At 44.5% G+C, this 144,179-nt stretch overlaps 3 protein-coding genes across 6 annotated transcripts; 1 reads left to right on the forward strand and 2 right to left on the reverse strand.

Annotated features, from left to right (window-relative positions):
• Positions 1-1,670: 1,670 nt before the first annotated feature.
• DLG3 (discs large MAGUK scaffold protein 3) lies at positions 1,671-23,854 on the forward strand (the record flags this gene model as incomplete). 3 transcript variants are annotated; one of them, XM_036740340.1, is given in 11 exon segments in its annotated part: positions 1,671-1,785; positions 12,946-13,122; positions 13,350-13,425; positions 14,229-14,328; positions 17,565-17,606; positions 18,588-18,638; positions 19,090-19,191; positions 19,476-19,648; positions 21,225-21,334; positions 21,427-21,518; positions 21,950-23,854. In XM_036740340.1, coding segments are annotated over 11 exon segments (1,101 nt in total). In that variant the 3' UTR covers positions 22,057-23,854.
• Positions 23,855-31,061: 7,207 nt separating this feature from the next.
• Positions 31,062-35,251, reverse strand: LOC118832754 (testis-expressed protein 11-like). Of its 2 annotated transcripts, XR_005009230.1 has the most exons (3): positions 33,994-35,251; positions 32,396-32,560; positions 31,062-31,249 (listed from the first exon to the last, which is right to left on the reverse strand). XR_005009230.1 is itself a non-coding variant. In XM_036740096.1 (2 exons), the coding sequence occupies exons 1-2, from the start codon at positions 32,600-32,602 to the stop codon at positions 31,178-31,180; spliced, it is 279 nt and encodes a 92-aa protein (XP_036595991.1). In that variant the 5' UTR covers positions 32,603-33,124; the 3' UTR covers positions 31,062-31,177. The 2 variants fall into 2 exon arrangements, 1 of the variants encoding a protein (XP_036595991.1); XM_036740096.1 differs by lacking the exon at positions 33,994-35,251 and having other exon boundaries at positions 32,396-33,124.
• Positions 35,252-46,717: 11,466 nt separating this feature from the next.
• Positions 46,718-100,353, reverse strand: LOC118832682 (testis-expressed protein 11-like). Its single transcript, XM_036740014.1, has 19 exons — positions 100,317-100,353; positions 100,003-100,081; positions 88,844-88,995; positions 86,963-87,048; positions 86,375-86,512; positions 81,404-81,506; positions 67,187-67,311; positions 64,681-64,766; positions 63,703-63,762; positions 61,977-62,017; positions 59,958-60,044; positions 58,605-58,675; positions 57,316-57,432; positions 55,291-55,363; positions 52,915-53,064; positions 52,081-52,189; positions 51,189-51,309; positions 49,930-50,034; positions 46,718-46,738 (listed from the first exon to the last, which is right to left on the reverse strand). Exons 1-19 carry the CDS (start codon positions 100,351-100,353, stop codon positions 46,718-46,720), a joined length of 1,761 nt encoding a protein of 586 aa, XP_036595909.1.
• Between the last annotated feature and the right edge of the window lie 43,826 nt (positions 100,354-144,179).

Raw genomic sequence — 144,179 nt, forward strand, 5'->3', positions numbered from 1 at the left:
ACTATGGGGGCTGTCCTCCTCAAGATTCTCCCCCACTTTTCTTCTCAAATTGGAGTGCCCCAAACTGGGCAAGAATACTCCAGGTGTGGCTGGGCTGGAGGAGAGGGCCAAAGTGCATTGGGCTCATCACCTCCTTCTTCCTAATGCAGCCCATAGTTCACACTGCTGGCTCCTCTCAGACCCCAAGATCTTTTTCAGCCAAACTACTCTCTAGCCCATCATCTCTCATCTTGTACTGCTGAGGGTAATTATTCAAACCCAAATGTAAGACTGTATACTCAGCCTATTAAGAAATATGTAATTACAGTGAACTGCCTGTCCTGGATGATCTCCAAGATCCCTTCAAGGGAGGCTCGAACCTTCTGTGAATCCAAGACTCTGCCTCTACTTCTGCCTCTTTGTGTCCACAGGCAAAACTCTTTTTCCTCTCTGAGTCTTAGTTTCCTTCTCTGTAAAATGGGTTGTAGGTGTGAGGGAGGGGGTTTCTGGGTAAGTTGCTTTCTTCCTAAAGGCACTCACAGCTTTGACGTGGCATGGGATTTTTGGAAATGTTGTGCTCATGGCTAATAGCCTGAGCCTTTATGGAGAAGCTGCAGCCTTGTACGAGCCAGCCTGCTCATCCCCCCACCCCTTCTCTCCACCTTCATTGACTTTTTTCTTTAGCTGAAGGGCACCGTGCCCTGCTGAGGCGAGGAGGAGTGTCACAGTGTCACGTGTCAGAACAGGTGTTTGCTTTTCTGCCTGTATGGCCCTCCAGACAAGGTGGGGGTGCCAAGTGCTAGTCCTCTGTGGCATCTGACATGCTTATGTGGAATTGGCCCTGCCAAGGACTTCCGTTCCAAAAAGCAGACTTCAGTTGGCTCATTTTCTCTCATTTCTGTCTGTCTGGGTTATACAAGTCACCTTGTTTCACATAGTAGGTGTGTTTCTGTGAAGGGAACTTTCATTAAAAATGGCCTGTGTAATTGCACGAGGGGAAATTGATACTTCAAAAAAATCTCATGTGATGGTCACCCCACGTGGTTTACGGCAGATATCTTTCTTTTAGGGGGGCTCTCTGGTGCTTCTCGGTGAGCATGGGGTTGTGAGCTTTTTGAGCAGATGCCCAGTGTGGTATTGGGGCTGGGGGGTAACACATATCTTGGTGGGTGGATGAGTTTGGTCGTTGAAGAGGAAAGTCCCTCTTCAGTAAGTAGCCCTTTTTTTGCTGTTTCTGCCTGGATTGAGGAGGAGGCGGTGGCCTTGGGCCTTTCCTCAGACCACTGATTTGTATTCAGGGCCCGCCGTTGTTTGAAATGGGGGGGGCCCCCAAGTCTCTTTTACCATCTGTTTTCCTTAGGTCTTGATGTTTCTCTGAAGGGGAAACTCGAACCCCCCCTCCAATTGTTTGTTCAAGGCTTGGATTTCAAGGCCACCAAAGGCCTTCTCTAGCTCAGGTTGTCCAAATGTTGCCCGATTTTCAAGCACACTCTTTTCTCCTATTGGGGGGTAGAGATTTCTATCTTTCCAGGTAAGACAGGTTCTGGCTACTAAGCAAAGACCAGACAGGGCTGGTAGAAGCCGCTTTTAGAGTTTATTTGACAAAGATGTAGTGGGGATCCCTGGAATTGAGACTATAGGGTACTTGGCACCTTGGGTTAATTATTCTCTTCTTCCCCCCCCCACCCCAGAATACAGTCGCTTTGAATCCAAAATCCACGACCTACGGGAGCAAATGATGAACAGCAGTATGAGTTCCGGATCTGGCTCACTCCGGACCAGCGAAAAGAGATCCCTCTATGTCCGGTAAGATGCACAAGCTGGCAAAGCAGCGAGGCCTCTTGTGGCTGGACAAACATGGGCCCCCAGTGCCCTCGGCTTGGAAATTGCTCAGCGTCCCTTCACCTTGCACTTTTCAGTGACCCCACTCCTTGAGAGTTTGTGGATTCTGAAATTGTACAATCCTGTTGGGTGGTTGGTGCTATTCAGTACCCAGCACTTCTCTGTTCAGAGTCCTGGCCTTGCAAGCTAGGTTGATGTGAGAGGAAAGCCTGGTATCCCCTCTCCTACTTAGGAGGCTTTGGTTCATGTATTTCACTGAGTCTGAGCCGCAGAGCGGCCAGAACTGAGACGAGGCCACAGAACTGCTGAGCTTCCTGCTTGTGGCTCTCTGAAAGGAGATGCATTTGGGTGAGGAATGGGAACACAAATGCCAGGAGTCATCTGGGGGCTAAACGTGGCTGCGTTGGCCTCCACATGAGAAAGGTGATGGCCTTGGGGCTGCCAGCTCTCGGGGCTGTCAGCTCTCTGGGCTGGGATTCGGCAGGGCTTTGTCACCTCTCGGGGCGGGGGAGAAGACAGCTCTTCTTCTCTCAGGATGCAGGATGGCCAAGGCAGCCCAATGAAAACGGTGATTGCTGTACTTTTCATGTCGTTAGATTTATTTTTCTTCTTTCAATGTGTTCCTGACCCCTCAGAAGGGAGCCAGCCTTTTTGGCCAGAAAGTCTCCCAGAAACCCTCCTGTTCTTGCCCAAAGAGATCTTTCAGCTGGTCTCCTTGTGTTTGCCTAAGCCTGAATCCACTTCCTACTTGAGAGGGAAAGAGAGGTGTGGGGAGTCATGCCCCTGGAAGGTAGCCTTGCTAGACTGGGGAGTCAAAATAAAGCTGGCTTTTCTAGCCCCGAGCCCTTGTTCTCATCCTGGGGACCTGACAGGAAGGAATCAGGATGAGTGCTCCAGCCCACCCCCCAGAGGGGTGATGCCTAGTGTCTTGGGACAGAATCATTCCGTGGTCGCCCCCACAGAGGTGGCACTCCAGGGTGTGTGGGAAGCTGTTTTGTAGCCAGCTCATTCACAGCTTTATTTTTAGAGACTTTCCCCTCTCTCTGCCACCCCCTACCCCCTTTTCTCCAACACCACAGCTCTCCATTCCTGGGACCATTGATCTCCTGGGGTCCCAGGTGCCCCCTTAGTCATTGCCTTCTTACAGACAGCAGAGAGATGTTGTTCGGAATGGTGGACACAGAGCTAGGAGGCAGCATGCTTTGAGGACTCGTCCTTGGTGTCTCCATCAGAGGTCCCAGGCAGGTCCTGCACTGGCCATCTGGGCCAGGTGGAGATCTGCACAAAACCCCTTTCTGCTGTCTCCTTCCTTCAATACATTGGCCTTCTCCTCTCCCCTCCTCACAGCCCAGTCCTGTCCTTCAGCTGTGTTCAGCCTCTCGATGCCTCTTCTCAGGCAGGACCCCTGGGGAATGTGGGGTCTGAGCAGCATTGGTGAAAGGCAAAGTCAGATACTTAAATGATCAAAGAAGTGAAATGGTTTAGACAAAAAGAAAACAAAGCTTGGTTTTCAAACTGCTCCTGACTTCTCCTCCTCCCAGAGCCAGGTTCAAATTCTTAGGGTGAGTCCACGCTATAGTGTCAAAACATTTGAAGGTTGAAACATGTGAAGGCTGGGAGGCCCAGAAGACATGGCCATCTTGTCAGGAAGACCAGGAAAGCTGATCCCCATAAGCCCACATGCACCCAAGTGCTGTGCTGCAGCCAGGCCCCAGTACCTCCCTGGAGCATCTTCCTCAGTCAGTATACGTTTAGTAAGGTCCTGCTGTTGTGCCAGGCACCGTGCTAAGCGCTTACGGGGCTGCTGGGCGTGTCAGGCCGTTTGGTACCCTCCTGGCCCCAGGTGGGCTGCTAGCAGGTTGAGGACCATAGCTTGGAAAATCACCTTGTCACAGTCTTTTCAAGCTTCCTCCTCTCTGGACTCTGAGGGCCCAGAGCAGCAGATGGGGGGGGGGGGCGGCCTGGTCATTAGGAACCCTGGAGATTTTTGTCGGAGAAGCCTTCTGTCATCAGCCTTTAGGTAGTACCTACTATGTGCCCAGCTAGGCTAGGCTAAAGAAAAAAGGCTGTTAGCTGGTGCTTCAAGGGTTGGAATTTTGTGCTCAGGTTCTGAGTAGCTGAGTGCAGGTCCAGCTTATTGCTAGGTTGTGTGGCATTAGACAGAAACAGAAGTGCTTTGATGACAGAGAATCTGGGTCGATGAGCACATATGATTTTAAAGCCAGTTCAAACAAGTGCCAGGACTTCACCTCTGTCTCTGGGTGCTGACTGTGCCGTGTGATTCTCCTCTTCTGTGACTGGTCCTCATAGAGGGTTTGTTTCCTTCCAGGCATCTCCGAGTGGCTTCAGTTTCCTCTGCTTTTCTATTTTGGGAGCCCAGTCCTTAAGCTTCTCTCTCTTTCCCTCCCCCTCCCCATAATTACCCATTTGGGCCTACAGCTTCTAGGGAAGACAAGGAACAAAGTAGCTTAGCTGCATCTTGGATCCCCTCCAGGGCACACCTTTTGAGAGAAACTCTTCTTTGGCCCAAGCGCAGAACTTGGGACTAGGCCTCACACTGTTCCTCAGTCAGTAGTTTGAAGTCACTGCATCCTTCTTGGTGGCTTTCTGTGTGCTGGACAGCCAGGCAGTGCAGGGCCAGACATCATCAGGCTGTTCACCTTTGGAAGGAGCTTTTTTCTTTAGACTACAATTCAGGAGAAAGTTCTCTCTTTGACCCCCAGCTGTCACTGGAGGGAAAGCAGTAAAGCTGTTGGGCAGAAACTAGTACATGGTGGCTTTTTTGGCAGACCTTCCCTAGTAGATTTGTTCTGGTCTCCTCCATCTCCCCTGTCTGCCTCAGCTTGTCTCTTTGGTCTTTGCTGGGCAGCAGCCTTAAATCACCAGCTGCCTACTAGACATCCCCCACTGTTTGGAATTCCTGTTTTGTTAAGATACTCATAAGCATCTCAGATCCAAAGTGTCCAAAGTGAAGCTCGTCATCTCACTGTTCCCCACCCCCTGCCCCCGAATCCCACCCCTCCTGATTCCTCTCTAGGGCAGCAGCATCCTTCCAGTTTTGTAGATACGTTCACAGCCTCTGTCATCCTCCACTCTGCACTCTTCTCCTCTCCCATACCCAGGGAGGTGCCAAGGGAGCCCCTTTCTCTTCACTCACACAGCCACCACCCCAATCCAGACACTTAGCACCTCTTGCTTAGATTATTATGTGTGCTTCTACCTTCTCCGATTCCATCCCCACCCCATAACGATCATCCTATAATTAGGACCCCAGAGTTATTTGGATCTGTGTTCTAACTGCTACATTGTGAGCTCCGTGAGGACAGGGACCAGGACTTCTTTTCTGTGCTTTATACTCCTCCTAGTGCAGTGTAAAGGCATATAGTAGGTGCTTCATTAGGTCCATAGCTTTAAAACGAACCTGTCTGCCTTGAAGAAGTTTTGAGGGCTGGATGTCAACGATCAGAGGAAATTTGGAGCAGCTGGCTAAGTGAACAAGGTCTCTTAGGGACCGAGAATGCTGGAGCCCAAGAAAACTGGTCAGGCAGGTTCCCAAAGACTCAGCAACAAGTAAACCAGGCTTTCGGAAAGCATGGCAGGCCCTCAGCCAGAGAGCGCTTGCAGGAGAAGGATTTTGTGAATGATTCCCTCAAGTGGAAAGGGCCCTAGATTTGGAGCACCTCCCCCTATGACCTGATCTCTGTGCATCCATTTCCTCCACTGTCCACTGAGGAGCCTGGCTCGGCCCTGTCGCTCATGCTCCTCAGAGAATCCTGACTTCTCCCCTCTCAGCCCACACTCCCTTCCCGATGTTCATTCCACATCAAGTCTGTGTTGTTGGCCCTGTTTGAGTGTGAGCTCCTGGTGGGGGGAGGGGGGCATTCACTGTCATCTCTGTTATCCCCACTGCTTAGCTCAGTGCCTGGCAAATAGTAGGTGCTTAAGTGATTGTCGACTGAACTCCCTTCCAGCTCTGTATAGCACCTACTGTGTGCCAGGCACTGTGCTACGCACTTACAAATATTAGCACATTTGATTCTCACAACTACCCCAAGAGGTCAGAGCTACTATGATCCCCATTTTATGGTTGGGCTTGAGTGACTTGCCCTGGGTCTCACAGCTTGGAAGTGCCTGAGACTGAATTGGAAGACAAGACTTCCTGGCTCCACTGCGCTACCAGCTACCTCATTGGGTTCTTCCGCTTTCTGGAAACCCCTACCATCATCACTGCTTTCTAATTGGCCTTTTCTTTCTAGCTCCTTCCCTGCTGCTCACATCGTGTCCATGTCTACTTGGTTCTACCAAGTTCTAGCTTGGTTCTAGCTGCCCTCCATGAGCTCTCCCCTCCTTGGCCAGACCCTTGGTTAGAGGAAACCTCTTCTGAATCTTTTTCTTTTTTTTTTTTTTTTGCAGGGGGGAAGGCAGGGCAATTGGGGTTAAGTGACTTGCCCAAGGTCACACAGCTAATAAATGTGTCAAGTGTCTGAGGCCAAATTTGAACTCAGGTCCTCCTGACTCCAGAGCCAGTGCTCTACTCACTGCGCCACCTAGCTGCCCCTCTTCTGAATCTTCTGCAGTCTGGCTTCTGACCTCATCATTCAGCTGAAACTATCTTCTCCAAAGTCCATTCAGAAATCTAATGTCCCTTTCTCATGGCTCATCCTTCGGGACCTCTTGGCATCTTTCCAGCATTATCTCAGTTACTCCAACATTTGCTAAGCATGTATGTGTGCCTGCCACTCTGGCAGCTGCTGGGAGTGCAGAGATGCGAACGAAATAGTTCCAGCCCTCAAGGGACTGCCTCTCTATTGGGGGGGACCCCATATTCACAGATACGTATGTACCAGACACCAGAAAGAACGTATCTAGATTGTGAGGACTTGAGTTGAGGCAGGGATGTGGAGAGAGAGCCATCCAGGCCTGAGGGACAGCTCCCCACCAGCAGCCCCAGCCCTGGGAGCCTCCCGGCTTGGGGGACAGCTGGGTTAGGTAAAGTGGCCTTGTCAACTCCCTTCTGTCCTTAGGGTCCCAGAAGCAGAAAAGTAGAAAGAGCTTGAAGATGGCTAACCTCGCTCTCCCCTGCCCCACCTCGGGGCATTTCCTTCATTTCCTCATTTCTTGGCACCTTGTTGGGGAATGATTCCCACATTTTATATGACGCCCCCTTTTGTAAAATATAAAATTGTCTTGCCTCTCCCCACTTTCTGAAACAATCTATGCAAAACCAAATGGCTCACTTTGTGTTTTATCGAAACAAAATCAAGAACTTATTACGTCTTTTAAACATATCTTAAGGATAAAATATGAAAATCATTCAGTTTCACTCACTACCATAGTCATAGATTTGGAGATCTGGCACAACCTTCTTATTTTGTGGTTGAGAAAACTAGGCTCCATAGAGAGTGGCAGAGGAAGGATGGGAAACTGAGTCCTCAGACTCCGAATTTGGAGGTCTTTTCACTGAGCCAAAGGTTATGCCAGATGCTGGGGGCAGGAGTTGGGGAAAGGGACAAGGACTGTTGCTCTACCTCTGAGCAGTGGCCTCAGCTGTCCAGCCTTGGGAACTTCCTTTACCCAAGATGGGAAAACCCAGAGAGTGCCAACACCTGGGCTCTTGGTGGCAGGGAACCCTCATGTCCAAAGGAGGTAGAATGGATTCTGGCCCCACCAGAAGGAGGATAGCGATGTTGAAGGGCATCAGGATAATCAGAAATGCTTCCCTCCTTCCCCTTTCCGCTTTCCCCCAGTCCCATGAGCCACTTTTGAGACGGTGGGAGAGAGTACCAAGACTACCCATTGGGCACAGCAGAAGGCAAGGCAAGGATTGGTGAGCCAGCACCCTAGGCCCACTGCCCACAACCTGGCAATGTAGTCTGTCAGTCTCATTGTCACTGACTTTGTTTAGGTAGGATAAGTGGCTGTGTTTGTGTGAGAGTTGTTTTGGAAAATCCCCAGTCATTTTCCCCATTGCTTTGTGGTGCCTTCCAGAGGGGGCCACCCCTCAGCTTGGGGCAGGATCTCAGGGCCCTTCTTATGGCTCCTTTTCTCCCAATTTCTGCCTGTTGCGATCATCCTTTAGTTTCGAGGCCACCAGGCTCAAATATGAACACTACCTCCAGGAAGGCTTTCGTGATTTCTCAAAAAGTCCCGCTTTTTGCTCTGTTGCTCTCCTCACACATACTGGTCTGCTCTTTGGTGCCCTTGTAGTCAGGAAGCTCAGGGTTCAAAGCCTGCCTCAGGGGTTTTCTGTCTTTGTGCACCTGGGCAGGTCAACCTCTGTGAGCCTTCACTTCCTCCTTTGTACAGCAAAGTTCATACTAGGCCTCTCCATACTCCACCCCCTCACCCCTTCCCCATGTGGTGAGACTCCAAGGAGATAATGATCAGAAGTGCCCCGAGATGGTATTATCACTACCAGTACTATGAGGACGCGATCTCTGGGAGGGCACGGATGGCGTCTTAGCCAATATGGCTCACTGAATCTTTACTGAGTGAATGCCTTTTAGGGTGAAGGTTCTCTATCTTCTCCCTTCCCCTCTGAGTAGTCTAGTATGTGATAGGGACTCAGTGAAACCTTGCAGAGTGGAATTAATGATCCCACCTGAGTCCACTATTCCATCTGCTATCTCCGGGTATAGTGTGGAATGCGTGCCGAATCTGGGTTGGCAGGGACCTCGGAGGGTACCATTTGGCCCAACTGAAACCTGTTGCAGAGGGAGCTTGTGCCACTCTGAGATAGACTAATCACCCACCACCCACCCCACCCTAGGTGGTGCTGAAGGATGTTATCCTGGCCCTCCTGAGTCACCTTCATATCTGACTATCCCGGTTTCCTCACATCTATCCTTATGTGACATCATGAGCTCAGGGTTCTTCCCAATCCTGATTTCCTGCCTATGGACATTTGCCAGCCTCTCAGTGTCCTTTCTAAGCTGTGGCATGAAGAAGCAAGCATGCCAGCTGGGGCATGACAGGGCAGAGGGGGCAGCAGTAGTGTTGCCTCCTCGGTCCTAGCAGCAACAGCCCAGAGTTGGCCTGTGGGTCAGTGTGTTATAGTGAACTTGGGTCATTTAAACCTCCAGGTCTTTGCCAAGCGAATCGCTTTCTAGCCATGTCTCACTCCTGTCTCATCTCCACCTCCCAGAATCTAAACTTCCTTTTAGGGCCAGCTCACATGCTGCTTCCTCTGTGAAGCCCTCCCTGATTTTCTCAGCTGTTGGTGTTCTCTTCCTCCTCATTTAACCTTGTGTTTACTTATCTGTGGACTTGTCCCCTCCCAGTAGACTTGAGATCCCTAGTGCCAGACGCCAGGCCTTGCATGTCTGTAGTTGTTGTTCTGTCTGACCATTTTTGACCCCATTTGGGGTTTTCTTGGCAAAGATACTGAAGTGGTATGCCATTCCCTTCTCTAGCTCATCTTACAGATGAGGAAACTGAGGCAGATGGAGTGAGGTGACTTGCCCAGGGTCACACAGCTAGGCCGTGTGGCTGGACTTGAACTCAGGTCTTCCTGACTGTAGGCCTGGCCCTCTATCTGCTGTGCCATCTAGCTGCCCCCCTTACAGATAGGAGGTATATTTTTTTTTGGCTTGTTGAATTAAATTGTTTTAAAATGGTGGCAAAGGATTAGCTCTGGGTTTTTTTTTTCTTTTCTCCATATTAAGTTGTCTGAATGAGAATTAGTGCTGATAGGGTTTCTCAGAAACTTTTTTCTAGGAAAAAAAATTCAATAGGAAACTCCCTCTTAGGACGCTGGTGGGTAGGAGGCAGGAGTTTGTCATGGAGATCGCCACCATGTTCTTTGCATTCCAAGTTGCAAACGCTCCTGTCCGTCACTGCAGACTCTTAGTTACTGCCCAGCTGCATATTAGGATTATGATGCCAAATTTTAAACTCAGATTTAAAAACAGAACCTAGCCTAGATAATTGGGTTACTGGTTACTGGAAAGTGACCAGCCCACATCAGCCCATGTCCTTGTCAGTCTTGTTATCTCCTGTCAAATGCAGCTCTAAGCCATGCCGACATTTTTAGTGAACTGGAATCACCCTGCGTTTTCATTGAAAGAAAGTGGGAGTCGCTGCTATCTTCCTTCCTTCCTCCCTCCCTTATTCCTCCCATCCTTCCTTCCTGCCCACCTGTGCTTGCAGGAAGAGCTTTAAAGCCTGCTGGACCTTTGTTCTGGGAAAACTTTACTCTGCTCCTGCCACACGGAGGTCCTCCCCAGGTCACTCTTTGCCAAACTTTAACCCTGCATCACTCCCACCACTTGCCTCCTTCATCTCCTGCTCATGGGTTGCCAATAGAACTGGAGGAAATCACAAGACCATACGGACTGCATCCGTTACACATTTTTAACAACTAATTTCAACTGGGCCCTTACTGCTGCAAGGCAATTTTTCAGTTATTCCCTAAATGACTCTACCCTATTCAACACAGCAACTTCTGAACCTTCTCTTTTCTCCTCAGGTGTGAGGGGCCTCACCTCATACTTCACCAAGGGAAGAGAAGCTGTGATCTTCTCTGACTTCATCTCCCACAGTCTCCTCTTCGATGTCGGTCGCACCCCATGTACTCACAATCCTCTCTTCCTGTCTCCTTTAGCAAATTGTCCCCACTCTCTAATCTTCAGTCTCTCCCTTTCTACTAGTACTTTCTCTGCTAATTACAAACAGGCTCATGTCTTCTACAGCCTTACAAACCTTTCACCGGATCTTGCCATCCTCACTAGGTCGTCAGCTTATATTTCTCTTTCCCTTTTCATCCAAAGTCCTTGAAAAAGTTGCATCTCCCTCCCTTGTAAAAACCTTCTACAGTCTGGCTTTTGACCTTGTCAACCTCGTCACCCAAACTGCTCCCTCCAAAGTTGTCGGTGAAATCCACCAGCCCTAGTCAGTGCTCCAGCTGCCTTGCCTTCTCTGCAGCTTTGGACGGTCAGTCGCCCAATCTTTGGGGCTATTTCCTCTTCTGTGCATTTTTATGACACTCCTCATTTGGTTTTCTCCTCCTGCCTCTCTGACACTCCTGCTCATAGTTCTCTATTGCTGGGTTTTCATCCAAGCCATGCTCACTAACCATGGGTCTCTTTTTGTCACTCTCTTACCTGGTGATCTCATCAGCTCCCGTGGCTTCTGTGAGCATCTCTATGCAGAGGATTCCCAAATCTTTCTCTCTCTCCTAAACTCTGTCTGAGCTACCTCTTGGACATCTGGAATTGGATGTCCTTTAAGCTTCTGAAAATTCCCATGTTCAATACAGACCTCGTTATCTTTACTTTCTGAGCCCCCGTCAGTGTTGAGGGTACCACCAGGCTTCCAGTCACCCAGGTTTGTAACCTTGGTGCCAGACTCCCTCTCCTGCCCTCACTATCCGGTCTGTTGTTAAACTTGTTTCTGCACATGTCCTCTTACGGTAGCCTTTTTCCCCCATGTGTGGAACAAGTATTGATTTTGTACACACAAAAGAAATGCTGCAAGACACAAAATCGGATTCAATAAAATTACTCGGTATTTCAACTGCATAAGACCTCAATAAAGTAGTTTGGGGGGCTCCTGACCAGGCCCTACACCATCCAAACGACTCCTGGTCCATGTCCTCTACTAAAATAGGCCAGGCTTGGATCAGTCTTCTTTTTGTTGGTCATCTTCATGAACAATGACGTAGAAAGGACTCCTTCCCTTAATGCCTGTCGACTTCAATCAAAAAGGCTCAGGAGCCTTGAACTCACAAAGTTACAGAATAAAGGCAAGACAGCAAGACAGCCAAATGCAACGGGAGCCAGCTATCCACGTACGTGACACTTTGCAGTGGCCTCCCTGCCTCCATTCCATCCCCCACTCAGCTCTGAAAGCAATTTTCTTAAAGTATTGGCCTGACTTTCACCACCTCCACCCCACACATGAGGTCCTCGGTTTGGCATTCAAAGCCCTTCACAAACTGGCCACTTCTGAACTCTCCCCCTCTGCCTCTGTCTCTTTTTACTATTTTCCCCATACATGGAATGTTCTTACTCCTCACCTCCACCTAGTAAAACCTCTGGCTTCCTTCAAGACTCAGCTCAAACAGTCTTCTTCAGGAGGCCTTTCCTGGGCCCTTCCCCACCAGCTGCCAATGCCTTATCCTTCTACTTTATATGTATTTGTGTGTGTGTGTGTGTGAGAGAGAGAGAGAGAGAGAGAGAGAGAGAGAGAGAGAGAGACAGAGAGAGAGAGAGAGAGAGAGAGAACGAACATGTTTTACCTTCCATTAGAATAGAAACTTCTTGAGGGCAGGGACTGTTTTTGGCTTTTTCTTAGCATCCAAATTAAGTGCTTAATAAATGCCTGTTGATTGATTGCTTTCACATTTCTCTCCTGTGGGAACCATTGACTTTTGTTAGAATGGCCGGTCAGCTTCTTGTTCCTGAACATGTGGTGGATTTCTTCCTGCCTCTCCTTTTCCTTCTCTGTTGGAAACGAGGAGCATCGGGACTTTTCAGGCAAAATCTGGCTAACCTAGGACACATCACGGCCTCTGAAAAGAGGGGCACCTTAGGGTGCTAAGCTTTTATTGGTTCTGAATCTTCTGTCTCCTTCAAAAATGAGCTCAAGTTCCACCCACCTTGACCTCCTCCTCTGGCACCTACTGTCTAGACCGTACCCAACAATTGCAGACAGTGCATCCTCACTTCTATGGATATGCCCTGTTTTCCCAAACTAGATTACAAGCTTCTTGAGGGCAGGGATTGTGTCTTGTGCTACAGTGACTGTCACAAGGCCTTACACATTGTCAGTTTTTGATAAATGGGTGCAGGGCACACAGCCCCTGGGAGAATCGAGAGCTCAACCTGAACAAGGAGGTCACACGAAGGGAGGGCTGTTTTTCCCCTTCTTTCCCAGGATATTTATGGAAATGTCTGGGTATGGCCCTGGGGGAGGGGGTGCTAGGAGTTCTTTACTGTGACTAGAAACTGGGAGGGAGTAGAAGCCTTTCCTGGGGAGATGAGGTGAGTCCTCTGAAGACATGATTGCAGACAGCCTGGAGGGTCCCTCCAAATAAACGCCTTCTATGTCGCTGTTCGTGCTCATGGGGAAGACAGCAGGTAAGGGTCTCGTAGGGAGTTTTTCTTCTCTCCCTGTGTTTTCTAGGGCTTTATTTGATTACGACCGGACCCGGGACAGCTGTCTGCCAAGCCAGGGGCTCAGCTTCTCTTATGGTGACATTCTACATGTCATTAATGCTTCTGATGACGAATGGTGGCAGGCCAGACTGGTTACCCCCCATGGAGAGAGTGAACAAATTGGTGTGATCCCTAGCAAGAAGAGGTGAGTATTGGCCTGTGTCTGTGTCCTTTAGAGTTGGGATAAAATGCAGGGCCTCACTAGTGTGCCTCAGGCTTTGTTTCAGCACAGCTCGTCCCTACGCTCCATCTCAGCTTCCTCTGGGTACTGAGCCCCTTTAGGAGAGGCCACATAGGTGACAGGAGTCTGAGCCACAGCTAAATGCAGGCATGCTGGGCAATAACCAGGACTTCTCTCTGACCTCCAAACAGGGTGGAAAAGAAAGAACGAGCCCGATTAAAAACTGTGAAGTTCCACGCCAGGACAGGGATGATTGAGGCTAACAGGGTAAGTAAGTGTGGTGCCTTGGGAAACGGGCTGCCAGTCCGTGCAGTCTTGTCTGAAGCGTGGGAGAACGGGCACGCCTCTAAGGTGGCTGACTGCCCATGGAACAGTGCTTGCTGATGTTCCGGAAAGGCAAAGAACAGGTTGGAGTGTCCAAGGCCAATGTGGATTGTTCACCTTCCTTCATCCTGGGCAGATGGTTCTTGAAGTTGCTGTGGAATTGGAGCAGCCTACAAGCCAGGATGCCTTTGGGCAGACTGAAAAATTAGGGAAAAGGAACAAACTTGTGGAAGCTTCAGCAGCTACAAATCTTGCAGGGTTCCTGGACAGAGGCAGTTCCCAGGACATACCACTTCTCGCTGGTGCAAGGGTCTTGGCAGCTAGCTGCCGAGTGCTGAACTCCAACCAGAACAAATGAGGCATGAGGGGCCCTCTCCATTCACCCCTTTTCTCCTCCAAGCTTCACAGAGCAGAGAACTCCCGGAGCAGGAGAGGAAAGAAGGGCGTGGAGTAGCCCACTCCGTCTCTGTAAGTGGCACGGTAGAGCAGGGGCTCAGGAGGAGGCCATCTTTGTTCTTTAGGAAGTGCCAGTGAATGCTGGGAGTTTGGAACCTCTCACCATCCATCCCTTGGACACACAAGTCTTCTCTTCCATCAGTCTTCATTGATCTCCTAGAAACCATTTGTGAGAAATTGTCCTTCACCTAGCCCCTCGTCGTCTTCATTTTAATTTTCCTTGCATGCTTTAAAATCCATTGTTCTGTTTTTTTTCTGTCCTTCCCCGCCATCTTCATGTTCTTTCACAGTCGATCAAAACGAAACGTAAAAAGAGTTTTCGCCTCTCTCGAAAGTTTCCATTTTACAAGAGCAAAGAGAACGTGACCCAGGAGAACAGCGGACAGGAACGTAAGTAGCAGCTGAGTAGGGAGAGCAAAGTTTCTTAGCCCCCTGGTGTCTTCTTGCCTTTCCTTCCTTCCTTTTTGAAGAAGACTGGAAAGGGCCAGGGGTAGGTGCGTGTGCGTGGGGTGGTTGGGGCCAATCAGCTTCACCTGGGCAGCTGGCTCTGGCTCCAAGGTTCCAGACTGCCAGGCAGTCCCTGGCACAGGGCTCTGAGCATCCACAACAACAGACATGTTGTAAAATCTGGTAAAGGGAGAGGAGTCACTGTTGTTCCCCTGGCTTCTTCCTCTCATCCTTTCCTCTCCTTTTCATCCAGGACTACCTTGATTTTCTACAGGGATGTTAGAGACATCTCATCTCCTCTATTAGCCCTCCTTTTACTGGGGAAGAGACTTGCTCAGGGTCATACAGGGAGTAAGTAGCCGAGTTGGGATTGACCCCAGGCCCTCTGCCTCCACTGACACCATCCAGAATTCCATGTACCCGGCCCTTCTCTGGTGTGGCCAGGGGACCCATTTTGATGGCACTTTCTTGTTTCTTCACCGACATTAAGGGAAAATCTTAGCCTTCTGTTCAAATAAAGATTTACTGGGAGAAACAAGTTAGGGGCTGTAAGAAGAGGCACAAAAGCAGGCTAACATAACCTGAAGCTGATGTTCGAAGCCTGCTCCGGGCCTCAGAACTAGATCGTGCTAAGCCATACCTGCAACCCCAGGTCAGACCTGCCCAGTGGAGTCTTCTTGGGGCCCAGCTTGGCTCTCCTGCCTTATACAGAGAACCCCTGGAGTTCTAGGCTGATGGCAATAGGCAAGAGACTGGGGTCTTTGTGACTTATGCTTATGGGCAGTTCTTTCCCATGCCAACATGATGCACTGTTGGGGTTTGTATGCGGAGCTGCTGTTTGGGGACATCGCCATGGCACACTACTCTAGATGGAAGTGATACATTTCCATTCCTGTGTTTTCAAATGAGGAGCTCTCTCTGGGACAAAGACATTTCTAGCAGCAGAGCAGATCAGGTCAGTTCAGCCCCAAAACTGTAAGGGAAACTCTTGGCGAGAGCCCTGAGCTACCACGGCTCCCGTTCCACGTAGGTGTCCAAGGAGTGCAGAGCCCAGCCTGGCAAGAATGCTGTGTGTCTTTGTGTTCAGAGCCCCGACTGAGCAAGGGGACTTTGGGGCAACTCAGCATAAACTCTGTGGGCCAGCAGAGGGGGCTGTCTGTGGCCTTCTCTCTAGGGGCTGGGCTCTTCCTTTGGGCTCCATACAGCATAGGTCAGCCTTTGGAGGCCATTTCCAAAGCAGTGAGAAGACTTCAGTGATGGCTCAGTGCTAGGCCGTTGCTCCCTGGTGTGAGGGATCGGAGCTTTCAGAGACCTAGTGGGAGGCTTTCTGGGTCCTCTCGAGCCAAGGTGCCCCATGCTGGCCAGGCCGGGGCCCCATGGGAAGACTTTTCCTTTTGGGCACTATGGTTCAGGCCTGGGCCTTGGTACTCTAGCAGTGAATTTGCGAGTGAGAAGCCAGATGTGTGTCTCTGCTGCCGTGCAGCTTGAGTTGAGCTGTGTGCCTCAGTGGCTTTTCACATGGTTCTGTCTGCCTGTCACTGATGCTCACTGGCTTCTGTATTCTTCCTCCCGCCCCCCCCCCCCATCTTCTCTCTCCAATCTCTCCCTCCTCTCTCTTTTTATTTCCTTGCTGTCTGTGAAATCAGGACTTCCCTGGGTTAAGTGACGATTATTATGGAGCAAAGAATCTGAGTAAGTCGGACTTCCACCCTCTTCACTCTCCCTTTCTGGCGGCGTTAGAGCAATCTGGGTGGGGGTGGGGGTGGGGGTGAAAATTGGCCCTGTGCATCCTCTAAAGCCCATAGGGCCCTAATGATGAGCCCCCATTCAGAGCTGGCCTTTCCTTTACTGCCTTGAGTGGCGGGTGGCGAAAAGTCTTAGAAGGGGGCGAGGGTCAAGAAACCTTGTTCCAGTGGTAAAGACCCAGCCCTGAGTGGGGAGGGAAGACAGGGCCACTGGCTATGTGCTGGAATGTGTTCTTCCATGGCAAAGCATTTATTAGCTTGGGAGGAAGAGCGCTCAGAGGTCCTGGACCAGCCACAGTTCCTGAGATACCAGTGGAATGGAAGCCCTGAAGGGCTCATACCACACAGTGGCTGTGCCAGACTGAGGTGTGTGTGTGTGTGTGTGTGTGTGTGTGTGTGTGTAAGTGCGCGCGCTTGTGCACATGTAAACCTTGGTGACATAGGAGGACCACCAGCTGTTTTGGGTGTTGGCTCTTGGGAAGGTAGTAACCTCTCAATTTTGGAAAGTGATCCTAGAGTAGGAATGAAAAGAGCAAGTGATGGGATGATCGGGTGGCGATGCTGGTGGTTTGTGCTGAGGGGGCAGAGGCAGCCAATCTTGGGGGTCCACTCAACCCCAACTCATCATGTCATGTCTTTTTGGGGATCATGGGCTTTACTAGGGCAGCACTTTGAGGAAAGTACCTCTGGGAGTTGGGGGGAGGCCACAGCATTCCACAGAACAGTGTTGTCTTGGCTGAAACCAGCTGTTTACCCAGCCTCTTTCTTCAGTCTGTTCATGTCTCATCTTCATGTGCCCACACTGGTGGAAGGGGAGAAAGGGGTGTTTGTGCCAGTTGAAATTTGTTTCTGGCTTCTCTGTTTTTGCCTCTTACACCCCAAGCTGCCTAGTCCACTGAGTGTCTCTGTTTGTGCATTCATGTCATAACACATTCATCTGTCTTGTGGTGGGAGACAAAGATGATCCTATTGCCCTTTTCCTGTCCCCTCCTGCCAAGCCTGCTTTGTTTGTAGGGTGCAGTGAAGGCTTCCTGCCCCATTGGGTATTTAGACTATTAGCTGTGAAGGAGCTGGGTGAAAAGAATCTAGGGAAAAAAGTTCAAGAGATTTTGGTCTGGAACTGTTACGAGCCAGGGGACAGGGAAGAAAGCACTCTATCTGTCTTCCTCTCTGTCCAGCCCTGGCAGATTTGGGTTAGAAAGAAAGTGGCTGTGAGCCACCATGCTTAATGATTAGGTGATGGCATGCACCTTCCTGAATCCCTCATAGGTGCTCTGTGGCCAGACCCTGTTTGTTCCTTCTCTCCCTCTCCAAGTTGGCTTTGCTCCCACCTCAGTGTCTTGTCTCCCAGAGCATTTGAGTTTTGTGACTGTGCTGTGTGTGACCTCTCAATGGCGTGTTCTGAATTGGAGTCTCTTTCTCGTTGGCTTGCAGAGGGCGTGACATCCAACACCAGTGACAGCGAAAGCAGTTCCAGTAAGTGTGTGTGTCTTTCCCATGTCTCGTGGCTTCATGTGCCATTCTTACCATTTTCATTCCTCTGGTGCATGGCTGCTGCTTCTGGTCAGATAGGTGTGTTACCCTGACTGCTCCCTTTGGAGTCTTGGAGATGCTGTGGCCAATTCCCCTTGTGGGGGGTTGGGGAAGGGGCTTGCGTGTGGGTACGCACAGGAAGGCTTGTTGGGCCAAAGGGAAGTACAGGGGCCATGGTTGGCAGTGGCCTTCCTTTCCCAGCTGAGGCCACAGGGTAGCTTAATCTTGGTGACATGTTGAGACCTCAAATTCATTCCACTCAACAAACATTTCTTAAACACACTCTATAGCAGTGGGCATTTATTTGTGTGCTGTAGAAATACACATTTGAAACCATGCCTGCCCTCAAGAAGCTTAAGAGAAAGGGCTCTACACCACTCTGGGGTCCAGGAAATGATCAGGGACTTTGCCTGGAATTTGCTTTTCTGGGACATGTGGCCCTAGATTCCCTCCCCATAGTGGTTGGTTCTCTTTGCAGCTTGCCCCCCAAACCAGCCCAGGCTCTTAACCCGGAAGGCCTCCTTTTGGGGAGATACAGGTGTAGGGCCTTGGCCTTGGGAGGCTGGAGAGAAGCCATCTGTGTAGGGAGAAATGTCCTGGGGGGGGTATCATCAGAGAAGGACTGTGCCTTGTCTGTAAAGACCAGGTAGGTATTCTCTAAATACTGCTGAAAGTATGGGGAGGTTCTGGCCCAAGGTGGTGAGGGTGCTGCATCTCACCTTAGCCCCTCTCTTCTGCAGTGAGGGATAGGTCCACACACTTGGGGAGAGCTTTCCCATTTCTGTGGGAGCCCAGTTGGTCACCGTTTCCCGAAAAGACAGAGGAATCACTATTTCAGGTTCCTTTGATCTCCAGAGTAGTTTTCTGACCCTGGTTGGGAGGCAACCTAAGAAACACTAATAAGTTTTTCCCTCTTTGTTACAGAAGGACAGGAGGACACAATTTTATCCTATGAACCAGTGACACGGCAAGAAAGTAAGCCCTTTGTGAAGGTTGCCCTACTAGGGACCCGAAGGAGGCCCAGAGGAGCCCTTATGTGGCAAAGGCACTTCAGCCTTGGCCTCTCATGCCCCTCACAGCAGGGCTTCCTTCGACTCTAACAGGGCAGGAGTGGGAACAAATCCCTAAAGATGAGAAAGATTGGTTTGAATGGGGTAATGGAGAGAAAGGTCTGGGTCTTATTCCCCCTTCCACAGCCTTTGGGCAGCACCAGTTCTTCAACTCTTAGGACCTTGGTCAACTGCTGATCCCCATGTAGAGGTACTCCTGTGGACTCAAACCTCCCTCAATAAGAGGGGCTCTCACAGGCCTGGAAGTGGAGCTTAGAGTTCAGTTCACTCTGTTCTGAATCATGATTGGCCCCTAGAGTGGGGGGTGGAGGGAGCCCTGACTGGGTACTCACCTGGTGTATGTCCATTCTCTCTAGTTCACTATGCAAGGCCAGTGATCATCCTGGGCCCTATGAAGGACCGAGTCAATGATGACCTGATTTCTGAGTTCCCACATAAATTTGGATCCTGTGTACCACGTAAGAGCCCAGGACAGTCAGGACCATCAGTCACTGGGTCCATCTTAATGTTTCTTAGGGGAGGAGTCTGTTTCAGGGACCAAATCGGGTGTGTTCTATTGGGCTTATGCAGTGACAAGACTATTGACCTGACCCTAGGTGGTGTGGTGGGAAGAGCCTGGGTTTGGAAGTGAAAACCCTCTCTTCTCTCTGGGCCTCATTTTCTTCTTCTTCAATTGAGGATGAAAGACTCTAGGATGTCTCGGGGCCAGCCAGCCTACCCTAAATTGGTGTTCCTCTTTTAGACACCACTCGGCCTCGAAGAGAAAATGAGGTGGATGGCCAGGACTATCACTTTGTGGTGTCCCGGGAGCAGATGGAAAAAGACATCCAGGAGAACAAGTTCATAGAAGCGGGACAATTCAATGACAATCTCTATGGCACCAGCATCCAGTCAGTTCGAGCTGTGGCAGAGAGGGTGAGACCAGAGAGGCCCAGCTGGGTCTGCTTTGACAAAGGCCGCCTTCTGGCCTCTCTTGCACCTGACAATCTTACCTGCTAGGGAATGCAGAGAGAACTTCTTGCTGGCAGGAAACAGAGCCTGGGGCACCATCGCTCTGAGCCAGGTTTCTTGAGAAATACTGGTTGGACTTACATGCCTGTTTATCTGGGCAGCACTGTGTTGAGGAGAGTACAGATGAAAGCAAGGCAGAGAGAGACACTGGGAGGGAGACATAGGCACACCATGTTGTGTTTGTCCTTTGTTTGTCAAAGAGGACCATGGCATCAGGGAGATGATGACATGACTTGCAGTTGACTTTGATTTGAGTGAGGGAGGGAGGGCTGTGCAAGGTCACCAGCCTCACTTTCTCCTCCTGAGCCATCTGAGTCCAGTGGCCAGATATTCATCAGGATGATTGGAGATGGCCCAGGATGCTTTGGGAGACCCCAGCCCTTTTAGGCTAAGGCTTTTTCAGGTTCTCACTTTGAGTGAGATAACACCCATTCAGTGAATAGGCCTCTTAGGAAGTGAGTCAAGGGATGCCCCCCCCCACATTTAATTAGAAAAAAAAGTGGGAGGGGAAGACACTCAGCATTGCTTGTCAAAAGAGAAACAGTTACTATTGACATTCACTGTGAGGCAGGAGGGCCCAAAATAGAGCCATTAAGTGGAGCTTGGCCAGGGACCTATTGTGCTCCAGTCTATGAGCTTCAGAGTGAAACGGGTTTAAGGTTTGGGAGTGAGAGAGTACAGGGGTGAGAAGGGTGCAAGAGCCTTTTTCTGTGTCTTTCAGTCTTTGTGTCTGTCTGTGTCTTTCTGTCTGTCTATGTCTTAGACACAGACACAGAAAAGACAGAAAGACAAAGAGACAGACACAGAAAGACAAAGACACAAACACAGAATAATGCAGACAGAAAGACACAAAGACAGACAGAAAGACACAAAGAGAAAGAAAGAAATCAAGAAATCTAGCCAGTAAACCCAAAGGGTAGCTTCCTGGCCCTTTTAGGCTAAAGCCTTTTCAGGTTCTCACTTTGAGGGAGATAACACCCATTCACTATTGACCTCTTAAAGAAGTGGGTCATATAGGCCTCTTTGAGAAGTCGGTCAGGGATTGGCCCCTTAATTACAAAAGAAAAAAAGGGGGAGAGGGGAAGGTCCTCAAGGTTGCTGGTCAGAAGAGAAACAGTTACCATTGACATTCACTCTAAGCCAGGAGGACCCAAAATAAAGCCATCGAGTGGAGCTTGGCCAGGGACCTATTGTGGTCTGATCTATGACCATCAGAGTGAAATGGGCTGAAGGTTTGGTCTTTGACACAGAGACACAAATAGGGTGAGGGCCCCAGATGCCCAAGATAAGAGGACTTACTTGAAGATACTCTAGGCCCCAGTTTCTGGTTCCTCACTGGTTCTGGAAGGTTGAGGGGGAGGCTTATGCCCTTCAGCCCCAGCAGCTCAGATGGCAGTTTGATTTTTCTTCTTCCTCAAGGGCAGGGTCCAAGGGCAGTTAGCCCCTTCTCAAAGGTTCACAGCTCCCCTTCCTCCCCCAGGGGAAGCACTGCATCTTAGATGTGTCTGGCAATGCCATCAAGAGGCTGCAGCAAGCCCAGCTTTACCCTGTTGCTGTTTTCATCAAGCCCAAGTCTGTGGAAGCCCTTGTGTAAGTGGTCTTTTATATGGGGGGTGCAGGGGAGGCTGGACTTTCCTTTTCCTGCTGCCTGACAATGGTTCTCTCCTCCCCGTGTCTGACAGGGAAATGAACCGAAGACAAACATATGAACAGGCAAACAAGATCTTTGACAAGGCCATGAAACTCGAGCAGGAGTTTGGCGAGTACTTCACAGGTGAGAAGACTTGCTTTAGAGTTCAAGTCTTCCCCAAATGCCAGTCCAAGGACCTGAGCTTTGGGTTAAAGTTTGTTTCCTCTGATGCTCAAACCCATTAGTGACCCACCGAGACAGCAGCCAGAGCTGACTTGCCCCCTCTTTCCTGGGTCACTGGGATTACTTTAGGGTCACATGACTTTGAGGCCCTGGGTGGGGCCCTTGGATGGAAAAAAAATTCATCTTAATTTTCACTAAGCTATAACTGAAATTTAGCATTTCCTTCAATTACTGAGAAGGAAGAGGTTCGTGGGCTCTGTGTCACAAAGATGGCAAAGAAACATCCCATCTTTTTCACTCAGTCCCCTGTCATACTCGCAGACTGTCCTTGGGGAGCGGGGGAGGTTGTGCCCCGACATGGGACGCAGTGATAACTGTTCTCTTTTCTTTAGCCATCGTACAGGGTGACTCACTGGAGGAAATTTATAACAAAATCAAACAAATTATCGAGGACCAGTCTGGGCACTACATTTGGGTCCCATCCCCTGAAAAACTCTGAAGACCATCACCTCCCCTCGCCTCCTCCCAACCCTTGCCCCCAAACCATTCTCTCGTGAGCAGAACCCAAGCCCCCACCTTCTTCCTCCTTCCCATCCCTCCGGGGAGAACAGATGACTGCTGTTCCTGGCCCCTTTTTTAGATTGGTTGCAAAATCGAGTTTTCTAGTCCTGTTTCTTTTTGTCGGGATGATGTCATCTCGCTCATCATGTGACTGTGCCCATTCCTGCATGGACCTTCCCAGGAGCAGCTCAGGCGCCACTCCATCAGTCATTGTCTTTCTTTCCAAACCAAGCAGTGGAGAAGGCGGCTGATGGATGGGAACAGACTCAGGACTGAAAACCTGCATTTGGAAATGGGCTCCACATGGCAGTGAGCTCCCAGGGCATTTCTCCTACATCTGTGTCACTGTCTTAAAGCTCCAACAGTGCGATGTAAATGGCAACGAAAGCATCTTATTTATATGTATATGTAATTTATATAAAATATATAGAAATTATTATATATATATATATATTATACACCAACATAATATATATATATATGTATACACACACAGCTGGACTAGAAAACCCTTTAGGGACTTTACTGACGGTACTGAAGGATCTCGGGACTTTCCAACGCCCAACTGGCAGGAAAGTAACAGAACACGGTACAAAATGTGGTGGGTGTCTCACGTGCTCATCCATCCTTCTCAAGAGCCAACCTTTGTTGTCTCTTTTCTACAGGCAGGGGTGGGGGTCAGCCGCCCCACCAGACTTGTTTGCATGGAGGTTTCCTTTTATTTGTTTTCAGCTGCTCTAAAACCAAAACCACCTTGTGCTCCTTGCCGTGTCCGCCTTTTCATGATTTCGGACATCACCTTTGCTAACCGAGCATCTCATTGTACTATGTTGTGAGGCCGGTACAAGGCCGGGCCCTGGGGGCCAATGTTTAGCTGCCAAGGACATAGAGGGCTCCCAGGGGCTGCTGGGGGTGAGATAATGGGGCAGGGAGCCGTTCTTTCCCTTTACTGGGAGCAGCCAGTGAAGCAGCCCTGACTACTTTGGACCTCCACTAAGTGAGTGCTCTCTCCAGCTGCCTTTATTCCACCCCCCTCACCAGCAGCTGTTTAGCTTACTGTTACTTGGGAGGACAGTAGACTCAAATTGGGCACATTTAAGCTGCAGAGCTACATCCGTGTAATAGTGAGAAATCAAGCATCCTTGCTCTTCCCCAGGGCATACGCCCACAAACAGCAGCAGAAGCCCTTTCCTGATAGGCCTGACCAGAGCAAAACCAAAAGCACAGACAGGGCTCTATCCCTATTCTCCCCCTAAAGGCCACGTGCCTGGCTAAGGTAGCTAACCTTGCCACGTCTCACTCTTACCCATTGTGGGCTGGTGATACAGGGAAGATGTGGGAGTGTCTGGGCCCCAGAGCTGGTACACTGCACCCTACTTTCCTGGCCCATGGCAGCTGGAGCACTGTAAATAACCCCCAGTACTTAAGACAGTTAGGAACTCCTAGCCAAATTTCAGAAACATATTAAACTGTTATTCTACCAGCAACATAGACTAGCTGTCCAAGGCTGGGGTGCCAGGGAAAAGGAATAGCAGCTTTGCCTGGGCACTGTACTGGGGCCAGGGAAGGGAGGGGCTAGCATAGAGAGGCAGCTTCCTTGCTGTGACCTACAATGAATTTTCTGGACATAGCTCACTCCCTCCCAGAGGAGAAAGGCAAAGACTAAAAGTAATCTTGACACTAGTTGGTTTACCACTGTTCCTTCCAAGGAGACGTATATTTTTTAATAAACAATAGTTGGCAATGAATTGTGGCTCAGAGGCCTTCTTGGGAAAATTTGTGTTTGTTTCAAATGCTTAACCTGGTATGTTTCTTTCATAGATGTGGGAAGAATGAAGACCCACCACTTGCAAAGCACAAAAGGGATGAGGGTGGTAATAGCCATTGCACCAGGCAAAGTCCATTCTGGTGCTCTGTAAAATGTAGGGGCGGGGAGAGATAGACTAGAGAATTACCTACCTTAGAACGTCAGACCAATGGCACTGATGAATCTTGATGCAAAATAAATAAATGAACATTTCTTAAGGAGACTATAGAAAATGTATCCAGAAAACAATCCACCATGACCAAATCAGATTTGTACCAGAGAAGTAAAAATGGTTCAATATAGGGGAACAACATAATTACTCATGTAAATGTAGAGGATGAAAAAATAGATGAATTATAAAAAGATATTTGTGTAGTTGTTTCAACAATCTGGCTGGCAGCTGTTGTGGGGGTGAAAGACCAACACAAGCCCAACAACCAGCACGTTACCAGCACACTGCCAAAGCCCAGGTTCTTTGGATCTGCTTTACTAAGGAAAGCAACGTTAAGGGGTTAACAAGCTTACTTTAATCCAGCATACAAATACCATTCACTTAGTTCAGGGGAAGAAGCCAGCACCCTGAACTTCAGAGCAAATACAAACAAATTACAAACATCGACAGACAGACCCAATACAATTTGTAGTTACCAACGTCTAGGTTCAGCCCGGGAGCTCATAACAAGGGCTGGCCCAGAGTCACACGCACCACCACAGCTGTGGGTAAGAGCTCCAAAAAATAGAAAGCCAACCACTGGTTTTATATCTTTTTTGGGGTCAAGGGTGAGTCACACATGTGACTCACCCACAGGACCTGAAATCATCACAAAAAGGCGACTTAAATCCATGTGGTCTTAAAGCCTCTGATGTCCCAAACATGCCACTCAAACCCATGTAAACTAAGCCCTCCCCAGAGGCACAGAGGTCACCAAGGACTCCCAATCTAATCGAGGAAACAAAGGCCAAACCCTTCAAGGGCACTTGATTGAACTGAGTGCTAAGAGCCCATTTTGATTGCCAACACAGTAGTAAGATTTTAGGAGACTAATAGTCCTCTCTCATAATTGGATAAATTCAGCAAAGAAATAAATCACACACACATATACATATATATGTTTATATATATGAAATATTGAATAAACAATATTTGACTGATACGGGAGACTCTGAATGGGAATGTTAAAATGCACCTATTTCTCAGTATTCTATGGTACCTTTACAAAAACTGAGCGTATGCTTCGGTGTAAACATATATAAAAAGGCAAATATAATAAACACACCCTTCACAGACTATAACACAAAATAAAAGAAATAGGAGCAAAATATGTAAACCTAAGTAAAAACCAAATAATGACATCCTGAATGAACCGTAGAAACAATCATGTTAAAGATAATACAGACCAAAAGTCATAGAACGTACCTAAAGCAGTCCTCAGGAAAATTTCTATCTCTGAAGACTTGAAATACTAATAAAAGGGGAAAAAGGCTCAATGAAGTGAGTAGTTAACTATAAAGAGTAGCAAATAAAATTAGCAAGCCTAAAACTAGTACAAAAGGAAATAAAAAAATAAAACTGATAAAACTAAGGGCTTAAAAAGATGCTAAATTGATAAGCCATAAAGAAAAGGGGTGGGGACAATCATCAGAAAATTCCATATGCAATTATATGCCACCCAGCCTGAGAATTCAAATTAGCACGTTGCCCAAACTAGCAAAACAAAAAGTACAGAGCTTAACCCAATCTCTTAAAAAAAAAACCCAGATCATTGGATCTGAAAGTTAATTATTAGACATGAGCTCTTAATGCAAGTGTTATAAAAAATACTCTCCAAATCAGAGGAGGCAGAATACTCTTAAGGCAGCTTCCTGTGTAAGGGGAGGCAAAGCAGAGAGAGAACTTCAGATCAATTTTACTGAGGAATCTTGATGCAAAACAAATAAATGAATGAAACGGAAGGAGACTATAGAAAATGCATCCAGAAAACAGTTCACCGTGACTAAATCAGATTCATGCCAGAGAAGTAAAAATGGTTCGATATACAGGAAACAATCTAATGGATCATATAAACAAGAAATGGCCCAAACCCCACAATGATTTCAGGAGATGCAAAAAACTCCCTTGACCAAAAATGCCCCCAAATATTTACGTTGAGTCCTAAAAAACAAAAAACAGGCACGGAAGGGCCCTTTAACATGATCAAAAACATTTAAAACTAGAAGACGGCATTATTTGAGAGGAGAAACACTAGAAACCTAAGTGTAAAGAGGGGTAAAGTAAGGAGACCTCTTTTTTTATTAAAGTTTTTTTTTTGAAGGGGAAAGGCAGGGCAATTGGGGTTAAGTGACTCGCCCAAGGTCACGCAGCTAGTAAGTGTGTCAAGTGTCTGAGGCCGCATCTGAACTCAGATCCTCCTGACTCTGGGGCCAGTGCTCTGCTCACTGCGCCACCTAGCTGCCCCTGAAAGGAGACCTCTTAACAAATATTTGAAATAATTCTAGAAATGCAAGCCATAGCAATAAAACAAAAGAACAAAAGTAAAGGTCTAAGATGGCAAGATAATGAGCATTTCTATACGGTACTAAGAGACCCCAGGGTATAATGATGTGAGAAATTCCATTCAAAATAGCTACAAAATACAGAAACTCTTTGGGAGTTAGTGGAGTCTACTGAGAGCCACGTAAGAGGTACATGGAAAACTACAGAAATAAAGGGAAGAGAGAAGTATTCAGTGCTCATGATGGGATCAAAGCAATAGAATTATGACAATGCTACTTAATTTATAGCTCTAGTGTTATAACAAATTGCCTGGGGGATTTTTTAGGCACAAACACAACAATTTCTTTGGAAGAACAAAGAGTCTAGAAGCTCAACAAAAAGTGTGAATTAAGTTGGCCCAACATAACTGAAATTCAAGTTTGATTATGAATGCAAGTCATCCTAACTGGTACTGTTTAAAAAACAAACCAGAGGCAGACTAGGGGAAGCTATTAGATAAACAAGAAACAGCAGAGATCAACAGAAGGAGCTCAGTGTTTGACAGACTCAAACTGAAGTTCCTGGAGATGGATTTAATTTCTGACAAGAACTGCTAGGAATATTGGAAAGCAGTTTGGCAGAAATGAGGGTTGAACCAACATTCTCCATTGTGTGCCATAATGAGAAGGTCAACATCTATGTGACCTCAATATAAAGAAATGAGAAGAGAACAGGAAGAGGTAAGCCCACAGCTAATGCCAGACAAGGAATATAAGATAAAGGACAAAAAATTGATAACATAGAAATAAACTAATAAAACCAATTCATGAATACAACTGAGATAAAAAGAAGGCCTGTAGAGTCGGGAAAATGCTTCTATACCTGCTTCTGCTCTTGAATCAAATATAGATAAAATTCTGATATCTAAGGTATATAGGAACTGACGTGAAAATCTAACGCCAAGAACATATAACACCTAGTCCTCAATGGATAAATGATCTCAAGGAGATGAACAGTTTTCGCCATATTTATAAGCTGTAAGATACCACATGAAAACATATTCCCAATCACAAATAGAGACGAGTAAATTAAAACAACTTAAGTTTCACTTCACACTGTAAAGTGGCAAAGATGGGAACAGTCTGTGCTGGAGGGGATGTGGGAAAGTGGGCACATTGATGAGTTACTGGGAGAACTATGAAGTAGTTCAACTGTCCTGGATTTCGTTTAAGAGTATGCAAGAAAAGGAAGCCCACTTCTGAATATATACCCCAAGGAAGTCAAAGAGAGAAATAAAGGTCCATTTTTTGTTAACCAGACCGGTGATTTCATTAATGGAGGCACTTTTTTTTTTTACAACTTTGAGAATTGTCAGGGGAAATGAGGAGTTAAGTGACTTAGCTAGGGTCACACAGCCTGGATGTCTGTGCTAGAGGTGACGCTTGAATGATGGTCCTTCTAATTCTGAGGCAAGCTCTCTCTCTACTCTGCTATCCTGCTTCTAAAGGGCCAGTAAATATCTAAATATCCATATCATAAGCAGGAGATCCTACTGCAAGGAAGTCAACAACAGAAACGAGGGCAAATACACACCAGTTCTTCATAATGGTGTGCTTTGTGACAACGAAGGACTGGAAAGAAAGTCACCTATTAATTGAGGAATAGACGTAGAAACAATAAGATGTAAGTGTAATGGGATAGTATTGTGCAGTCAGAGAAACAAGGAAAGATTTGTACAAAATGATAGAGCGGTGATGACCGAAACAAAATGAGGCCCAGAGTCAGTAAGTTACTTCACCCTCTTTGCCTTAGTTTCCTTAACTGTAAAATGAGTTGGAGAAGGAAATAACAAGCTACTTCAGTATCTTTGCCAAGAAAACCCCAAAAGGAACACTAATGCATTGCTGGTGGAGTTGTGAACTGATCCAGCCATTCTGGAGAGCAATTTGGAACTATGCCCAAAGGGCTATCAAACTGGGCATACCCTTGGATCCAGCACTATCACTTCCAGGTCTGTATCCCAAAGAGATCGTAAAAAAGGGGAAAGGACCTACATGCACAAAAATATAGCACCTCCTTCTGTGGTGGCAAAGAAATGGAAACTGAGGGGATGCCCATCAGTTGGGGAATGGCTGAACAAGCTGTGCTATATGATTGTGATGGAATACCATTGTGCTATAAGAAATGATGAACAGGCAGATTTCAAAAACACCTGGAAAGACTTAAATGAACTGATGCAAAGAGAAGTTAGCAGAACCAGGAGAACATTGGGTGCAGTCAGAGCAACATTGTACAAGGATCAAGTATGAATGACTTAGCTCTTCTCAGCAATACAATGACCCAAGACAATTCCAAAGGATTCATGAGGAAAATGCTGTCGACACCCAGAGAAAGAACTGTGGAGTCTGAATGCAAACCAAACCATACAACTTTCTCTCTTTTTTTGTGGCTTTACCCTTTTGATTCTGTTTCTTCTTTCACGACATGACCAATGTGAAAATATGTTTAATACGATTGCACATGTATAACCTAAAAAAAGAAAAAAAGAAAATCCCCCTGAAGAGTCAGACACGACTGAAAAACAATCAGACAAAACAGGACCTGCCAACATATTCAATGTTCTGGCCCAGCCTGGCCTGGCACACGTTGTGATGTTTTGTATGGCTCACTTTGGCTTAACTCAAGGGAAGCTTCGCTATGAAGAGTGATGCTCTTCTCACCCTTAGAAACAACTGGAAAAAGACCGAATCAAGAAAATGCATCTAAGAAAAAGACCACGGTAAGGAAGTTTTGCCAGTCTCAGGTCCCTTCCAGCTCTGACTGTTTTCTATGGAAGTAATTCCTGGGCAAGATTTTAGCAAAACTCTCAACTCACCTCAAAACAAGAAATGCGTGTTAGCGCTCTCTCACACGCTCTCTCTCTCTTTCTGTCTCTATTTCTCTCACTCCCCTCCCTTCTCTCTCTCCTTCTTCCTTTCTCTTTCTCTATCTCTGTCTCTCTCCATCTCTCTCTGTCACCCTCCCTCTCTGTCTCTGTCTCTCTGTTGCTATTTCTGTCTCTGTCTCTGCCCCCTGTCTTTGTCTATCTATGTCTCTCCCTGTCTCTATCTCTCTCTCTCTTTCTCTGTCTCTCTCTGTCCCAATTTCTCTGTTTCTCTTGGTCTCTCTCAATCACTCTATCTCTGACTCTCTCTATGTCTCTATGTCTCCATCTCTCTCTCTCTGTATCTCTGTCTCTCTCTCTGTCCATCCCTGTCTCTGTCTCTCTTACTCTCACTCTGACTCTGTCTCTCTTTCTCTGTCCCTCTCTGCCTCTCTGTGTCTCTCTCTGCATCTCTGTCTCCATCTCCTTGTTTTTCTTGGTATCTTTCTCTGTCTCTCTCTCTTTTTCTCTGTCTCTGCCCCCATTTTCTCTCTATCTCAGTGTCTATCTCTCCCTCTCTCTCCTTTCTCTCTCCCACTCTGTGTGTGTGGCTCTATCAGTCTCTCTTTCTGTCTTTTACTCTGTTTCTCTCTTTCCCTGTCTCTCAATCTATTTCTTTCTCTCTCTCTCTCTTTCTGCCTCTGTTTCTCTGTCTCTCTCTCTCTCTCTCTGTGTGTCTCTGTCTCTATGTCTCTGCCCCCCCCATCTCTCTCTCTCTGTATCTGTCTCTATCTCTGTCCATCCCTTTCTCTATTTCTCTGTCTCTCTCTCCGTCTCTATTTTTCTCTGTCTCTATCTCTCCCTCTTTCTTTCTCCCCTCCCCGTATCTCTCCCTCCTCTGTCTCTCTCTCGTTCTTTATCTGTCTCTTGCTCTGTCACTCTCTTCCCCCCTTTCCCCCCTCTCTGTCACTGTCTTTCTCTGTCCCTCTATCTCTTTTTCTGTCTCTCTTTCTCTGCTCTCTCATTCTCCCTGTCTCCATCTCTGTATCTGTCTCCCTCTCTCTCCCTCCCTCCTCTCTGTCTCTGTCTCTCTCCCTCCTGTCTTTCTCTCCCTCTCATTCTCTCTCTCTTTCTTTTCTCTCTCTTCCCCCCCTCCTATCTCTGTTACTCTCTTCCTCTCTCTGTCTCTCTCTTCCCATCTCTCTTGATTTCTGTCTCTCTCCCTCCTCTCTCTTCCTCTCCCCCTCCTTCTCTCTCTGTACATATAAATATGTAAAACTGCAGAAGAAGAAACGCTTAGAAAAATGAGGTAAAAGTTTCTGCAATAACAGTGGAGACTTGAGTGAAGCCCCCACAGTCACTCACATCCCGGAATCACCAAATATTTCTGTTTGGAGCTCTGACTGTGGTCAATTCCCTACCTCTCTGCTCACTAGTAACTCAGTATGACCTCTAGACCTCCACCGAGGGGAAAGCATTGAATCTACCCAAGAATGAAAGGGCAAACACTGAGTGTGAGTGTGAGAGTGTGTGTGTGTGTGTGTGTGTGTGTGTGTTTTGGGGGTCAGGGGGAGGGGAGGACAGACACATTTCCTGCAGAGAATTTTAGCTTGAAGAAGACTCTGGGAATAGCTGAAGGACCTCAACCACCTTCCAAAAATTCTACCATAGATGGACCAGAGATAAACAGCAGACACATAGCAAAGAGGAACCACCATTTTTATTAGTTAGAACAATGTTGGAAACTAGTCCTCAAAACAGCAGAAACCAAGGCTCAAAAACATGTCTGCTGACAATTTTCCCTCCTCCCCCCAATAATCTTGTCATTTTAATCAATCTAACACCATAAGACCCTGAGAACAGGCCTAGATGCTCTGCTACTGAGGACCTCCATGTGCTCCAAGTTCTGGTAGCTCCTATTCCTCTTTGGAAGGCAAGCTTTTATCTTTCTCCACCTTGGCCAGGATCTCGCCATACACCTCAGTCATCTGGGAAACAGAAACCCGAACAAGCTTAGAGAACAGCTAAGGAACCAAGGATAGAGTCGAAGCTAAGCTCACATGATGAGTTTGAGCCCCTGTGACTCTGGCAGCTGCTGGAGGTAGGAGGGCCCAGGTTTTGTCAGGGCAGGGTGACCCTACTGCATTAGGCCTGTGTCTTGGTGCCCAGTGACTTATAACAAAAACCATTGCTGGATCAGTAATTCCCCCTTCAGATCAATGCTCTTTCCCCACTAAGTCTTTCTGGGAGGGCTAGAACTTAGAAGCCTCAGTCAGTGCCACGCTTCTAATATGTCCTCCCCCTCTTCTCTACTCAGCAGCTCATCCCTTGTAGCATCAACCAAGTCTGCAAATATAAGAGCTGTTAGAAAGCCCGAGTCACCCCCCTCGCCACTTGGGGCCAAGCTTGGAGTCGGTAGGATGAAAGCATGTTCTAAGAAGCCGGGCCCGCGGCAAAGTGGTGTCAAGGTAGGTTTTGAGTCCTTTATTTGGATTGAAACTAACCCTTTGCTCCCCATCCATTTAATCTTCCCGTTTCCCATCCTTAGAATTCTGGAATCTTACTGACGAAAAGAACTGGAAGCTCATGAATCTAAGCTCTACCCAAAATAAGAAATCTTCAACATTCCTGACAAGTACCAAGATGTCTCCATTTGAAGACTTCCTGTAACAGGAAACTCACTACTAAAATAAGACCCTATATGGAAAACTCTTTGAAAACTTTCAAAGTGCCCTGTAACATAAGTGACTATCACTACCCTCCCGAGATAGCCCATCCCATCCTGGGACAAGTGGCCTTCTAGTCAGTTGCCAGCTGCCTCTGTGTGGCTTCTATCTGTCAGCCCCCTCATTTGTTAGCAACCTACTGCTGGGGGTGCCGCAGTGCACAGAGCTAGGAGTCAGGGAGACCTGAGTTCAAATCCTGCCTCAGACACTAGTTGTAGTGACCTTACCTCTGACTGCCTGTAAAATGGGGATCAGAATAGCACTTACCTCACAGGGTTGTTGTGAGGATCATGAGATCGTGTTTGTAAAGCACTTAGAGTGGCACACAGCAGGTGCTTAATAAATGCTTGTTCCCCCTCTCTAGCCCCTCCCCTCTTCTGAGGTTCCCTGGTGTCCCCTCCATCTTACCTGACGTTCATAGCACTTCTTCAGGGAGCCAAGGTGGCCAAGAAAGCGAATTGCCAAAGCACACCACTTCTCAGCAGTTACGTACAGGCCCTCATTATACTGGTAGATGCCTGTATTCCAGGCTTTGGTCATAAGCCAAAGAATCTCTACTTGTGGGTACACCTGCTGAAATACAAGAAAAGCAGAGCTGGGACTGGTACCCTTCATCTACATCCTATCCCCAATGTGGCAAGGCCAAGTTGTGTGTGCACTTGGCTCCTGCTCACCTCAAAGAGGACATGAGCTAGCCAAAAAAGCCCCCGAGGCAATAGCTGGGATCTTTGGCTACTTGGTTCATCTGCTTCTGTAGATCGTGGGCCTAATCTACCCTACCGATCAGCGTCTCCATTTCTTATGCAGTACCAAGTGGTTCTGCTTGTTACGGCTTTGTAGCATAGTCTGAGGTGTGGTACTGCTAGGCCCCCTCCCTTCATGGCGGCTTGGTTCATCTGCTTCTGTAGATCGTGGGCCCAATCTACCCTACCGATCAGCGTCTCCATTTCTTATGCAGTACCAAGTGGTTCTGCTTGTTACGGCTTTGTAGCATAGTCTGAGGTGTGGTACTGCTAGGCCCCCTCCCTTCATGGCGGTTTTTTCGTCGATTCCCTTGACAATCTTACCTTTTAAACTCACCCAGATGAATCGTATTTTCTCTATAAAGTAATTCTTTGGCAGTCTGATTAGCATGGCACTGAATAAGCAAATGAACTCAGGTAGCACTGTCATTTTTATTACATTGGCTCAGCCTACCCAGAAGCAATTAATATTTCTCCAAATATTGAGATCGCCTTGTATTTGTGTGAAGAGAGTTTTATAACTGCGTTCTTACGGTTCCTGTGGTAGGGGGACTCCCAAGTATTTTATACTGGCTATGGTTATTTTCAGTGGAATTCCTCTATCTCGGTGGTGATGCAGGACCTGGAGTCAAGGGGTGGGGGAATCTATTCTACGCTGGATGGAGGAGCGCACGGCTTTAAGGAATGTCATGCTAAACAAAGGCCAGAGCAAATCGATGACATACAACTGTGTTAAAGAGAACTCTAAGGAGGCAACGAACCAATATCTCCGGCGAAAGCAGTCATTAGAGGAAAGCGTATCTCTCCGAAGACATATTACCAAAAGAGAACTGAGCTCAGAACTAAAAAGAATCGGTATGATCAGCAAATTAATAATCCCTCAACAAGCACAAAAGCAGAATTTTTGAAGCCAAAAAAGCCAACAAAAGGAAAATTGAGCTTCTAAAGAAAGCTTTTGGAAAAAAGAGACACAAATTTAATCAAAAAACCATTGATTTTTAAAGTGAGAGGAAAAGTGATATCCTGAGAAAAAACCAGAGAAGGAGGAATTGACAAGGATTGGAAAGGAAACAAAAGGAGATCATCAGAAGCCGCTTCAGGGATGTGCTGGAGGCAGCCGGAAGCAGCTCCCAGTGTGAGCAGGCTACAAACCAAGGCTCCCACTAAGGGTTGTGTTGATTGTCTGGCCTTGAGAAGGAAAAGGAAGAAAATGTTAATAATGCAAATTAAACTGAAAAGTGGGGCCAGATATGAAACACTCACCTGAACACCACTGACCGTACTCAAATCATCTGAAACCTTAAATGAAAAGGATGCATTAAATAGAAATTATGCGAATGAGCCAAACAAGAAATCCAGAATTTCAATAAGCTGATTTCTGAGAGAGAACCCATCAAAAGGGGAGTGGGTATTCTTTGAGCTCTTGTCCTGGGCCTCTTCTCCCTCTTTCCTCTCTTCGCGACCTCAGCCATTTTCATGGGGTGCCTCTCATCTCTAGATATGGAGCCTTAGTTTCTCCCTTGAGTTCCAGTGCCTAACTCTCATTTGAAACGGGATGTGCCTGAGACACCTTCGACTCAATATGTCCAAAATTCAACTCTAGATCTTTCCCACTAAACCAAACTCCCCGATTTTTGTTAAAGGCACCACGATTTCTTCTAGTGTCTGAGCTTTGTAAGCTCAGCATCATCCTCAACTCCTCCCTCTTCCTCACCCCTGTTATCTAATCAGTTGACAAATTATGCCATTTCTACCCCTATATCTCTTGCATCTGACCCCTTCTCTCCACTCACAGAGGCCCCATCACCTCTCACCACTGTGAGAAGTGCTGAAGGGGTCTTGAGTGGAAAAAGTTTGAGAAGCCCTGACCTAGATTATTGTAACAGCCTCCAAAATGGCCTCCCTGCCTCCAGATCCTCTCCACTCCAGTCGTTTTCCATGAACACAGATCTGAACACGTGATTCTACTACTTAAGCGGCTCTATGGCTTCATATTGTCCACAGGAAAAAAATCTCAACTCTGTTCTTTTACGGCCTTTTATGGGCCTACACAATGTGTCCCCAAAGCAGCTTTCTGGCTTCACTGGACATTATTCTGTCTTGCATTCTGGAGTCCAACCAAATTGGCCTTTTCTCTTTTACTCACCTCTGGTTTCCGTATCTCTGATGCTCATTCTCCTCACTTCCACTTTTGAGTCCTGTTGCTCCAGAACCATCTTCCACATGAAGTTTTTGCTGATCTCCCTGACTGCAAGGGTCCTTCCTCCAAAACTCCCTTAGAATTAATGACTTTTTATATGTTTGGATTTACTAACATTATGTCTACACTGTGTATATTTTGAGATGTGCTCATTTTCATTGGGATGTGAGCTCACTGTGAGTGTGCATTTAGGGTTACTTTGTACTTACATGGTCAGTGCCTAGCACAGTGCTGGGCACATAGTTAAGCACTTGTAGGTTAACTGATGGATTTTACAAGTGAATTCTATTAAATATTTAAAGACTGAATAACTCCTATACTACACGAACCGTTCATAAAAAAGAAGGAAAGCACCATAAAACTAAGCTCCTTCTCTTAAAACAAATATGAACCTGATGTCTAAGCTAGGAAAAAAGAAAACTATGAGCCAGTATCACTAATGAGCATTGGTTCAAAAAGAGTTAAGAAAATGTTAGCAAAAAGAATACAACAGTATATTTTAAAATCCTTCATTAGATTTATACTAGTGATCCAAGTACAGGAGGAAAGAATTAACAAATTAATAAAAAGGAATGAAAACAACACGGTTCTGTCAAGAGATGAAGGAAAAGACCTTTAACAATAAAAGGACTTTTCCTTACCGATCCAAAACTACAACAAAGTACCTACATAAAACTTGCAAGGCCTAGCGTTATCTGCAAAAGGAAAACACGGGAGCCTTTCCTCATAAAATTAAGGGGGACATAACAGGATACAAAATAAATCCAGAAAATCATCAGCCTTACCGTATGTTACTAACAAAACCCACGGGCAGCTAGGTGGTGCTGCAGTGGACAGAGCGCTGGGTCCAAAGTCAGGATCTGGCCTCAGACACTTCCTAGCTGGGTGACCCTGGGCAAGTCACTTCACCCTGTTTGCCTCAGTTTCCTCATCTGTAAAATAAGCTGGAGAAGGAAATAGCAGAGCACTCCAGTATCTTTGCCAGGGAAACCCCAGATGGGGTCACAGAGAGGGACACAACTGAATGATTAAACTGAACAAAACCCAGGAGGAAAAAACAAGAAGAAAAATTCAAGGTAAAAATAAAATGTATGAACTAGCTAGGAATGAAGCTTCCAAGAAACACAACTACATGAGACTTGTAAAAAAACAGCAACCCAATTCTAAAATAACTGTTACAAGAATAAGAGATAGGACCCACATAAATCATCTGCATTTCTATGTATTACTAGCAAAGCCCAATGGCAAGAGATAGAAAGAGAAATTCCATTTAAAGTTACTGTAGGGGGCAGCTAGGTGGCGCAGTGAGTAGAGTACCGGCCTGGGAGTCAGGAGGACCTGAGTTCAAATCCAGCCTTAGACACTTACTAGCTGTGTGATTTTGGGCAAGTCACTTAACCCCAATTGCCCTGCCTTCCCCCCTCCAAAAAACAAAACAAAACAAAACAAAATAAAGTTACTGTAGACACTATAAAATATTTGGGAGTCTATCTGCCAAGACAAACCCAGAGCTTATATGAACATAATTACCACACGCTTTTCACACAAATAAAGTCAGATCTAAATAAACGGAAAAACATCAGTTGCTCATGGTTAGGCCAAGCTAATATAATAAATATGACAATTTTACCTAAATTAATTTACTTATTCAGTGCCATTCCAATGGAACTACCAAAAAATTATTTTACAGAGCTGGATAAAATAATACCAAAATTCATCTGGAAGAACAAAAGCTCCAGAATATCAAGGGAATTAATGAAAAGAAATGCTAGGGAAGGTGGCCTAGCCATACCAGATATTAAACTGTATTATAAAGCAGCAGTCATCAAAACTACTTTGTACTGGCTAAGAAACAGAGCCGTGGATCAGTGGAATAGGTTAGGTACACAAGACACAGTAGTCCATGACTATAGCAATCTACTGTTTGATAAGCACAAAGACTCCAGATTCTGGGATAAGAAGTCACTATTTGACAAAAATTGCTGGGAAAAGTGGAAAATGGTATGGCAGAAACTGGGCATAGACCAACATCTGACACCGTATACCAAAACAAAGTCCAAATGGGTACACGATTTAGACATAAAGGCTGAAACAAATTAGGGGAGCAAGGAATAGTTTATCTGTAAGATTTATGGGGAATGGAGGAATTTATGACCAAATAAGACATAGAGAACATTATGAAATGCAAAATGGATAATTTTGACTACATTAAATTGAAAAGGGTTTGCACAAACAAAGCCAATGCAACCAAGATTCGGAGGGGAAGCAGAAAACTGGGAAAGAATTTTTACAACTAGTATCTCTGATACAGGCCTCATTTCTAAAATATATAGAGAACTGAGTCAAATTTACAAGAATACAAGTCATTCCCCAATTGATAAATGGTCAAAGGATATGAACAAGCAGTTTTCAGAGGAAGAAATTAAAGATATCTACAGGCATGTGGAAAAATGCTCTAAATCACTATTGATTAGAGACATGCAAATCAAAAGAACTCTGAGGTACCACATCACACCCATCAGATTGGCTAACGTGACAAAACAGGAAAATGATAAATGTTGGAGAAGATGTGGGAAAGTTGGAGCACTAATTCATTGTTAGTGGAGCTGTGAGCTGATCCAACCATTCTGGAGAGCAATCTGGAACTATGCCCAAAGGGCTATAAAAATGTGCATACCCTTTGACTCAGCAATACCACTTCTAGGGCTATATCCCAAAGAGATCATAAAAATGGGAAAAGGACCTACATGTACAAAAATATTTATAGCAGCAATCTCTGTGGTGGCCAAGAACTGGAAATTGATGCCCATCGATTGGGGAATGGCCAAACAAGTCATGGTATGTGAATGTAATGGAATACTATTGTGTGATAAGAAATGGACTTCAGAAAAACCTGGAAAGACTTATATGACCTGATGCTGAGTGAAGTGAGCAGAACCAGGAGAACATTGTACACAGTAACAGCCACAGTGTGTGAGGACTGACTTTGATAGACTTAGCCTTCTCAGCAATGCAAGGACCTAAAACAATTCCGAAGGGCTCATGATGGAAAATGCCATCCACATCCAGAGAAAGAACTATGGAGTCTGAATGCAGAGAGAAGCAGACCATTTTCTTTTTTGTTTTGTTTTTGTTTTCTTTTCTTTTCTTTCTCATGGTTTCTCCCATTCGTTCTAATTCTTCTATACAACATGACTAATGTGAAAATGTGTTTAATAGGAATGTACATGTGGAGCCTATATCAAATCGCATGCCATCTTGGGGAGGGAGGGGGAGAAAATTTAAAACTTATGGAAGTGAATGTTGAAAACTAAAAATAAATAAATTAACTAATTTACAAAAAAGAATAAGGCATAGGGACTGGACTTCATTTGCATAGGAACCCTTCCTAAATGAAGGGACTTTTCGCCAGTGTAGACAGTACCTCCTCTGTGTACCGCACTGAGAGGTTAAGTGACTTGCCCTGGGTTATACACACACACAGCCAGTGTCAAAGGCGTGACTTGAACCTATGTCTTCTAGACTCTGAAGCTGGGTCTCCACACACACCCCCACTCCTTATATCATGACAACTCTAAATAAAGAAGAAATAAAAGAAAATCTTAAAAATGGGAAAGTTATTCAGTGTTTACGTCTGGTCTGTCAGTTATTCAACAAGCATTTAACGAACTATGTGCCAAGCACTGAGTGCAAAGTACTGGGAATATAATGAAAGGCACAGTCCCTCCCCTCAAGGGGAGTACACTCTAATGGAGGAGAAAATATGTAAATAATTAGACAGATATAGAGAGAATTCTGAGATAGAAAGTTAACAGCAGTTAGAGGGATAGAGAAGGTCTCCTGAAGAGACACAATTTGAGGTGAAGAGGTGGAAGTGAGGGGGCAGAATTTTGGTGCAAAGTCACAGAGATGGGAGATGGAGTCTCATGGTCAAGGAGTTGCAAATAGGCCAATGTGGCTAGATTGGAGAGTGAGTGTGGAGGGAGAAAAGCGTAAGGAGACTGGAAAGGCAGGGAAGGGTCAGAGCTTTAAATGCCAGAGGACTTAATGTTCGGTCCTGGTGGTAACAGGGAACCACTGGAATTCACTGAGCAGAGGGGTGCCATGGTCAGATGTACACTTTAGAAAAATCATCTCAGGAGGTAAGAAGAAGATGTCCTGGAGAGGGGGAGAGACGTGATGCAGGGAGAACAATTAGGAAGCCGATCCAATAGTCCAGGTGTGAGGGGATGAGGGCCTATGGGAAAAAGGTAGAAATGACAAGATGGGGCAATGGATTGGATAGAGAGGTGAGTAAGGAGTCAACTGAGATTGGGAGCCTGGGTGACTGAGAGAATCGAAGTGCCCTTGACAGTAGCGGGGAAGTTTTTAGGGAGGAGACTGAGTTCAGTTTTGGACATGTTGAGTTGAAGATGCCTAGGGGACATCTAGTACAAAATGTCCAAGAGGCAGTTCTAGGAGACTAGAGCTGGACATAGAGTTCTGGGTGGGAATCATCTGCTTAGAGATGACCGTTGAACCACCATAGTTTTAATGAGATCACTGAGTAATGTGGCATAGAGTGAAAAGACCTGGTATAGTCAAAATTATGATTGTTTTAACCAGTCATCAAGAAGCATTTATTGAGGGCCTACTGTGTGCTAGTCACTGTGCTAAGCATTAGCTAAAATATTACAGAAGGAATCCTATATTGATCAAATTACCAAAGGGATACTTCATAGAATTAGATAGCAACAAAAGCCATTTGGATGAATATAAGGTACATTAGAAGAGTGAGGAAGGGGGCCTGGTATTACCAGGTCTCTAACTATAATATACTAAAAGCTAATAATAAAGCAGCACCAATCTAATCCTATTTAACAGGAAGTAGGAACCAGAGCAGGCGGGGCCACCTTCAGAATGGACGATAGCCTTGGAAACCACCCCCCGCCCCCACGGACACACTTTGCCTCTCTCTGGAGATTTTACCCAATATGAACTTTCAGGTTTCACTTGGTACTAGTCATGTGACTTTGGTATGATTAAGTCATTCCCCAACATGCTCCACTGAATGCAGTTGTTTCACCGTTGGCCTAAATACTAAAACATGTACCTGGCACCTGTCCTACCCATGAAGCCTCTCCCTGAGCTGCCCCAAACCCAGAAGTTCTAGAACCACACAATGCACTTCATTCCTGCATCTGGCACAGGAGCACAGACAACAGAACAGTTGGTGGCTGAGCTGCGACTCGTGCATTCAATTCATTCACTGGGCCAGTTTTACGGTGAAGACTTAGGAGCTTTAGACCTCTTAGAACATTTGGCACATGGAATCAAATGGAACTGAATGCTGGTGCCCTTCCATTCAGTACTGCTTGCCAAGCACATTCAGTGACAAATCCCAGACAGGGAAGCCATCCCACTGAGGTGACCCCAGCCTTGGCAGACAAGAGCAAGGGACGTTTCTGTGTTTTCCCGCTCAAGGAAACACTTATGATCTCTTGCAAATACACAGGGCAGACATGAACATCTGTAGACATACATCATAGCAGCATAACATGGCCCATGGCATTCACACTAGGATTACGGACAGCCACCACATACATCGATCATACGTACAAACAGACAAGCTGCTGGATGGAAGAAGCAGGGCAGCAATACCAATGTACTGCAGAGGGCATATGCAACATGGAACATATGGTAGAGTTATTTCTGAAGCTTCTCCCCAAACCAATCATTTTCCTTAGGCCTAGATCTGATCACGTCAACCCCCAACAAACTCCAGTGGCTCTCTCTGTGATGATTTCCAGGATCAAACACGAGCTCCTTTGTGTGGCATGTTTTGCCTGGCCCCTTCCCCCTTTTCCAGTCTTTTTACAATTTATTCCTTTCCTTACATTCTGTGACCCATTCATACTGGCTCACTTACTGTTCTGCACAGGACACTCTTATCTCCCATCTCTGTGCCGTGTATTGGCTGGAACGAACTACCTCCTCACTTCTTGGAATCCCTGGCTCCCTTCCAGACTGGGTTCAGGTCTTGGTGCTACCCTCTACATGAAGCCTTTCCTGACACTCCCAGCTGCTGGTACCCTTCCTTCCATAACCACCTTGCATTCATTTTCTATACATTATGTATAGGTGTTGTGTCCTCCACTACAGTGTAAGCTCCTTGACGGCAGGGACCATGTCCCTTTTGTCTTTGCATTCCCAGTGCTGAGCACAGTGCTTGGAAAATAATAAATGGGAAGGGAGGGAGGGAGGAAGAGAGAAAGGGAGGGAGACAGAGAGGAAAAGGAAGGGAGGGAAGGGAGGGAGAGAGGGAAGGGAGGGAGAGAGGGAAGGGAGGGAGAGAGAGGAAGGGAGGGAGGAAGGGAGGAAGGGAAGAGGGGAAGGGGAGGGAGGGAGGGAGAGAGGGGAGGGAGGGAGAGAGGGGAGGAAGGGAGAGAGGGGAGGGAGGGAGGAAGGGAGGGAGGCAGGCAGACAGGAAGGGAGGGAGGGACAAAGAAGCATTAATATAGCACCTACTATGTGCAAGGTACTGTGCTAAGTACTTTTTATAAATATTTTCTCATTTGATCCTCAAAACAACCCTGCAAGGTTAGTACAATTAGTAGCCCCATTTTACAGTTGAGAAAACTGAAGCAGACAGTGGTTAAGTGATTTGCCCAAGGTCACATAGCTCAAAGATGTCTGAGGCCAAATTTGAACTCAGACTTCTCCTGACTCCAGGCCCAGCCCTCTACGTGCTGCCCTCCAATCTGAACAGAGGCCTCTCTGGACCTGGGATAGAATTGAAAAACTTCTCCAACCCTCCAGAAAATACCCACAACATGAGCATCCAACCTTTCGCTGATTCCATCGACTGAGTTCTGATCCATCTTTGACAGTCCGCAGCGGGCTGAGGTCCTTCTCAGGCTCTGCTTGGTTGATTCATTGCTCCTTTTTTCCTGCTCACCATGAAGTCCAACAATTCTCTGAGAGGTCCTATGCATGTCTCAGCAGGGCCCCGCCATGCTTGAGGGCGAGGTGCCTGACCCTCTACCTCCTTGCTATGGACCACCTTTCCATGGAGCTGCTCTCTTGGGCTCTTCCACACAAACTACAATTCCTTAGCAGGACTCTGGAGATCTTGACAACAGCAGAAGGAAAGAAGACCCTACACCACTTGTTTCTATCTGTTGCTTTGACCTCAGGTCTCTTTCAGTTGACCTCATGACTAAGATAATGAAATTCTCCTTCCTTCCTCTTCTGACAATGTGAGGCACAGGTCAGTGAGCAAATGTGACCTAAACATTACCAGGTAAATTTTGAAGCCTGTGACCTCATTCCTGGCAGCACTATATGCATGCCCTAGAGATGCCTCATGTTGCCTCCACTGAGCCCTCTGCCCGGGCCCTAGTTCTTCCTCAGGGCAGTAAGGTGTGGCTCTGGACTCCCTGATGCCTGCCAAGACCAACAGCCCCCTTTTTAAGTAGTTTGCTTTTAAAGTCTCTGCTTCATGTTACCAGTTCAAACAGACTCTGACAGGAAAGCCACAACTGTGGGGATAACTTCTCGGTGACAGCCCACTTCAAAGCCCAGAATTCCAAGTGACATTGGGGACCGTGAGCCTCACCACCTGGAAGCCCTTCACTGGCAAACACACTGAGTTTTTGGTGGCCACCACTCTCTTTTGATACAAGAGTGCACCCAAGCTAGCATAAGTGTGCAGCACAAAGGGTCTTCTAGGATATGCATAAACCAACACCAATGCATGAGGAAAGCAGTCGATCATGTCATTAAAAGCTGGTTCATGCTTCTTGTTCCAATCATCTTCAGATGGTATAAGAGGAATGCCAGGCCAGCCTCAACTTTTCCTCCTGCTTTAGGTTTTCTTCTAATTCCATGTTCATGGGTAAAGTCACTGAGAGGCATGGAAGTCATAGCATCATTCTTCACCCATTTGCAGCAGTCACTACCAAATCCTAGACAAGCCTTTAGTTCGTGCAGATTACTTGGATGTGACCAGCTGGTAACCACTACTATCTATGCTGCATCCATACTCACTCCCAGCTTACAGAGGCTCTCTAAAATTGGCACTTATCAATAGACAGTTTAAGACTAGCTTCCTTGTTTTGATTTAACCCTTTCATCTTTTCTCGTGTCTTCAAGGTCTATGCGACCATTCAAGAGCCCCAGTGAAAAAACTGACAGTCAACAGACTCCCAAAACATGATTTCCTACTGGCAGAGCATGTTCAATGACCCTCTTTAAACACTCACTACCTGAAGAACCAATAACACCCCAGATGACTGAATTCAGGCTTTGCATAACATTGTGCAACAAAAGCCCGTCTTTACTAAATGGAAGAAACGGTCTTGACAATTGCTGATGGCACCGACCGTGGCCACTGAAAACAGATACCTACTGCAGGTGCTGGTGGTGGAGGGTGGGGGGCGCTACTGTAATAGTGTCCAATTGAACGTTTTGTGCCTGTTCAGAGATAATTAACTCAATTATCCATGTTCTGCTGAATAGAGCTGGAGAAAAATCACAAAACTGGCTTGACTGTAGCTACTACAAATGTGTGTATGTTACATCATCTGCACTGGGCCCTCCATTTACACCTCCCTAATCAATTCCCTCTCCTGCTCTCCATAACAGCTCTTCTAACCTTTTTATACTTCCTCAAGGCTCCCAAGCCAACAAGCCTACTACGTGCCAGGCACTGTGCTGGGTGTTAGAGATACGAAGAAAGGCAAGACACCTTCTACCTTCAGGGAGCTCCCAGTCTAATGAAAGAGATGACATGATGTAGACAGAATAAAATGGAAGTAACCTCAGAGTGAAGGCGCTAAGGGAAAGGAGGCCTGGGGTAGGTTTTTGCAGAAAGTAGCTGAGACTTGAACAAATCTAGGGAAGCCAGGAAGCAGAGAAGAAGAGGAAGAGAGTTCCAGGCATAGGAACATAGGGGACAACCAGTAAAAATGCCTGGAGTCAGGAGAAGGAAAACCCAAGGAGGCCAATGCCTACCTGCTGTTCTTCATATATGACACTGCATCTCCTGCCTCCATACATTTGTATAGGTTATGGCCCTCATGCCTGGAATGCCTTTCCTCCTCACATGACTCTTACAATTCCTAACTTCCTTCAAAGCTCAGCTTAAGTGCTACCTCCTACATGAAGCCTTTCTGGATTACCCAGTATTTACTTCTGAATGTACACGTTGCTTCTCCTGAGAGAAGGTGAACTCCTTTTTTTTTTCCTTTTTTTTGTCTCTGTGCCCCCAGTGCCTAGCATAGTGCTTAAAAAATGCTTGTTGATTTGAAAGTAGGACTTGGTGAGTGAGTGGATATGGCAGACTAATAAGTAGCTTTCAAATATTATTGAGAGAACTAGGAGTTACTAATCAAATTACCAATGTAAAGAGAACTGGCATTGAATCAGAGCTGGAGGGAAGGCTAGCAGGAAGATGGTGAGTTCAACTGTAGACATGTTGAGTCTCAAGTGATGATGTCACATCCAATTAGAAATGTCCTACAGGTAACTGGCAATATGGGATCTGAACTCAGAAGAGTAGTTGGGGCTGAAGATGTAGATTTGTGAGTCATCAGCATAAAGGGGATGTTTAAAGCCATGAGGCAGGCCTGGATAACAGCAGAGAAGAGCATAGAAAGGACTGAACTTTGGGAGATGTCCATGGTTAGGAGTGCATGTGGACGGAATAATGAGAAGGCGCTATCAGAGGGTGGTTAATAGTGTCAGATCTGCCAAGAGGTCAAGGAGGATGAAAGCTGAGAAAAAGCCAGTGCAGATGGCAGAGATGACCTCTTAGTGTGCAATCTTGGTAGAGTAGTAGAGATGGAAGACAAATTATAGGGAGTTTAGGAGCGAGTGGGTGGGAAGTGAATGGAGACAGGAGGGACCTGCCATTCTTTTGATAAGTTTGGCAGTAAAAGGAAGGGGAGAAATGAGATGGTGAGTAGCTGAAGAGGACAGTGGGGTCAAAGTTCATTATTTTTTTCTATGATGAGCTATGTATTTCTGAAGGCAAAAGGGAAGAATCTGTGAGAGGAAATTAAGAGAGATTGTGAAGGGGAGAACAATATGCTTCAGTAGGTGAAAGGTGATGGGATAGACAGCACAAGTTTCCTCTTAGATTGGAGGAACGGATGTGTGCATGTAGAGGGAGAATGAAAGAGATGAGCTGAAGTGGAGTAGTGGAGAGATAAGGGAGCTCCCATCAGATGACCTTTGATTCAGAAGAGGAGGGTATGGGGTTGTCTGCCTAGAGTCAGGGAGGTGAAGGTAGGGCTGAGGGCTTATGGAAAGAGAAGGGTTAGAGCTGCCACTATTAGGGGAAGCTCACCAGGGCACCAAACCTACAAGGAAGGGATCTTTACACATCAACGAGGACTGGTTGAGACTTGTCATGATGGATATGCAATGGACCAGGTCTGAGGGGCTATACCATTCAGGAATAACAACAGAGAAAATGGACAGGGTTGGGAATTGTACAATGGGCACAGCAGTTCAAGGAAGTGGTGAAGAGGCAACATCTGAAGTAACTAAGTGGCCAAGGCTAGATAGAGCTGTAGTTAGAAGCAATAAATGAAAAGATGAATGAAAAGTATATATTAAATGCTCACCATTTGCCAAGCTCTGTGCTAAGTTCTGGAACTATAAAGACAAAGATGAAATGGTGCCTTCTCCCAAGGAGCTCACACTCTAATTGGGGGGAAACAATACGTATAGGAGGATTAAGCTTCAGGGCACAGAGAAAAGCTCGGTGGTCTTTAGGTGCTAAAGAAGTGCACATGGCAAGGCCCAGTGATCCACAGGGTGCCTTGGAACAAAGTAAGCTAGTTACTAACATCATCAAGAAAGACAGAATTGGGTCTTAAGGGTCATCAGACAATAACAGAGATGTTTAGAGAAGAACTTTACATAAGAAATGGAAGGATGAAGGTATATTTCTGTACCCCAAAGTAGCAATCAGGGATGAGGTAAGAAGGTAAGGTTTCCACAGTTGGGTTTCAGGGAAGGCAAGAAGGTGAAGAAAAGGCTCAACATAGAGGAGATCTTCTACATAATGGCAGAGAAGATTCCAAGAGTCCTTTTCTGAGCTAACACAAAGTCTACAAGTGTGGGAAGAGACATGGTTGAGGCACAAACATAGAAAGAGGTGACAATGGTCAATGAAGAACTGATTCTATCTCAGCTTCACCAGTGGCCAAGAAGAGCTTAGGACAGATGTTCCAAATCACAGACTCCTCCTCACTCCACAACTGGTCTGGGTAGCTCTGAAATCTTTTGTCATGATTTGGAAGCTTTCTTCTATCTTCAAAGATGCACAACCCTTCCTCTAAAACACTGTTCCTTCTCCAGGTGTCTGTCTGCACTGGCTTGTGCAGCCACTCGGCAGCTTTCTGTGGGGGCTGGGAGCAGCTCTTCTTGTCACGTCTACCTTTCTCTAACAGCCAGTATATGCCGGTGGATAGAGGTGCTTGATAAAGGTGATTTGATCAATAAAGAATGAATGGCAACTAGAGAAAACAAATACGTACAAGATGTTCTTGGGAACAAAACAACATGCAACCTCAACAGGACGAGAAAAGTCACATCGGTAACCAGAATCAGGGCATCCCTTACATGGGGAGAACAAGCTACACCATCGAAATAGTCCTACCAGCAAATTAATCTCTGCCTGAAAAGTTAACTTGGCCAATTATGTTTTGGGAGACAAGCAGTGGGAGCTGGGAAATAGATGAGAAAGAAACTAGCAAGCATTCAAGCTCTGACAAGAAGCCCTCTGAAAGGCTCTTTTCACTCTATATTCCTCTCCACCTAGAAAACAGAGAACCAGAGGTAGGGCTACACTATTTCAGGAGGAAAGAAAGCAGCCTCTCTCCCCACCTCCAACCCCACACCCACCTACTTACTGGAGGAGGGGGCTCAGGCCAAGCCAACTGCCATTTGTGTTACTATAGAAAACGTGCCCTGGTGAGACTCAGAGCTTAGAAATGGACTCTTCTTTTCTTCCCAAAGGGAACTTTACAAATTCTCCTAAGGTGCTTAAGTTACTAATCAAATTACCAATGTAAGGTTATAAAAACTGTCATCGCCTAAATGCCAGGAGATTCCCAGCAAGACAGGATCATAGATTTTGACCTCAAAGGGACCTTATCAAATCAAAGGCAACCAGAGGAAGAAACTAAGGCTCATAAAGATTAAGTGACTTGCTCAAGGTCACACAGGTCAATGCCAATTTGTGCCAAACTGTCATCTCAATCTCCTGGTCCACCTACCTATGTGTTCCCATCACATTTGGGCTGGTTTACAGATATTTGTATATGGGCCAGGGAGCTCCAGCAGGAAAGGCAATATCTTTTACAGCTAATCCAGCCCCCCCCTCCCCAGCCAAGGTTTTCTTTTATTTGCTTATCAAAGCAGACCATAGCCCAGAGCTGGGGGGGGGCAGGAAGCTATTTCTTTTTCTCTACCTGGTTCTGGGGATCCTGAATTGCTGCACAAAGCCTTTCCTCCAGATAAGGTAGCAGGGCATTTCTCAGTCCCTTGGCTGAACTAGGGGTACCGAAGGAGAAAATTTTCTAAGCTGCTTCACTTCCCCTTCTCCTTAGCTACCAGTAAAGGTCTTTGTGGGGGGAACCCAACAAACAATGATTTCTGGCTCCTAAGAAAGTGACAAGTGACACTCCATTCCTAGGCCAGGAGGTTTCTTCTGACTAGACTAACCCCAACAGGCTGTACCCTGTGTTGGTAAGCAAAATGGGCTCTTAGCACTCAGTTCAACCAAGTGCCCTTAAAGAGTTTGGCTTTTGTTTCCTTTGAGTAATTCAGTGTGTTTCATTGAGTCTTACTAGGTGCTTAGCCCCAGGCCCAAACCCCTATTAGGTGCTAAGCCTATGTGGGTATGAAGCTCCCAGGGTACTAAGGGGGAGGTGCTAACTCAAGAGCCAATCATAGGAGCCTAAGTTCTGGTCATTCAGATGATGTGACATCTGAACCAGTATAAGAAGAGAAGACAGAGCTATTTGCGCAGGACTCTCACTCATGGTGGCTCGAGGTGATGCGGAGACCCTGGGGCAGCTGTCGCTAAGAGCCCTCCAGCTCGCAAACCTGGATGTTGGGACTTTGTTAAACTCTGGTAACTATGTATTGGGATTTGAATCAGACAAGTTCTGTCTGTCGATGTTTCTAATTTGTTTGTATTTTGCTCTGAAGTTCAGGGTGCTGGCCTTTTCCCCTGAACTAAGTGAGTGATATTTGTATGCTGAATTAAAGTAAGCTTGTTAACTGCTGAATGTTGCTTTCCTTAGTAAAGCAGATCAAAAGAATCTGTGCTTTTGCAGCATGCTGGTAGTGTGCTTGTTGTTGGGCTTGTGTTGGTCTTTCACCCCCCCCCCACAACAGCTGCTAGCCAGATTGTTGAAACACACCCTCAAAGCCTTTATAGTATCCCCACTACAACATTGCCAAGTTGTTAGCCAGCCAGACTCCCATTTCTGCACTGGCCAAATTGTTAGGAAGTTTGTCCTCATGTTGGGAACTCAAATTTACCTCCCTGGAGCTCACACCAATTAGTCATAGCTCTTCTGCCCAGGGCCAAGTAAAATGAATCTAAATTGTAGAGCTGTCCGCCCCCTTCCACTGTACCCTCTGGAGGTAACAAACTTGCTTTCATCTCACTCTTTTTCATCTCCCACTCCTTCCACTTTCTCACTTACTGAGACCATTACCCGTGACTCATTGGGCGAAGCAGGGGAGTTGGAATCTTCCTTACTCTCCACGGCCACTTTCAGGTTTTCCCTCTACCCCCATCCAGTACCTATTGTCTCCAGACCACCAGGACACTCCCCTTCTCTCTTCAATGAGTTCAGGGCCTGGCTTACAGTCTCTCCTCTCCAACTCTTGCCCTCATACCCGGGAACCTACTCAGTTCCTCAGATTCTTTGGTTCCCATGACCCACTCCTCCACCCACCTCAGTTATGCACAGGGATGGCCAGGTTCTGGATCTTGCCATCACCCACAAATGCAGCACTTCCATGTTAATGATGTCTGGAATTCCCTCATCTGATCGAAACCTCATCATTCCGCCTCTCCCATCTTGCAACCCTAAACCCTGTCCTTAGTCCTAACCTTGACCTCCAACCCCTTGGCCCCTCAGCTCTTTCCCAAACTGTCACTGCTGCCTGGGCTCCAGCCTCCTCCCTTGCCCACCTTGAGCCCTTGGTGAACCAGTTCAGCTCTATGCTGTCCTCTTCTCTTGAGCTTCTTGCCCCCTTATCCTATCATTAATCTTGCCCTGCTGAGGCTCAGCCTTAGATTACCCCCACCATGGCTGGCTTCCCTCCTGTTCTCATGCTGTTAAACAAAGCTGGAGAAAATCACAAAACCATGCTGATTTCATCTACTCTTGGGTCCTCATTGCTGCAAGGCAATGCTTTTGATCCCACTCACCATAGTTGTTTTTTCCAAACTTTTTCCTCCTTCCTCCTCCCATCTCAACTGAGAACCTTGCCTCATATTTCACTAAAAAAAATGGAGGCTACTTCACAAGAGCTCCTTTTGGTCCCTCTTCCTTATCTCATGCCACTCAGACACCTTCCCCTGCCCCCATCCCCTCCATCAACCATGAAGAAGTGACCCTTCTTCTGGCCAAGGTCAAACCTTTCACCTGCATGAGTGATCCCTCTCCATCCCATCTTCTCCAGCATATTTCAGCATTTATCATTTCCACGATCTCGCTAATCTTCGCTCTCTCCCTGTCTACAAACATGCTGCTTTCTCCCTCCTCATTTGATCTATCCATCCCCTCTTCCTATTGGCCCATATCTCTCCTCCAATTTGTGGCTTAACTCTTCGATAAAGCCATGCACTTCCTTTCCTCTCACTCTATTAAGTCTCCACAGTCTGGCTTCTCACCTCATCATTCCAACTAGAAATGCTGACTCCCAAGTTCTCAATGATTCTCCTTCTCCTTGACCTCTCTGCAGCTTTTGACCCTGTTCATCACCCTCTTCTCCTCAGTCCTCTTCAGGACAGCCCCTTCGCCATTTTCCTCCTCCCTCTCAGCTCGCTTCTTCTCTGTCTCCTTTGATGGCTCCGCATCCTGGTCACGCTTAGTAACCATGAGGGTCCCACAGGTCTCTATTTTGGGACCTCTTTTCCCTCTACTCTATTTTATGGTGTGATCTCCTCAGCTCTCATGGATTTAAGGAGCATCTCTATTCTCAAATGATTCTCATATCTACTTCTCCTGCCCTGACGTCTTTGCAGACTTGTGGTCCCCCTTAATTCTAGTGCCTTCCATCTGAGATCTAGCCCCAGTCTCTCCATGGTTTGCATGTGGTCTTCCCCATTAGATCCATCAGATTGATGCAGGACTGTCCTTTGCCTCTCTTTGTATTTGCAGCACTTAGGACAGTGCCCGGCACATAGTAGGTGCTTAAGAAATGTTTACTGACTGACATCTAATGCCTCTTCTATGTGACATGACTTAGGTCCCAACTAAATCTTCTGTTCTCTCAAGTGAATCCTCATAATTCCTCCATAGCTTTGAGTCTCGTCACTGTCCTACATGTATTCTTTGGAATGCAACATCAATGTGCCTTCTAAAAATGGAGTCCCCCAACCTGCATGTGCCATTCTAGATGGGATCTGATGAAGTGAAGCTGTCACCTCTCTTGCTCTGGACCCCACACTTCTCTCCTAATGTGCCCTAAGTCAGATTCAGTTTATTAGCTGCAATGACCCCTGGTGGCCAGGCAAGTACTGCTGGCAATGCTAGAGGAAGAAGAAAGTGTCTCCAGCAGCTCTGGACTGGGACCTGAAGTAGAGAATAAGGAGAGAAAAATCCAGGTGAGACTGAATCTGGGACTCAGTTGCAAGACTGTCCCCACTCTGCTTGAGGCCATTTGGAAGCTAGAAGGAAGAGCTTTGAAGTCAGTGGCTTTTCATACTGACTCCATATTGTCATACTCATGTGACCTTGGGCACTTCATTTAATGACAAGGAAAATGGCACCTAACACTTCTCCAAAAAACACAGAGAGCTCTAGCAAGGCCCAGCAATACCTGGAATGGAGACTGTCCTTTGACCTGGACTACTGACGTTGTGCTTCTTCTACACATACATAAGGTCATAAGGATGTATCCGCCCTGAAACATACTAAGCAGAGAGCAAGAACCTGGGGCCGTTTGCAATACTACCCCCCCCTTGAGGTTTGCTTTCTGTAGCCAGCATCTTCACGTATGATCTTTTAGTTTGACTTACTGAGTGACTGATCACACGAAGAGCGTCTTCGAAGAAGCTCCAAATTTCTTGCAGGGGACACATATCTGTGCCCAATATCCCATCTGGCAGCAAAAGGTTAATGAAGTTGCGCAGACATTTGCTGGTGATCCAAAAAGAGAACGAACCATCATTTAGAGGACCAATGAAATGAGAGATACCCAGCATCCCAAGCCCAGGTGCAAGTTTCAGAAGAGTCCCCTGGGGCGTAGGCTAGGTGCACACGCCCAAAGAGATGACTGCACTGCCGAGGCCCGCTTGTCCTGATCACCAGAACTATGCCAAGAGCCTCATTCTGTTTAGGAGTCAGTCCAATTAAAAGCAGCTCTTTTATTTCTCTAACAGGCAAGAAAATGTGGGATCTTAGCTAGGAATCTTTTCCTGGAGAGTACTCTCCCTGGTATTCTTGGACAGGGAGATTGTAATGAGATTTTGCAGAGGAAATTCTAAATATCTTATTTCACTTCTGTTTGTACACGAAGAACTCCAATAATAGCCTGCAGCTCTGCAGGTTGCCGAATGCTCCACAAAGGGCACAGGGCAGCTGCTTATTCTCCTGACACACAGAGACTCGCTGTCCTTGGTCCTTGGAAGGGAGCAGCTTCCTGGAGGGAAGGGAAAGATCCAGGGACTGAGGGGAGTGCTGGACCCAGACTAGCACAAGCTGCTCAGCACAGAGCTCACCCCAAGACTTGAATCTGCAGCCCTCTCCTGTCCTCTCTGTGGGCCTCTCAGCCTCTCTCCTAGTGTGAGACACTCTGTCTTCTGCTGCTCTTTCTGCCCTGCTATTGTTTTCAGTGACCTCAGCCCCACAGTGAGGCCTCAGTGCCATCTGCTAACCTGGACTGGCTCAGGTGTACAAGCTCTCCCTCACCTGAACTTCACAGCATCGATGGGTTCTTCTTGCAGATAGAGAGATAAGGCCTTTCTCAAGGCCTTTTTCGAGATGTCTGGATAGTAGGCAGGGTACTCCATTGCTACAGCTTTAAAAACAAGGGTGAAGGGGAGAAGTTCTCAGTAAAGACAGCAACATTCTCTGAACATCAGCCCTAGCGTCACATCTACCACAGCCTATGGCCCCCTTGAGCAAAATGGTTGGAAATCAATAAAACTCATTTTCTACAATGACAAATCCACAGATGCTTTCTGAGATAGCTTCTTACTTCTTAATGGCAGAGGTGCTAGGCTGTGTGTGTATGTGTGTGTGTGTGTGTGTGTGTGCGTGTGTGTGTGTGCGCACGCGCACACGTGCCTCTACTGGGCCCATAGAAACCAAGGAAAGACAGGGGGCTTACTTGGAGAAGGTTCTAATGAGGAAGCAGATTAATAACAAAGAGCTTGAAGATGGCCAATGGTATAGAATATTCCCCAAATTGGGGAAAGGATAAATGCTGCATGAAGTGATGCAGGGTAAAAAAAGCCAAATCAAGAGAACAATCTCCATGAAGATTCCAGTAGAATTCCAGGGGCCTCCTGATCAAACACTCTTTCCTGCTCTCACTGGGGGTAAGCATGGAGTATTACACATGTGTAGTTGCTGGGGCAACCGAAAGCTTCTTTGTCATGAGAGGTTCTACAGGTGGGGTGGGTAGGGTTTTAGCAAAGTGACAATGGTAAAAACAAACAAAACCAATAAAATAACAACAAAGGCCCCAGAATGGCCCCTCCTCCATACAGTTAGCAAAGGCAAAGCAAAGAGAATCCTTACATGCAATCGTCTCTAGTATTTTGGTCTCTAATTGAGGCAGCTTCCACACGGACTCCAGGAGGCTGGTCAGGCCTACATCATTCAGCTTGGCTCTGGCCTCGATCTCATAAAGGAGAAGCAAATTCTCAGCTGGATCCTTGAAGCTGTCCCCTGAGGAAGAGGTAAGAAAGCCAGCCTCTCAGTGACTACAGCCCATTATTCTTTCCTGCTCTCAGCTCTCAGCCAGGGAGCTTTGCAGAAGGAAGAAAATGAATTTCATTTACAACTCAAAGGTTATTCTGGCCCCCGTGGACAGATTTCCCCCCCCTAAATCTCTCAGCCCCCAGATCACTTCAACAACCTGGCCACATTCACTAAGCAGAGCCCACGCTTCCTGAAGTCACTGCCAGGTTTACCACTGGCCTGAATAAATGCCAATGCAACATTGTGGGCTCTCCCACCCGTGGGGATTCTAATAACGTAACCAGGACTTTGTAGTCACTCAACAGGAGAGAGGGGCCTGGAGCCAGGGTCTCATGTCAGTGATTCTTAGTGTCGAAAGGTTACAAGAGGGCACACTCTCTCTGAAGCCCACACAGCTTCTACAGCATTGAGACAAGTGGGTACCTCCCTTCTGCCAGGACCACCTCGGGAAAGAGAAACCTGTTATCCCATGAAGCAACCCAATCAAGTTTGGAACAAGCTCATAATTGTTGGGCAGTCATATGGAGCTGAAATCTGACTCTGTACTTTCCATTTCACCACTGGCTCCAAACATACAACGAATTGGAGGAACAAAATCCTTCCCATTAAAAGGTTTCCACTCCTTGGTCCTCCTGCCCCGGGCAGCTAAGAAATAAGCTCTCTTAGAGAGCAAGGCCTCGACCGCTAAACATCTTGAAAAAGTTGCCTCTACCCGAAGCTTCCATTTCATTACTCTCAGTGGGGTTTCTGCAGGGGCGGAGGGCTTCCACTGCACTGAAAGACAGGAAGGCAGGCCACAAGCACTTATTAAGCACCTACCATGCACCAAAGGTCACCAAAGATCTCATTACTCAGACCCTAGCCTCCTCGCTCTCTCCGGTACTGGGATAGATGATGTTTCTTCCTTTGGCCTCAGACACCTTATGCTCTCTTTTGATTCTCCTCCTCCTCTTCTCTTCTCTAGCTGCACCTTTCGTATTTCCTTTGCAAGCTCTTCATCATCTTCCCTTAAGCGGGTGCTCCCCATAAGTGTGGCCTGGGCTCTGTCATTTTCAGAACTTCAACTACTACCTCTAAGGAGATGACTCCCAAATCTATATGGGAGCCTATGACCCAGCTTGACCTACAAACCTGCATCTCCAGGGGTTTAAAGGTCTACCCCACCTGGACCACCCAAGAGCACCTGAAATTCAATCTGTCAAAAATGAAACACTACTCAAGTTGCTCCTTCTGATTTCACCATTCCCATCTACCACTCATGAAACCATGGGCTCCTCTTGGATTCTCTCCTCTACTTTCAAACCAGTTACCAAGATCTGTTGATCACAAAAGATAACCTGTAACTAAGGAAGCCATTAGGTTTTGATGGAGCTAATTTAATATCCCATCAGCTCAAGGTTGTAGTGGTGGTCCTAGTTTTGTGTCACTTGACTCCAAAAGTGGCAGTTCTTTTTTTAAAAAATATTCTATTACATTGTTAGATATTTTGTTAATTTTTTTGTTAAACATTTTCCAATTACATCTTTAAAAAAATTTTTTTGGTTACAACTTGAGTTCTGAGTTGTCTCCCTCCATACTAAAGAAGGCCAATATTTGCCACAGATGTATGTGTATGTGTGTGTGTGTGTGTATGTGTATGTATATATATATATATGTATATATATATATGTATATATGTATATGTATATGTGGGACCATACAATATATCCTTCCATCCGTCAGTTCTTTCTCTGGGGGTGGATGGCACTTCCCCTCACGTCCTTCGTAACTGATTTGAATGATCCTATCACTCAGAACAGCTTAGTCATTCAAAGTTGTTCTTAGAACAATCTTGCTGTTCCTGTATACAACGTTCTCTTGGTTCTGCTCATTTCACTCTGCATTATTCCATGCAAGTCTTTCCAAGTTTTTCTAAAACCATCCTGCTCGCCATTTCTTACCGCACAACAGTATTCCATCACAATCACATCCCACAACTTGTTCATCCATTCCCCAATTTATGGGTATCCCCTCAACTTCCAGTTCTTTGCCACCCCAAAGAGAACTGCTATGAAGATATCAGAACATACAGGTTCTTTTCCTTTTTCCCTGATCACCTCGGGAAACAGGCCTAATGGTGGTATTGGAGGGCAGAAGTGGCAGTTCTAAAGAAGCCCCTTAATTCTCTTACCAGATTCCCAACTCTCATCATACCTGCTAATTTCAGGACGTTCACGATTTCTTTGCACCCCTGCACATGCTCAAGTGCATGAGTCAGCATCTCAGTCTATGTAGCAAAAAGGACAGCATTAAGTTAGAATAAGCAAGGACTTTCTCAACAATTTGTAAACCCATCTCAAAAAGTGGCTCTGAAAATCAAACATCCTTATGGCCCAAGAGAATGGGAGCTGAGTTCACCTCCATTTCTAAAACCACAGTGGCCTCCTGATAGAGGTCACAGCCCTGACACCCCTGGCAAAAGGAGGATGCTCAGCAAGAAACCTGGGGGCATATCAATGTCTGTGGTGAGTCATAACACCATCTGGCAAGTCTGAGAAACAAGGCTTGAGATTCTAGAAGAAATGGCCCTCGATCTCCTCTGGCCACCCACACAGAAGGGGGAAAACAACTGGGACAGGGTGACTGCAACCTGTCTGCAGCCTTTTGTCATCTTGCGTCAGCTGAGGAACAGCCTCAGAGAGCAGGGAATGTGCAGGGGGTGGGGGGAGGCAGCTTCTCAGCAGAGACACCCAGAACCTTGGGACCCAACCCCCAGGCCTGATAGAGCCGAGGGGGCTGGGGATTTTGGATCTTCATTAAAAGCAAAAAAGAGCAAAGATCGAAGATAAGGAGCACGATTTTATTGGGTTCTAAGGAAAGATAAGGCAGGGCATGGGGGGAGGATTGTGCAAAAACATAGAAAAGAGCAAGAGATCATTTATAAAATGGGAGGGATAATGCTCAGCTCACAAGATGTTTGTGAGGAAAGCGCTTTGTAAACTTCAAAGTACCCAGGACCAGACCCTAACCCCCCTGCTGGAAATGTTTTCAGAGAAGGCCAAAGACAGAGCAGCTGTGCGTCAGGGTCTCTATATGGGGTGTCCCCAAAATCTTAGGGCAAGATATTTAAAACTGCCCTAAGACTTTGGGGACACCTTGTATAAGTGGGATAAGCTTCTTCAAAGAGGAAAGTTCTGAAAAAGGGAAGGGAGGGGAAAAGAATATTATGGCAGATAATCCAGCTCTAGCAATTACTCACTACCTGTGTGACCTTGGGTCAGTCACTTAACCACTCAGAGACTCGGTTTCCTCATCTGCAAAAATGAGGGGGTTGTGTTAGACACTCTCAAAGGTCTGTTCCAACTCTAGAGCCAGTGTTCCAGCTGTTCTGGATCTAGGGAGTGACAAGGCGAATTCTTTTTTCCATTAGGCATAGAATTTTGCACTTACTAGAGAGTAGCAGAAGGGGTAGAAGGCCATGGAGTTTGTCCTGGTGACAGGTGGCCAAAGGCCTGGGTAATAGTAGTGTGGAAGGAAAGTATGGATCTGAAAAATGTGGGAGGAAGCCAAATGATAACAATTGCTTTATAACAGGAGAAAGAAAAGGGAAGCACCAAAGCTGCACCCCCAAGTTGGCATCTAAGAGAATGAGATGCTCTCCTTCCACCAGGGCACAAAAGAGGATTCAGGCCCACATCAGTGTGCTCTCATTCATACTCAGCTCGACTTAAGGAGATTTTGAAGAGATATCAGGATGAGATGGAGTGCTAGACTGAGAAAGCAAGCTTCATTCAGTCAAGTGGATTTCTTACCGAGGCAAGTCAGCCCACGAATCACTTCCTTTCAGACACTTGTCAAAGTTGCCAGAGTGGATGAACTCTCCCAAAGAAAGAATATGAAAAGAACAACAGTAAAGGATTTGGGCAAAAGTCCTGGGGCACTCATAGATACAGAGACACACAGAGATGAAGAATCCCTTAAAAGACACAGCCCGGAATGTTCCGAGAGGACAGAGTTGCCCAAGGCCAGTTGACAAAGGAACGTAGGAGCTGTGAGAAGGGAAGAAGAAAAAGAGACCAAGCCAAGCCACATCACTGTAGGCCTCTGGGAACAAGCCGAGAGTGAAAGCAGCACAGGATCCAAGGAAGGGGAAACACCGGAGAGAAACGATCCCCTTCCCAGCGCTTGGATCTCTCCCTTCTAGCCGGGCAGTGGCCTCTCCTCTTTGCTATATGTTACCTGTTGGGAAGCTTCTGAAACACTTCTCCCTAGCTCTAAATCAGCAGCCGCCGCCATCAGCAAGCATGTCTTTCGTGAAATCAGAATGGCTTTCTCAGAGGGACAGAACTGGGAGAGCTGAGGAGAAATGAACGGAACATGAGTGAATGGTGAAAACTCTTCTGGGCCAAAACTCCAAGCCTGTTTGGACAGCGAAGTATGGCACCTGGACAAGGGGCTTCACCCTGATTCTGTGGTGTCTGCAATACCTTCCTCAGGGGATCCGACCCTCCCAGCAGCAAGAACTACTTTTTGCCCCTTAGTTCATCTAGCAAGTGATTTTTCTCCTCACTTTGTGTTATGATTTCCAAATGATTCCTTGTGACAAGCAGAGTCCTTCTCGGTGTGAAAGAGAGCTGACTGAAATGCACGCTGATATTGTGGGTTTGCTGAGAGGCCGTCTGGGGTAATGGCCAGAAGCCTAGACTTCGAGTCAGGAAGATTTGGCTTCAAGTTCCAGCTCTGACATGTACTAGCTGGATGGCCCTAGACAAGTCACTTAACCTCTGGGAGGCCTGGAGACTCTCTCAGACTTTTAAGTTTCAGATAAGCTATTGAACTATGCTGGTAGACAGAGTTACCACACAGTTTCCTACACCACTGAATTCACTGATCTGGACCAAGAGGACACAACAAAATGGACAAGCTTTTGCCGTTCACTTGGTGTGGGGAACACCCCCTGGACTCCCACTGGGAAAAACCCCAGCACAACCTAAAGCCAGGTGCAGATCTCAAGTACCACCCCACCAACATCATTCAGAAGAAACTGAGACCCAGAGGGGAAACCACAAGGAAAGTGGGAGAGCCGGGCCTAGAGTCCAGGTCAGTACACACTAGCCTTGACCATCAATGACTGCTGATTCCTCTGGGATCTGTGGCATTATAATCAGCAGAATTTCAAGTCCATTCCCCTCCCTATGGCCCTCCATTTCATATTCTGTAAATTAAGAGAGTGGAATCCAACAACCTCTATGATCCCTTCCAATTCTGACTTTCTAGGACACATTCAAGCAGAACAGACGTGACCATGGCTAGGTATCTCAGAGCTTCCACGAAGAAAGGCCTATATTCTCCAGGGGTGGAGCTGGGGCACATGGAGAGGGATTTCTGTCTACCACTCCTCATACCACACTCCAGGAGTGCCCAGCCCTGCTTACACACATTTCAAGGTCCCTAGGCTCTGAGCATCTGGCTCTAGGCCACCCCTCTAGCACAGCCCTGCACTTAGATCCCCATCAGAAGAACTGTACCTTGTAAGAAAGCAGGAAGAAGTCTCGCATGGTCCCTGAGCACTTTTCACACTGCATGGCCAAGTTCCAGGCTGAAAGTAAACACACCAGAGTAACACAATGAAAACCTTTTGGGAGTCATCTCTACCTTTAAGTACACTCACTGTTCCACCCATCCTGACATATTAGTACAGTCAGGGGACTCAGGTGAGTCCTTCCAAGTTCTTACTATCCTCTTGGGGGCTAAGAAAAACCACTGGGCACCAGATGGGCCCAAGTGGAGTGGCTAAAGCTGGGGTCTGCAGACAGACTCTTTGAGTGCCCAGGGGCACTTACACACTGGGCCAAAGTATCAGAGGAGGACTTCATACCATGGAGATTCACACACGTATAGAATAGTGGAGGTAGAAGGGCCCTTAGAGATAAGATTCAACCCCATCAGTTTGTGAAGGAGGAAACTGAGACCCAAACAGGCAAAGGGACTCGCCCAAGTCCACAGCAAAAGCAGAACTCAAACCATGGGCCTCGCCTCTTCATGGGCCAAGTGCTTATTGCACTCACTATACATTGACCATGTCTGTCTGTTTTCTCTCTGGGTCTTCTCAGTTTCTTCCCTTATTTGAGGGAGTGAGACTTGATCGAATATCAATGGGGGCCACTAATTTGTATGTCCACATATTGAGCTTAAGTTTCCAACTGTAATGTTATCTATGTTTCATTGTATTTTCATTTATTCCGTCAAACATTTCCCATTGACATTTGAATCTGGTTAAGGCCTTCCTCAGGAGTGTTGTGGACTGCATGCAGGCCTGTGAGGGCCTCAGGTTTGACAGCTTGGGCCTAGTGGCTTCTGAGATCCCTTCCAATTCTGATATTCCCCAATTCCATGGATTAGAAGTAATGGAAGAAGAAGTTCAATGCAGTTGAAAGAAGTGAGGCTCGAGCAAAACAAATACTCAAGTTGGGCAACCTCTCTGGAATACCAAAATTAAAATTCAGTCAAAGGAAAAAGGTTCTTGGGGACTAGAAAATGACTTTTCCCATTTCCCTAAGGTCAAGAGCATTAAGTTTTTGACAGTCAGAACGTGGACATTCTTTTCTAAAGCCGAAGTGCTTCATTTCATCCATTTTCTCCCTGAGCTAAATTAGTACCTTGGCCATTAGGCAGCCAGGGCCAAGCAAAGCCCGCTGGGGTTGGGACATTTCTGTGCTTCCTTGCTCACTCATCACCCTGGCAACTGCCTCTATGAGAACTGGTGTGTGCCGGTTATTGATGTTTGGAGACTAACGGGCAAGATGAGGCAAAGCATGGACAGAGAAATCTGAGAGGGAAGAATCAGTGGGTGACTCTGTCATGGCGGACTTGCTTCTTACCTATTTTTCGAAACCAATGGGCTTCATTAGTCAGCACATCCAAAGTCAGTTTCTCTTTTGCTACCGCCTCAGCGAGTCTCTGGTGGGCTGCATCAAAGGGAGAATGTGGTATCAAAGCTTTGTACTGGGTACGTAAAGAGAATGATTAATCCTTCTAAAAAAAACCAGCTTCCCTGTGTGCACCCCAAAAGTAATTTAAGATGAGATAAGGTATTATTACACTTAGCTCCAAGAATCAGGAAGACCAAACTTTGGGGAATCCATTCACTCCTGGGAAGACCATGGTCATTAATGCCATCAGACACAAGCTGGCATCTCTGTCACACTTTAAGCATACGCTATCTCACTGAATCATAATCATGATTCAGTGAGATAGCAATAGTAGGTACTGGCTCCATTGTGCAGAGGAGGAAATTTTAGTTCAGAGAGATTAAGCAACTAGTCGATGGCCACACACACAGCTAGTAAATTTCCAAAGTACTATTGAGATAAGGAGATAAACGTTAGGGTAAAGAAACCAATAGAAAAAAAGAATGATCAGAAAGAAGTGAAGGGTCACTCATCAGACTGGCAAAGTGGACAAAAAAGAAAAATGAAAATTGTTGGAAAGGCTGAGGGAAAACAGGAACATTAAAGCCCTGTTGGTGGAGCTAAGGAACCAGTCTGGATCAGTCTGGCCATTCAGGAAAGCAGCTGGGGACTTTGGACCCAAAGTCACCAAACTGTGCATACCCTGTGACCCAGTGATGCTGCTACTAGGCTTGATCAAGGAAAGAGGAAAAGGCCCCATACATACAAAAATACTTACAGCAGCTCTTTTTGTGGTGGCAAAGAACTGGCAATTAAGAAGGTACCCACCGATTGGGGAAAGGCTTAACAAGTTGTGGTCTATGAATATGATGCGTGCTATAAGAAATGATGAAGGGGATGGCATCAGAAAAACCTGGGAAGACTTGGGCTGATGCAAAGTGAAGAGAACAAAACCAAGAGAACCACTTACACAACGACACCGACATCATAAAGACAAACAACTGTGGAAAACTCAAGAGCTATGACCGCGCAATGACCAACCATGATGCCGATGATGAAGCATGCTACCTCTCTCCTGGCAGAGCGGCCAATGCACTTAGGATGCGAAACAAGACCTATATATGTTTTTGGACATGGCCCATGAGGAAATTTGTTTTGCTTGATTCTCCACATTTGTTTCAAGAAGTTTTTTGTTTGTTTTTTCCAATGGAAGAGGGAAAAGTGAGAGGGAGAGAAAAAAATTTTGTTAATTCAAAAAAATAAATTTATGAAAAAGAAAGAAGTGAGGGAAGGAGGAAAGGAGATTAGGAATTGAAAGAGTATTGATAGGTTGGCTTAACATTTATTGATCTCCCATGGAGATCCACAATATTCCACAGGGAGTATTTCTTACATGCCCCCCAAGTCCCTTGGAGACACATGCCAGGCTGGTTTTTCACCCCGTGCTCTGCCAACAATTCTTATTTTACCTACTTCTAAGTTGATGAGCTTTTGGGTTTGGTTTGGTTTTTGACCTGGGATTTCATTGGCCTAGGGAACTCCCAGATGATGAAACTCCCTCTCTCAATGCAGACTGGCAGCTTGCCTGTAACTTCATCTTAATTGCCTAGGGTTCCACAGCCAGGTTGTGCCAGACGTTGACACAGACACAGAACCCAGATCCTCCTGGCTCTAAGGACAGCTATCTCTCCACTATTCCACACTGCCTTTCTGGTGTGTTGTGACAAGGCTTCCTGGACAGAGTGAAAGAGGACAGAGGTGCCCGGGATGTTCCAAGTCAGAGTTCAAGGGCAAGGGCGACCCAGCAGGAGAATTACTTTGTCTAATACAGTCTTCCATCAAATTCTTATGGATGAAGGTGTCTACTGTAGGAAATATTAATGGAGACTTCCCATTGAAGTCAACAGGCACGTCATTGCCCTTTAAGGCCTTACTAGAGCCAGACCAAAGCATTAGGTGGACTACAAAGAGAGAAGAAGCAAAGCTTACCTGTCTCCAGCCAAGACCAAAGTCTGTTCATTTCTTCCTTTCTGTAATTAGAAGGATTAAAGGAAACACATGAGCAGATACCTCTCTCAGGGTGCTCTGAGGCAAAATGAGAAAGTTCCTGAGATGAAGAGAACACTAGACCTTGAGTCAAAGGGTCTGGCTTAGAAGCTGGTGATGGCCTTGGACAAGGCACTTCTGCCTTCTTCGAGCCTCAGCGTACTCCTCCATAAAATGGGATCATTCTAGCCCCGCTGACTTCACTTTCTAAGTTATACAATGTCTGTGTTCTTATTGTCATTGGTCTCCCAGGGCCTATCATTATTACTATTTCATCCTGCACATCTTGACAGTCCATTTATATCCTGGGTCTTTGTGCCCAGTTCCTCCTCAGCTTCTTATCTCCATTTTTGGGGGCTCAGGGAGGCTGCCTGGTTTGCCCATGGGCACACAGCACAGTGCCAAGGAAGAGGTCCGAGTCCAAGACCTCAAGCCGTCTATGCCGAGTTCGCTGATCATGATACTAATTTACCCTTTCTTGTTGTAAGGGGTACAACCTGTATGATGAATGGGCTTGCAAATATGCTTTCAAGGAGGGAGGAAACTTCAAACACATTCCTAAATTAATGGTTAATATGCAGGGGCAGCTAGGTGGTCCAGTGAGTAGAGCACCAGCTCTGGAGTCAGGAGGACCTGAGTTCAAATCCAGCCTCAGACACTTGACACACTTACTAGCTGTGTGACCTTGAGCAAGTCGCTTAACCCCAATTGCCCGGCCTTCCTCCCTCAAAGAAAAACCAGACAAATACTGTGAATTAAAATCATAGAAGCCTTTGGTTTGGGAAACAGGAAGGATCCTTTGAGATCATCTGCTACAAAGCCCTCATTGTGAAGGCAAGGAAACTGTGCTTCAGAGAGGGAAAAGGACTTGGCCAAGGTCACAGAGCTCATTCCTGGGCCCAGGCTAGCAGCATTCTCTCTACTACATTAGGTTGTCTTTCTACAAATTAGTCTGATTTATCCATTAAAGCGGGCCCTAAGCTCTAAGTGGAAACATTAGGCAGCATCATTAAAACCTACTTTGCATTGGTCTAGGTATTTTCAAAGTAATAAAAGAGCACTTTTACCAGATCCCTGACTTGGCCTTTTCCTTCCTCCCTCCCCCAACACACAAACACACAGCAGTTGTCTGGAGGATTGAGGTCTGACATATGCATGGCCAAGGCCAAGTGAATGGCCTTTGCAGCGTACCTCCCATGACTGATGCTAAAGGCCTCTCTGCCTAGAGCTGGCACTAAGGTCTATCTGCTGACTCCCCTCATGCTCAGGTCACGGCTACCTGGATGTGCAAGCTAGTACGCAAGTCTGCTAGGAGACATAAAAGATTCCAGGCTATGGAACAAGGAGCAGGGAGGGGGAAGCGGGCCAGAAATAGATTAGTCATTTTCTTCTGGACATGGGCCTTCGGCAAAAGTCTGAAGAGATTTGTTTTCCTTTACACTTTCTAGAGGCAGAGGATTCTCTGAATGAAAACATGGATACCCAATTCTGCCCTCAATTGCTACCCCTCAGCAGAGCTGCCAAGCACAGCCTGCCTCCATTGGCTGATAGCCCAGAAACTGGTAAGAGTTGGGGCCAAGAAGGACCCCCTCTAGGAGGACCGTGGGCATCTCTGTAACTCGGAAGTGTCCTGCCCCTACAATACGGGACTTCTGTAATATCTCCTTACCTGTTTTCTGCAGATTCAGTTGTTTGAGACGTTTTAGGAATAACAAGACAGATCAAACACCTACAAAAAATGTGACACAGGATGCGGTGTTCACAACAATCCAACACCATGGTGGTTCCATCTCCACCACTAATGCCCTAAGGTACCCTGATACGGAAATAGCCTTCAAGGCCAAGAAAAGTTGGCTCATGGGGCCATTCACTCCAAGGACGATGGAATGAACCACTGAAAGGGGAAACACAGATCTGGTTGCTGGAGAGGTTCCCAAACTGACTAAATCACCACCTGCCCTAGATGGCTTAGCCACTATTTAAAATGAGAGGCTAAGATGAGGCCTCAAGGTTCCCTCTAGGTGCTCAGGCTACTATCCTTGGGAGGCAGGACTTGCCCTGCCACTGTGGGCCCCTGGGTTCAGTCACTTCATCTTCCTGAGCCTCTGTTTCTTCATCTCTAAAATAGGTTAATATCTCCAGCATCTAGCCCCATCCTATAGAGCTTGCTGTGAGGGCCAAATGAGAAGGATGGAAAGAAAGTGCTTTGGACCACTAAAGTGCCAATGAATGCCTACTCTTGATTATTCAAGGATTCTCTCTCATTAACAGGGCTGCTTTCATGTCACTTCAGTGGAGTATGGGCTGTACTCTCTGTACCCAGCCCTCTCCTGGCTGGCAGATGCCAGGCCAGTCCCTGAGAGAATCTTGGCCTCTACCTTCCCTTTTCATTGGCCCGCTAAGGGAGTCAAGTTTCCCTCAAGAGCCTTCGGGCAAGCTGGAATGCCCCATCCTGAGGGTGGAGGAGCAGAACCCGGACCACTCGATTTGTCTTTCTGCCTTGGAGCAATTGGACTTCCCCTTAGCATGAGGACTGATGCCACCTGACTGAACGGTGCCCATCAGCACTGGCATTTCAACAGAGTTCACCAAGTACGACAGAGAAGTAAATGCTTTCTCTTACTTTCTCCACAGGCTGACGACTTACTTCAAAGCAGTAAGAACTTGTCGCAAGTCTTGGGAATGTTGAGCTAAGTACTCCAGGGCCCTCATAGCCACTTCTTGTCGTCCATTCTGCAAAGATGACACATACATTCGCAAATGGTAAATTGACTTTCACAAACCTGAACAATGTCTCCATAGTTTACATTCCTTTTCCTTGGGAAAAGGAGATAATATGAATACATTCATTCTGCATTCTTATAAGAAAACGACTGAAAGACAGGAAGATGAAGACACAATTCAGTACCCTGCAAAGAACAGGTCTGAAACCATGACTGCAGCCTCTTTACTCAACAAAATTTGAAATGCCATTTGCAAAGACAACGTTGGGAACAAACAACTGGCCCCCTGACCTGCTCTTTTATGCGAGTCTCTGCTCAATTTCCTGAGGATGGCTTACCCATCCTTCATTCAGCTCATTTGAATTATTACAGCCTTTCTGGGTTTCTTTTGCCCCCTCGAAAATCAGTCTTTCCCAGAACTATAGTTCTATTATGTGCCTATTCCCAATTCTTCTCCTGGCTCCCCTTTGCTTGTTGCATCAATCATACACCTCTAACCTTTTCTTTAAAAGCTCTCTGCTATTCAGCTCCCAATCACAGAATTACCTGTGGTTCCTCCTACTCCCCATTACGCATGCATTATGTACCAGCACATTCTGTACTGGCCTTTTTTCCTAGATCCACATACATTTTCTTATCAACTCTTTAGACACTGGTGAGACATTTATTGAACACCTACTATGTGCAAGGTGCCAGGGATACAGAATAAACAGCAACACATGGTAGCACATGGCAGGCGCCAAAGCGGTACCATGGGAAGTACTGGGTGACTCCCTGACTAGGCACCTCAGTTTGAGGGCCCGTTCTGCCCCTGCTTAGCTGAGGGACCCTGGGAAAGTCGTCTGGTCTCACAACCTGTTTCTTCATCTGTAAAGCTGGAATAACATTACTTGTACTCCTTAACTCATAAAGTTGTTGTGAAAATCAAATGTGTTAATGTACATGAAGTACTGTGTAATCCAAAACTATTTCAAGGAGAAGGGCTTCTGTTGGATTGAGCTGTTGCTAAGTTTAAAGAAGGCTAGAGGTGAATGAAAGGGTAGGATTTAAGGAAGGAGGGAGAAGAGGATGAAAAAGTGAGCAGATACAGAAATATGCATGGTGCATTTGGGATATGAGACAAGGAGCGGACTATATACAGAATTCGAATGAGGTAGGGGATGAAGCTTGACAAATAGGCTAAGACCAGATTGGGGAGGGCCTTGACTGCCAAGCTAAAGGACCTAGATTGAATTCTCTAAACAACAGGGGTCTATTGACGATGTTTCAGTGAGGAAGTGATGGACTGGAGTGGGTTAGGGGCAGAGCCAAGAGGCAGGAGAACTTCTGGTGGTGATGTAGGAATGTACAGGGAAGGGGAGGGGAGGGGAGTGAGGGAAAATGATCTCCCAATCAAGATGCGCAAATAGACTTCTATACAAAGAGGGAATGGGGGTGGGGGGGGGTACTGACACTGGAAGTTCACTCTCTTCTGAACTGGTTAAAGGAAGGAAGAATACACATATACACATACACACACACACACACACACACACACACACACACACGAGAGAAAAGAGAGTGCCAGTGTCCTGGCCTAGGCTGGTGTCAGTGGTGTGAGTCTTATGTGACTCTGCTCTCCCTTCCGAGAAGAGAAAGGAGTCAGAAGTAGAAGATGCCAGGCCTCTGTGTTTCCTGGGTCCAACTGTTAGAGGAGCTGAACAAGCTCACCAAGGATCCCAGACTAAATCCAAGACTTTGTTGAGAGTGATGACAGGGATGAGTCTCCAATGGAGCCAGATGACAGGCATTTGCATTTCACCTTGGAATTTCTTTAAAAGATAGTGTTTCCCCAATTGATAACTGGTCAAAAAAGCCATGAAGAAGTAGGTCTCAAGGGAAGAAATCCAAGCTTTCTATACTCATGTGACTATTGATTGGTGAAATGCAAAATAAAACAATCCTGAGATACCACCTCCCACCCCTCAGATTGGCAAAGCTGACAAAAGAGGAAAACCAAATGCTGGAGGAAAATGGACGCATGAATGCACTGGGAGTAGAGCTGTGAATTCGGTTAGCAATGGCCCCAACTGACTGCACTGAGCATATCCTTTGACCCAGTGAGCCTGTTGCTAGGTTTTGACCCCTAGGAGATCAAAGAAAGAGGCAAAGGACCATGTACAAAAATATTTATAGCAGCTCTTTTTTGTGGTGGAAAAGAATTGCAAAGCGGAGCGGCATTCTGCTACTTTGTACAGAGTAAGTTCTCTAGTTCGTTCATTCACTGATGAAGATACACTAGGCTCTGTGAGAGGAGAGGCCACATCTCATTCCTTTTTATGTGTCCGCCGCCACTTAGCACAGTAAGGAAATGGTTACTGAATGGCAAGATGGCTACACTATTTCTTTCTCAATCTTGGACAGAAAAAATAAAGCAGATATACGTATTACCTGTAAAGCAAACTGGGCTGCTACACTGAGAAAAGTAGTAGGCGAATTTCCTTCTTTAATGTTCCCTTTTTCTTTCACAGCTGGGTTGGCCACAAATTTCTCCAGGGCATCAACTGCCACCAGCGCTAAAATACGACGAGACGGAATAACAATATTTAACAGGTTGACCCAACAGTAAGAGCCTCTTTGTCTACTAATCTATTAGGTTCACTTGAAAACGTTTAATAAATTTTCACAAAACCACATCACACACAAATCACAATTGCCAAAATCCTCCATAATTTTCACCTTAACTGTCAAATATCAAAATTGCTACTGTGTTTTCAATCATTAAAATATAGGCTTCCTTCAACATTTGTTTTTTAATTCAATTTTTATTTTATTTTCAGTTCTTCCCTCTCCTTCCTCCAAATGAGGAAAAAAAATAAAACCCATTACAAATATTTATAGTCATGCAAAACAAATGCCCACATTAGCCATATCCAAGAGAGAAAGAAGAGAGAGAGGAGAAAATATGCCTCCATCTGCACGCTGAGGCCAACAGCTCTCTGTCTGGGAGGAGAAAGCATGTTTTGTCGTGAGTCCTTTGGAATTGTGGCTGATCAGAATGATCTTCTCATTTCTCATTTCACTCTGCATCAGTTCATACAAGTCTTCTCAGGTTTTTCTGAAACCATCCCCTTCGTAATTTCTTACAGCACAATAGTATTCCATCACAATCATAAATCATAACTTATTCAGCCATTTCCCAATTGATGGGCATCCCCTCAGTTTCCAATTCTTTGCCATCGCAAATAACTCTGCTATAAATATGTTTGTACACATGGATCTTTTTCCTCTTTCTTTGATCTCTTTGGTGTATAAGACTAGTAGCAGCAACACCAGGTCAAAGGGTATGCACATTTTAATAGCATAGGGCATATGCTTAAGGGCATAGTTCCAAATTGCTCTCCAGAGTGGTTAGACTAATTCACAGTTTCACCAATAGTGCATTAATGTACCTCTTTTCTCACAGTCCCTCCAGCCTGTAATTTTTCTTTTCTATCATCTTAGCCAATCTGATGGGTGTGAGGTGGTACTTTAGAGTTGCTTTAATTTGCATTTCTCCAATTTTTAATGATTTAGAGCATTTTTTCATATGACTATTGACAGCTTTGAATTCTTCCCCTGAAAACTGACTATTCATACACCTTTGTGATTTATCAATTAGGGAACAGCTTATTCTTGTAAATTTGACTCAGTTTCTTATATATCTTAAAAACAAGACCTTTATCTGAGAAACTTGCTGCATAGACTTTTTCTTGCAATTTCCTACTTTTCTTCTAATTTTAGCTGCATTGGCTTTGTTTGGGCAAAAACTTTTTAATTTTATGATATCAAAATTATCCATTTTAGCTCCTGTGAACCTACGTCTTGTTTGGTCACTAATTCTTCCCCATCCATAGATTTGATAGGCAATTTCTACCATGTTCCACTAGTTTGCTTATGCTTTCACCCTTTATCTAAATCACATACCTATTTGGAGCTTATCTTGGTATTATAGTGTGAGATGTTGCTCTATACCTAGTTTCTGTCAAACTGCTTTTCAGTTTTTCCAACAGTTTTTTTTTTGAATAATGCATTCATGACCCAATAACTGGGATCTTTGGGGTTATTAAACACCAGGTAACTTTGCTCATTTACTTTTGTTGTGTTCCTAATCTGTTCCATTGATCAACCTCTATTTCTTATCTAGTACCAAATTGTTTGGATGATTCCAGCTTTATAGTATAGTTTGAAATCTGGTAGTGCTACACCTCTTTCCTTCCCATTTTTTTTCATTGATTCCTTTGACATCCTTGACCTTTTAGTTCCTACAGATGAATTTTCTTATTTTTCTAGCTCTATGATTCTTTGGTAGTTTGATTGGTGTGGAAGTGAAGAAGTAAATTAATTCAGATAGTTTTGCCATTTTTATTATATTGGCTTCACCTAGCCATGACTGATTAATATTTCTCCAATTGGGGTGTATGAGGTGTTCAGGGAGGACTAGCATCTCTTGTGCAAGGGCTGCTAAGCTCTTTTCAGGGATGCTCATCCACCTTTAGTGTCTACCTTTCACCCAATTCTCACCTGTGGCTCCAAGAAGCTGCAACATGCACAATAGCCACGCCCCAGTAAAACTGTCTCAGCAGATGGGCTGAACCAGATTAAGGTTGACTGACTGGCCTCAAACCGGTAGGTAAGTAAGAGGAATGTCCAGCCCAAGTATGTGAAGACCTCTCTGGATGAAATGGGGGGATGAGAACAATTTGTTCCAAAAGCCAAAGGTGGCTAAAGCAGGCAATGTGGTGCGCCTAGAGTTTGGTCAAACGTTGAAGACATAAAGGTTATCTGCTGCATCCTGGGCCATCACCAATCATCCTGACTTTTGTCTTGCCACTCGACCTTGATGACTATAGGAGGGAGAGTGAGGCTGATGGCTTTGCAACTCTCCTTCACTTAAATTCGATTCACCAATGAGTCAAGACGTCACCTAATGATATCACTGGTCGTCTTCAAAAAAATGAAGGCTGAACAACAAGCAATTTTTCCAATTACTTATGTGTGTCACTATTTGTGTGAAGAGTGTCTTGTAATTGTGTTCATGTAGTTCCTGTGTGTGTCTTGGCAGGCAGACTCCCAAGTATTTCACACTGTCTGTAGTTATTTTAAATGAAATTTCACTTGCTTTCTCTACCTGGTAGGGTTTATTGATAATATACGAAAATGCTGATGATTTGTGTGGCCTTATTTTTGTCCTGCAACTTCGCTGAAGTTGCTCATTGTTTCAACTAGTTTTTTTAGTTGGCTCTCTAAGGTTCTCTAAATAAACCAGCAAATCATCTGCAAAAAAGGAATAGTTTTGTTTCTTCTTTGTCCATACTTATTCCTTCATTTTCTTTTTCTTATTGCGAAAGCTAGCATTTCTAGTACGATAATGAATAGTAATGGTGATAACAGACATCCTTGCTTCATCCTGGATCTTATCGGAAAAGCTTCTAGCTTATTCTCATTACCAATAATGCTTGTTCTTAGTTTTAGATAGCTGAAATTGATACCATTTTAAAGATAGCTCCATCTATTCCTTTGCTTCCTAGTGCTTTTAATATGAATTGGTGTTATATTTTGTTAAAAAGCTTTTTCTGCATCTATTGAAATGATTATATGATTTTTGCTGGTTTTGTTTTTAATATGATCAACTGTACTTATGTTTTCCTAATATTGAACCAGCCTTGCATTCCTGGAATAAATTCAGCCTGGTCATAGTCTATGAACTTTATGATATATTGTTGCAGTCTCCTTGCTAATATTTTATTCAAAATTGTTGAGCAATGGTCATTAAAGAAATTGGTCAATAGGTGTCTTTCTCTGTTTTGACTTTCCCTGATTAAGGCATCAAGACCATATTTGCGTCGTAGAAGAAAGGAAGCAATTTGGTAGCATCCCTTCTTTAACCATTTTTTCAAACCATTTATATTGTATTGTAATTGTTTTTTAAATGTTTGGGAGAATTCATTTGTAAATCTCTCTGGTCCTGAGGTTTTTTTCCTTTGGGAATTCATTTATGGCTTCTTCAATTTCTTTTTCTAAGATAGGATTATTTAAATATTCCATTTCCTATTCTGTCAAAGTGAACAATTTGTATTTTCGTAAATGTTCACATCCATTTCATTTAGATTGTCAATTTTAATGGCATACAATTTAGCAAAAAAGCTCTCAATAATTGCTTTTATTTCAGTCTTCAGAAGAAGAAATCAAAGTTATCCATAGTTATATGAAAAGATGCTCTATCACCTCACACCTATCAGATTGGTTAATATGACAGAAAAGGGAAACGATAAATGTTGCAGGAGATATGGGAAAATTGGGACACTAATGCACTGTTGGTGGAGTTGTGAACTGATCCAATCATTCTGGAGAACAATTTGGAACTATGTCCAAAGGGCTATAAAACCATGCATACCTTTTGACCCAGCAATACCACTACTAGGTTTGTACCCCAAAGAGATCAAAGAAAAGGGAAAAGGACTTATTTGTCCAAAATATTTATAGCAGTTTTTTTTGTGGTGGCAAAGAATTGGAAATTGAGAGAATGGCTGAACAAGTTGTGGCATATGATTGTAATGGAATACTATTGCGCTATAAGAAATAATGAGCAGGATTTCAGAAAAACCTGGAAAGACTTATATGAACTGACGCTGAGTGAAGTGAGCAGAACTAGAACATTGTACACAGTAACAGCAATACTGTATGATGATCAACTGTTAATGACTTAGCTCTTCTCAGCAATACAACTACCCAAGACAATTCCAAAAGACTCAGGACGGAAAATGCTCTCCACCTCCAGAGAGAGAACTGCTAGAGTCTGAATGCAGATGGAAACATACTAGTTTTCCACTTTATTTTTTGTGGGTTTTTTTTGACATGACTAATATGGAAGTATGTTTTGCTTGACTCTATCAGATTGCTTACAATCTCAGGCTTGGGAATGGGTGTGGGAGAATCTGGAACTCAGCATTTTAAAAAAACGAATGTTAAAAATTGTTTTTTCGTGTAATTGGGAAAAAACCAAAATATTCAAAAAATAATTGCTTTTATTTCTTCTACATTGGTTGTAAATTCATCTTTTTGATTGTTATAAATGTTTGATTGGTTGCAAATTTCATCTTAACAATGGTACTTTGGTTTTACTTCTTTTTCTTAGTCAAATTAGATAATGACTTATCTATTTTATTCCCACCCACCCCCCAAAAAACCCAGCTCCTAGTTTATCAATTCAATGATTTGTTTATACTTTCAATTTTATTAATCTCTCCTTTGATTTTCAGGATTCTTATTTTGATGTTTAATTGGGGGTTTAAAATTTGTTAGTTTTCTAGTTTTGTTTTGCTTTTTAGTTGCATGCTGTAACAATAATGCTACTGCCGCTACTGTGGCTGTATTAAGACCAGTGACACCAGCACACAGGAGAGCTGCTAGCACAGATTCTTTGATCAGCTTTTCTAAGAAAAGCAACTTTAAGGGGCTTACAATCTAACCTTTAATTAAACATTCATATGTCATTCACTTAGTTCAGGGGAAAAAGTCAGCACCCTGAACTTCAGAGAAAACACAAACAGAAATTATATAAATAGAGCAAAATAGTGCAAATCAGCAGAAAGGCTTCTAGTTGTCTGTCTAAGACATTACATACATAGTTACTAGAGAGGGAAGCATCCAACATCTGGGTTTTTCAAAGTTGGGGGTGGGGGGGGTCCTTAATGGCTACCCATAGTCTTGTGTGGTCAAATCACACAACACTCTTCCAGTGAGTGAGCCCCAAGCAAAATACTAACCTTAGAGTATATATACGCTTCTTCAGAGTCAGAGGGCATCAAACCCATGTGACCTAAGCCTTCCTGTGACTTAAGCAGGTCATCAAAGACTCCCGATTCAACCAAAGACTCTTGATTGAAACAAAGGCAAGACTCAAAGGCACTTGACTGCCTTAGTGCTGAGAAGCACTTCAAAACAAAAGACAACAAAAAATCCCACTTTACTTGCCATTACACGTACCCGATTTGTTGAGCTCCTCTTATCTCTCTATCTATCTCTTATCTCTTATCTCTAGTTCCCCCAAATTATTGCTTTGGCTGCATCCCACAAATTTTGGTATGTTGCGTCATGTGTCATTATCTTTAATGAAATTGATTGTTTCTATAATTTGTTCTTTGATTCGTGTATTCTTTAGCATTATTTTGTTACCAATTAATTTTTAATCTTTGCTTCAAAAGCCCTTTATTGAATGTAATTTTTACTGTATCAAGGTCAGCTAAAGGTGCATTTAATATTTCTGCTTTGCTGCAATTGTTTGATTGTTTCTCCCCAATAATCCAATTTAATTCAATAATCTCTAGAGATCTAGTCATTAACTTCTTTCTTATTTATCAGCACCGATTGAAAAAATCCCAAAATGTGTAATGTGTAACGCCTCCATGAAAGGGGGGGTTGAGGATGTCCTCTCCTATCTCTTCGAGTCCCATTTGATCTTTATAATTTTGTAATGTTTACTTTTGATCTTGGTGTATAGTTCTTTCTGTTTACATTGTCGTAGTTTGTATACCTACAGTACAATACTTCCAAGTTATTTTCTTGGTTCTGCTCGCTTCCTTCTGCAGAAGTTCATATAAATCTTTCTATCCTACTCTGTATTCGTCCCAGACATCATTTCTTATAGCACAGTAATATTCCATTACATTCATGTTCCACAATTTGTTTAGCCATTCCCCAGTCGACAGGCATCTACTTTATTTCTAATTCTGATCTATCACAAAAAGTACTACTATAAACTTTCTTTTTATTGGTGGCTTCCTTGGGGCATGTAAGCCCAATAATGGAATCTCTGGGTAAAAGGGTATGGACATTTTAGTCACTTGATTTGCACAATTCCAAGTTGCTTTCCAAAATGGTTGCACCATTTCACAGTTCCACCAACAACACATTAGCCTGCTTCTTCTTCAACAACACCTCCAACATTGACTATTGCCGTTTTTGCTAAAGTGCAGAGCATAAAGTGAAACCTCAGGGTTCTTTAATTTTCCCTTATCTTACTATTGGGGATTTGGGGCATTCTTTCATGTGGTTGTGAATACTTTGCAATTCTTTTGAGAACTGTTTGTTCAAATCCTTTGACCATTTATCTACTGGGAAATAGCTATTAGTATTATGTATATTTATTACTTATTTATGTATCTCGGCTACCAAACCCTTATCTATTGGCCTGCTGGAAGGCTCTGTGCAGGCTGACAGCACCTGAACTGTCAGCTCCCTTTTGGTCTGGGATGTTGCACTCTGCTCCCAGGATCAAAGACACATAGCCACAGTTTGCTTCCTGGAACATTTCCCTAGGACTGGAGCTCATGACCACTCTTCTCCACTCTGGATCTACAACTCAGCACTGGGTGGTGGGCAATAGAGCTGCCATATGGCACCCGTTCCTACACCCAGTGCTTGTTCAGGAATCTCCTATGATGTTTCTCTAGTGCCCCATCTCGGCCCTCTCTCAGTCTCTGGGTCCTGAAACGCCGCCCTCTGAAACTCCGAGCTCCTAGGCAGACCCCCTACTCCAGTGTATGCAGACTTCTCTGTCCATCTTCCTAACCTGTCCTGGGCTGGAAAAATGACTCACTGTGACTTCTGTCCATTTTCTCTATCTGTCCAACACATGGGCTGATGAAGCAGCTCTTTGGCTCATCCCATCCAACTGCATGTCAGGGTCTGGACAATAGGAATTCTTTATTCATTTAGTTCTTCCCATGTCTATTACCGTGATTGTGAATCACATTTTGTAGGCTCTTTAATATTTTGGGGATTGATGTGATTAGCAGACAGAGCATGTGGAAGGCCTCACCCCTTCTTGGCTTGAACTCTGTCCTCCATGACAATGGTGAATACTTTTGGTGAGCATGTACCTCTTTCACCTTATGATAAGAGAGTTGAACAAACTCACCACTATTGTTTTGTCTTTTAAGGGATCTCATACGATTCTAATGTACGCATGGGAGAGCTTTTAAGGCTGTGTTTTGCTTTACCAAATCACATACCATTTTTAAAGTCAACAAACAGAGATAGTAGAATCTCGTATTCTTGACTGTTCAGTTGATTGTGTGAGTGTAAAAGTATAGTCTTGCCAATCCTGCCTGTTCCCTTCTTGCACCTCCATCTCGGATACCCTCTATGCATGTGTAAGTTCTCATAAATATTTTGCACAGTTGGGAAATAAGAGCTATTAGTTTTTAGTTATTGATAGTTTCTGCTCAGTTGCCTTTTCTGGGTAATGATAATGCCCAAGATTTTTTTCGTACACTTTTGGTGCCTTCTCATCCCCCAAAGCCCTCAAAATTGGGTTGCATCCAGCACGGACCTCTTCTAATCCAGCTGACTTTCCCATCTCTGTTTTCTTCAATGCCATTTCCATTTCCTTAGGTAATACATAAAGGACTATGAGGTTAGAATTAGTGTCCGGTTAATGTTATATCTTTCATAGTAAAAACCACTTAAACCTCTTAGTATATAAACCTTTAGATTTCTTTTCCATTTTGTCAACTGTTTGCTTCTCTCCTTCTAGCTTCATCCATAAATGTCCTTGGGGGGCATAAGATCGCAAACATAGAGACAGACACAGGAAGGACCGCAACAGCCATCTAGCCTAGACAACTGAGGCCTAGGGGGGTTAAATGACTTGGACAAAGTCAAACAGATACCACACACCAGAGGTAGAAACTGAAGACAGAGCTTCTAATTAGACAGTGGCTGCTCTTCCCACTACACCCGGCCGATTTGGGTGAGTTTCTCACCAAGCTTTCTCTAAATTGTTCTCCCTCCAGTGCTTCTCACTCTATTAGTCATAGTCTCCCACCCTGTTCTCTATAGAGAAGCTTTTATAAAAGAGTCTTGCTCCTGGCAGTCATCACTCGTTGTTTGGCAAGATCAAATACTTGTTGGCTGAGGTACTAAGTTCTCTTGGTCTCTCATTATGGCAACATCTTTAGGAAATGATTATAGTCTATATTCATATCCATTCCCTCCATCCACCAACAGGTATCTAGAAGCTGTTACAATAGATCAGGATGGACCTACCTCAGTTGGGGGTTTTTCTCATTTGTGATTCTTCCTTATACTTTTATGCTAACTTACATATTTACTCAAAGAAATCGGTGGTCTAACAATATGCTGGGAAATTACTTCCCCATCAGTATCCAGTTGTTTCCTGTCTGTGGGGACGTAACTGATTGCTTTTGCTGTCATTTTATTTGATATTCACCATGTCTCACACCTCCTGATTCTTTTCTTGAAGAAAGTTTCATACATAGATGTGAGGCTTCTGCGTAATCTACAAGCCTTTGGTCTCTTCCATTTTCACACCAGCCAATGCTTTTTGGTTCCCTCCTTTATGCCTAGGACATTAGTTTTTGACAGAGAGGTTCAATGAGATAAAACCAAAAAAGCAAAGCATCCAAAATAAAAAATTAAATTGGAAGAAAAAAAACTTTGCTATAATCTGACATTATATGTCACATATGACATATAAAATCCCTAAGCAATTGAGACAAATTTGAAGAGTAAGATCCATTTCCCAATGGATGAACGGTCAAAGGATACTGAACAAGTTTTCAAAAGAAAGCAGTCAATAGCCACCTGAAAAATTATTAAAGCACTTTAGGAATCAGAGAAATGCACATCAAATGTACATTAAAACAATTCTGAGGTAATATGGCAGACTCCTTAAAAAAATCAAATTCAAAGTTGGCAGGACTGTGAAGAACAGGTGCTGGTGGAATTGTTTTGAAAAGCAAAATAACAATATAAGGACTTCAAAATGTGAGCACCATTTGACTCAGTGGTTCCACTATTAAAATTATAGTGACAACCCTAAGGATGTTATTAAAAGAAAAAAGACCTAGCCATACCAAAATATTTAGAGCCCCTTTATTTGTGAGGGCAAAAACTGGAAACAATTTAAATCCAAAGACTGAAGACCGGCTGAACAAATGTTGGCACATGAAGGTAAGAGAGCAGAGTGAAATGAAGTAACAATCATCTATGAAGTATTTAATAGACTGATGAACACGCTGAGCAGGACTACGTAAAACAACAGCGACAGAGCTTTTACAAACACAAAGAAGATGATCAGAAGGGGACACACAAAACAGAGAGCACCAGCTTATGGTTTAATGGAAGCTCACTTGAACATTTTTATCTGAATGTTAGAATACAATTTTGTTACTGTTAGTAGTTTAAATTTTAAAAAAACTTGAAATAACTTAGAGTTTGAAGTTTTATCTGGAACTTTGTTACTCATTTCCTTAATTTACTTGGGTAATGGTATTTTTTGAAATTGCTATGGAGGAAGCATGGAGTAACAATGGATAGAATCCTGGACTTGGAGCCAAGAAAATCGGATTTCAACTCCCCTTAGCCACTTACCAGCTGCATGACCCTGGGCAAGTCACTTACCCTATCGATGCCTCTGTTTACTCTGAAGAGTTTGGATTTAATGACCTCTAAGGTCCCTTCTATCTCCACATCAATGATCCAGGATCTTATAAAGAAAAAGAAACTATTCTATAGCTCCAAGGAAAGAGATGCTGGCAAACAGATGGGTTCTTCTGGTCAAGATCACTGCCTGAACAGAGGGAGAGTACCTGGCTCCCACATACCCAGAGTGTCAAAAACCTGATATTTGTATCAGACTGAACAATGACCAAGAAATCCAACGGGAAACTAGAGGGTCTTCTTCTAATCCAGAATGGCAAAAATATCAGCCAGAAGCCCACAGGCTGTGAACAAAGCCAGTGCCATAGATCAGGCAAATGAGCCAGCACCCTCTGAGCACAACCAGATAGATATGTGTAGCCTAAAAGACCATGTGTCTGGGATTGGCAAGGGTTGGGGAGGGTCCTGAAAAGCCCCAGTGAGATCAGAAAGCCCTAGGGTAGGGACCTTGGAAGCACCTGTTCAGACTTAGATGACAGCACAGGACCAGGGGTTTACAGGACCCTAGTACCCCATCCAGAGATACCAGCCCGGGCCTGAAGATCCAGCACTCTGAAAGCCAAAGATCCAGGTGGGACTGATGCCAGCAGCTAGCACAAGAATACAGAGCCCAAGCAGGGCCAACTACCCTACTCCAAAGTGCAACATTGGGCAGAGCTTGGACCTGGCACAAAGCCCCAATTCAGGAACTAAAGTTGGAAAGATATGAGTAAACCAAAGAAAACCACAAATGGTATTGAAAATTATCATAGACACAGAGACCTTCAAAAAGAAGGGGTAACTCCAGAATAACTGCAAGCAGTGACTCAAAATGGAAAAAAAATGAGTTTTTCACAAGGACTACATGAAAACCTAAAAGAAATGAAGCGATGAAATAACAGCTCTGGACAAAACACTAAAAAGCTTTGCTTTAAAATCCAATTAACAAATTTCCTAAAAAACTAGATAGGGTGAAGGGAAGGAAATAAACAATTATAAAGTGTCTACGATGTGCCAATCATTGTACTAAGTGCTTTACAAATATCGACCCATTTAATCCTCACAATAACCTTTTGAAGTAGGTGCTGTTATTTTCCCCATTTTACAATGGGGGAAACTGAGGCAGGCATTCAGGCATTTAGTATTAAGTGACTGGCCCAGGGTCACACAGCTAAGAAGTGTTTGGGGCCTCATTAGAACTCAGGAACCCCCAAAGGAAAAGTCCTAGGAATGTCACAGCCAAAATCCAGAGCTCCCAAAACAAAGAAAAAGTACAATACGCATCCAGAAAGAAGCAGTTCAAACACCAAGGAACCACAGTCAAGATCACCGAAGACCTGGCGACTTCCGCTAAAAGAGAGGTTTCAAACATTTCTGATGAAAAGGCCAGAACTGAGCAGGAACTCTGAAATACAAATAGAAGATTCAAGAGAAATCTTGAAAGGAAAATCCGAGCAAATGGAAGGGGCTGGATGATGATGGAGGACTAACATTCTAGGAGGGGAAGAAGAAAGAAGTGTCCCTTTAGGTTTGGAGCGTTCAAAGGCTGAATTATAAGAAGAGAGGTCCTGAGGCTAGACTGGTTCTGTTCTGGAAGTCTGAAGAGGGCAAAGAGAAGGGAGAGTGAAAGAAGGCATTTGCTTGTGTAGAAAGGAGGAAGAAGGGAGTCGAACTTGCTATTTTTCCTAAGTGGCGTGTGTGAGAAGAAGAATGTACAAACATGGAGAAAAGGGTGGGAGAGGAAGCAAGCATCACAGGAACCTCATTCTAATCTGCAATGGACAAAGGTTCCAAAGCGTGCAGGCGCACACACGTGTGCACACACACAATCTGATGTAGAAACATACCAAACTCAAAAAGGAAATAAGGAAGGACAGGGAGGGGTGAGAGGGTTAAAAAACAAGATAATACTGGGAGTGAAATCTGAAGCAAGAATTAAAGAGCAAAAAAGAAAAGAACTAGAGTCTAAGGGGAAAACTTACCAGTTGGGAAATGGATGAAGAGAACGAAATATTATTGTGCCAGAAGAAATGATGAATGAGAATGATTTCAGAGAATTTATAACATTGCAAAGAAAAACAACTCAGAAAGCCTTCAGAATTCTGATCAGCGCCATGACTGAGCATGACTCCAAAGGGCCCATGATGGGGTAGGTTCTTCTCTTCCTGTCAGAGAGGTGACGGACTCAGCATGCACAAAGAGCCAGCCCTTCTCACACAGCTCACTGTGGGGATTCCTTTTGCTTGGCTACGCTTATCTGTCACAAGGGCTCTCTTTTTTTTCTTCCTCTCAGCTTTTAAATGGGGATGGGGGAGAGAATGGGGGCAGAGGGAAAATTAGCATTAGCGGTACCCCTAAAAAAAGAGGCATTGGAATATTGTTTAAATGCATAGCAGGGAAGAGCAAGAAGCTAAAGAAGAAATCCCAGACAAGGACAGTTTTGAAAGTAATATGTGGAATTACTGTGTGTGTGTGTATATATATATATATTTTAAAGCAATCGGTATGAAATAGAGATGTACAATTTCATAGGCAGCCCTCCTTTTGTATTACACTCTATAAATGGAAATGTTCTCTTTTTTGGTGTTTAGGTTGAGAAAAAAAGTTTAAAAAAAAACCAGAAAGAAGGACCCAATCTCTATACTGATGGTACAAGCCATCAGTGCATCTTTGAAAGAAAGAGGAAGAAAAAAGCTGGCAGTTTAGAACATTGAAACTGAACCAAATGCAGATTCGGTTTATTGGTATGTGACATCTCATCATGAAAAAGAGACGATGGAGAAAGGAAAGCTGAGAAAGCGCCCAATTTCCCTTCCCATCATGAGACACTGGCATTGGTTACTGAGGGATAAAGAAACATGCTGAGCAATACAAGGGATTGTGTTTACAAAGTTAAATGCTGTTTTACTTGAATGTTCAAAAGGAGGGAGGGAGACCTCAGTGATTTTCCCCTTAGAGAGGACTGATCTCAGCTTACCCTGGATGCCAGTAAATTCTACTCAGAGCACAGCACTAATAACCAGAGCTAATAATAGTTACAAAGCACTTTCCACACCCCCTTGTTCATCTACTTTTTATAACAATAATAATGGTAGTGCACACTTACATAGTTTTAAGGTTTCAACCCTATGAGGTAGGTGCTATAATCTTACATTTTACAGATGAGAAATCTGAAGCAGGCAGAGGTTAAGTGACTTGTCCAAGGTCACACAGCTGGTAAAGCGTCTGAGGCAGGCTTCAAACTTAGGTCTTTCTGTGTCTAGTCTTCCAAGTCTGCTGTTCCACCCACTGCACTACTTAGCCCCTACCAGTGCTATTACGATTGTTGCCACTTCACAGATGAGAAAGTTAAACTTAACAAACTTAAATGACACACCCAAGGTCACCTAATCAAAGAATCCCACAAGCCTGTGGGCCAGACAGGGCACTGTGCTCAGCACTGAGAATACAAAAAAAAGCAAAACTAAGGCCTGCCCTCTTGGAGCTCACTCTCTAATGGATTTACAATGATTCACAACCTTTGTTAAAACAGATTGAAACCGAGGTCTCCATTCCAAGGCCCTGCTTCCCACCCTGTCCAATGACATCTCCACAAGGCACAGCCTCCCTTCCCAGTCCCAGACATTTTGACTGGGGTTTGGGGTGGGGGGAGTGTGCCACCCTGGGGGTCTACACTCCTAAGACCACAAGTCCCATATTCCCCCTGGTGAGCTTCTAACAGCCAGGAGAAACACAGAACTCAAAACAGGGGCATCCCCCTAATCTTGGGCTCACAGTGCCAGTAAGAAAAGTGGGCCCAAACCAAGAGAACACTAAGACTGAGAAAGCACACATGGAAAGCCACACTCGTGTGACCAAGGTAAGTCACACTTCCTCTGATAATTCAGGCCCCAGTGATCTATTTTCATAACGTATTCCCACTGCTCCCAGCTGGACACAATATGTCTGCCCGTCAGCACAAGCTGCCTAGCAGGGCTTCCTGGGCCTGCTCCTCTCCATAGCTGGCCTCTCAACTTTCGGGGCTAGTTTCATCTGGAACCTACTGTCAGAGATCACACTCCTTGAAGCTGCAACCCCTCATCTCCTCTGTTTTCTTCCCTTACTTTCTGTGATGAAACCATCTAGATGCCCCCCCACCCCTGGTTCCATTGGCCACATCGAGCTCAGGAACAGCTCCCCTACCTTCTTCAGTATTGCCTCTTGAGACCGCAACCTTGAACATGACAAACTGGGTGAAAATGTTGGCAGCGTCACATCTTGCGGCTTCTTTTACAGCCTCGTTGGCCTGGGAAGAGAAAAACGAGCTCTGTTGGTTGCCGAAGTTGAAGTCGAGGTAAGGGAGTCCCAAGGCCTGGTGGGACTCTCTCAGTAATATCACTGAGCTACCCCAATGAAGCTTTAGTTTCTAATCATCAATACCACTTTATGTTTTTACACCAGTAACTCCCCTCCTCCCTTCCCCTCCCAGCCACCTCCTTCTTGTGTACCCAAACTGAGCATCCTGGCAGTGCCTAACAAATAATTCTACTGCCTTGGCCTCTCAGGCAGTCCTCTGAGCTCAGCCTTGGCCAGACCTCTGTTAATTTCGTCTTGGTAGTAAAGGCCCCAATGTACGCCCCAATCTCAAAGTCACACCAGTTTGGGGCACCTACATCTTCTAGCTAACTGAATGGGAAGCAACATGCCACAGGGGCATGAGCCCCAATTCTGCCACTTAACACTCACAGGACTTTAGACACGCTCTCTCCTTGGGGGCCTCTTTGGGGATGCCAAGCCTCTTACTCCCTACTTCCCAGAGTTGTAAAGAAATCATGCTATAAACCTCAAAGAGTCGCGGAAATATGAGCTCTAAGGAAGAAGTGATTTGTTGCTGAGGTTGAGGTTGCCCCATGTGGCTGTTGTCTTGCCCAGATCAGTCTCTATGACAGAAATGGGGGGGGGTTGGGGGGGGCAGGGCAATTGAGGTTAAGTGACTTGCCCAAGGTCACACAGCTAGTACATGTGTCAACTGTCTGAGGCTGGATTTGAACTGAGGTCTTCCTGACTCCAGGGCCAGTGCTCTACTCACTGTGCCACCTAGCTGCCCCAACAGAAATGTTTTAAGTCAAAAAATTCAACTATCAAACTTAAAAGAGGCCAGAGAAAAGCAGGCGCCCAGAGGGCCCAGGAACTTGACTTGGCCCTATTTGGGGATGATCTACTATAAGTTGTCTCATGTGATTCTCCCCTCACACCCCTACCCCTTCTACTTGTGGTTTAAAGTCACTTGAATCCGACTCTTCTTCTTCCTCCACTAACCCTTTTCTCTGTGTCTTTTCTTGGCTATTACGTGGCTTATGATGCTGCTCACCAACTAGCCCTCTTTAAAAGTGAGCTGTTCATTCCAGTGACCCTGGACTTTCCTGAGCTTCCTCCTGCCTCTCTGACCAACTCCTTTTCATTCTCTTCCCCCTAACAGTTGGTATCTCCCAAGATTCCATTTTTGCCTCTTTTTTCTTGCACTCTTCCAGGGGAGCTCAGTCTCCACCCCACCATGTAAGCTTTCCCCACAGCTTCAACTCTCCATTTTATCTTTATGGCTCTAGCCTTCATCCCAGGATTTCCAGAATGGCTCCTTCTAGCATAATCTCACATCACCTCAAATTTAACAGGCATAATGATAGAATGGAAAGAACTCAGAAGCAGCCCAATGAAGGCAATAAGCATGAGTGCCAGACACTGTGTTGAGTACTGGGCTAGAAATACAAGCAAAAAGAAAGACAGTCCAAGAACCAGTATCCCAAGTCCATGAGCCATGAACTGCAACTGGATTTATTACAAGAGAAATGACCGTGCACGTGGAACCTCCATGCTCCCCACATTCATCGGCTCTCTCCATTTTTGAAATCCTCCAGATCCTTCAAGTCCTAGTTCAGTTTCTCTTGCCTGCCTATAATGCCCTCTGAATTCCACTGAACTTAAGAGTCTGTGCTCCATATACTGTCTTCAAGGTTTCTCTCATTATTTCTGGTAATGAAATCCTCTCTCCAGATGAAGACTAATAGGCGTAGACTGTGTCTTCAAGCTCTCCTGTATCTGGCCAATAAGAGAAGCAGACCACAATGGGAAACACGTGGAAGTGGGAATGGATGCGAAAATGATGGGAAAGTGGAGTGGTGAGACAAAAGGCTTCATGGGAGGGTGCAGGAGGCCTCCTCACTTCTCAGCCTTCCTGGCCTCTCTGCGACTTTAAATAGCAGTCTAAAGAATCAGGACTTAAACTATTGATCAGACGATGAAAGGGGAATTTTAGGCAGGTTCATATGGATTGACTAGAAGAGGCTCCCAGGCCCAGTGTGGGACCTCAAGCAAATCACCTGACTTTCCTGAGCCTCAGTCTCTTCGTCTATGAAACAGGGAGGCTAGCTAGGCTGACCTTTTAGGTCCTCTCCAACGCTCACGTTCTAGAATGGGCAGCATTCGATAATATCATTACGATGATAGCAATGACAATCAGTTTACAGAACACATCCTAGGTACATTGTCTCCTTTGGTCCTCACAACCACCACAAACATCCCTGTTTTACAGATAAAGAAATGTAGTGATTTGACTCGATGCTGGGAAGCTCCTAAGATTTGTACCATCACGTGTACTACATCATGTGTTCAGAAATGAGCCTTCATCTCATGGCTTCCTAAGTCTCGATTCTGTGTTGTTTCTACAGTCGAGTGAGTGAAAATGGCTGTCCCCTGTCCTCCACAACTGCACAAAAGCACCTCCAGCCAGTCAGGCAAGGCCAGAAGCTACATCGCCACCTAGTGGCCAGAGCACGATGCTGGCTACTTTTAGGAAAAATGGTCAATTCATTTTCAGCTCTACTAGAAAGGGGTAAGATCTTTGGGACCATAGAAAACAAGTGCAGTCACATGTTAAAGCTTGTCTACTGAGGGCTGTATAAAAATCCCAGAAATGCTGAGGTTGCAGGAGCTGCTGAAATAAGGCACAATGGTTTCCAATTCCTGGCTGTTTGCATTTCACTCATCTGGAGCACTGGTAGCCCACGTACCTAAGGAGAACTAATGATGGATGACCTTTAAGGCCAATCAGCCCCCAAAGTCATTATGTACCTCTCAAATCTGATGAAGGCTTTGCTCTGGCGCTGGGGCTCAGATCTGGACTCAGACACTTACAAGCTACAGGTCCCTGGGCAAATCATTTAACCTCCGTCTGCCTCAGTCTCTTCATCTGTACACTGAGGGTCAAACTCAATGGCTACTAAGGCCCCTTCCAGCTCTAAACTTACAATCTGCTATTATTTCCAGCACAACCTCTAGGGTCAAGGTGCCATCAAATTCATCCTAGACTTTTTGAGCCAGAAGAGAGCTCAGACATTATCTAAGCTACATAGGCCCAGAAAGAGGAAAGGACTTGGCCAAGATGATACAGATAGTAAGCAGAAAAGGCAGGCTACAAGCTCAGGTTCTCACACTCCAAACCCAACTCTGCCACAGTATATTCCGCACCCATTGCCCCAGTAATTCCAACAACGTACTGATTAGCCTGTCAACCCACGGGATATCATCAATTCCCCTTCAGTGTGGCCTCCAACACTATGGAGGACTCCAAAGTTGAAGGGGATTCTTTCTGCAAGAGCTTCCCAAGGAGAACAAGTTTTCCTAATACGCTTCACATTAGGGCTTAAAAAAGGACCTCTTGGGCAGGCTGCTAAAGTCTATGAACCCTTCTTGGAAGAATGTGCTTAGATGTATAAAATCAAATGCAGAAGATTACAAAAAAAACCCCAATGCTAGTGAGATGCGTACACCAAAAGATTTTTGGGTGTCACATTTGATATTACAGGGGGTCGTCCCTATAACGTATCCATAAACCCCAACCCTTAGGGTTCACGAACTGCAAGTTAAGAACTCCTGGCTAAAGATAGAGAAAAGCAAGGCTATGGCTTCAGCTAGGGATGGAAGAGGCAAAGCACTTACCTTTCAGGCCTCAATTCCCTTTGCTGTAAAATGAGAGGCTGAAATAAGTGACTTCTAAGACCCGAGGGCCTATGATCAGAGGAGTCAGAGCTAGAAGGAACCTCAGAAGTCTCCTTTTACAAAGAGAAAACTTGAGGCCTAGTGAGGGGAAGTGACTTATCCTAGGTCACACTGCTAGATAGTTGGAGAGCCAGAATAAGAGCCCAAATCTGCTGATACTCAGTTCCACTATATCATGCTGCTTCTCCTAAGTCTGCACTCAAAACTTCGTCTCCTTTCCTTCCAAATATAAAGGGAAATAAGCCTTTTCTTTGGAGAAGACAAACACAATAATAAGGCATCGAAACGAGGGGCCGGCCCCTGAGGAAACACTGCTCACCCACGTCAGCACCCCCTGAGGGGTTCACTCGGGACTGAATGGTGAGGATAGGCGCCTTTCCATCTCTACAGCTGAAGCAGGGATGACCCACACCCACCACAGATCTCTCTGAACTGTCCTGCCAGATATGTGGAAACACTCAATCTGTGCTCAACTGTGGAAGGGAATAATGTTTCCCAAAGTGCTGCGATGATTCCAGCCAGGTATTACCCAACACTGTGTGCAGTAGAAATGCTTCTAGCTTTAGGTCATCAGCCATTTCTTTCACCTTCTAAAAGTTATCCCTGCTGAGAAGTCACTTCACGGTCATGGCAAAGACTGCTAGAAAGGCAGAAGCAATCAGCCCAGAAGGTTAAAGAACAGGACACTTACCTGAGCGTTTTCTTCCTTTACACGCTTGCTAAAAAGCAATGTTAGCCTTCAATCTGCAACAGATTTCAAGGGTAACACTGCAGGTAGCTGCTAATCATGACCTTTCACATCACCAACAAGACTTTTACTTGTCAGTTCCAAAAATGAGAAGGCCCTCCTCTTCCCTCTCCCATTCTAGTTAGCAGTTCTGGTAAAGCAGGAACAAAAGAGCCCAGCAGGGCTTTGTCCTACAGTTCTGGACAATCTGCCTGCCTCGCTCTGGATGACCCCCCCTCAGCCTCGCACAAAGTTTGAGACTTGGGTTAGCCCTCACTAAGCCATGAATGGTCAACGACTACCAAGAAGACACAGAGAATACTGTCCTTGCCAGCCACCCTCAACTCTCTGCCCATGTTTGCTGCCTCCCCACAATACAGAAACCAAAGGACCTTTTCCAGCTCCTTCAGATGAATATAGCAGGAAGCTCGATTCCTCTGTAGTTTGGCAAAGTCCGAATCCATCCGCCCAGATGGATAGAAACTCAAGGAATAATCATACCAATGCAGGGCCTCAGAGTAATTCTGTGCCTGAGGGTTGAGAAGAAACAAGAAGAATACGCGTCAGAGGTAGGCAACTTTTTTATGCCTAAGAAATCAATACAATTACAATACTAAAAGTAATGGGGGTAAACTTTAGAAAGATATTCCTTTTTTTTCCAGGCCACAAGACATTTCATAATGACTGCTCTCCTTCAAGTGAGCCCAGTTTTAAGAGGTTTAAAGACTAAATGTCATGGTTTATACTCAGCCCTGGTCAGCACACTTGGGACAGGGTAGCATCACTAAAAGCTTTTGAACAGGGGAGTGATTTGATGATTAGAAATATTACTTTGGGAGCCTTTGAAGAAATGGATTAGAGAAGGAAGAGGTTCTGGGGATAGGGAGACCATTTAGCACATTGAAAGTTTGTGATGGCCTGTCTGACCTGAGGAAAAGGAAAGGAAGGAGTAATATAGGAAAGAAGAAAGATTTCCAAACCTCAAAATTTTGGGCAGCTTGGTCCCAGAGAATGTTGTGCAGCCAGCTTAATATTTTGGGGGGCAGCTCTTTTCCTGCACGATGAGCTGAGAAAAAAACAAAGTGCTCATAAACAGAAATCTACAACTCTCGTGTCAATCAAGCAGGGATTGAAAACAACCACATTCCGAATGCCTCTCCTCAGCATCCATATTACAAAAGCTTTCAAAATCAGGTGCTACAATCAGAATTGATGAGACACCTCCTCCATCGATCTGTGACAGTTGCCCTTCATCAGTCTCTTTTAACCCATTTTCTAGGCTCCAAATCAGATCATTTCTTGGCAAGGTAATATACGGTTGTGAATGAGCCAACAGCAATGCCAGAAATCATTAATAAGAAAGAGCATTTCTAGCATAATGTGCTAAGGAGATCAGGTCAAGTTCACAATACAGGCCAATTATGCCTCAGAGCACTCATAAAGTACTTTAAGACCAGGTTTACACAGAAGCTTGATCAGTTTAAACCCCATGACTCACAGACAAGTATGTTTGGTCTAGAAATTTACAAGGTTCCAAGACATTAGCCTATTAAGGAACCATTGACACCACAATAAGCATGCTAGCTGAAGGCGGAATTTGATACAAACACATGCCCTGTCCTCTCCTTCTGCCGTTTTTGAAAAAGGAGAGCCTGTGTCAAAGTCTGCATTAGAGCTCCCGAGAGAGCCCAACTCCTAGGCCAGTCATCAAACATGAGTCTGGCCCTGGAGACAGTTAGTCCTAAATACTAGCCAGGAGTCAGAAGCTACCTGCTATGTTACCTACAAATGTTCCTATCCCAAGAAGCATGTGGCCACCATGGGATAGGGCAGGGTGCAGAGATACAAGTCACAAAACCTGGCTTCAAGCACCGGCCCTACCATTTACTCTGTCACTCAAGCTCACTGTGGATCAATTTCTCAATCTGAGAAATGAGCATGCTATGCTTCCTCTGCAGCATGGAGCAGGGGATAGAACACAGGACGCCTCAGCCACTTACTCTCTGTGTGCTCATGGCCAAGGTCCTTAAGGTCCCAAAGCTTCTCTAAGGATGGGGACAGAAATATTTGGAGAAATGAGAGAGGATTCAATGAGATAGTAAACGGGAAAGCATTTTGAAAATGGCAAAGCACCATAGGGCTGCAAGGTGGTCATCAAAAGCTCATAAAACTGTGGCTATTCAGAACTCTTAGGCAGCGATTCAACTGCATAGCCAGCTTTTAAGAACCAAAACTTAAAAGAAAAAAAGTTAACCAACTAACTGGGCAAAAACCTTTCTAAAATATCCTATTTCCCGGCTTCCCTGCCTTCTCACGCACTATACTAGGCCCAATTTTGCCATTGGAGGATGATCTGGGTCCTCATCATGAATGTTTGCCTCAACCCTAAATGGTCCTACATTGCTTTGGGTCTCCTTGTGAAGCAGCCAAGCTGTCTCCCACTTGATATTATCGTTCCCACCTGTAATAGTCCCCTTCCCCACTTTAGTAACTGGCTGTGGCTAAAACTACTCTGAGTTGTGAAACTGTAAAACCAAGTTTGCCTGTTATCAATGCAAAGTACACCAAAGTAAACAAATGCAAACTAAAAGTAGGCCTTGGGTACGAGGCTGAAGTGGACTTTGTGACTGACGACAACGTGGGCTGCTTTCTTCCTGAGTCTTGGCTGCCTGACACCTCCCAGATGGCTAACCTCTAGATAGCTGAAGGGCTACTATACTCAGTGGCCATGGGACAAAGGACAAAGGAAAAGGTGAAAAAAAAGGAACCCCAAGTTCTCTGCCATCTCCTGCTATTTTCCATTCTCTCTGTCTTAGGATGATTCTCTGCAGATTACCGCTTTTCAGTAACCAGTTACAGACCTGTAAGGATGTCCTCAACCTTCTCCTTGGCAAGCTGGTCTTCCTTCCTTTGTAAGAGGAGCTCAACGTGGAGCAGAAACGCTTTCCCCACATCTGCTGACGACTCAAACCGGTTACAGACAGTCTTCAGAAAATCAAACCCCATAGAATCTCTGACAAGGAGAAACATTTGTAAGTAGTCTGGATTTAGTTACCAATTTCACCACACTGATTCCCAAACATAAAAGGACCCAAGGTTGTCTCTGCCCTCCCAGGTCAGAGAGCTTGAGACGCATGATATGATAGCATTCTCAGAGAGAGCTGAAGAAAAGGGTGAAAAGGAGAGTAAAAACAAAGCTCCAGATCAATCAAGCAGAACGAAGATTAATAACAAAGCTCCAGAAGTTGTCTGAACGGATACGAGCACATGCCATCATTCCATCTCGGCCTGTGCTTTTAATATCTCACATTTAGACAAATGATAGTGGCTAGGGAATCGGTCTCAAGATTGCTTGCTTCCTTTGGGCCCATCTTCTCTCAAAACATGTATCTCACTGATCTGTCAAATTTAGATTGTGAGAAGACCAGTCTAGGCCCACACCTATTTCTATGTTCCTAAAGAACAATTTGGCAAGCTCTTAACACCCAGCGGGTATTAAAAATTATAAAACTCGTTTTTGGCATTTTACGAAGCAGTAGGAGGGAATGCTGCAAACAGTAGGAAAGCATGAAGTGAAGAAAGGTAAGAAGCTAATAAGTCCGCTGTTATACATTAAAACCAAGAATTGTCAATAAAACATTTCCTAAGTGCTGACTAAACTGGTCATTACGGACCGTTTCTCATTTCAATAAGATTTCTAATAGCTTCTTCCTCGTTGTGAATAGAGACACCAGCTCAGGAAGCATGTCTACATTTCTAAAGGTTCAGCACTTAGTGCCACCTTGCCTAGGGACCTCCTAAGGACTGCTATCTGGCAAGGGTTCTTCACCCAGGGAGAGTTTATTTTTTTTTAAATATTTGGACGACTGTATTTGAACAGAATTTGTTCCCCTTCTAATCCTTTCTTTTTGTTTTTATGCATTCAAAAGCATTCTTCTGAGGAGCTGAACTCCTCAAAGACTTCTTCACCAGACTGCCCAAAGGGCTCATGACACACAGAAAAGGCCATGGAGCCCTGGACTAGATGGAGATTGTACATCTCTAAAAAAGGAACTAAGTACTTCTTTCAGCCCATTCGTACATAAAAATAGTGATGCTAGCCAAATATTTCAGAGAAATCAATTAAGCCATCAATATACACTCATCAAGCACCTCCTGTATGTGTCAGGCACTGTGCTAAGTTCTGGGGACACAAAAAGAGGCAAAAGACAGCCCCTGCCCTCAAGGAGCTTCAAATCTAATGGGGTGGGAGGGGGGAACAACATGAGAACAAACACATACAGGACAAATAGGAAATAATTAATGGAGGGAAGGCAATGGAATTAAGAGGAGTTGGGGAAGACTTCCTATAGGTGGGATTTGGGATGGGATTTAAAGGAAGCCAGGGAGGTCAATAGTTGGGAGTGGAGGCAGGGAGCATTTCAGGCATGGAGAACAGCCAGAGAAAATACTGAGAGCCAAGAGATAGAAGGTATTGTTTATGGAACAGCCAGGAGTCAAGTGTCACTAGATCAAAGAGTATGTGTCAGGGAGTCAGGTGTAAGACAACTGGAAAGATATGAGGGGACTAGGTTATGAAGGGCTTTGAAAGCCAAACAGAACATTTTGTATTTGACCCTGGAAGCAACAGGGAGCCACTGGAATTTACTGACTTGAGGGGGCAGTTGACATGGTTGGACTGCATCTATGGACCCCATCTATGGACCGCTACCAGTCTGACCACTCCTCCTCTGTCTCCTTTGCTGGATCTTCATCCACATGTTATGCCCCTGGGTATTCCCCAAGCCTCTGACCTGGACTCCTTGAAATACTCCTACCTCATTTTAGCTCTGATACCTTAACTAGGTGAGAACAAGTCTCAATCAATCAATTCCAATCATGAGCTTTGACCTAACTGCAAAAAAGTCTTTGAAAGCCATTTAACAAAGTGAACTGATGTCAGATAAGAGTTCTGTTCCAATTGTATGGGAGATTTCATGATGTCCACTGGGTCCTGTATATCAAATGAGATCATATTTGTAAAGCACTTTGTACAGTGCCTGGCACATAGTAGGCATTATACAATCACTCCCTTCCCCTTCCCTATAAAAGCATCAAGTGAGGTAGAAAAGGACTTAGTTCAAATACTGGAGTCTGTGGCTTTCCAGTATATCCTAGAGGAGGAACAAAATGGAAGGGAAGAAGAGACCTCAGCTTCAGCTTTAACCAGGGCTTTCGACTTTACAGCTTTCAAGGGTTCTGAGAATGTTGAACTTCCCATCTTCCCATGGGTATCCTCAATGGCATCTCTGGATTCACCAGTGTCTCCCTCCTTCTCCTCCCTCCCAATGCAGGTCAGTACCTTCTCTACAATGTAGAGTCTTTGGAGAGTTGCCTGGGGGCATTGAGAGAGGGGTGACTTTTCCAGGCTCACATAGCCTGGAACCTAGGTCTTCCTAGTTGCAAGGTCAGTTCTCTACCTAGTATGACACACAGCCTCTCACATGAGATTATATTGATGTTTTTTTTAGTCTATTTTGTTTTACTTATTTATATCTAGTATTTTATTTTCCCCCAATTACATGTAAAAACAATGTTCAACATTTGTTTTTAAAATTGAGTTTCAAATTCTCTCCCTCCCCATACCCTCAATTTGAAGGCAAGCAATTTGATATAGGTTATATACGTGCAGTCACACAAAACATATTTTTGTATTAGTTGTGTTGTAAAAGAAAACATACACCAAAAATTAAAAAAAAACAAGAAAAATAAAGTTGAAAAAGCATGCTTTGATCTGTATTCTGACTCTATTAGTTCTTTCTCTGGGGATGGAGAGCATTTTTCATCCTAAGTCCTTCGGAGTTGTCTTGGATCATTGTATTGCTGATAAAAGCTCTTACCTTGTAAAGCTGTTACTTTGTACAGAGTGCATTTCACTTTGAATGGGTTCATGTAAGTCTTTCCAGGTTTTTCTGAGAGCATCCAGCTCGTCATTTCTTATAGCACAATAGTATTCCATCACAATCACATATCACAACTTTTTCAACCATTCCCCAATTGATGGGCATCCCCTCAATTTCCAATTCTTTGCCACCGGAAAAGAGCTGCTATAAATATCTTTGTACATATAGGTCCTTTTCCTTTTTTATCGCTTTTGGGATATAGACCTCATAGTGGCATTGTGTGGTTTTGTAGGCCTTTGGGCATTGTTCCCAATTGCTCTACATAATGGTTGAATCAGTTCACAACTCTACCAACAGTGTATTAGTGATGAAACTATATTGTTCATAATCTTCCATCCTCCTCCTTGAATTTATAATCTAAACTGATGTTACCCTTGGCTGTTATGTCTCTTCTTGACGAGAGAAAGCGTTTTCTGGTTAAGACAATTTTTCTAGACTCTTTTGTTCTATTAGGGTTGATATTAGGAGTTAAAATTCCTTAGGAAATGGCAATTATTTGAGTTGATGTCTGTTCTTTTACTCATTTCCCATTTTTCAGCAACAAAAACTTGTTTTTAATTTTTTTTATTCTGAGCTTAAACATCGAACAAGATAGGCAATTCCACATACGTAGTAAAATAGAATAAGAAGATTGTACATGAAACTGCAACTCTCTATTACATGTACATGTATATATAACAAAAACTTGCTTTTCTTTTAAGTATAAATATATTTAACCTGTAGCTGTCTTGATTGTCTATGCTGCTTTCTGGCCTTCCTTCTGTTCTTTTCTGTTATTAAAAAAAGATGCCTCCATGACCCTCTTTCCTTTTTTAAAAGAAAATTCTTATGACATAATATTCCACTAAATTAATTTACCATGATTTGTTCAGCCCTTCTGCAGTTGATGGGTGCTCCCTTAGCTTCTAGTTCTTTGCAGATTTTTTGGTATCTATGGATCCTTTTGTCTCTCTTTGACGTACAGGCCTAGTGGTGCTATTGTTGGTATCCACAGTTTAGTGACTTTGCAGAATGACTGGACCAATTCACAGATCTACCAACAGTGCAATATTGTACTTATTTTCCTATGGCCCCTTTCACTTTTGTCTTTTTCCTTTTTGTCATCTTTGCAAATCTGATGAGTGTGAGGTGGAACTTTAAAATTGCTTTCATTTATATTTCTCTAATTATGACTTGGAACACTTTTTCATGCGGCATTGGAAGCTTGACTTTTTTCCTTAGAAAATTGCCTGTTAGAAAATTATCCTTTGACCATTTATCAATTGAGGAATGGCTCTTATTCTTATAAAGTTGAATCTGTCCCTTAAATATATTAGAAATGAGACCTTTATCAGAGAAACCTGCTGAATGACTTTTCCCACTTGTTTCCCATCTAATCTCAGTTTATGCAAAAACTCTGCTTTTATAAAATCAAGATTATCCAATTTAATTTAGTTTGGAGGGTCTAATTCAATATTTTAAAGAATGTCTCCATCTTCATCTTTTATAACAGATAGGCTGCAAATACTCATCTGTGATCCTCTATATTCCTTTTCTGGTCATAGATCCAAAAGATAATTTCTTCCTTGATCTGCTAATTTCTTTATTGTGTGGCCTTTTATATGTAAGTCATGCATCCATTTGGAGCTTATCTTGGGATTTAGTGTGAGATACTGAGGACTAAAATTAATTTCTGCCAGACCACTTTCTAGTTTTCCAAGGAGTTTTTGTCAAAAAGTAAGTTCTTATTTGAGTAGCTAGGACCTTTGGGTTTATCACTAAGTGTTTTTACTTCTGTACGTTGTGGCCCTGATCTTGTTGTAGGCCAGCCCTTAGTACAGTGCCTGGCACATAACAGGTACTTAATAAATGTTTTATTGATCTGTTCTACTAATCCAGCTCTCTAGTTTGAACCAGTAGCAAGTCATTTGGATTATTATGCTTTGTGGTCTAGGCCCCTTTCCCATTTTACTTTCAGTATTTTTTATATTCCTGACATTTTTGGCCCTCCAGATGAATTTTGCTATTGCTTCTCACTATCCATGAGCAATCAATATTTCTCAAACTATTTAGCTCTGTCTTCACTTCTGTAAAGAGTGTTTTATAGTTGCATTCACATAGTTCCCATATGTGTCTCAGTAGATAGACTGCCCAAGTATTTTATAAAATCTACAGTTATTTTTAATGGAATTTTTTTCTCTTCCCACTGGGTTTTGTTTGTAATACACAGGAATGCTAATGATTTATGTAGATCTATTTTATGTCCTGCAACTTTCTTTAAATTTGTTGTTTCAATTAATTTTTAGCTGACTTTTTAGAGTTCTCTAGATGCACTATCATATTGTCTCCAGAAAGCAATTCTTTTGTTTCTCTTTGTCTATGTTTTATTCCCTTGAATTTTTCTTGTCTTATTGCTATAGCTAGCATTTCTGGCACTGCATGAAACCATAGCAGTGATAATGGGTAGACGTGCTTTAATCTTGATGTTACTGAAAAAGCCTCCCTCCTTTTAACACTGTATGCGTTGGCTCTCGATTTTTTATAGCTATCACTTACTCTGTTAAGGAAAAGCTCATTTATTCCCATATTTTCTAGTGTTTCTTTTTAAACCAGAGATGGGTCTTAGATTCTGTCAATAGGTTTTTCTGCATCTGCCGACACAACTGTGTGAGTTTTATTATAGTTGGTCTATTATACTTTGAATTTTTCTCATGTTGAACTATCCCTGCACTCCTGTTATAAATTCAGCCTGGTCATTGTGAACAATCATTTGTAAAGGTTGTTGTGGCCTATTTACAAACATTCCATTTGATATTTTGCATCAACGTTCACTAGGGATATTATCAAGACCATATTTTTATCAAAAAGAATTTGGAAAAGTCCCTTATTTTCCTAATTTTTATGAGTAATTTACATAGTGTTAGACTTAATTGATCTTTAAATGTTTTCTAGAATTCACTTGTAAATCCATCTAGTGCTGTCCTGGAGTTTTGTTTTTTCCTTTGGGAATTCATGATGACTCATTCAATTTCCTCTTCTGATACGGGGCTTTTTAAATGATTAATTTCTTCTGCTAACCTGGGTGTTTTATATTTCATAAGCATTCATCTATTTCATGTTATCATTTTTGTTGACACAATTAGACAAAATACTTTCTGAGTTTCCTTTATAGCTTCTTCATTTGTTAATTCTCTTTCCACATTTTTATATGAATAAGTTGCTTTTCCTCTCTTAAAATCAGATCACTTAATTTATGTTATTAGTTTTTTAAGTTCTGATTTTATTTATTAATCAATGAGTTTGTGCTTTCTGTTAATTTCTTCTTTGATTTTCAAAATTTCTACTTTGGTGTTTAGCTGGGAAGGTGTCGATTTGTTGCTTTTCTGTTTTTTTTTAGTTGCATGTAAAATTTGTTGATTCATTCTTTTTGTCTGTCGATGAAAGCATTTGGAGGCATGCATATTCCCCTAAGGACTGCTTACCTGCAATCCATGTTTTGATATGTTATCTCATGATTCTCTCACTTTCTGTGATACAATTCTATTATCTTTATGATTTGCTCTTTGATGGACCAATTCTTTAGGATAGAGTTCTTTGACCTCCAATTAATTTCTCATCCTTTTTTCCCATAGCTCGTTCAAATAAGTGCAGGTTGGAGTTGTTTTCATTGTATCCTCATCTTCTCACTCATAGTCTTCTAATTTCGTATGGAATTTGATCTTTATTTTTACAGGTCAGCAGTCATTCAGAAATCACTCCAACATCACTAACCACTTATTTCCTCTCTGTTACAACGTAGTTGATTTCATTCTAGTTCCAGTGCCTCTGGACTTTCTTCTTGAATGATGAGTGTGATGTGGAGGCAGAGCGTTTGTGTGTAATCTATAAACCATCGAACTCTTTCATTTCTTACTCCTGAGCCACAGCCTCTGAGACATTTTTGTCATCTCTTCCTATGTTCACCTTTTCAATGAAAGTACCAAATGTTCAAATACAAAGTGATGCACTTTTTGTGGTGGCAAAGAACTAGAAATAAAGTAGTTATCTAGTGACCGACAAAGGGCTATGCAAATGACATATGGGAAGAATCTGAGAAGCGTGCAAAGATAAATATGAACTGATGCAGAATGAAATAAAAAACAGGCAGGAAAACTCTTCATAATGACAAGTAGTTCTTTTTGAAGTAGTAAATAACTGAATGTTAAGCGATTGCCCATCGATTGAGGAACAGCTGAACAAATAATGGTGTATGGATGTAACGGAACATTATTATACTATAAGAAATGATGAAAGGCACAGGTTCACAGAAACTTCGGAAGACTTGCAGGAAGTGATACAGAGTGAAGTGAGCAGAACCAAAAGGACAATTTATATAATTACAACATTATAAAGACAAACAACTTAGAAAGACTTGAGAACTTGGATCAATGCAGCAAACAATTATAATTCTACAAGACTCATAATGAAACATGTTTCCCATCTTTTGACAGAGGAGTGATAGACTCAAGATACGGAATGAGATCTACATTTTTAAACACAGCTAATGCCAAATTTGTTTTGCCCGAGAGAAAACCAAATATTTGTTCACTGAAAACTATACGTTAAAAAATAAAGCATATATTCATTTAGTTGGAGGGCCTATTTGAATACTTTGTAGAACATCTCCATTTTCATCTTTTACAACAGATAGGGCTGCAAACACTCATCGTAAACACTGCAATAAGAGATGACCAAGTGTCCCATGAAATGATCCTTTTCGTTGTTTTTCAATGCACAATAAAACCAACTCTGCCAGCTCCAAGAAAGACCTGGGAGCCATCTTTCCATTTAGCTGCAATTTCCTGTTGACTTCTGATTTAATTTATCTCAAGAATGTCAGCCTTGATATCATTCAGTCCCTCCAGCAGTGTGTCTATTAAGTTGCTGGTCAAGGATCTCACAGTTAAATGAATACATAGCTAAACCCAATCACCAGCATACAGCATGCCATTCCTCCCCAGGCTGCATTCTGACCTTCTCCTACCACACCCCAGAAACCTCTTCACCCTGAAGCTCATTCTTGCCTTGGAATCTATACATGTCCCCCTCTCTTATCTCTACCTCCTGGGTTCCTTCAAGTCATAGCTAAAATCTTACCTTTTACAGAAAGCCTTTCTCAATCCCTTTAAACTCTAGTGCCTTTTTGCTAATTATTTCCAATTTACCCTGTCTATAGTTTGTCCATATTTGCTTTCGTGTTGTCTCTCCCATTAGACTGTGAACTCCTTGAGAGCAGGGATTGTCTTCTTATCTGTATGCCGGGTGCTTAGCACAATCCCAGGCACATAGTGTTTGGTAAATGCTTACTGCTCAACTGATCTCTGAAGTATCACCACCACAGAACTGCCCCACATCCAGGGATGCTAAAGCTCCAGCCAAAAGTCTCTTCGCCAGTTGCCCTACGAGGGAGCACATTTCCTGGGGACCCATAAATGTTAATGAATTCCACTAAGCCTTGCTCTGAAACATTCATTCTATTCATACTCTGTTCAGATGAAGTTGTTCACCCTTTAATGGAGAAGGAATCCACTCTGACATGAGCAGCCATACCACGGGAGAGTAGCCTCAAAAAGTTGTCAACCCTAGGGCATCTGAATATACCTCACCTATTAACTGTTAGAACTCGATTCAACATTAAACAAATGTGGGTTGGAGTTAGCTAAATCCTCATGACCTGCATGGCCAGTGTGACCAAATGCTTTAGTAGACTGATTAATTCATTTCTTCTAAGCTGCATCCATTTGAATGACCTGGAGGAAGAACCAGTTCGAATTTGCGCCAAATCTAAATTATAAATCCTTTCATTACTCTACAATACCCAGAAGCACAAATAGTTAACAGGGCTGCCAAATAGTGGATCCTGCCAGATCTGCTTTAACTCACAGAAATGGATCATTGGTAACTAATTACAATTACAATGAGCCTTCTTGGGGACATTCACTGTTTACACACCAATAGGCATCCCCAGGAGCTTAACTTGTTCCCCTAATTGGATTAAGCAGCCCTCTAACAATTATGTTGACATTTATTTACTTATTTGTGGGGTCCATATTTGAACCAGATTAGTCCCTGCAATATTCCAGATTTTTTTAGGCCCCAGACAAGGACAGGAAATGAATGCACCAGGAGGCAGCTACATCTTAAAACAAAGACAGGGTTTTTCTATGCTTTGTAGGAAACACTCTAGAAACACCTGAGCCATAATAGGGACAATAAGCTTAGAGCCTGGCCTGGAGGTGCTGACCCTTGCTGTGTGTCTAGGGATACCCCATTCCCGATGCCCAGGGTGAAACTTAGTGGTGCCAGAGAAACTTTTCAGAAATCAGAGACAGAACATAAGTAAGATGGTTTTGGACCTTGGATTCTGTGGTGACCTGCCTGCTAAAACCTGGAGAGCTGAGAGCAATTATTAGAGGGGCCAGAGGCAGAGAGCTTTCACCTGGCCAGCCACGACTGACCGATATGAAACCCAGAAAGCTGAAGAGCGGCCAGGCGTTCTGTGCATGGAACTTTCTGACCTTGACAGCAATAGCTTGGAGGAGTCTTATAAATGGATACTGTTCATTTAGTTTGGGTTTTAGTACATTTACTCTCCATTTGCAAGAGTAATCCTTTGGGGCCACATGAAGTTGGGGGTGAGATTAGGATCTTTCATGGGACTATGGGCATGAGTATATATGTACCTTCAGAGGAGGTACTGCCCGCACCTGAGAAGAGGACAGGGGTTGGAACACCATCTAGTGGTTGCTGCAGAGATAGCAGTCTCAGAAGCAATCAGCCTCGACCCCACCCCGCTTGGAAGGCACATGTCCTTGGCCCCTTCTTTACCCTGCCTTTCCCTCCCTAATGGGCCTGTGGGAAGGGTACTCTCTGCCCTACACTTAGTCTAGCTTTGATCCAGAGCTTGTGCAAAGGAAAGGTTTGGTCCGGGCCAGCTCAGGCTAAAGAATCATAACGCCTAAACTGGAAATATATTTATTCTGAGCATTGGTGGATTTGGGAGGCAGAGATCATTCTGCTGCAAAACGTCCTCAACTGAAGCTATACTGCCATTCAAGGAATTCACTGGAGAGAATGTGCAGTAGGAGAAGTGACTCAGCCAAGGCCACACAAACTCCAGAAGTGCAGACCTGGCTGGGCAACAGTATTAATAGTATTAATACTGTTAATAGATGCTGCTGGGGGTGCTGCAGTGGATAGAGTACAAGGCCTGGAGTCAGAATGACCTGAATTCAAATCCGGCCTCAGACACTTACTAGCTGGGTGCCCCTGGGCAAGTCACTTCACCCTGTTTGCCTCAATTTCCTCATCTGTCAAACCACTCTGGCATCTCTGCCAAGAAAACTCCAAATGGCATCAGGAAGAGTGAGACATGACTGAGAATACCACCGCCTCCCTGGGTTGATATGAAGATCAAGCCAGATCTTAGTACAGTGCCTGGCACATAACAGGTACATAATAAATGCTTCTTCCCTGAGTCCCCATTTTACTATCATGTGTTCAAACTTGTTCTGTACATTTGCTCTCAGCTACTGCTATCTTGCCACCTATTTTTGAATTCTTATTAGCATTCTAACACAAAATTGCTTTTCTTTTCAACATTTTTAAAGGGGGGAGGGGAGGAGAAAAAAAGGCAGCAAGCAGACAGGAGACAGCCATGACATACCTGTACATTCTTGAAAGGCCCCTCTGGGGCCCATCACCCCACACTTTGAGAAGCTGGCTCCCCAGACTGACCATGGGAGTTAGCAGCCCAAGAACAGGGAGGCTCGGCATTGCAGGTGTCAGCCATTTTGCCTTTTCTGAACTCTCCTGTCACTCGGTTCTTTGATGTTCATTGAATCATTTCAAGCTGGGTATCAAGCTTTCCCTTATAATTGAGCAGGTTCCATTAGCCAATGAGCAGATGGGGAGGCCTAACAAGCAAATGGCTGCTTTTCTGCACAGCAGCCTTTGCAAACTATATTTTCAATATCAAACAATGTGGCATTCTCCTGCATGGATAGATTATCTCATAAGATGATTAGCATTTAGAGAAAGAAAAGCCAATGTGCCCATACCTTCCATACTCCAGAAGCAGCTTAGCAGTGCTCAAAAAGTAATCAAAAGGTACCTCGAGATCCAGGAGTTTCATGGCAGCTAAAGAGAAAGCAGCAGGAATTGGGTCAGTGTTGTGGCTGATAAAATAACAACTCGCAAACATCTTGTTTTATTTCAAAAAGTGATTAATCAAAGATTCTTCTGGCAAGAAAGTGCTAGCCCCAGTGGATCAGCTGAGACAGATACTGATTTCCCCCTCATCCGCTCTCAGAGCACACAGGACTTAAGAGCCTGATTTATATTTTAGTTTTCTATGGAAAACTGAGGGCAGTACCTGTGTCCTCCTCACAGTCTCCTTTTGTGCCCACCATTATGCAAGAGCTTAGGAAATGGTTACTGAATGAACAACTGCAGCGGTTTTTTCACTATGAACAGGCCCCACAATGATGTAAGCTTCCTGATCGAGCATATCCTAGGAAGGCATCTGTTCTTTGGATGTGCCAAAGTCTAGACAGCTCTACTGGCCGGCTAGGCCCACAAACCAATTGGGCTTATGATCAGCTTCTGTCATTTGTCATTTGCTTGCTATCCCCTCCTCTCCAACTTTCTCTTTCTTTCCTTCTAGTTGCTAATTGCTCTTTGCCCCCTGAGATCAGTCCCCTCTCCCTACTTCATCCTCAGTCCCCCCGCTTCTGTGATTGTTAAATTAGCAGAGAAGATAGTGATACTGTCTTGCGTTTCATTGGCTCACCTTCACGGATTTCTTCGTCAGATGCTTTGAGTCTCAAAAGGATTTTGACCTTTAAGTACAGCCCAGCTGGATGTAAACAGGCCTATTTTAAACAAAGAAATGACAAGGATAGCATTACCTCTTTGGAACACAAAAGGCTCCTCTCCTCTGGTCACCTAACAACGGGGTGTGGGGGAGGGTTAGAAGCTTAGAAGAAATGAATTAATCAGTCTACTAATTCAGTCACCACAATGGTTTTCCATGTGGCTCACCTCCTACCCAAACTCCAGCAGCTTCCTATCACCTCCAGGATCAAATACAAAATGTTCTCTTTGGCATTCAAAGCCCTTCATAGCCCAGACCTCTCCTATCTTCTCAGTCTTCTTACACGTTACTCCCTGACACATACTATTCCATCCAATGACACTATTCTCCTTTAAGTCACAACTAAAATCTTACCTTCTACAGGAAGCCTTCCCTCTGTTCATTTCTCCTTTTTATCCTGAATCTAGCTTGTTTGTACCTGTTTGCTTGTTGCCTCTCATTAGATTGTGAGCTCCTTGAGGGTAGGGACTGTCTTTTGCCTCTTTACGTATTCTCAGAACTTAGCTCAGTGCCTGGCACACGATAGGTGCTTAATAAATGCTTATTGACTAATGGGATGATTCTTAATCAAAAGCCAATCCAAGTTTTAAAGTCCATATTATAAAATCCAGCATATTCTCAAAGGTATTCCAATATTTTATTCATTCCAACTTTAAGTAATCCAAGAAAAAGAATAGGTACATTGGAAATATTTCTATTAAGGGTTAAACATTTTGTGACAGAAATTAAACTGTGGAACTATGAGCTATGCAATGTAGGGTTACCCAAGATGGACAGGCCACAGTGGAAAATTCTGACAAAAGGTGATCCACTGGAGAAGGAAATGGCCAATGGCTCCAGGATCTTCGCCAAGAAAACCCCATGGACAGTACTGCAATGATAAAAGAGGTGACACCGGAAAATGAGCCCCTCAGGTCGGAAGGTGTCCGATGCATTACTGGGGAACAGCAGAGGACAACTTCAAGTAGCTCCAGAAAGAACGAAGCAGCTGGGCCAAAGCCAAAAGGAAGCTCAGCTGTGGATGTGTCTGGCGACAAGAGGAAAGTCCGATGCTGTAAAGGTCAAGATTGCAAAGGAACCTGGAATATAAGATCTATGAACTAAAGGTAGGCTGGATGTGGTCAAACAGGAGATGGAAAGATTAAACATCGACATCTTGGGTGTCAGTGAACTTAAAAGGATGGGAATGGGTGAATTTAATTCATCATCACATCTACTACTGTGGGCAAGAAACGGAGTAGCCCTCATAAGTCAATAAAAGGAAGAGAAAAGCGGCACTGGGGTATCATCTCAAAGATGACAGAATGATATCTGTTCGAATCCAAAGCAAACCATTCAATATCACTGGACTGACTGTGGCTTCTTATTACAAAATTCAGATTTAAATGGAAGAAAGTAGGGAAAACCATCGGACTGTATAGGTATGACCTAAGTAACACCCCTTATGAATGTGAAGTGAAGGTGGGATTAGATCAGGCAGACAGAGAATCTGAAGAACTATGGGCAGAGGTTCACAAAACTGTACAAGAAATGGCAACAAAAAACATTCCAAAGAAAAAGAGGGGTAAGAAAGCAAAATGGTGGTTTGATGAGGCCTTTTAAGCTGAGGAAAAAGGAAAGCAAAAGGGAAAGGAGAAAGGAAAAGATATGCTCAACTGAATGCAGAATTCCAGACAGTATAGCAAGGAAAGATGAGGTTTTCTTAAATGAGTAATGCAAAGAAATAGAAGAAAATAATAGAATGGGAAAGACAAAAGATCTCTTCAATAAAATTAGAGATGTCAAGGGAATGTTTCATGCAAAGATAGGCATGATAAAAGAAAAAAATGGTAGGTACTTAACAGGAGTAGAAGAGATTAAGAAAAGGTGACAAGAATACGCAGAAGAACTATCCAAGAAAGGTCTGGTGTGGTTACTGATCCAGAGCCAGACATGCTAGAGAGTGAAGTCAAGTGGGCCTTAGACAGCATTGCTCACAATAAGGCTAGTGGACGTGATGGAATTCCAGCGGAGCTATGTAAAATCCTAAAAGATGATGCTGTTAAAATTGCTGCACTCAATATGCCAGTAAATTTGGAAAACTCAACGGTGGCCACTGGATTGGAAAAGATCAGTTTATATACCAATCCTACAGAAGGGCAATGCCAAAGAATGTTCAAATTACCAAAAAGTTACGCTTATTTCACACACCGGCAAGGTTGTACTTAAGATTCTATAAGCTAGGCTTCACCAATAATTACGAGAAGTGCAGGCTGGTTTTCAGAGACAAAGAAACTAGAGACCAAATTGCTGGATTATGTAAAAAGCAAGAAGTTCCAGAAAAACATCTACTTCTGCTTCATTGACTACATTAAAGGCTTTGACTACGGAGATCACAACAAAATGTGGCAAGTCCTCAAACAGAAGGGAGCACCAGATCATCTTACTTCTCTCCTAAGGAGCCTATGTGCAGGCCAAGAAGCAAAAGTTTGAATCAAACATGGAACAACTGATTGGTTTAAGATTGGAATGTATGACAAGGCTATATATTGTCACCTTATTTGCAGAGTACATCATGTGAAATGCTAGGCTGGACAAATCAAAAACCGAAATTAAGAATGCCAGGAGAAATATCAGCAATCTCAGATATGCAGATGATAGCACTCTGATGGCAGAAAGTGAAGAATTAAAAAGTCCCTTGATGAGGGTGAAAGAGGAGAGTATAAACGCTAGCTTGAAACTTAACATCAAAAAAAAACCTTAAGATCATGGCAACTGGTCCCATCACTTCCTGGCAAATAGAGGGAGAAGAAAAGAAAGTAGAGTCAGATTTCATATTCCTGGGCTCAAAGATCACTGCAGACAGCGACTGCGGCCATGAAATTAAATGACACTTGCTCCTTAAAAGGAAAGCCATGGTAAATCTGGACAGCAGACTAAAAAGCAGAGATCTCATCTTGCTGACAAAGGTCTGTATAGTCAAGCTATGGTTTTTCCAATAGCAATGATGGGCTAAAGGAAAGCTGAGCACCACAGAATCAATGCTTTGGAATTGTGGCACTGGAGAAGACTTTGGAGAGTGCCTGGGACAGCAAGGAGAGCAAATCAGTCAATACTTAAATTAATTCAGACTATTCAGTGGGAGGTCAAATACCGAAGCTGAAGTTTGAATACGTTCGCCACGTAATGAGAAGATGGGACTCATTGGAAAAGATCCTGATGTTGAGAAAGAATATAGTCCAAAGGAGAAGGGGACAGCAGAAGATGAGATGGATAGATGGTGTCACGGAGGCAATGAGCATGAGCTTGGACAGACTTTGGGGGATAGTGGAGGATAGAAGGGCCTGGTGTGCTGGAGTCCATGAGGTCAGAAAGAGTACGACATGACTGAATTACTGAACAACAACAAACAACAACACCCACAATTTCTTACCTGGGTCTTCCTGTGACTGACAACATACATTTCTGAGATAGTTGGCCAGGACTAAGGATACAGTTTATGTCTACAAAGCAGAATTTTGATCTGAGGACAGTCAACTGGCCATGGCCTCTCTGATGACAGACTACTTGAGCACAACACATGTTCCAAGTGGGAAGCCAGATAAAATAAACAGCACTAAACGCATCTTCAAACATGAAAGACACCAATAAACAAAATAATGATGCCAATGCTTATGCATTACACTGCTACTTTCTCCAAAACTGGGCTGGAACATACGCCCTGGGTTCACTTTCTGGCCTTCAAAAATGCAGGTCTAGGTCTTCCCATCTTGGGAAAAAAACCAGAATTTCTCTGAGCCATCCTACCAATCATACTATTTCTCTCCTTTTCGTCATCAAACTTCTGGAAAAGTAATTTACACACACTGCCTACATTTATTCACCACTCTATTAAATTGCGTTACCCTGTACTATCTGACTTCTGGCCTTATTTTGCTACTAAAATTATATTCTCAAATGTCGCCAAAGATTTATAACCAGTCCTAAGCGTTCTGGTTCTCTCAAATTCAACCAACATCTACAAAGCACCTACTATGTGCCCAGCGCTGTGCCCTTAGGCAGTGAGGAGACAAAGACAAAAACAGCTCAACCCATGCTCTCCAGGACAGAGCATTCTACTGAGAGGATCTAACATATGCACAAGTAAGAAAATACAAAAAGCAAACAAACTATGTAATACTAAGTAATTTCAAGAGAAAGAGGATATACTTTATTAACCAACTCCTTCTTCCTGACACCATCTCCTCCCTCAGTCTCTGGAGCACTATAGTAGTTTTTCTTCCCTTTAGATCAGGGCTGTCCAAAGTACGGCCCACTGGCCGCATGCGGCCCACAGTGCAATTTTATGCAGCCCACCCGTGTTTACTACGGGTGTGGAAATTGACATAAATGCTGTGTCGATTTCTGTGCTTGCGGTGGACACAGGAGGGCCTCATGGGGGCGCACGGCCCATGCTTTGGACAGCCCCTCCTTTAGATCATTCCTTCTTCCTCCCTCTGGTCCTTAAATGTGGACAAGCTCCATGCTTTTCTCTCGCTACACATTCATCCTCCATGCTCTCATCCATTCATATAGCTTCAATGCCAATGACTCCCACATCTCCAGCTCCACCCTCTTCCAAGTGCCAATTTCCTATCTCCAACTGCTTATTAGAAATCACACATGGAGAAACTGAAGTTAGATTCATTCATTCATGAAATATTGATTATACCTTCTACTGTCACCTCAAGCTCGTCACTTTCATCCCCTTATGATTCCCATTTCTGTCACTGTTTCCATCTTTATTCGAATCATTTAATCTCAAAATATCTAAGTCATCTTTGACTCTTCCTATATCCAGTCACTATGTCCCAGAGAGAGAATCTTCCGTTAGGATCCCTCTCAAATTCATCCCTTTCAAAACAAGACCCAAAGTGGCAGAATTTCAGAGAGGCTTCTATTTGGAATATGGATTATCCAATGGGGGCACAAAACCAAAGCATCTTAGTTGCTTGGTTTCTGGTGACTTGGCCTGATGCTGATTGACTGTTTTATTGGTGGTTATTTAATTCCTATGGCTACTGTCCTCACTCCTCGCCTCCCACTTTGGCACTGTGACTGCCTCCCAATGGTTCTCTTTGTTTCTCAGTCTCTCCAATATAGTTAATGTGATTCATCTTCTTAAGGCATCACTTTCATGAAAGAAAAAAAAGCCTTCAATGGCTTTCCATTGCCTACGGAGGCAAGTCCAAAATCCTTAACCTAGCATTCAAGGCTCTCCACAGTCTAACTCTACCCTGCCTTTACACTCTTATCTCCCACTATCACCATGGATTGTTCCCTAAATTCTTTCGATCACTCCCACCTCCATGACTTTGTTCACACTGTTCTAAACCTGAAACACCCTTTTCCCTCCTCTCAACCTTCCCCAAGTTACACATATCCTTTGGAGCTCAGCTCAGGGTGTTGGACTGGGAGCCTGAGAACCTGGGTTCAAAAGTGTGCTCTGCAAGTCACTCTCTCTGTTCCAGTCTCCTTCTATGTCAAATGTCTGAATCTGTGACCTATGATCCCAAGTGCCGCCTCCTCCATGAAGACCCTCTGAATTTCTACAGCCCTTGCTCTATCATTCAATCCTTAATAATATCCTTGTGTTTGTTGTTAGCTACATGTTTAATTGTCTCTGTCCTCCCCTCAAGAGCAGGAATCATGGCTTAGGCTTCTCTTATACCTCCCATAATGTTCTATAAATAGTAGGTACTCAAGAACTAGTCAGTGAATGAATGAATCCTTAGAGGTGGGGTAAACAAAGGATTTATGACATGATGGAAAGAGCACTAGACTTTTAGAGTTAAGAAAGTCCTGCTTCTAACAACACATACTAACTGTGTGACCCTGGATAAGTCACTTAAATCTAAGCCTTAGTTTCTTCATCTGTAAAATGAACATATGAATATCTGCAGTACCTACCTCAGAAGATAATTCAGAGGAACAAAGTCAAACATGCCAGCTATAGCTCCACATAGACAGCCATCTTTCCAGGAGATACCTCCCAGAGTTGATTTAAGGAATGTCTTTTGAAATCTCCCCAAAGACTCTGATCTGGGCCCTCTCCTCTTCTCCCTCTATATTATCTCCCTTGAGGATTTCATCAGCTCTCATGAATTCCATGTTTACCTCTGTAGATGATTCTCAGATCTATTTATCCAGTCCTAAACTCTTTCTTCATCTCCATCCTGACATCTCCAACTGCCTACTGGATATCTTGAAGTGGATTTCCCATAGACATCTCAAATTCAATAAGTCAGAAACTGAACTCATTATCTTCTCCTCCCAAATTCATTAGACTGTGAGCTCCTCCATCTGACTGTGAGCACCTTGAGGCAGAAACTGTCTTTTTGCCTCTTTCTGTATCCCTGGTACTTGGCCCAGTGACTAGCACATAGGAGACACTTATTAAAGGGTAACTGACTGACCCTCCACTCTTTTGAACTTCCTTATTACCATCCTGCCAGTCACTTAGGCTCACAACCTAGGTGCCATCCTAATTCCCCACTCTCTCTCAAGCCTTGCTTCCAAAATCAGTTACCAAGTCAGTAAATCAGTAAATGAGCATTTATTGAGTACCTACTATATGCTAGGCACTGTGCTAAGCACTGAAGAGTCAAAGAAAGGCAAAAGACAGTCTGTGCCCTTGAGGGGCTCTCAGTATGCTGGGGGAGACAATAAGCAAACAAATCTGAACAAACAAGCCACGGATTGGATCAATAGGAAATCACTAAAAGAGGGAAGGTGCTAGAATTAAGAGGTGCTGTGAAAGGGATCTTGGAGAAGGTGGAATTTTAGTTGGGATTTGAAGGAAGCCAGGAAACAAGGAAGTAAAAGAAGGGAGAGCATTCCAGGCATAGGGGACAGCCATTGACAATTCCTGGAGCTGAGAGATATAAGGTCTTGTTCATGGAACAGCCAGGAGGCCAGAGTCCCTGGATCAAAGAGTATATGGTGCGAAGTAAGGGAAGAAGTACCAGAAGTAAGAAGACTGTAAAGGTAGGAGGGGGCAGGTTATGATGGGCTTTGAATGTCACTCCTGGAGGTGATAGGAAGCCATTGGATAAATAGCAAACCATTAAAAGAGGGAAGGCACTAGAATTAAGAGGGACTGGGAGTCATTCCCCAATTGATATAAGGTCAAAGGATATAAACAGGTAGTTTTTTGATGAAGAAATCAAAGCTATATATAGTCATATGAAAAAATGCTCTATATCATTACTGATTAGAGACACGTAAATTAAAACAACTTTGAGATACCATCTCACACCTATGAGATCAGCTAAAATGACAGAAGGGGAAAAGGACAAATGGAGGGGATATGGGAAAATTGAGACACTAATACACTGTTGGTAGAGTTGTGAACTAGTCCAAACCCTCTGGAGAGCAATCTGGAATTACGCCCAAAGAGTTATAAAACTGTATAACTTTTGATCCAGCAATACTGCTATTAGATCTGTTTCTCAAGGCAATGAGGGAAAAAAGAAGAAGAACCTATATGTTCTAAAATCTTCATAGCAGCTCTCTTTGTGGTGGTAAAGAACTGGAAATTGTAGGGGATGCCTGTCAATTGGGAAATGGCTGAACAAGTCGTGGCAGATGGTCATGATGGAACACTACTGTGCTGGAACAAATGATGAGCAGTTTCATTTTAGAAAAACACAGAAAGACTGGTATGAAGCAAAGAGTGAAATGAGCAGAACCAGGACGACGTTGTACACGGTAATAGCAATATTGTTCAAAGAACAACTGTGAATGAGCAAGTCTTTCTGAATATCATGAATACTCAAATCAACTACAAAGGACCTATATGAAGGAAGATGCTATCCACCTCCAGAGAAAGAACTAATAGATATATACGTAGTATGGTTTGCATGTGTGTATACACATACATATATGTGTCAAATGGTTTATATATAATTATATTATACATATTAAATATGTGTGTGTGAAATGGTGGCCTCTCTAGTGCGGGGTGGGGAGACAGTTGGAAACTTAAAATGTAACAAAAATATTAATTAAATTAAATTTTATAAAAAGATTTTCTTTAGAGGATGAGCTAAGATTTGAAGGAAGCCAAGGAAGTTGGAGTTTATTGACTTAGTGAGCATGGGGATGACAGTGAGATTGGCGCATTAGGAAAATCGAAAGGAAGAAATTCATGACACAACAAGAGATAGCATTACAAAATGCAAAATGGATAATTTTGATTATGTCAAATTGAAAAGGTTTTGTACAAACAAAGCCAATGCAACAAAGATTAGGAGGGAAGCAGAAAATTGGGAAAGAATCTTTACAACCAGGGTCTCTGATAAAGGCCTCATATCTAAAATATACAGGGAACTGAGTCAAATTTATAGGAATACAAGTCATTCCCTAATTGAGAAATGGTCAAAGGATATGAACAGGCCGTTTTCAGAGGAAGAAATTAAAGATATCTAGAGTCATATGAAAAAATGCTCTAAATCTCTATTGATTAGAGAAATGCAAATCAAAACGACTCTTAGGCACCACATCTCTCCTGTCAGATTGGCTAACATGACAAAACAGGAAAATGACAAATGCTGGAGAGAATGTGGGAAAACTGGAACATTGTTACATTGTTGGTGGAGTTGTGAACTGATCCAGCCATTCTAGAGAGCAATTTGGAACTATGCCCAAAGGGCTATAAAAATGTGCATACCCTTTGTCCCAGCAATACCACTTCTAGGGTTGTATCCCAAAGAGATCACACAAGTGGGAAAAGGACCCATATGTACAAAAATGTTTATAGCAGCTCTTTTTGTGGTGGCAAAGAATTGGAAATTGATGGGACACCCATCAATTGGGGAATGGCTGAACAAGTTGTGGTATATGAATGTAATGGAATACTATTGTGCTATAAGAAATGGGGATGATATGGACTTCATAAAAACCTGGAAAAACCTACACGACATAATGCTGAGTGAGCGGAGCAGAGCCAGGAGAACGTTGTGCACAGCCACAGATATATGGATTCCATGATGACTAACCCTGATAGACTTTGCTCTTCTCAGCAATACAAGGTGCAAAGACAACTCCAAAGGACTCATGATGGAGAGAGCTATCTACATCCAGAAAAAGAACTATGGAGTCTGAATGCAGATTGAGGCATGCTTTATGCTCCCCTTTTTTTCCCTTTGTTTTTTTTCTCTTTTGTTTTTGTTTTTGGGGTTTTTTTTTGGTTCTGTTTCTTCTTTCTCATGATTCATTCCATTGGTCATAATTCTTCTTTACAACTTGACTATTATGTAAATAAGTTCAATGCAAAGTTATATGTAGAAGATGTATTGGATTCCATGCTATCTTGGGGAGGGAGAGGGGGAGGGGGGAAGAAAATCTGGAACTCAAAATTATGTAGAACCAAGTATTATAAACTAAAAATAAAAAATCTCAAAAAAAATCAGAAAAAAGAAAAAGATCCCAAAAAGAAAACTCCTAGGAATATTGTCACCAAATTCCAGAGTTCCTAGGTCAAGGAGAAAATACTGCAAACAGCCAGAAAGAAATAATTTGAGTACTGTGGAAACACAATCAGGATAACACAAGATCTAGCAGCTTCTACATTAAGGAATTGAAGGGCTTGGAATATGATATTCCAGAGGTCAAAGGAGCTAGGATTAAAACTAAGAATCACCTACCCAGCAAAACTGAGTATAATGCTCCAGGGCAAAATATGGACTTTCAATAAAATAGAGGATTTTCAAGTTTTCTCAATGAAAAGACCAGAGCTGAATAGAAAATTTGACTTTCAAATACAAGAATCAAGAGAGCATGAAAAGGTAAACAAGAAAGAGAAATTATAAGGGACTTACTAAAGTTGAACTGTTTTATTTACATTCCTACATGGAAAGAAGATGTTTGTAATTCATGAGACCTTTCTCAGTATTAGGGTAGTTGTAGGGAATATATACATATATATATATACATATATATATATAAAGAGAGAGAGAGAGAGAGAGAGAGAGGGAGAGCGGGCACAGGGTGAGTTGAATATAAAGGGATGATATCTAAAAAATAAAATAAAATTAAGGGGTGAGAGGGGAATTTATTGAGAGAGGGAGAAAGGTAGAGATAGAATGGGGTAAATTATCTCACATAAAAGTGGCAAGAAAAAGCAGTTCTGTTGGAAGGGAAGAGGGGGCAGGTGAGAGGGAATGAGTGAATCTTGCTCTCATCAGATTTGACTTGAGGAGGGAATAACATACACATTCAAATGGGTATCTTACCCCATAGGAAAGTAGGGGGAAGGGGATAAGAAAAGGGAGATGATACACAGGAGGGCAGATCGGGGGAGGAGGTAATCAAAAGCAAACACTTTTGAAAAGGGACAAGGTCACGGGAAAAAATTGAATAAAGGGGGACAGGATAGGATGGAGGGAAATATAGTTAGTCTTTCACAACATGACTATTTATGGGAGTGTTTTGCATAATGATACATGTGTGGCCTGTGTTGAATTGCTTGCCTTCTTAGGGAGGGTGGGTGGGGAGGGAAGATGGGAAAGAATTTGGAACTCAAAGTTCTAAAAGCGAATGCTCAAAAAAAAGTTGTTTTTGCATGCAACTGAGAAATAAAATATATAGGGAATAGGACACAGAAATCTATATTGCCCTACAAAAAAGTAAGGGGAAAGGGGGTGAGGGGAGTGGGGTGACAGAAGGGAGGGCTGACTGGGAAACAGGGCTATCAAAACATATGCCATCTTGGAATGGGGGGGGGAGGGTAGAAATGGGGAGAAAATTTGTAACTCAAAATCTTGTGGAAATTAGTGTTGAAAACTAAAAATATTAAATAATAATAAATTTTAAAAAGGAAAAAAAAGAAATGAGGAGCAGACAGACTTCATTATAACCTGGAAAGACTTATATGAACTGATGCTAAGTGAGGGGAGCAGAAGCAGGAGAGCATTATACACGATTACAGACACAAGGTATCTGTAAGGACTAACTTTAATAGACTTGGCTTCTCTCATCAATGCAAGGTTCAAAGACAGCTCCAAAAGACTCATGATGGAAAAAGCTGTGCACATCCAGAGAAAGAATTACAGAGTCTGAATGCAGATTTAGAAAAGTATTTCTCTCTTATTTCCCTTCTTTTCTGGTTTCATTTCTCCTTTCTCATGAATCATTCCATTGGTTATAATTCTCCTTTACAACTGGACTATTATGTAAGTAAGTTCAATGTGAAGGTATATGTAGGACCTGTATCAGATTACATGCTGTCTTGGGGGGAGAGGGGGAGAAAATTTGGAGCTCAAAAACTTGTGGAACTGAGTGTTGTAAACTAAAAATAAAAAATAAATTTAAAAAAATAAATAAATAAAATATAGGCGAAGTTCCCAGCTGAGAGGGTGGGAGGAGGGGAAGCCATGGGAGGTTTGAGGAGGCATAAAAAGGTTTGGAAGAACCACTGTGGAGAAAGGGATAGTGAGTTGATAAGGGAGGTGTAGAAGGATTGCCTAGCAACAGGGGGGGCACATTTGAGGTCTTGTATAACAAATTTGTAGTGGACCTAGTCAGAACAGTTGTGTTTTTCTCCCTCTTTATTCAGCAGTACACATGTAGAGCAAAGGCAGCGTGGGTGGTGGGAGTGAGCCAAAGCTGAGGCTTGGCAAGGCACAACTAGCAATATGATAAGGGTGCCAGGGACTCAAGAAAAGAAGTGTAGAATTGAACTGGTTAATCAAGGGGTCAAAGATGGAGAGAACAGTGGCTAGTGCAGGGATGGTGGCCTGGGAGAGAGTTCCAGGGATTGGAAGTCACACTGTGGAGGAAGAGGAGAGGGGTTTGGTATAGGAAGGCAGAGGGAGAGGTGGAAAGATTGTGATCAGAGAAGGGAATTTCAGAGTTCTTGAACATGGAGGTGGTGCATTGGTGGGTGATGGCAAGATCAAGGATATGAACATCTTTGTGTGTGATTGAGGTGAAGTGAAATGAGTGAGCTGAGAAACTAGGAGGGTTGGGTGTTTGAGAGAGTGTCAATGCATGTGTGTATATGTACACATGTCTTTGTGTGTATGTGTTGAAGTTCCCTAATATGAGGGCAGGAGGAACAGAGTAGAAAAAGATCATGAGCCAGGTACTGAACTCACTGAGAAAGGAAGGGGAATACACTGAAGGTCTGCAGACAACAGCAATGAAGATCTTGACTGGTGGAAGATGTCTATTGTGGACCTCGAAGGAGGAGTGATGGTGGTAAGGAGAACACCTGGAAATGGCAGGGGATAGCAAAGAGTCTTCCAAATCTCCCACGTTGGCCAGTGAGCTCAGGGGAATGAGTGCAGCCAATACTTGAAAGGGTGGCCAGAGCGGCCATGTCATCGGTGGAGAGCCAAGTCTCAGTGATCACCAGAAGGTGGAAAGAGGGGGAGAGCAAAAGACAAGATGAAAGCCAATTTGTTGCCTATGGAGCAGTCATGTCTGAGGGTGCAACGGAAGAGCTGGGCAGCATTTGGTTGGGATTTGGGAGTGGGAAGGTGGAAGAGGATGGGAATGAGGAATGGGCAGTGGGGGACAGGAGCTGGGGTTTGGATGATGACCTACAGAAGAAATTCAGAACCACTGGGGTGTTTGGCATATGACCAAGTGTGAATATGTTAAATCATTGAATGAAAGGTACCTCTCCTTTTCCAAAGTCAGATGGAAGGCCCCTGTTTCCTCTTACCTTGTCCCTCAAAAGGCTGGAAATCAGGCAAGAGAAGGCACAGCAGCAGATGGAAGTCCCATCTGTAGTAGGCATCTCCACCATTGTAACATCTCTTACAAGGTAGACATTGTAACCATGCTAGTACCACACACCTGAACTGTCACCATAGAGCCTGCTGGCTGGTTCCTTACGTCAAGTCTTTCTCCATTCTAGTCCAGCCTCCACTGGGCTACCAAACTGATCTTCCTAAAGCAAAGGTTTGACCATGTCCACTGCTCTCCCTGCCCCCCGCCCCCATTCAGTAAACTCCTGTGGCTCCCTATTACTTCCAGGACCAAATATGAAATCATCTGGCCCATTCTTACCCTCCCAGTCTTCTTATACCTTACTCCCCTCCACATAATTTATGATCCAGTGACACTGGCCTTGCTATTCTTCCAACAGAATACCCTATGTCCTGATTTGGCATTTTCACCTGCTGTCCCCTATGCCTGGAATGCTCTCCTTCCTTGTCTCTGCCTCCTGACTTCCTTTGAGTCTCAGCTAAAAGCCCACTTTCTGCAAGAAGCCTTTCCTGACCCCCACCCTCATTCCCTCTGACATATCCAACTTCCCATTTGCTTTGTGCATATCTTGTTTGTACATGTTTGCAGGTCTGATCATGTCACCCCCTCCCCCAAACTCCAGTGACTCCCTATTGCTTCCAGGAGCAAATAGAAAAGCTCTGTTTGGCCTTCAAAGCCCCTCCTATCTTCTCAGTCTTCCCGAACCTTACTCCTTGCCATGTACTCTTTGATCCATGAACAAGCCCCTCCGTCATTCAGCTCTGGGTATTTTCTCTTGCTGTCCCCCTCCTCAGCTCCACCTACTCCCTTCCCTGGCTTCCTGTAAGTCCCACCTCAAATCCCCCCTTCTCCAGGAAGTCTTCCCCACCCCCCCTTCATTCCAGTGCCTTGCCTCTGTTCATTATTTCCTATTTATCCTGGACGATGCTCACTTTGTACAAATTTCTTTGCCTGTTATCTCCCCCATTGGGCTGTAAGTTCCTTGAGGGCAGGGACTGTCTGGCCTCTTTTTTAGAACCTTAGCGCTTAGCACAGTGCTTGGCACAAAATAAATACTTGATAAATGTTTAGTGAACTGAATTGTCTCCCATTAGAATGTGAGCTCAGTGAGGGCAGGGAAAGTATGTTTGCACTTCTTTGCATTTCCACTGCTCAGCACAGTTCCGGCATGGGTATCTAATAAATAGCTGTTGGCTTGACAAAGTCAGGGAAATGGGAGCCCTCAATGTCCTGTTTCTTTCTGCACACAGGTACCCAGCTCCTCCTCATGGAGACCCTCTCCTTCAGGTTCCACTCTGCTGCTCCCATCTTGTTTTCCTCCTCCCTTATTCTCCCACTTCTCTCCCTCCTTTGTGGGTGCATTCCTGCCCCCTTCTTCCTCCAGTTCTGCCCAAACTATCCCGGGCCCTCTTCTCTTTGACATGCACACACAGAGGCTTCATGGTCCCATCTGCTCGCAGGGTTCAAGGGACACTTCTTTGGAGCTAATTCCCAAACCCACAAACACGCGGCCAAAATCTAGCCCTCGAACTCTTGGCTCATCACTCAAATTGCATCCTGGACTCTAGTTTTGGTCTTTGTATCCTCAGAGGCAGAGTGCTTTACACATAGAAGTGCTTAATAAATGCTTGTTAAAAGAACCAGAAGGAGCCTTTTAGTGTAGTGGGTAGATGCTGCATGGAGGCTTCATGGAGGGCTCTCCCAAGAGCTGAGATGGCTGGGTGGTGATCAGCCCTGCAGGAGGGACGGGACCACAGGTTCACCCTCCCTCCCGGGCTATTCATGTCCTGCCTTGTGGCACAAGGGTTGGCCCACAGCTGGAATATACAAGACAGTAATGTGCATAATGTAATTTGGACCTTACATTAAAAATGCTGAAAGAAATTTGCATTCCCAAAACCACCAAAATGAACTTTACCCTCTAGTACAGTGTTCTCTCCCTCACTGGCTCCACAACCCACAGCCCCCATCCCCCATTCACAAAGCCTAAACAAAAACCTCCAAGTGAAAGCAGAAGAGACACCTGGAAAGACAGCTGCCTGTTAGGTGTCGCCTCACCCCACCCCCACCCCCTTCAGTCCCTAAGTACACCTCCCATCTGCCCCCTCCCCCCTTCTGGCCTCCCTCAATCCCCCTGTGCCCACGTGGGCAGGCAATTCACATTATGTAAAAATCCTTTTAAGTGGAGGTCTGTGCTCTCCACCCACACATTTTCTTACCAATTCTCATTCTTTAAAAGTACTTTGTATTTACTTGTTTCTCTATTTGCCAACACCCCCCCAAGAGAAAGAAGGCTCCAGGAGGAAAGTAACTTTTTTGTTTCCTTCTGGGTAAACTTAGCTCCTCCTCCTTCTTTGCAGAACCTTATCTGCCTAATGAACTGACACTGAATAGAACTGAATGAAAGACATAAGCCTCTCCCTCTGGGGTGGTTCCCCCAAACCACCAGCTTCCCTTTGCAACTAGTCCGGAAGTAGGAGCTTTTGTTCCCAAGAACTCGGGCCTGGATGGAGGAGGGAAGACCTCTCCTTGCGTATATTTAATCTGAACTGCCATAATCTTGGCCTGGGAGAACAGATAATTGACTACATTTGCTACTTTTTGAAAGAAAGAGGAGACAAAGGCGTGCTACACTGTAGTAGCACGTGGGGATGCAGGCCTTTCAGCAGGAGGTTTTGGCTTAACTGGTTTTCTTTGTTACATGGGGGCGGAGAGAAGGAATACTAGGAAATCATCAGAGTGTAAAAAACTAAAGACACCAACAAAGCTTCCTTTTTTTTTTAGTTCTGGGAGAATTATTTGCTGATTTGTTTATGAGGATAAAAGTGAGGAGCCCCAAGGCCCACTTTCCCAAATAACCTCACAGATCTGGAGGACAGCCTTCCCAGAACAACAGGAGAAGAGACATACTTGAATCAGAAAAATGGAGAAGTGGGAATGGGCCTGTGAGAGAATTCGAAGCCCATGCAGTTGAAGGCCAGAAGGCAGTGGAAGGTTTCTTAGGGTCTGTAGCCCCAGCCGCTTCCATGGCCTGTGTTTGAGGCACAGCCTTCTTACCATCTGGCCTGGCAATATAGCTGGTCCTGGGATCAGGATAGGAACAAAGGGAGTCCCTGGAAAGCAGGAGAGAGTTGGAACCAAAAATAGCCAGTGGACAAAAGTTTTGAAAGATTCAGGGCCCCACGTCCAGTGGGAAAATCCTAGGAAGAAGCCAAAGATGCAGAAGCCAGATTACCCTTCTTGGAGAAATCCTGATGGTACAAAGAATGCAGAGAACATTGAGAATGGCCTTCCATACAAGCCAATCTTCTCCAAGTGTTAGATGAGGAACATGGAGACAAGGCACAAGGGCCTTTTGTACCCAGTCCATTGGCCCTGCAAGAAAGCAAAACCTGAAGCAAGGACAGACTTGCCAACACCAAGATTTAATGTTGGGAGGGTAGTCCCTCCCTCATTTTAAAGAGAAAGAAACTGGGGCTCAGAGAGGTTAAATAATGTATCCAAGATCACAAAGGTACTCACTCGGAGGCAGAGTCGGGATTTCGGAGCTATCAGGAGGTATTTAGCTATTGAACTGGTTCCATGGAAGGCATGGATGCCACTGACACATTGAAATACACATACACACTTTCAGGAAGAAAGGAGGTTGGCTATAGTAAAATGTTCCGAGAAGACAGGGACAGTTTTCACTTCTGTATTCATATCCCTAGTGCCTGGCAAACAACTGGCACTTGACAAATGCGTGTTGATTGAATATCAGGGGGAATTTGGCAGTGAGGAGAACGGGACACCACAGGTTCTACAGGCAGAAAAGGGCCCAGGCAGCACACTTGCTGTACTGGAAAAACACTACCACCAAGAGCTGAAGCCAGCGGTGATCCACCCAGCACTTCAGCCATATGACAGAAAGGGGGGTGTTATATCTTGGATCAAACCAGCCTGTGTTCAACTGTAAGAAGAAAGAGTGTGGTGAGAATAGGTGGGAGAAGTGCAGGCAAGAAGCGATAAAGTGGCAGCGCCCATGGGGTTTGGCTCTGGATTCTCCTCCTTTGTTATTAGTCCACTGCCCCCTCCTACTTTCCCTATGACCATTGAGGGCACTCCCATCCTCCCAGGTGGCATCCTGGACTCCTCATTCTCTCTTACCATCACCACTCCCATCCAATCCTTTGCCAAAGCCTGTCCATTTCACCTTTATAGCATCTCTCCAATTGGCCTCCTTCTCTCCTCTGACCCTGCCCCCACCCTGGTACAGGCCCTCATCATCATCTAACACCTGGACCACTGCAGCAGCTGCTGGGGGCTCTGCCTGCCTCAAACCCATCCTCCATTCAGTCATCAAATCGATCTTCCCAAAGCACAGGTCTGACCATGTCACGCCCCTCCTCAATAAACTCCAGTGGCTCCCTATCCCCTCCAGGAGCGAACACAAGATACTCTACTTAGCATTCAAAGCCCTTCAGAACCTGCTGCTCCAGACCCCATGCAAAGCATGGTCCAGAACTAGAAAAAGGGATGAGGAAAGCTGTGGTCACATTCAACTTAGAGCAGCCCAACTGAATTGTCAGGGCTAAACTTCTGAATTCTGCTAGCTAGAGAAGGATGCCCAGCAGGGGGCAGTGGACATATACAACACAGAAGGAAAGCTATTTTCCAGATGGAGTCTAGGTATAAATCGACAAGGAATTTAAGATGTTCAGCCTATCCCCGACTTCTAAGATCAGTGTTAGGGAGTATAACACTACCATGCTTCCCAGAAAAATGTTCCTTAGGGCCACTGTTAAAGCACAATACTGGGTCAAATTCAGTCCTGCTCATCTGTTTCCTATGGTATGATCTGGTTCATAAATCACAGTTAAAATCAATGTTCTGCAACCATCAAGTCCAAAGGCTTTGTGTCTTAGAGGCCTTGGGCATCAGTCTGGTGAAGTGCAAAGACCCCTTGTCACAATCATGTTTGGAAATGCATAAAAGATCACAAAAGAACCCAATTCTACTGAAATCCAGTTATAAACAAAATTCCCAGACCCCAACTCTCTTCAACTTGTTCCAGCAATTTCCAGACCTTGGCAGATCACTTTGAGCATCCTTCCTGGCCCCTTTATTGAAGGACAAGTGCCCAGGCTAGCTGTCCCTTCTGGGCCCTGCTCCTGATGACTTTTTCCACAGTCCCCAGAGCCCCCTTTAGATTCTTCCCCCGTAAGGCTCCTTGAGGGCAAGGATTATCTTCCCTTTTGCTTGTATTGGTATTCTCAAGATTTAGCAGAGGGCCAGAAGACAGTAAGCACTTAATAAATGTTTGTTGACTTAATGCCAGGTTAGGAAACACTGCTCCAGTCCAAAATCCTTAACCTGGTAGTCAAAGCTCTTCTGATTTGCCTCCAACCTCTCTCCCAGCCTCACTTGAACAAGATATTTCATCTCCAGACTCTGGGCCTTTTCACTGGCCCGCCTTCCTGGAATGCCCTCCCTCCTCATCTCTGCCTCCTGGCTTCCCTGGCTGCCTCCAAGTATCAGCTAAAATCCCACCTTCTATAAGAAGCCCTTCATTTCACTTTATTGAAATGGTGATTATTTCCAATTTATTCCGTCTATCACGTTTGTACATAGTTGTTTGTGTGTCATCTCTCCCCATTAAACTGGGAGCCCCTTGAGGGTAGGGGCTGTCTTTTGCCCTTCTTTATAGCCCCAGCACAGAGTACAGTACGTGGAGCATAGTAGACACTATGCCTACTAGTTTATTAAATAAACATGTAATAAGTGTTTCTTGACTAACACTGCCCTTCCTGAATTCTATACTCCAGCCAAAATGGGTCACGCGCTGTTCCCTAAACATGCCCTCCCCACCCCCATGAAATCCTCCTCCTAGTTCTTCAAGAGGTGGTCCAAATGTTCCCTCTTCCAGCCAGTAGAGAGGGATCAGAGAACAAACACTTCACAGAAATGGCATTTAGGCTGCTCTTTGAATGATGGATAGGCTGCTATCAAAAGTGACTGCGTGGAGGGTATCCTGGGCACAGCCCCAGTGAAAGCCTCAAAGTGCCCAGGTGTCCCAAGGGCTCAGGGGGCCTGGAGGGGGGCACTGGGGTATCAGCCTGTGTCTCTTCACTTTCAGTTTCCTCATGTCTAGAATGGTGGAGGGGGATACTGAAGAACCCGCACTGCTCTGGGGTTGTAAAGTTGACAAAGCCCCCATAGCATACATTGTTACACTTCCTACCTCATAGGGCCCTAGTGAGGAAAGACTGGGCAGCTCTGACAGTGTAAGTCACATTAGCATGAAACATCAAGGAGCTGCTGAGCAGTTCTGGGTAGGGGAATGGTGGGCTCAGCCCCTTGGCACTCAGGAATGTGGAGCCTCTCAGAGGGAAGAGGGGACCATACATTGTTCTCTGAACAGTCCATGGAGAAGTGCACTGATGGACTGAACCACCATGGTTAGCAGGGGAACCCAAAAGAAAGGGATGGTAGAGTGCTCCAGAAGAAATGGCCAAATGGACATTTTCAGAGGAAAGCAGGAAGGAAGAGCTCTATGAGCTGACATTGAGCAAAGGCAGAAATGTATACAGGAACATTATAGAGAAAAGCCCTCAGAATTTGGAGGAATACAATCATCAAGTCCGGAGGACTGAAGATCAAACATGGCACCCCCACCACAGAGGTGAGTGACTGAAAATGCAGAGGAAGAAGAGAACAAGCACTTATTAAGTACCTACTGTGTGCCAAGCATCCACTTTACAACTAGTTTATTTGATCTCCAGCTAGGCAGTCCTAGCTTCACCCGCCACTTTCCAGTTCTCTAACCCCAAGCAAATGAATGCTGCCATTCCAAATGGAAAAGGTGGCATCGATCTGCTGTGCCATCCCAGACTTCACCCCAAGGCCAGTTGAGGGTGGCAGCTCCTCCCCTTAGAATAGCAAGGGCAGTCTAGCTTTTGCATTTGTGATCCCAGGACTTGGTCCAATATTTGGCACCTAAGAAGCTTTTTCACTCACTTTTACCAGCTCAGGGACCCTAGGCAAATTGCTTGACCTCTCCTTAAATTCCTCCCACTCTAGAATGGGGGATAATGAGTGTTAGAGGCCATCAATTCTAAACCTCTTATTTTACTGATGAGGCCAGGAGAGGTTAGCTAACCTGCCCAAGGTTACAGGGCTAGTAAGAACCTGAGGCAGGATCTGAACCCATCTCCCCATCCCAAAGCATGGCACTCAACTCTCTATTCCCTGTGGCCTTTCTTACCGTGAGGCTCAAAGCAATATGATAACTGCAAAAGCCACAGGAAATGGCAAAGTGACTGCTGACGAACACCGTCAGATATACCTGTAATCAGTCCAGAGGCCTTACCAGGAGGAGCTCGGCTTTTTCCACGTGCCTTCTGGCTGCCAATTTTGCTCATTCCCAATTTGCTCTGCCAGACTAAAGGAGGATCTAGGAATACCACAGCTCTTAATGCAGATGAAGGAATCTGGAACCCAAACCAATGCTTAGCAGAGTACATGGTCAGTACTTAATAAATACCAAAGCACATCATCTCATATAAGCACATAAATGGGCAGCCCAACTGAACAAACGTCACCATGCCATCTCCCATTGCTGCTTACTGAGGTCCCCACCAAGTGCCAGGCAGCAGAAGAGGGCAAGGTCTGCCATAGCAAGACTGGCAATAACAAAGGGGCAGGAGAAGGTGATGGTACTTGGACATTTCCACAGCCCCAGCTTCTACCTTCCTGACTTCTTACTACTTTCCAACACAGGCAGCAAGGAACAGAAGAAAGAAGCACAGTTTTGCTCTAGAGGCCCCTCTAGCAGGGTTAGCAGCAACAAAGGGGAAAGGGAGGGAGAGGAGGAACAGGAGAGGAAAGAGCCCCCAGCCTGCCTCCCTCCTCTTCCAACCTTCCCCCAACAAGCTCTGGATGGCAGAGCAGAAAAATCAGGGCCATTCATGGCTTATTGGCTCACTCCTATCCCCTTCCCAATGTGTTCTGCCTTCTCTCAGTGGTTACAGCAGCTAAAAGAAGACGACAAAGAAACCCTGCCTTGCATTCACCTTCCCAGTCCTACCTAAGCCTCCTCCCTCCTCAGTCTCCAGAGAGCAGTAAGAGGGGAAGGAAAGAGAGCAAACCTGGTCGCCTCCCCAAGCCCCCCACTTTTGCCCTATTCTTGCAAGTTGCCCAGGAGTTAATGTGTTAAACCTGAAAATTTGGTTGAAGGAAACAACAGAGCTAGGTGATAGAAAAATCCATGTTGTTTATTATTTTCCCTTAAAGCACAGCGAAGCTAGCCTACTTGTACGTACAAGGAGTCAGAGTATGAACTCTGGCTGCCTGAACAAAGCAATGAGAAAACTTATATACGTTATTTTAGCAGAGCTAGCAAGCCTGTATGACCTCATTTTTATGACTCCCATGTATGTTTAACCATGATACAAGAAGAGGATTTTCCTTAATGGAATAGAGTTGTAAAGGATGTTGACAAAAGTCAGTTGAAACTACAGCCCAGCGTCTCTGCGTCTCGTTACATTCCATAACACAGTATATACCTGTAGAATATTAAGCAAGGTAATCTCTCTTGGGGTTAGGGTAATGTCCTTAATGATCTGGCCCTGTTGACAGAGGGAAGGGTATTGCCTGAGCAAGCTTTTAGAGAGAACAAAGAAGCCCAGGTCCTGGATCTTCATCCAGTTACTCATTAATTCAGGCTCTGGGTCTGATTGAAATTAGAAATGATATAAAATAGTATAATATTTTCCACAAATGGCAGTAGGAGGGCAGAGAAGGAAGGCACAGGGAAGGATAAATGAGAAGAGAGGGAAAGGCCTATTTGGCCAGGCACAGCCATTGCCCTTCCTCCCTGGCAGCAAAGAGGAGGCGGTGAAAGCCAGAAGCCACACCTCCACCCTAGCCATCCCCTTCCTTCTCACCCAGACTAGAATGTTCTAAGGTTGGGCCGGAAGGAAGCCAATGCAGCCTCCCAGACTCCTCCCTCCCCTTTGCCTTCAGCATCTAGAAGGAAGAGGGGGGTGACAGCCCGTGTGACTTCTCTTCTAGGAGAGCCCACCTAGGCTTCATTGCTTCATTTTACAGATGAGGAAATAGGCTCAGAAAAGGGCATGAAGACTTAGCCAAAAGCTGAGACCCTGGCCTCCATTTGAGGGCCCTTTCCTACACTATTCAGTCTAGCCAGGGATGACAAGGGGCTGGGAAAGAAATGCAAGAGAGAAAGCAGCCTCACATTACAGTTCCAACCCCCAGGCTCCTCCCTCAATGTCATCAGCAGGGTGACAGGGAAAAATGGGTGTCTCTAGTCCATTCCTCACAAATGTATACATTTGTAAAAGTTGAAGGGACCTTAGAAATCAGCTAGTCTAGCCTCTTAACTTTACAGATGAGGAAACTGAGGCCCAGAGAGGGGAAGCAATCTGCCCCAAGGTCACACAGTGACAAAGGTTAGAAACATGGCGTCCAGCCTCCCCAGATGAAAGGCTTTTTCCATCCCACCCTAGTTTATTGTGCTCTGATATGCTCTGGTCCTGGCCCAGACTCCTCCCCCTGCAGAGCCCTGTCAGCCAGCCACAGGAAACAGGCTTGGGGGGAGGTGGGGTGCTGCGGCCACTAGGTTCCACCTCCTCCCATCTTCTTTCCGTCTTCTAACAGCTTCTCTGATTAGTGACAGTAGAAAGGAAGGGAGGGAGGAAGGGAGGGAGGTGGAGGATGCAGAAAATCCCATCCTACCCTTACCCTTCTGTTAACGGTCTTCCCCCCTCCCCCACCCCTTGCCAGCAGCCAGCAGAACTGGAAAAAGGAAGACTGAGGGAAAGGGACGAAGGCAGGGACCACCCCCCCATCCGCTCCCCCACTTGCAGCCACGCCTCTCCCACACTCCAGCTTGGGGGGGGTACCCCTTCTCCTCCAATTCTAGCATTTTCTAGCATTAACCAGCAGCTTCGAAGGGAGGGAGGGGACATGAAAGAAAGCAGCTCCTGCTCCTGTCCCCGCCCTCTCTGCAGCCAGCACAGGGCCAGAGAGCAAAGCTTGGGCTTCTCCACCTGGTCCCCTTGGAAGCCAGAGAAGGAGCTGCTAGATAATCCCCTTCTCAGAATCATGTTTTAAATGCATAGAAGAAAATACATACAAAGGAAACCAATTCTACTGAAATGCAGTTCTCAAAATATCTTGTTAAACCAGGACAGAGACCCAAGATTAAGAGCCCAAGTCTCCAATTTTATGGTTAGGGAAACTGAGGCCTAGGGAGAAACATGATGTGCACCCCCACACACACACATACACACAGATCCAAGGACATAGGAAGTGAGTGGAGTGGAAGGAAGGTTGGGGGGAGGGCCCACTTCCACCCCTAGCTAATGATTCCTCCTTGACCCTGTAGCAGCAAGTGGGGGAGGCATCGAGGGAAGGGGGGAAACAAAGGTTCCAACCCAGCTCCGCCAACCCCCACCTCTTCTCCCAGCCCTGTGTCCAGGGCAGGGAAGGGAAGGAAAGCTGTGCTGTGGTGTAGGGACTCCTTCCCCCCCCCTTCCCGCCCCACCATTCCCTGGAGGCCACAAGAGGGGAACCAAAGGGAAGAAGACAAAGAAATCCCACCCTCCCCCAACCTTCTTCCCTTCCTTCTTAGCCTAGTCTAAAATGATCTGTGGTGCTAAGGGATAGGACAGACAAGAGAAGCCTACCCAGCCCCACCTCAGAGTGTTCCTTGCTCCAGCCTCATGGACCAGAGGGAAGGGAAGAGAAAAACACTTTCAGGCACTTTCTCTTCAGGTTCCCCTCTACTTCTTACTCTGTTCTTACATGTTCTAATAATGATTAGTTAGTGATGGTGTCAGTCAGCCAACAAGCATTTGGGGTGTGTGTATGTGTTTGTGTGTCTGTGTGTGTATGTCTGTGTGTCTGTGCGTGTATGTGTGTCTGTCAGTGTCTGTGCGTGTGTCTGTGTGTACATGTGCCTGTCTGTGTGTATGTGTGTCTGTCTGTGTATATGTGTGTCTGTCTGTGTGTGTCTGCATGTCTGTGTGTGCATGTATATCTGTGTGTATGCCTGTGTGTATGTGTGTCTGTGTGTGTGTCTGTGTGTACATGTGCCTGTCTGTGTGTATGTGTGTCTGTCTGTGTATATGTGTGTCCGTCTGTGTCTGTGTGTCTGTGTGTGTCTGCATGTCTGTGTGTATGTCTGGGTGTATGTGTGCCTGTGTGTGTCTGTGTGTCTGTGTGTGCATGTATATCTGTGTGTATGCCTGTGTATGTGTGTCTGTCTGTGTCTGTGTCTGTGTGTATGTGTGTCTGTCTGTGTATGTGTGTGTCCATCTGTGTCTGTGTGTCTGTGTGTGTCTACATGTCTGTGTGTATGTCTGTGTGTATGTGTGTCTGTGTGTGCATGTATATCTGTGTGTATGCCTGTGTGTATGTGTGTCTGTCTGTGTGTGTCCATCTGTGTCTGTGTGTCTGTGTGTCTGTATGTGTGTGTCCATCTGTGTCTGTGTGTCTGTGTGTGTCTACATGTCTGTGTGTATGTCTGTGTGTATGTGTGTCTGTGTGTGTATCTGTGTGTGCGTGTATATCTGTGTGTATGCCTGTGTGTATGTGTGTCTGTCTGTGTCTGTGTCTCTGTGTGTATGTCTGTCTGTGTGTATGTGTGTCTGTCTGTGTCTGTGTGCTTGTGCACCCTCGTGCATGAATGGGCATGCAAGGTACTCTGCTAGGTCCTGGGATGGAAGAAAAGAGGCAAGAAAAACCCCATTTGCCTTTGCTCCCAGTGCAGCCAGGGGAATGGTGGAAAGAAAATTCATCTTACTACCACCTTCCCAAAGTCCTTCTTCTGCAGAAACATAGGTCAGTCAGTCAGTTGATAAGCCTGCATTAAATCACCTAGAGGGAGGGGGCAATTAGGTGGCAAAGTAGATAAGAGTGCTAGGCCTGCAGTCAGAAGACTTATTTTCACGAGTTCAAATCTGGCCTCAGATTTAGGCTTTAGGGTTAGACTTACTATCTGTGTGACCCTGGGCAAGTCACTTAACCCTGTTTACCCCAGTTTCCTCATCTGTAAAATGAGCTGGAGAAGGAAATGGCCAATCGTTCCAGGATCTTTGCCATGGAAACCCCAAATGGGGTCACGAAGAGTCAGACATGACTAAACAACAAGGCACCTAGAATGTGCCAGGCACTGTGCTAAGTATTGAGGATACAAAAAAAGGCAAAAGACATTCTGTGCCCTCAAGTAGTTCCCCATCTACTGAGGCAGACAACATGGAAACCACTAGGTACAGATGACCTATGTACAGGTTATGTTGGAAATAACAGGACAGACACAGGAATGAAGAGGGGGTAGCAAAGGCTTCCTGTAGAGGGTGATATTTTGGGCCTTGAAGGCAGCCAGGAAAGCTGGGAGGCAGAGATGAGGAGAGAGAGCATCCCAGGCATTCCGGGACAGTAAGAGCCAGTGAAAGGGGCCCAAGTCCAGAGATGGAAGGAGGCCAGTGTCACGGCTGAGTACTTGGGGGAAGAAGGGATGTCAATGTGTAAGTAAATGGCAAGAGTAGGAAGAGGCCAGGTTAGGAAACAAAGGATTTCGTATTTGATCTTGGAAGTGACAGAGAGCCACTGAAGTTTAGTGAATAAGATTTTGAGTTCACATGGGGATCTTGCCTTCTAAGCCAATAGATTCTGTTCTACCCCATTGTGGTGCTTAGCACATAGTAGGCACTTAATACATGCTTGGTTTTTTCTGCATAAGTAATAACGTTATTGTAACTTGACCGCTGAAATGCAAAAATATTTTCAGCAAGAAGATCCAAAAAGTATCTAAACGTTAACATCAGCTGATTTAAAAAAAGAGGCTGGAGAAGATGATATACTTAAAAAATAAAATTAAATTTAAAAAAGAGGCTGGAGAATGTATACTCAAAAAATTTTTTAAAAATAAAATAAAAAAAGAGGCTGGCCAGTTTGATACATATAATCAAAATGTTCTCCATCATACTCACACTAATACTGGTCTTTAGATCATTATAACAATGGATTATTCTCAAAGCCGGACTCACTTCCTTAAGCCTTCATTCTAAACACCCAATACTTAATAAATGCTTATTGACTAATGCTGTTGAGTTAGGCATTTTCACACCTGGAAGAGAGTTTAGAGATAAGCTAGTCCAATACCCTTATTTTACAGATAAGGAAACAGAGGCATTCCAAAGGAAGTCATTTGTCCAAGGTCAGAGAGAATTAGAATGACTCTCTTCTGTCAGTGTTTTTTCCTAGATACCAAGGAAATCACTAGGCAGTGGGAACAAACATTAAGAAAAAGGGGGAAGACAAAGCTCATCAGGAAGGATCCGCCTACTGAGGACCTACTACTCCTACTCCTTTTAGTAAGCCTCTTTCCCTAGTGCTAGTAGCAGCAAAGGGAAAACCGCCCTAAAAACCATGATTTAAAAAAAAAACACCTGGTTACTATATTTCAAGAAATCATAAACAAAAAATGCCCAGATCTCTTCGAAGTAGGTACCAAAGTAAAGACAAGCAATCTCCAATCATTTCCTGAAAGAAATACCAAAGAAAAAACCTTAGGAATGTCCAGAGGTCTCATGCCAAAGAAAAACTCCTGCAACCATCTAGAAAGAAGCCATTCAGGTGACAGGTCTAATGGGGCTTTTTGCACATGTGCAGATCACCTAAGATGGTGGCCCCATGGGAGAGATGCCAAGGACCTCCTTCTGGGAGAAGACAGTTGGCATTTGCTACCACGTGGCTGGGAGCAGCCTTTTTCCACTGGCTGTCTGCCCAGAGCTGGTTGTGCCTTTAAATCTACATGAGAGAAACACAGTCACTCCCTCTTTCTGGTGGCCTCCAGTGGTAAGGTACTTGTTCATCCACAGCATGAGCACCATGCATTTAAGTGATTAAGTAGAACTGAAGTACAGGGGACCCCCAAATTGAGGGAACACAATCAATGAAGACTTGAGCCAGTGGTAGAGACTAGATATCCCCTCCCTCAACATCCTTAAGGCTAGTGGGGGAGGTGTGAAATGGTGATATACCAGAATAATCACAGCGAGGATCACACAAGACCTGGCAACTTGTGCTATACATAAGGGGCAGTCTTGGACTACAGTGTTCCAAAAGACAAAAAAAAGGATAGGTTTACAACCAAGGATAACTTACCTTGCAAAGGTGAGTATAATCCTACAGGGAAAAAACGGATCTTTAATGAAATGGAGGACTTTCAAGTATTTCTGAAGAAAAGACTGAATCTGAGGAGAGGCTTTGAAATGAAAACACAAGCTTCAAAAGAAACTAGAAAGGTAAGTATATTAGAGCAACTGGAAGGAGCTTATAAGGTTGCAGTGTTAATATTCTAATTAAGGGAAAAGAAACAAGGGTCTCTTCAGAACCTTAATGCCTTCAAAGTTTGGGGCAGAATTAAATAAGAATTTCAGTTCTGTTCTGAGGTTTTTCAGAGGTGAAAGAAAGGGGAAAGTAAAAGGCATACACTAGCGTAGAATGGAGGCACAAATTGGAGGGGGAATGTGCTGTTTCTCATAAATAGGGCATATGAGAAGCACGTGCAAACAGAAGGGGTGGGAGGGCAGGCGTCAGATGAACCTCACTCCTTTCTAAAACAGACAATGGGTGGCTGAACATGTACACGTGAGCACACACACAGAGTTTGGGATAGAAATACCCCAAACGTATAGGAAAACAGTTGGAGATGGGGCAAGGGGTAGGGAAGAGGGTTAAGAGGGAGGATAATATCAGGGAGAGAATAGTCACAAGCAAAAGAAACCTCCTGATCCTGAAAAGGGGGATTAAAAGGCAGGAAAAAAGAAAAGGACTAGAATCAAAGTGGGGTACCTTAGATTAGTGATATCAAACTCAAATAGAACTGGAGCCACTAAGCTGTATATCAGGGTTCCTGGACCCACATATTGACTGAGTTTTAAAATGTAATGCACTCATGTTTTATTTTATTTTTATTTATTTTGTTCAATATTTTCCCAACGACATTTTAATCTGGTTCAGTCGTATTCAGGAGCCAAGCATTTGATACTTCTGCCTTGGATTGTCTCTTAGACAATTGGGGAATGACTGAAGAAATTTTGGCATCTGAATGTAATGTAATATTATTGAGTCACAGAACATACATCCCCCAGAAGCCAGCTCACCAATTCCTGATTATTCAGAGAAAGATCTAGGATAATTACCCTATACTAAGAAGACCTCAGAAACTATCTCAAAGAAATGCTGGTTAATGGCATCATCAAAGAATCTAGCCACCCTCATACATCAGCCAGAGTTGTGATATCAAAGATATCTATTGGCTACTGGGCTTTGAACAAGAAAATTCAAGTGGACCAATACACTATACCATGGATGCCAGGTGCCCTGGATCGTCTGCCAGCCAGGCAGTGGTTTTCAGTCTTGGATTTGAATTGACATTGAATTGGACAGATTTCTATGTCTGAGGACAACAAGGGAAAAGACTGTTTTCATTTGTACAGCTGGATTTTACCATTCTGAGCCTACATCCCAAGGAATCTTGAGAACATTGGTCATTGTACAGTGGCTATTGGAGAAATTGGTTGGAGACAAGAACTACCTGGAAGTATTACTGTACCTTGAGGACAGCACTGTGTTAAGAAGGGCACAGGAAGAATTTGAGGCCACACGTAGCCTCCTAGGTCCTGAAGTGCGGCCTTTTGACTGAGTCCAAGTTTTACAGAACAAAATCTTTTACTAAGTCGATTTGTTCTGTGAAGTTTGGATTCAGTCAAAGGGCTGCACTTGAGGATCTAGAGATCCATATGTGGCCTTGCAGCTGCAGGTTCCCCACCCCTGGATAGAATAATGAAAGTGATGTATTGGGGGGAGGATATTGGTCTGAAGCAACACTTTTCAAAAGATTGAACCCACAGGCAATTACCTTTCTTGCAATAAATATTCATAGGGTATATACAAAATTATTTCTGGGTCATGTGACCAACAAGATGGAGGAATAGATACTTTCTCTGATCCTCATGACCTTTCAAGCTTCTCCAAAATAGGAATTATGGGTATTCAGTACATCCAAGCAAGAAGGCAATGTCATAAGGTGAATAAACTGAAGAAAGAGAAGCAAACCAAGATAGCAATAGGAGTAGCAGGAGAAAGGAAAGTATTAAACAAAAAGAGAGAGAAGTCCTCCGATGCTGTTGCTACTTATCCACCCACCTCCCCCGTCCCCACCCCCAGCTTTCTTCCCAAGATTCGTTTCTACCAGCAAATTCTACCATTAGTTATGGCTGGGGATGATCCTGCCTCATCCCCAGCCTTCTGCCACTGCTCACAAATAAGGAGGCATGAACTCACACAACAAAAGCAAGGAGCGGTAACCGATACAATGCTAAATCTGGGGGCACACATCCATGGCCTACTGCAGGCTGTCCTGTGTCATGAAATGAAGAGTTTAGTCGTATAGAAACAAAGTCTTATCTGGCTCTGCATGACACAATGTCATGTTCAGGATCGGATAATGAGTAAACAGAAGATAAAGCTGGACAGGCAGGAACAAGCCTGCTGAAGGCCTTGAATGGTAGGCAGAGTTGTTTTTGTTTATAAAGTAGGCAAAAAGGAAACATACCCAGAGTGGGGGAAAGACTCTGGTGGTCTTAGTGAACCCCAGTCTTCCTGGTCTGTGAGATACTAGAAAGGAGACCTCCTGATTTCTGACTAGGTAGGTCTGTATTCTTTGAACTGTCCCAAGCTGCCTTGTTTCACTAGGTAAGTCTATACGTGGGCATTAATCAATAGTGACAGAAGCCAAGGGAGGAGGAAATATGGGCCAGCCCAGTCCACAGTTCTGTTGTTAATCTGCCTCCTGAGCCTAAGCCATGTACAGCCCAGGGTGAGTGACTTAGAGAAAGAAGAAAATGTTCCCAACCCCCCTTAGCAACCATCTCCCCGACCACAGCCAACTATAAACCGCCCAGCAGCAGCCCAAGCAGCAAAGAGGAGGGAGAATCTGGCTGACAAAACTCTGTTCCAAACTGTTCAGTCATTAATCATCGAGCCCAAGAGCTAAGAGCAAAGAGACATAAGGCCATGCCATCGACATTCTCCTGATTCTTGTGTTCAGGGCCAGAAGAGAAAGGATGGGGAAAAGTCAAAGCAAAGCCACCACAGCTCAGCTCCAAATTTCCTTATCTCTTAAGCAACTGCCTGAGGAGCATCAAAGAAGCTGTCAGAGGAAATTTCCATTCCATATTTTTTACTGCCATCCTAGGGTTCTTTCTCCTTCCCAGCACCAGGAGCAGCAACAGCAGCAAAGGGGAGGAGGAGGGAAAAGAGAATGAAAAGAGAAAAACACTGGGCCTTCCCACCCCAGCCCCCTAGGACCCTTGGCAGTTAGGAAATGAGAGAAAACCTGCCACCCTCCTGCCCTGCCCTCTCTATAAATGGTCCCACCAACTGGTGGAGAAAGCTGTTAAAGTTGCTCCCCCCCCCCCCCCAGCCTCTTTCACAGCAAGGTCATAGCAAGGAGAGATGAAATCTTCCTTCTCTTGCAGAACTGCTGTCTGCCTCTGGATTGCTCTCCCAGTCTGGGCCTCCCAGGCTGGCTGGCCGAGAGCACCTACAGCACACGCCACGTGGCCTCTCTGAAACCAGAAAGAAGACCCCAAAGCTAGGCATGGCTAATCCCTCAACTTCCTGTCCCACCTCCTGCCCCTTCGCCTTGCCAGTATGTTTTACCATCAGCATTGGCTGCTGGGGTGGAAGCAGAAACCACTCGTTAGCCAGCTCTGGCTGCCTCGGCTACCCTGCCCCTTCAGCAGAGTCCTGGACAAACAGGTCATGTATCCCATCCATCCCCTCCCCTCTGATAGGAGGAAACCTGTCCAAAGAAGCCCACAAGCAGCTCTCGTTAGTGGCAGAGCTCTGATTCAACCCAAGGGCTCTTGAGTCCTTGGTCTAAGGTCTTTCCACTATATGCTCAAGTAGCCAAAACAGTAGCCACCATGTCCTTCCCCTGACCCAGCTAGAAATAAAAGGGAGAAAACTGCAAACCTGCTAGTCACCTCCTCCTAGCCCAATAAGGAGGGTGGAAGAGGAAAAATCTAGCCCCCATACCTGTCTCCCCTGTTTGAGATTTCTGCTTCTTCCTAGTAGACATTAGTAGCAAGGGGGTAGAAAAGGCCATCCCGCCACCCTTTGGGATTCCCCACCAATCTTTCTCCTGTCCTGGGACCAGCCAAGAAGCAAGAGTAGCTACAGTAAAGAGGGAAAGGCTTAAGGGGAAAAGAAAGAAGAGGAGGGAGCAAAACAGAATGAGAATCTTCCCAATCCATCGTCTTTATGGCTATCAGCAAGGGGGAATAAGAATGACAGCAAAAGGAAAAGAGACCGGGGGAAGCATCACCGAGAGCAGGAACTAAAAGGGGTGGGAGACAAGGCTGCCAACTAGCCCCACCCACAGCTTCCACGCAGGCCTCCTTTCTCTTCTATTCCAACATACGTGAGGATTAGTCAGTGGCCACAGGGGGAAGAGGGGAGGAGAGAGGCTGCTCCTCCTCTCAAGCTCTTCCCAGAATCCTCTCCTTAGCACCAACATAGCAGCCAGAGGGAGCAATAGCATAACCTTATTGTTTCGCTTGTCAGTCCTTTGTCCAATAGTTACAAACCAGCAGAGCTAGAAGGCACCTTAGAGATCAAGCAATCCATTCCTTTTCCTTTCATTTCAGAGATTAAGAAACTAATAGAAAAGAGGAGTAATTTGTCAAAGATCTTAGAGTCCTCTAGTGGGAGAGCTGAGTAGAAACCAGTTCTCTGGCTCCCCAAACCAGCGCACCCCAAGCACATTTCTGACTATTCTGGGGAATAAGTGGTGGGAGGAGGGAGAAAGTTGTACACCCCCCTCACCGCTCCATCAATGACCTTCCTCCTTTCCAAGTGCCTTCCATGGGAAAAGGAGAAGAGAAAGGGAAGGTAGGCACAGTTAGAAAAGGGGCCCTAGCACAGCCACTGGGGCTCAAGGGAAAGGCAAAGCCTCATACGGGGCACAGAAATGGGAAAAAGCAGAAGTCCCACCTGGCCACTCAGCACCCCCAGCAAGAAAGCAAAAGGGTGACGGAGCTAAGCCCCAACCCGGATCTCCTCCCTGTCCTGTCCTCTGCCACTAATCAGCAGGGACAAGGTGGGTGGGCGGGAGGTGAGGCACAGGGAGAAGGGTCAGTGCAGCAGCAAGGGGAAGAGGAAGACTAGGGGGCTTTGGCCATCTCGGCCCAGGCTCATCTCTCCTCCCCATCAGCAGCAGTGAGGAGGAGGGAGGGAAGGAGGCCTCGCCCTTACTCCCAGACCCCCTTTCTCTCCCCAGACTACTCCTTCTTCCTACTTTTCATACATCCTTTTCTAGTCTGCTGTCCCATTACTCACTGACCTAAATGGAGGAAGGGAAGAGATGAGGAAGGTTCCTCTCAGACTCCTCCCTCTGTGGGAGGAGGGGAAGAGAGCAGTCAGCCTTGCCTTGTCTTCCTCCCTCGTTCTAGCACGTTCTACCATCAATCATGGAGGTGAAGGGACTAAAGAACCAATGGCCAGCCCAGCCCTCCTCTTTGGACTCCTCCTGCATCACAGCCCTGCTTGCGCCTCAGCCCCGCCTCCCCTTCTGCCCCTTTTTCTAGCATGTTCTATGTGAGTCATTGGTCTTGATGGGGCCGCCCCCAGGCTCCTCCCTCTGCGCCATGTCCCCTCCTCCCCCCTCTACAGCCCCGCCTCTCCTTGCTGGGGGAGGGGGCTTGGGAGGAGGGGGGGGGCGCGCGCCCCCGCGCAGGTGCCGTTCCCGCCTCTGGGCACTTGGCTGGCCAGTGAACCCCCCCCCCACCCAAACCCTTCCTTCTAGTCCTTCCCTGGCGAATTGGGCTGTGTGGAAGGAAGAAAGAAGGAGAAATGGCGGCCAGGCTTTCATGTACCCCTCGCCCTTCCTGAGGTCTTCCCTGACTGCCTCAGGTCCCAATACTGATGTCTAACACTCCAAGGAAAACAGCAGGAAAGCCTGGGTGGGGGGCTCCCCTGCGCTCCCCGTGCCCCCCCCCTTCAGCAGCAGCAAAGGGAAGGGGTGGATTGGGGGGAAACAAAGGCGACAGAGCCATGTGGCCCGGGGACTCAGCTCCACCGCGGGCCCCCCAACGATAGCACGAAGCGGGGACACGCCTCAGCGAGTGTACCCCCGTGCTTCTCTCCTGGCTGTTCTAGCACAGGTCCCTGGAAGGAAGGGAGGGAGCAAAGTCCCAGCCTCCCAGACACCATTTTCACTGCCTCCCAGGCTCCTCCTCCCTCCCAAATACCATCAACAAGATGGAGGAAGGTGGAAAAAACCCCGAAGCCTTTGCAGCCCCCCCCACTTCTGTCCTCTCCTCCGCCAGCAGGGGTCAGTGGAAGCAAGGGGAAGGGATGCGGAGGAAAGACAAAGGTTGTCTTCCAGCTCTAACCACTGCGGCACCGGGCAAGCCCCAGCGCTTCCTGCCTCGTGGCGGCTGCGGCAGCTGCAGCAGCAGCAGGGGATGGGAGGGAAAGGGAGAAACAAAAGCAGCCTGCTCAGGCAGACATGGAGTAGGAAGGGGAGATAGAGAGGAGCCCCGGGCCCGCCCAGGCCATCACTTCCTGCTCCCTTCCCTTCCCAGGAAAAGCAGGATGAGGGAAGCAGGAAAGGCGACCCACCGACTGCTTCCTCCTTCTACTTTCTTCTGAACACAAGGCAGCATGGCTGCCTGTCAAGGGGGAGAAAGGCCCATCCTGACACTGTTCAGCCGCTCCAGGGATAGTGCTCCTCCCAAGAGTGGCCGCAGGAAGCAGAGGAAGTGAAGAGGGAACCAAAGAACCCCCACCTTGTCTTTATCATTCACTCTGGTACAAGCAGCAGCAAAGGGGAAAAATCCATCTTGGATTCTCTCCCAGGTCAGCCCCTCAGATTCTTATCCCCCGATTTGCCCCTCCCAGTTCCCTTCTATTCCTTGTATCCAGAGTCTCCATCCTGGTATAAGTCATGGACCCTGGGCTCTGGGGCTTACCACTTATGGGTCAGAGTTACGGGGCCCTTGTCTCCAGTTGCTGCAGCTGCTTTGAAGGCCCCAGACAGGGAAGACAATGCCAAGAAAACACAGGATCTATTTTACCATGGACGCAGAGGGCCTCCAACCCCAAATCACTTACCCAGGGGTCTAGGGATAGATTGCAGGCAGTCTGTGAACTTGCATGGGGGGAAATACATCTTTATTTTCACTAACCTCTAACTGAAATTTAGCACTTCCTTCATTATTTAAAAACATGATTCTGAGAGTGCCCAAGGGGGCCAAAGCAAAAAATGCCAAGGACCCATGCCCTAAAGTATGCTGCCATTCCAGAATTGGTTGAAGGGCTGCTGTGTCACAGGAGGGATCATCAGCCTCATGCTGCTTAGATTCAGCAAAACTAGATACAATGCTTGGGAACCGGAGAGAAACACCTTTTTATCTGGATAAAACAGAAAATCTTCCTAACAGTTAAAGCTAACCCAAAGTAGAATAGAGAGTAGGTCACCCCACACTTATATAATTGGAGAGATATTAATTGTTCATTACCACTCTCTAGCAATACAATAAAAATGACAATGCTACCTGTGGAAAATATTATACTATTTTATATCATTTCTTATTTCAACCAGACCCAGAGCCTGAATTAATGAGTAACTGGATGAAGATCCAGGACCTGGGCTTCTTTGTTCTCTATAAAAGTTTGCTCAGGAAATACCCTTACCTCTGTCAACAGGGCCAGATACCTGTTAGCCATTAAGGGATGAGACCCTAAACCCAAGAGAGACTACCTCGATTAATATTAACTGACCTTTGTCAACATTCTTTCCATTAAGGAAAATCCTCTTCTTGTATCATGGTTAAACATACATGGGGGTCATAAAAATTAGGTCATACAGGCTTGCTAGCTCTGCTAAAATAATGTATATAAGTTTTCTCATTGCTTTGTTCAGACAGCCAGAGCTTATACTCTGACTCCTTGTACATACAAGTAAGCTAGCTTAGCTATGCTTTAAGGGAAAATAATAAACAACATGGATTTTTCTATCACCTAGCTTGTTTGTTTCCTTCAACCAACTTTCAGGTTTAACATACCTAAATTATTTTATAAAGTTAATGCTACACCAAACAAACTACCAAGAAGCTACCTTATAGAAACAGAATACATTTAGAAGAACAAAAGATCAAGAATTTAAAAGGAAAAATGAAAAAACAGGAATAACCAGTTCTCAAACCTCTTATAAAACAAAAATCATCAAAATTATTTGATTCTGATAAAAAACAAAATAGAAAATCACTAAACAAGCCCCAAAAGCAAATAACTCCAGTAGCCCAGGGTCCTAAAAGCCAAAGGACATAATTCTGATGGAAAGACTTCCAAATCAACCAAAACTCTTAGGAAAATTGGAAAGTTATTTGAAGAAAATTAGGTTTAGACCAGCAGCTATCTACCTAGGCCATCTTCCCCTACCCAGAACAGCACCTTCTGAACAACATTTCCAGAACTGATGTCCTCAACCCCTGGAACAGTTGACACACTTAACTTTGGAAGTCCTACCCGGGAACTAAATGATTTTTGTTTGATGAGTCACCTCAAATCAAACCATTCTTTAAATCCTACTCAGCAGCTACCTGGCCACCTACCCTGCTGTGGCTGGCATGTCCTCCCTTCCACCCCCCCCACCCCCACCTTCTGCTGTGGACACAGTAAGTAGTAAATCAATACTACCATGACTTGTGGATAGAGCATGTAAGTTGGCTGTTCTAGGGATCAACTGTGACTTCCCGGGGCACCACTATCCTATCTATGTGATATCCTCCATTCAAAAGTTAGCTCCTTGAGGGCAGGGACTGTAGCATTTTGTATTTGTATTCCCAGAGCTTAGGATAGTATCAGGCATCTAGTAAGTACTTAAATGCTTTGTCATTCGAACACTGAGATAAGCACCGTGGGGATGGTTGATTCCAGTCAACAAGCACTTATTCAGGGGACTTCTGGGTGTAAGACACTTGGTTAAGCACCAGGAATACCAAGACAGAACGGGAGATATCCCTAGGCCCCAAGGAGCTGGCATTGCCCTGGGGGCAGGGACAGACAGGTAAACAAATGTAGGTGTACAAACAAAATAAATACAAAATAAAAGATAGTTATTCTGGGCTGGATGGGGCAGCGCTCCCAATGGAGAATTCCAGGAAAGGCATCTTATAAAAGGTCACACTTGAATTGGGCAGCTGCCATTACTGTTATTTTACATATACATGGGTGTGCATGTGCGTGTGCGTGTGTATAACGTCTCCTTTGGTCTTCAGAGAAACAGCCTCATTGGTAGTAATTTCGAGATGATATTGGATTGCAAAGTTTTACAAGTTACTTAAACTATTAGTAAAAAAACACCCCCAAACCTTGTTACCTCATTAGCCAAATTTACAATTTCAACACTCTTCTCTTGATACTGTTCCAGGTCCCAGTCAAAGTAAGTATTAGCGAGGAGGCGGAGAACCTTAGCCTACAATGAGACATACACACAGCTGAGAGGAAAATGGCATCAAAAGGAGAGAAGCAAACACTTAAGCAATAACAGTTTTCTCCAACCCAGAGCATCATTAGAAGAGGGGATGTCATGAAGGGCCCCCATCGCCATGGGATGGATGGCATTTGGAAGGATAATTTGGGACACTTGCAATCAGCACAAACCAAGATATTATCTTGAGTGTGGGGGGTGTAGGAGAGCATAGAGCTCTTTGCTTTCTGGGCTTCTTTATATCAAACTTAATATATAATCATTATCTTTCAATAGCATGTGCAGCATTGCCTTGGACCTAGCCAGGCTAAGACAAAAAAAGATAAGTGCCACCCACCGAGGGAACTGATAGATGTTAGCAAGCTGCTTACTAAAGTGCTCTTGAAAGGCACCCTACTGAAGCCAGAACCATGCCAGCAGGGCACGGCCAAATCACTCCCAGGTAGACTAGTAGACACAATGAAAAAGATTGGAGGAATGACTTCATTAAGGTGGTGGCAGGACTTTTCTGAAAACCCCATTCTTGTCTTCCTTTGAACAGCAGAGTGAACAATTACACGAGTTATTACACGAGTGAACAATTCTGGCACCAATTCTACACAGAATTAAAGGACAGTAGGCCCATCAAACCTACATACGGTCACTCTGTAATTCCCGTAGCAGTCGGACAAAACCCACCGTACAAAATATTCCTGTCTCCCTTCCACAGTGTTCTTCTGGTATTGAAGAAGGTACCCAAATCCTCTAATGAAGCTATATACGCAGAGAAGAAATCTGTTTGCAAGGTCAAACAGGAAGAGAAGAAACACAGGCCAACAAAGAACTTCACTAATACATCCTCACCAGGAAAAATTGGGAGGGGAATAACAATGATAAGCACTTATCTGAGCTTTGGTTTATAGATGTGCAAAACTTCCCAAACATCTCATTGTATCATCACCACTGACCTCCCTTGGCTTCCTTTAAGCCCTAGCTACAACCCCACCTTCTACAAGAAGCCTTTCCCCATCCCTCTTTTCATTCCATTATTTCCTCTCCCTCTCTCCTATGCACACACACACAGAGCTTGCTTTACATATATTTGTTAGCATGTTGTCTCCTCCATTACATTATAAGCTCCTTGAGGGCTGAGACAGTCTTTTGCCTCTTTTTGTATCCCCAGAGCTTAGCACAATACCTAGACACAGTAGACTCTTAATAGAATACAAATACAAGCAAAAAGAAAGACAACCCCTGCCTTCAAGGAACACACAGTCTAAAGGGGGAAGACAATACATAAAAGGGAGCTGAAAAGGCCCAGTGAAGGGAAGGGAACCACATGAGGACAAGGTGGAGAAGTCATCCAGGGAGTCAAGAACTGGGCCAACATTTCAAGTGATCACAGCTGGCATGGATGCTTCTTCAAATGGCCATTCCATCTGAGGAACTGACACATGAGAAGGGAAACGTTCGAGTTGTCTGAATTTGTATTTCTCCTTTCATCAGGGATTTGGAACATTCTTTCATGTTGTTGACATCATACATTTGAAAACTGTTCCTATCCTTTTATCACTAACCTATTTAGAAATGGTACTTAATACATATTTTGTATCAATTCCCTATAGATCTTGGATATCATACTGTTAGAAATTTGCTGCAAAGATTTTTTTCCCTCAGTTAACTTGTTCTTCTAAATTGAACTACGCTGATTGTATAAAAACCTTTCAATTTTATGTAATCGAAATTGTCCATTTCATCTCCTATAATTACCTCTATCCCTTGTTTAGTTAAGAATTCTTCTTCTAGTTGTGAAAGATTTCTCTGACCCTTTTTAGATTATGTATTCATTTGGAACTTATTGTGGTATACTTTTTGAGGCAATCAGGGTTAAGACTTGCCCAGGGTCACACAACTAGTGTTTGAGGCTGGATTGGAGTTCCTCCTGACTCCTGGGCCAGTGTTCTATCCACTAGGCCACCTACCTGTCCCATCCTCAGATGTATTTAACACCAAAAGACTATGTTCCATTGCTTCTGAGTCTTATTTGCTTAATCTGTTCAAATGATCAACCTCTCTCTCTCTCTCTCTCTCTCTCTCTCTAAATCCAGTATGAAATAGGGTTTGTTTTATTGTTTCATGATAGGATTTGAGGTCTGGCAGTTCAAGACCCCCTTAATTCCTACTTTTCTCATTATTCCCCTTGAAATTCTAGACCTTTTGGTCTTCCAACTTGAAAATTGTTATGATGCTATCTAGTTCTATTAACAAATCCTTTTGGCAGTATGGTACATCATCCTTTTTATTTTTAAGGGCAGGGAGCCATTAAGTAAGTCAATCAAATAATCCCGCCCACCTCCCTTTAAAGCAAATGACAAAAATGTATCAGGTATTAGGGTTTAGCATTTTGACACCTTAACAAGATGAGACTACATCTGTATTGAATCAGTCAGAGGCCTGGCTACTTAACCTAGGCTCCATGAACTTTTTATAGTAATATGCATGCATACACACACACACACACACACACACACACACACACATTCTGATAGTTGTGTTTCAATATAATTGGCTGCTTTTTTGTAAACTCTTTGTATTTTATGTACCTAAAAACCTGATTCTGCAAAGAGGTCTATATGCTTCACCAGAATACCTGCCACCACACACACACAGAGTTAAGAATCCCTGCTTTAGGCTAAATAAAGAAAATGTCTTAGACCAACAGGAGTGACAGGAAGCATGCTCCAGTTGGCTGAGTAAACTCTCATCCTGTGAGTAGTTTGTAAAACACCAGGGCAGTTTAGGCCTGAGAGATTCAAGTGCCTGGGAGAGTGGAGAAGAGAAAGCATTCCAGCTAAACCCCTGAGAAGAAATCTATTGTGGGAGGAAGAGTGGGGCTGAGCCCCAGTCTCAGCTTCCTTCTCACCCACCCACCCCCTACTCTGGCCAAAGGAAGACCCAGAAAGCTTCATAGGGTCCAGAGGATTGAGGTGTTTCTATTGGTGCCCTAAGAGTATGGCAGCAGTATCTGCACTGGGAGCTGGGTAGGAAAGCTCAGTCACATCTAAAGGGAATATTCTGAGGACTCCAACTGAAGGCCTTCCAGAAGCTAGGAAGGACCATTGCTGTAAATGTTCTCTAAGTTTGAGCCCATGTTTCCCTGGAGTCTTTATGTTTTGGTGAAAAAATGTGTCTAGACTTTTGGGAGGATGTTACATATTCTTACTATACCACCTTAGAAAATACTCCTCTCGAAAAAAGCTAATTAACTCTGGCTAACTGATATCAATTGATAATGGAGGGGGAAGGATCAGGGCAGCAGTAAAGTAATTCAGTGGAGGTTCAAGAACTTTAGCATGAAAAAAGACAGTCCTTCAACTCCTCAAAGTTACCCTTAAAGTCCTGAGGGGGCATAGCAGCCATACTCCAAATGAACAGTGAGATTGGGAACTGGGATAGTAGCTTCAGAGTATGAGCTACATATCCTACTGGTATGGCCCAGCCATGAGCAATGAATTTGCATCTATCCAAGTCTTGATTGACTCCCAGACAGTTTAGAGATACTGCGTGTACTTTGAATGGAACTTTCCCTTTTTATTATTTCCTCCTGGATGCTATCACTTGGCATCCTGCTATTTTACTAAATCTATTGTCTTAATTAAAAATCCTCGGAAAATCAGGAAACTAAGTTTCATCATATGATCAGCAAATGGGTATAACTTTTTTCCTGTTTGCACGTGGTAATTCACTTAATTTCTTTATTTTTTCTTCTTTGTATTGCCAAAATTTCATGTCAAATAAGTTAGATTTGGTCTATGTCAAATAAGTGGGAGAAGGCGGCATCTTTGCTTTATTTTGGCTTTTACTGGGTAAAATTGCTAGTGTTTCCCCATTGTAAATAATGTTACTTATTAGTTTTAGATGTCTATCATCTATCATATTTTCATAGTCCTTTTATGCCTACGCTTTGTAGGGGTTTTTAGTATAAATAAATGTTGTATTTTGTCAGGGAAATTTTACACATCTGTTGATTTAATCATATGTTTAAGGGTATTTTATTTCAATGATTAATTATATTAATTGATTTCCTAATGTTTAACCATCTTAAATCCTTGATGTTAATCCAACTTGGTTACAGTGAACGATGTTTCCCATATATTGCCAGAGTCTTTCTGCCAGAATTTTATTTAAGATTTTTCAATCAATATTTTTTAGTGAAATTGATCTATAGTTTTCTTTTTTTTTAATCTATCCCTGATTTAGCTAGCAGGACTATGTTTTTCTCATAGAAGGAGTTTAGTAGAAAGTATTTTCTTGAGAATAATCTGTGCAGCATAAGTAGTAATTGTTCTTTAAACATTTGATAGAATTCATCTGTAAATCCCTCTAGACCAGGGTTTTTCCCCCCTTCGGTAGTTTCTTTATGGCTAATTCAATTTCATTTTCTGAGATTAGATAAAGATCTCTAAATTCATATTATATTTATTAACTGGAATATTTCCTATTTTTATTAGGTAATCTTCCATTTCTTTTAAATGCTCAGCTTTGCTAGCATATGATTGTGGAGAGAAGTGTATCTAACAGTTCTGATAATAATAGCTGACTTTCAAGTTTGCAAAGCACTTAATATATATTATTTCATTTGATCCTCAAAATAATACTGTAAAGTAGGAGCTATCATTACCCTCATTTTGTAGATGAGAAAGCTGAGGCTGAGAGAGGTTATGGTTTCTTCAAGGTCACATCCTAATACTAAAAGTAGTATTTGAACCCAGGTTTTCCAGACTCCAAGTCTAACACTATCCACTCTGCATACTGCTTCATTAAAGAAAGCCCGCACAGAAGAGAATGCAGTCTGCCAAAGAGGAGTCTCACTACCACTAGCTGTGATGAAATCATGTGAACAAGACTCCACCTGGATCTCAAAAAGAGTGGCTATAACTCCAGGATCCATAAAATCAGAGTAGAAAACAAATTCAGAAATCACAGAAAGGAAGACAGCCTGGCTAAGACAGTGGCACTTTGGCAAAGGAGAATGTACAGGATGAGAGGGTGCTCAAGAGCAGTAAGAGCTCAAAGAGGATGAAGAGCAAGAAAAGGCCAGATTAAGAGATTCCATCATTCAAAACCTTTGCAGGAACACTTTAAGTAGACTGCAAGAGGTGGAGAAATGAATGGATAACGAAGCAACAGAGCTTCTGGGAGCTTAACAGTAAAAGAGAAGAGAGATAAAGGGTCCAGGGAAAAGTTCTTGGTTTTAGAATGGAAGAGAACTAAGCATATTTGAAGGCAGCAGGGAAGGGAGGAGACAGGTAGAGAGAGATCAAAAGTGAAATGAAGAAAATAATCAATGGGGCAAGCTCCTGGAAAAGATGGTGAAGGGATGGGATCAAGGACAAAAGTGGAAGGGCTCTGAAGACCTCAACTATGGGGCAAGAACTCACTATTCAACAAAAACTGGTGGGAAAACTGCAAAACGGTCTAGTAGAAATGAGGAATAGACCAACATCTCACATCTCACAATAATATCTTATACTGAGATAAGCTCCAAATGAGTACATTATTTAGACATAAAGGGTGATATCATAAGCACATTAGACAATCGTGAAAAAAACTGCCCATCAGATTTATTGACAGGAGAGAAGATTGTGACCAAACAAGATGTAGAGAGGTTCATAGTAGATAAAATGGACAATTTTGGTTACATAAAGTTTAAAAGGTTTTGCGAGAGAAATCTTTGCAGCAAGTTTCCATGATAAAGGTTTCATTTCTAAGATACATAGAGAACTGATTGAAATTTATAAGAATAAAAGCCATCTTCCATCAATAAATGGCCAAAGGATGTGGATAGGCAATTTTCAGAGGAAGAAATCAAAGCTACTAATAGCCATATTAAAATGCCCTAAATCACTAATTAGAGAAATGAAAAATTAAAAAAAAAACCTCTGAGGAGTTACACCATACACCCATTAGATTGGCTAAAATGACAAATGCTGAAGGGGCTGGGGGAAAACAGGTACACTAACACACTATTGGCGGAGCTGTGAATTGATCTAACCATTCTGGAAAGCAATTTGGAACTATTCTTAACAAGCTATTAAACTGTACTGACCCTTTGACCTAGCAATATCACTACTAGGTCCATACCCCAAAGAGATCAAAGAAAAAGTAAAAGAACCTGTATGTACAAAAACATTTATAGCAGCTTTGTTTGTGGTGGCAAAGAATTGGAAACTAAGGGGACGCCCATTAACTGGGGAATGGGCAACCAAATTACGGCATATGATTGTGATGGAATAGTATTCTGCTGTAAGAAATGATGAAAGGAATAATTTCGGAGAAACCTGGAAAGACTTGTATGGACTGATGCAAAGTGAAGTGAGGAAAATCAGGGGAACAATTTATATTTATACAGTAATGACAATATTGTAAAGACAATCAGCTCTCAATTTTCTAAAGACTTAGGAACTTTTATCAACACAATGACCAACTACAACTCCAAAAGACTCAAGATAAAACACGCTACTCACCTCCACATGGAGAGATGATGGACTAAGAAGGAAGACTGAAGTACTTTTTTATTCTTTTCTTTTGCTCTATTTTGATTTTTTTTTTTTGGACAGAGCTAGCACAGGAATTTGTTTTTTTATGACTATACATATAGGCAGCAGCCAGGTGCCACTTACTGGCTGTGTGACCCTGGGCAAGTCACTTAATCTCTGACTACTTCTGTTCCCTCAACTGTAAAATGGGGATCATAATAGCACCTACCTCCCAGGGTTGTGCTGAGGATCAAATGAGATCATAAGCGTGGAAGCACTATAGAAATGTTAGCTATTATTATTTGGAATGGGCTCTGTTATTCTTGCCTTGTCAATGGGTAAGGGATGCGGAGGGAGACAATTTGAAACTGAAAATAATATAAAAATTGAGTTTAAAAAAATTGAAATGTTAACCTTTACAAAGAGAAAGGCCAATTTATCCTCTGGGAGTGGCAAAAAGAAAGAGGGGCCAAATGATGATGTAGAAAAGGACTAAAGTGCTGAGTAGAAGAAGGAAGGACTTGTACAACAGGTGCC

The sequence above is a fragment of the Trichosurus vulpecula genome, chromosome X, assembly GCF_011100635.1.
Source record: "Trichosurus vulpecula isolate mTriVul1 chromosome X, mTriVul1.pri, whole genome shotgun sequence".
Lineage (NCBI taxonomy): Eukaryota > Metazoa > Chordata > Mammalia > Diprotodontia > Phalangeridae > Trichosurus > Trichosurus vulpecula.

Bases quoted from the DNA above. Each gene is read 5' to 3' on its own strand.
- LOC118832754 (XM_036740096.1), bottom strand. From the start codon at position 32,602: ATGAAGGGTACCAGTCCCAGCTCTGCTTTTCTTGTATTTCAGCAGGTG. The intron at 31,250-32,395 runs GTAAGATGGAGG...TCTGTTTCCCAG, and splicing joins AGAAGTGCTATGAACGTCAG to ATGACTGAGGTGTATGGCGA.
- LOC118832682 (XM_036740014.1), bottom strand. From the start codon at position 100,353: ATGGTGGGCACAAAAGGAGACTGTGAGGAGGACACAG. The intron at 86,513-86,962 runs GTTTGGAAATCT...CTCAACCCTCAG, and splicing joins AAGCTGCCCAAAATTTTGAG to GCACAGAATTACTCTGAGGC. The intron at 51,310-52,080 runs GTGAGGGAGAGC...TTGGATCACCAG, and splicing joins ATCGATGCTGTGAAGTTCAG to CAAATGTCTGCGCAACTTCA.